Source organism: Podarcis cretensis, assembly GCF_951804945.1.
Source record: "Podarcis cretensis genome assembly, chromosome: 18".
NCBI classification, from domain to species: domain Eukaryota; kingdom Metazoa; phylum Chordata; class Lepidosauria; order Squamata; family Lacertidae; genus Podarcis; species Podarcis cretensis.
The window spans coordinates 12,885,105-13,007,000 of record NC_137188.1 but is presented as its reverse complement, the minus strand read 5'-3'; the positions used below and the strand labels follow the sequence as shown (position 1 = coordinate 13,007,000).

The window sequence follows — 121,896 nt, the reverse complement described above, 5'->3', positions numbered from 1 at the left end:
CCTCCATCTTTCCCAACATCAGGGTCTTCTCCAGGGAGTCTTCTCTTCTCCTGAGGTGGCCAAACTCTTGGAGCCTCAGCTTCAGGATCTGTCCTTCCAGTGAGCACTCAGGGCTGATTTCATTCAGAACGGAGAGGTTGGATCTTCTTGCAGTCCATGGGACTCTCAAGAGTCTCCTCCAGCACCAGAATTCAAAAGCATCCATTCTTCGGCGACCAGCCTTCTTGATGGTCCAGCTCTCACTTCCATACATCACTACTGGGGATATCATGATAGAACATCACAAATACAGCATCATCATCATCATCATCATCATCAAATAATATAATAAACAGAAATCAAATCACTGCATGCTAGGAATATATTAGCATTCTTGGAGTGCCATACATCAGCCATGGACTTTCAGACTCTGCCTGCAGTAATAATAATAATAATAATAATAATATGATTTATTATTATACTGCCCTATTCCCCAAGGTCTCAGGGCAGTTCACAAGATAAAACCACAATGGAGATTCATTGACATTGTCTGCGGATTGTTGATGAATCCAAGGCAAAAATCTCCAAAAACCAAATCTGGTATTCCTTTGATCTGACCGTTAGACGCTTTTAAGTATTTCTAAAATGCAAAAATATACGTTTGCCGCCTGCTTTTTATTGAATGGGAGAGAGAGACCACACGCAAAAATATATATACTGTAACTATATAGATATATTTTAAAATCAACCTCGCAAGAAGACTCCTGGGCGCGCCACTCTGTTAAAAAAGATCTATGGTCAAGCATTGCCCGCTTTGCTTCAATGCGCCTGCGCGGCGCCGGCTTTCTGCCTCATTCCATTGCCCTCCTCTTCGAAGGACCCCCGCCAAGTTGTTTTGTTTTCAAGGCGAGCGGGGAGTGCGCTGTCTACTGCAGTGCCTGATTAATATTAGGGAAGGGCTCCCTTTATTATATCTAACATATAATATTATTATTATATGTTGAATTTCAGCTATAATCGGCCAGAGAGGCTGTGGCCACAACCTCAAACTCCTTAAAACAGTATCAAGGGCAGCAAAACTTAACAAAATGCCTGCAAAAGTAATGCATCAGGCATAATTTCCAAATAGGTTTTTGAATTTTCAAAACAATGAGAGCAGCCAGGATCCCACCAGCCATTTCAAAAGCTCCACATTTGTAAATCGCTCCAAATGAACTTGTGCAAAGTGAACCAATAGCACTTAACCTTGTGCAGCTGGGCCACTATTTAATTTAAATATATATTGGTGCAATACACCCCCCCCCTTGTGCAGCTGGGCCACTATTTAATTTAATTTAATTTAATTATTTAATTTAATTTTGGTGCCATGCATGCTTGCATGGCACTCATGGGTCACGGGGCCAGGCTGGCACTCCTGGTGGGAGCATAGCTGTCAACTTTTCCCTTTTTTGAAGGTGTTAACGGAGAAATCCGTGGGCTCCCTTGGACAAAAAACAAGGATGTCAGCCAGGAATACCAGAGCAAAACAGCAGCCAGTAGGCTTGGTCTTGATTGAAGACTGTCACGACAGGACTCCCACCTGCCACAAGGTGGAACAAGATGGAAACCCCAAACAAAAGAGAACCCAAACTTTTATTAGCTGCTTTGGTGCTATGGGTTAAACCACAGAGCCTAGGACTTGCTGATCAGAAGGTCGGCGGTTCGAATCCCCGCAATGACGGGGTGAGCTCCCGTTGTTCGGTCCCTGCTCCTGCCAACCTAGCAATTCGAAAGCATGTCAAAGTGCAAGTAGATAAATAGGTACCGATCCAGCGGGAAGGTAAATGGCGTTTCAGTGCGCTGCTCTGGTTCTCCAGAAGTGGCTTAATTGTGCTGGCCACACGACCCAGAAGCTGTACGCCAGATCCCTCGGCCAAGAAAGCGAGATGAGCACTACAACCCCAGAGTCGGCCACGACTGGACCTAATGGTCAGGGGTCCCTTTACCTTTAACCCCCATGTTAGGTAAAGGTAAAGGGACCCCTGACCGTTAGGTCCAGTTTCGGACGACTCTGGGGTTGCGCACTCATCTTGCTTTACTGGCCAAGGGAGCCGGCGTTTGTTCACAGGTCATGTGGCCAGCAGAACTAAGCCGCTTCTGGCGAACCAGAGCAGCGCACGGAAAAGCTGTTTACCTTCCCGCCAGAGTGGTACCTATTGATCTATTTGCACTTTGACGTGCTTTTCAACTGGTAGGTTGGCAGGAGCAGGGAGGGAGCAACGGGAGCTCACCCCGTCATTGCGGGGATTCGAACCGCCGACCTTCTGATTGACAAGCCCAAGAGGCTCAGTGGTTTAACCCACAATGCTACCCGCGTCCCTTCCAATCCGCATGTTACACCCCCCCAAACTACATCACTCATACACCACGGTTACGTCATGAAAGGGGAGGTCTGGTGGCAGTGATCTGAGCATCCTGGACCCTGCCCCATGGTTCCCCTTGCCCTCCACCAAACACCCATCAAGTGGAACAAAAGAGATATTTACATTTCCCCGTTTCCCAGCCAAGTTCATCACACCCTTTTGTCTTCATCTGGGTTTATTTCTGGAATGGCTACCTGTCTGCCACTCAGGTATCAGGATGCCAGGGATTATCACTCAGGCAGAGGGGCTGCTGAGGAGCTGAGCTCACCTGTCTATACGAATTTCTGAAGTTTTCCCTGTGAACCAGTACAGGGATACATTGATCAGCGAATTCTTACATTTGGTACCGTGCAGCAAAGGCCCTTTGAATAGGAAGAAACTGGGATGAAGTGTTTTGTGGGGACAAATCGCAAAAGTCACAAAAGCGATGGTGCTGGTTTTGGTTGTGGGCTGCATGTGCGTGAGATCTGCTGGAGGGCCAACCCCCCCAAACCTATACATAAATTCCTGCAACAGTGGGAAATTCCCTTATTCCAAATAGGATCCCTTGCAAGAAAAGGGAAAAGTTGACAGCTATGGGTGGGAACCATTTATCCTAGAGCAAGCTGTCGGTTTCAAATGGGATTGTAGCAGCCGGGAACCCTTGGGTACATCTTAGTATTGTCTACACTGACCAGAAGCTCTCCAAGCATTCAGGAAAGGAGTGTCTATGAGTTGATCCCGGGAACTTCTGTATTTAATAAGCTTTGCTCCCAAGTAAATGGGAGTCAGGGCTGCAGCCCTCAAAAGTCTTTTAAAATACAGATTCTTTCACGGACAAAAGGAAATCCTTCTTCTTGAGTTGTCAAATAATGTCTTGGATTAAAGCGGCGAAAATAAAGTCCGGGGGATATTCGGAAAGTTCGGCAAAATGAGTTTTTTCATTTTTAAGGAAACGCAAAGTTCTTCAGTTTGCTAAACTCAGCTTTGCTGAACAAAAGTGATTGCAAACAACTTCAATTTTGCTGATTTAACAGGCTGTTTTCGCCAGTTAAATCCCAGACGCGTGGCAACCTTAGATAAAAACTCCCCAAAACATTATATACTCAGGAGTAATTCCCATTGAGTTCAATAAGTGGAATCTAGGATGGCAGCCTTTTATTCCCACCTAAAAAAATAAAAGCAAGAACACGACATTCCCATCAAGGCCAGGAATGAAAGGGGGGGAGCGAGAGAACCAGGGAAAAAAAAAAGGAATTTTAGTACAAGGTAGAACCTTTATTACAACTTTTTCATTGATAGGTATACAACATCTGAGAGACAGATACGGGGAGAGGGGGGGGGGAAAGGTAATATTGTTATAAAATGTCAAATTTATTGCTACATTACTGTTATATACAGGACAGTTCTCAAAATTCTACTTTTAAAAAAGTTAAGGATTATTTAAAAATTCCAAATAATCCAGCCAGCTGTGTTTTTTTTTTCTTGACACTTGTATAAAATTATTATTATTATTTTTTTTTAAAAAATGAACACAATCCATATCTTGAGGCACTCGGAAACACAATTTAAAACCCCGTGCTACCCCAACCCCAACCGCCCGATCCCATAAATTTGTGATTTCAGTCCAAACATGTGGGTCCATCCCCTCTATTCTGTGTTACCCTCCCCACCCACCAAATACTCTTTTTCTTTCCATTTTCCTCCTCCTCCTCCTTTTTTTTTAAACGGGGATTAGGCATATATATATATTTATACCATATATATATCTTTCAAAACTATAATGTGTATCTGATTTAATAACAAGGATTCTCAGCCACTTACGTACAGCTGGATTTTACAATGTAGGCAGCAAAAAGAGGGGGATAAAACAACACCCCATAGCGGCCCCCGCTCCCCAAATCCAAATTTCAGCTAGGCATGACTTAAAACCGCCCCCCCCCCTGTCCATTGAAAGCAAAAAAAGAGAGAGAGTTTCGTCGAGTCCATTCATTTCCCATTAAGACTTAAGTCATGGCTAACTGTACCTGGATCGGGGCCACTCACCCCTCCCCCCCCCATGAAAAAGCAAGGATCCATTTTTATCTTTTTTTTTTAATATATATATATAAAAATCCCCGATAGCAACAAAGAGAGAGAGAGAGAGAGAGAAAGAGCCCCAAAAACAATCTAAACAGACTGAAAAGGATACGCAGCCTTGCCCATCTCACCTAAAAAAATATAGCTTAACGGGAACCAAGGTACAATTTGTTCTCTGCAGTGCGCAAACCTCTTTTTTAAAACAAAAAGTTAAGATTCCTCCCCCCCCCCACGGTGCTGTTTCTCCTAAAACGCTCCCCACCCGGCACGAAAAATTTAAAAAATATGGGGTTCCTTCCCCCCCTCCTGTTTTGTTTCATTTCGCTGGTTGTCCCTTTCTTAAATTTCCTAACCCCCACAACAAAAATAAATATCCCAAGATCATTTGGGACATATCTATATTACAAACTTTAAGAAAGAAAGGAAGAAAAGGGGGAAAAAAACAGTTTCAAACCCGTTTTTAAGCTATCGTAGCGACCCAAATGCAGAGGGCGCTGGGGGTGGGGGGTTGCAAGGAGCGGGGTTGCGATGAGAGGAAAGAGGGGCTGCTTCTCCGGCCAAAGGATCTCTGAGCGCACCTCGCGGAAACGGCAGGGTTCCTTTTTTAGATAGTTAAAACCGGTCTGAAACTGGTTTAAGAGTTTGTAGTGTAGATACGCCCCGGCCGAAAAGGCAAGCTTCTCCCCCCCCCCCGCCTTTCCCCAAACGGAACAAAAACACAATAAAAGCAGAACCAAATTGTTCAAACAAAATACAACTTTGAAAAGGAAGGAAGGAGGAGCACTTGTTTGGAGCCGGTGGACTGGAAACTGTGTTTTTTTTATTCCTGGGGGGTGTTTGAATTGGAAAAGGAAGTTGTGGCGACTCTCCTTTAGAGAGAGATTTAGTCAAGGTGGCGTGGGAACGAGGAGACGCCAAAAGTTATCCTGTCCTCGGCTCCTGCAAAGTTGCTTTGACCCGGGCCGATCCCAGAGAAAACACCCCCTCCCAAAAAAAACCCCCAGTTTGGCGCGGAACCGCCAATCGCGGGAGCAGGGCCAGAAATCAGATTTGCAATGGGAGATGAACCAAGCCGGGAGATGGGTGGAAAAGGGGGGAGGACCGTGGCTGAGCGACGGGTGGCACGGGGACACCCACACCGCAAAAACGAGTGCCCTGTCCCCACCCTAGCAAGGACCTTTTCCCACCCCCTAGCGAGGACTTTCCCCCGTCTCTGCTGGTAAAGCGCCCCCCCCGATGCCACGCTCTCTGCCGTCGGAGTTGTGTGAATGTGTGTGTTTCTAGCAGGATTTGCCCAAAGTCAACTTTCCGGGATATTTGAAACCTCCGAGGTTGCAGCACCCATGGGAGAGTCTCCAAAGACCTGCCACCCCACCCCCCGGAGGGCAAATTTGGGAGGACGAGATACCAGGACAAGTCAACGCACCCTCCCGAAATCCGGCGGCGATCTCCTCTCGCTGGAAACAGCAGCCTTCTCCGGAGGGGCGCAAAGTTGCTTTCCGTCCACAAACTGGCAGGGGACTGGAAGTATTCGCCCCAACGGCCAGCAGCTGTTCCTCCAGAGCTCATAAAATGCAAAGCGGGTCCATCTTCGGTTTGAAGTCCTGCGATTGGCCTTTGGGGGCTCGACTGTCTCTGGCTTGGAAACCTTAGCGTCTCGCACACGCACCCCGCATCCCACCACAAAATCTCACCGTCTCGCCTTTTCCTCGTTGCGGCTCGTTTGTTCTTTGTTCTGCCTCCGGCAGTTCTTTTAACATTTTTAAAAAATCGCGCCCAACCTCCCTCCTTTTCCGTTTGTTCTGCACCGGTTTTGCTCAGGTGCTTCTTTCGAAAAATGGAGAAGGAATCGGTGGGAACGTGAGCCGGTCCTCCCGTCGCCATCCTGCTTTTCAAAGACGGCGCTTTCTTCCAAAGTTCTCCGCTTCCCGCTGTCTTGAAATCCACATCTTCCGTAAAGAGGACTTCTCGTTTCTTGTAGTGTCTTTGCTTTCCATTAAAGGGGGACCATAGATGGCGTTTTTTGGGGGGGTGAGGTTTAAGATGGAAGCCAAGGGCACAATATAAGACTTTTTGAGAATCATGCGGGATGGAGGAAACTCTTCCGAATCGCTTTGCCGTCTCTTCCCCCCATCCCCTTTCAAAATTTGACAGAGACGGTTATCAATACACCCTTCGCCGTGGAAGCTCCTAGCTAAACGAACCTGCCTATTTCAATTCACGCTTGTGACATTTTCGCAACACTCTCACCGTCCGTGTCTCCTCCCCCCAATTCCGTCCTCGAATTTAGTTTCCATTTTCGTGTTTCGTTTTCAAACATCCAGTCCTCTTAATACAAACTTTTAATATTTCTGGTTGATCTTAATTTTTTTAAAAATAATATGCAACATTAACTATAGAAACAGCAGCAGAGAAAAGAGAGAGAGGGAGGGGGCGGAAATAAAAAGCGGTTCGATGGGGGGGGAGAGAAAGAAATCTCTTCGTCTTTTTTTTTTTACACGTCTTTTTCCCTCCCCGTCGTTGCTTACAAAACATATACGCAAAAGAAGCTAAAAAAAAACCCAAAACGAAACAACAACCCCCCCAGCTCCACAAAAGACATTACTATGTTTGTTCTACGTTTAAAAAAAATTATTGTAACTAATGTTCTCTTTTTTAAAAAAAAGAAAGAAAGAAAATAAAAAATAAAATGCGTAGGCACAATTTCTTTTTTTCTTTTTGCTGGCCTTATGTGAACACAAGCCATTTGTAATGTTACACATCCCCGCAAACAACAACCCCCCCCCCCGAAATTCGGTAACTGAAGGATATGCACTGAAACTTCGAGAATATAGACTTAAGGCAATCTTTGCTGTTGATTTTTTTTCCGTTTCGATAAAACTTGTTGCTTTTCCTTTCCTTTAGAGAGAGAGAGAGAAAGAAAGAGAAAAGTTCCTTCTAGCACGCCGAACTTTTCTCTGCCCGTATCCCCCCCTCCCCCCCAAAAAGGACCGCACGTCGATATTTGAAACAGGACTATAGTTTCTGGTGTGGACAGGCGGTGGTTGTCGGGGAATGGAGGAGAGGGGGATGTGTGAGAGATCCAGCTTTCTCTTCTTCCTACAGACATCTGCTTGCAGGGCGAAGAAAAGAAATCACCTGCGGAGGGAGAGAGAGAAACGGTGAGAAGAGAAACGGTGCGAAAAGCCCGGAGGTTCGTCGCACAAAAACACAAGTCTCATAAGCAACGTCCGCAAACTCCACCATCCTAGGCTGCGTCCGACCCAGCCTTGAATCACTTGACCCAGGGGCCAGCAAACTTTTCCAGCAGAGGGCCGGTCCACTGTCCCTCAGACCTTGTGGGGGGCCGGACTGTAACCCCGGAAGTAAGTGTTCCAGTTTGCGAACTTTTTTTGGAAGCCGAACCTGCTCCGTTTTGAGTGCCACACTTCCGTTTTGAGCGTTATGCTTACGTTTTTGCTATATATTTTGCCTTTTTGTTTTTGCGGCTCTTTTTTGTTTTGCTTTTGTGACTGTGCGGAACCCAGTTCAGCTACTGATTGTGTGACTGCAGTACATTGTTTATTGCTTTCATTTTACGGATCCATGGTCTCATTAGATAGTAAAATCCATGTTCAATTGCTGTGTTAGAGGTTGTTTTTAAAAGTCTGGAATGGATTAATCCATTTTGCACGACTTTCTATGGGAAAGCACACCTTGGTTTTGGAACGCTTTGGTTTTGGAATGCAGTTTTCGGAACAGATTAAGTTTGAGAAGCAAGGGACCGTTGTACTTGCTTTGCACAGGAAACTACCACAGAGATGTCAAAAATTTTCAAAAGTAGGGGGGTCCAGGGCTTAGCGTTTGGGGGAAAAAATAGGAGGTCCACAGTAATTCTTTTACATGATATGGTACCAGGTTTGACCAAAGCCCACTATTGAAGGACCAACCATCTCCAGAAGAAACAAAACTTCCCAACCTGAATATTTCCTGCTGCTCCCATGTAAAGACCCAAAACAGATGCAGAGAGAGAGAGAGAGAGAGAGAGAGAGACTACCTTTACATGTGCCCCACGGGGTTGTGCCCATCTCCTAGACCTGGATGAGATGCCGAGAGCGCCATCTGAGGGTCCCCGACGACGCCAGACACTTTCTCCTCTTCGCGGCGCTTTAGGCAGGCTGCTTTTGGGTTCAGGTTACGTTCTGAGACGAGAGGAGAGAGAGAAGAGGAGGGGAGGAGGAGGACATCTGGAGGTTCGGGTCCGGCAAGAGCCACCTGCAACCCCAACCCAACCCAACCCAACCTAACTCAACCCAACTCAACCTAACCCAACCCAACCCAACCCAACCCAACCCAACCCAACCCAACTCAACCCAACCCAACCCAACCCAACCCAACCCAACCCAACCCAACCTAACTCAACCCAACCCAACCCAACCCAACCCAACCCAACCTAACCCAACCCAACCCAACCCAACCCAACCCAACCCAACCTAACTCAACCCAACCCAACCCAACCCAACCCAACCCAATCTAAGTCAACCCAACCCAACCTAACTCAACCCAACTCAACCCAACCCAACCCAACTCATCCCAACCCAACCATCCCAACTCAACCCAACCCAACCCAACCCAACCCAACCTAACTCAACCCAGCAAAACCCAACCCAACCCAACCCAACCCAACCCAACCTAACTCAACCCAACCCAACCCAACCCAACCCAACCTAACTCAACCCAACCCAACCCAATCTAACTCAACCCAACCCAACCTAACTCAACCCAACCCAACCCAACCCAACTCATCCCAACCCAACCATCCCAACTCAACCCAACCCAACCCAACCCAACCCAACCTAACTCAACCCAGCAAAACCCAACCCAACCCAACCCAACCCAACCTAACTCAACCCAGCAAAACCCAACCCAACCCAACTAACCTAACCTAACCTGATCCAACTCAACCCAACCCAACCTAACTCAACCCAACCCAACTCAACTCAACTCAACTCAACCCACCCTAACTCAACCCAACTCAACCCAATCCAATCCAACCGAACTCAACTCAACCCAACCCAACCAGCATCCAAGGGATAGAGGCAAGACGGAGAAAAGGATAAGGGTCGCACAAAGTGCGAGAGGGTTGGCATCCAAGCGCTCGGCCCCCTCCCCGATCCCTCTCCCCACCTTGCCGCTCAAAAGCTGTAAGCCCCACCGCTGCACCCCTCTTTTATGGGGGATCATCACTGCACAGACCACGAACCAGAGAGCGAGGGGAGGAGAAAAGAAGCGACGCAAAACCTGGAGCCCCAAGCAAAGGGTGGAAGGGAGAGAGGCAGAGACACTTGTGCGAATGAGCGAGCGAAAGAGCACAAATGGGAGATGCGCGCAAAGTGGGGGGGGGGCGAGACCTCGGTGTGTGTGTGGGGGGAGCCCCCCGGCGCCGTACCTCGTACTTGCTGCTCCAAGCCTAATATGACTTGCACCGCTTGCTGGAGGATGATGAGCTTGGTCTGCGCTTTGTCTGTTTTTAAGTGAATTTGGCACATGCGTCCCAGCTCTTTAAAGGCCTCGTTAATGTCCCGGACGCGCACCCTCTCCCTGGCATTATTGGCCATGCGCCTCTCCCGGTCCCTCAGGTCCTTGTCTTCCAGTGAGAGCGCCTCATCTGTACTGCTGGGTTCACACAGCACCACGGGGAGGGTTAGTCTGGGGAGCGATGGAGGGACTCTGCGGGGCAGGCGGGTTTGGGGGGACGGTGCCAAGGTGGGCAGTGGGGGGGGGGAGGAGTCCACGTCAGCGGCGAGCCATGGCGGCACAGCACAACTGACGGACGATGAGGAAGAGGAGAGCCCTTTCGTTCCACCTCAGAGACAAGGAGCTGCCGAACGCTGCCTGTGCCGTGCGCGCCCGTTTCGCAACACGGGAAAAACCAAACTCGAAAACCTTGTTGTCCCCCTATCCTCTGGGACGATACTGTTTTGGCACTTTGGAACTGTGGAATCGTAGAGGCGGAAGGGAGCCCCCCAGTGGTCATCCAGTCCAACCCCCTAGCTCAAGCACCAGGGTAAAGTAGGGAACCCAGTTTCCGCTCGGATAGCTCCAAGGGAGACTGTTCCTCTTGGGGTAGCCAACTGCAGAAGCGACACAAGCAATGGGGGACGCCTTTGGGTGTTTTTAGACTCCGGTTCCCATCAGCCCCCAGCCAGACAGCATGGCCAATCGTCACGACAGGAGCCAGAGTCCCGCAAGATCTGGGTAAGTCGCTTAGCAGTTTCTCTACGCCTAAGCCAGGGGTAGGCAAGCTAAGGCCTGGGTAGAATGTGTCTTTTGATTTCAAATGCATCTCTGGGTTATTTGTGGGCCCTGCCTGGTGTTTTCACATGAGTAGAATGTGTGCTTTGGACTGGGGAACTACCCGCTACTAGAACATGGGTAGGCAAGCTAAGGCCCAGGGACGCATCTGGCCCCATCGCCTTCTCAATCCGGCCCGCGGATTGTCTGGGAATCAGTGTGTTTTCACATGAGTAAAATATGCCCTTTTATTTTAAATGCATCTCTGGGTTATTTGCTGGGGCATAGGAATTCATTCATTTATTTATTTTTCAAAATATAGTCCGGCCCCCCACAAGGTCTGAGGGACAGGGGACCGGCCCCCTGCTGAAAAAGTTTGCTGACCCCTGGACTAGAACCTTTCTGTCTTATCCATATTGAACTTCAGTTCAAGCAAGCAAGTCTGGGGAACCACCTGCTACTAGAACATGGGAAGGCAAACTAAGGCCTGGGGGCCGGATTCGGCCCCATAACTTCTCAATCCGGCCCGCCAACAGTCCGGGAACCAGTGTGTTTTTACATGAGTAGAATGTGTCCTTTTATTTCAAATGCATCTCTGTGTTATTTGTGGGACCTGCCTGGTGTTTTTACACGAGTAGAATGTGTCCTTTTATTTAAAACGCATCTCTGGGTAATTTGTGGGGCATAGGAAATGGTTCATTTCCCCCCCCCCCTTCAAAATACAGTCTGGCCCCCCACAAGGTCTGAGGGATGGTGGACCGGCCCATGGCTGAAAAAGGTTGCTGACCCCTGGCCTAAGCCTTGTCCCCCAGAATCCCTATTTGGTGATGTCGATTTTGGATGTTTCAATAACAGCCCAACCGAACCACGCCAGCCTTTGGAAATCTGAACCTCGCCATTTGGAAGGAAGGAGATTATCTTGCCTCCAGGGAGATTCGGGAGTGAATATCCCAGGGCGGTCTCTGTTCAGAGCTGGAAAGTGTGTGTGTGTGTGGGGGGGGTGAGATGTGTCAAGACTGGGCAATGGTTCACATCCACCCCCCCCAACTGACAGGTCTACTGTGACTGGAGGAGAAGCTCACATAAGCATTGTGCTGTTTACTCGTAGAATTGTGGAGTTTGAAAGGACCCCCAGCGCTCATCTAGTCTGACCCCACGACAGAATGGCCACCCAACCTCCACTTAGAAACCTCCAATGGGAGGGAGAGCTCGCCAAATCCCAAGGGAGTCTGTTCCACTGTTTAATGGCTCTTAAAAGATAATAATAATTATTATTTATATTATTTACACCCTGCTCATCTGACTGGGTTTCCTAGAAGAAGGTTGTTATGATGAGTATTCGTATTATTAATAATGATCAGGGCTGTTTTTCTAGAAAAGGGTCCATGAGTTTACCTTGTTCTCTTAGAAAAATTATTATTATTATTATTATTATTATTATTAGTTGCAATCAAAATCATTCAACACCCCCCCATTGCAAACCACATTTATTCTCAACATCTGCAAACTTACAGATGTTTGCAAGGAGCGGAATCCCACAAAAGCCACGGAAATAGCTCCTCCGCACAACGTATGCTCTCAGTGGTTTCTCCCCAAATTCAGCTGAAAATGCAACTTAAAGAGAGGCCCGTCGAGGTTGCCTTTCCAGCAGAATTTCACCTGATTTGCAAGTGGGGGGCGGGGGGCAGGTTTGGAACAATTTTGACTGCGCCTAAAGGTGTTGCCTAGAATCAATCTCTCCCGTCTCTTGGCATTTGATATCCGGACCAAGGCAGGAAAAAACGACTTACGCCTACCCTCACAATTAATAAAAAACGTGAGAATTTTGATGCTTGATCCGACCCACAAGCGGACAAGACTTCCCTCACCTGTGATGTGCAAAAAAAGTGGTACCCAAGGGCATCTCCTGCATCTGACAAGAGGATGTGGACTAGTCCCATGTGGTTTAGGTAAAGGTAAAGGGACCCCTGACCATTAGGTCCAGTGGTGGCCGACTCTGGGTTTGCGGCGCTCATCTCGCTTTACTGGCCAAGGGAGCCGGCGTACAGCTTCCGGGTCATGTGGCCAGCAGGACTAAGCCTCTTCTGGCGAACCAGAGCAGCGCACGGAAACACCGTTTACCTTCCCGCCGGAGTGGTACCTATTTATCTACTTGCACTTTGATGTGCTTTCGAATTGCTAGGTTGGCAGGAGCAGGGACGGAGCTCAGCCCATGGCGGGGATTCGAACCGCCAACCTTCTGATCGGCAAGTCCTAGGCTCTGTGATTTAACCCACAGCGCCACCTGTGTCCCGTCCATGTGGTTTGCATGCTTGCAAATTTTTGCTCGAAGCCGCCTTATGCGTTGGCCTGGGACAGGCATGCCCAACAGATAGATCGTGATCTACTGGAAAATCGCGGGGTGTTCCTGGTAGACCTTTGACCCTTCAGAGATCTTCTTCCCCCACAAAAAAGGGGGGGGTGAGGAAGCTGAACAACTGTGGCTTAAAGCTCAACAACAACTTTGCCTTTCCCCCAAAAATGCGCAACAACTTTGGCCCATCCAACGACAATGGATAAATCACTGCCAGATTTTTTTAATACTGCGAGTAGATCACAGTCTATTGGGAGCTGGCCTAGGAAGTTCATATTGCATTGGGGGGCATCTGTGCCCCCACTGGAAATTGAGGGGGGCTGAATTTGGACGCGGCACAAAGCTCAGACCCGTGCCGACATCGGACTCAGAACCAGCGCTGTTTCGGAGTCCCCCTGGTTTATTTGGTGGGAGGGACTGTTTGGGGAAAAACCCCTCAAAACCTCAAGCAGAATTTGAGACAGAAGCAGCGGAGGGGAAATATTAGAGGGGTTTCCATATTAGACGAGAGTTTGATATATACAGCGATGTCTCGGTTTCCCATCGTCTCCGCTGACGAACGTTTTGGAACCCGGATGCCGTAAACCCGGAAGCAAACGCTTCCGTTTTCGAACATGCATCGGAAGTCGAACTTCCGTTGAGTTTTCCGTTTCAAGGCTCCCCTATCGAGTTTTTGAACCCAAACGGTCTTCCAGAACAGATGACATTCGGAAACCGAGGTACCACTGTATATAAGGCAGCGGGAAAGGGTTCGAACGAAAACACTGGGGAGGTTGGAGGCAGGAAGCTAGCCCACGAAACTATTTAATTTGAAGTTGATTTGGAAGTAGTATAAACATTGTATTATTAAAGAGAACACAGTGGTTTTGAAACACTAGGAATCTTAACGTTTCCCTTTATTTCCAGGGGAAATAATTTCCAGGGGTTAGCGATGTAGACTTTTTTAAAAAATAAAAAAGGCTGCGATTTATTTTTAAAGTTACGCAGCAGGGGGAGAAAATGCTTAAGCCTCTCTGTGGCTAAAAAAGCGATGGGGATCATCCAGCGAACCTTAGAAAACTACCTTCCACCATCGGCCCATCGAGACCAGTGTCGTCTGCACAGACTGGCAGCATTCGTTCAGGGTTTCAGAGAGGAAGTATGTGCCAGCCCCTAGCAGGAAATGCAGGGAATCGAACCTGCGACCTTCTGCAAGCAAGGCACATGTCCTGCCGCTGCGTCCATTCCCCAGAAAGCTGGATGCTGGGAGATTTGGAGAAAAGGAAGCGATTCTCCACGTAGCGACATAGCTAGCTAGTCTTTGGGATGAGCTACCCCAGACAAGTTATTTTAATTATTATTATTAGAAAACCTGCGGACCTGAGATTACGAGCCCCGTGCTTTGCCGACTGAGCTGTCCCAGCAGATGGATGGGTCTTGGGTCTGACACCGCTTACAGATCGCTCCTGATGTTCTTATAAAAAGGTAAAGGACCCCTGGACGGTGAAGTCCAGTCAAAGGCGACTATGGGGTTGTGGTGCTCATCTCGCTTTCAGGCCGAGGGAGCCGGCGTTTGTCCGCAGACAGCTTTCTGGGTCATGTGGCCAGCAGGACTAAACCGCTTCTGGCGCATGACGGAAACCAGAGCGCACAAAAATGCTGTTTACCTTCCCGCTGGAGTGGTACCTATTTATCTACCAGCGCTGGTGTGCTTTCGAACTGCTATGTTGGCAGGAGCTGGGGCAGAGCAACCGGAGCCGGGATTCAAACCCAAGCCCAAGAGGTTCTGTGGTTTAGACCACAGTGCCACCCGCATTCCTGGTGTTCTTATAAGGCTATTGATAACTACGAGTTACGCCAGCTGTCTATTCCTTCCAGTATCAGAGGCAGTTTTGCCAGTTGTGGAGAGCAGGTGGGGAGTTTTGTTGTCAAACTCAGGGGGCTGTTCACTTTGGGGCACCTGCAAGAACAGGACTGGCAACCCAGTCCTTCCTACTCTCTGCACATGCTCAGGAGACACACCCACCCAACACAGTGCAATGTGATTTTCTAAACATGTACGTGCCCTTCTAAGGAGAGACATTCCCTTCATCCCCTTTGTGTTCGTAGGGAAAGCTGCTCCTTCGACCGGGGCTGCCTGCCTGTGTCTGGACTTCAAAAGCCCGCCTCTATCTGGAGGGCATGACATTTGGGACAACCGCGTCGCAGGGGGTTGGACTGGATGATCCTTAGGGACCCCCCTCCCAAATCTACGATTCCACAGGCGATCCGTCTGTGCCAAAAGGCTACAGCCGGACAGTGGGCCAAATCAGGGAGCTCTTCAGCTGGCCGGGTTTCAGCTTGGGGGACACCAGCGGCAGACCTGTCCCAAACGCATCGCCTTCGGGAACATGGCGAAATAATAACTTTAAAAAGGAGGTGCGCCAGAGACTTTAAGATTCAGGGAGGGTGCGCCTGCCTTTCTGCTCGTAGGCTATTCCTTCCCCCACCCCGCTGCTGCCCGCCTGGGTTTTCCTGTCTCTCTAAGGACGCAGCAAGTACAAGGTACAGGGTTGGAACCACCGAGGGGGTCACGGCTGGGGTCTGTCTGTAGGAAAGCAGAGAAGGGGTGGCAGAGAGGGTGGCGGCAGCAAACGAAGCGTATACATGAGAGAAAAAGAGACCAGGGGAAACAAAATAAAAGAGTTATACATGTCACGGCAGACGAAAAGGGGAAATTAATGGAAGCTCCAGAATGGAAGGGGGAGAAGGAGCAGAACTGAAGAACGGGGCACAGGTTCTATACGGTCGAAAACCAGGCGCTGCCCCCCTGCCCGCCCACCTCTGTCAAAGAGGAAACTGCATTGAACTCAAGATGCACCCATTTCGCAGATTGCGAGGAAGGAAAAGTTAAGCGCTTTCATGCACGACCAAGCAGGGGGGAAAAGACATTTGCAGAGAGGAAGGGGAAGCAGCCCGACTCTCTTCTGCGGGTGCCCGTCTGGCAGAGAAGTGGGCACGCGTTTTTGCCTCTGGCCAAGCTACCGTGCCCGGCTCCCCAACTATCTCTGCGCAGATGATTTCATCCCTAACTTGGCAGCTGGGACGGAGGGACAAAGGTTGCAGAGAGAGAGAGAGGGGTGGTTTTCAAAATACAGCCGTACCTTGGACTCCGAACGCCTCGGCAGTCAGGACGTTTTGGCTCCCGAATGCCGCAAACCCGGAAGTGAGTGTTTGCAAACGTTCTTTGGGATCCGAACGTCCGGCGTGGCTTCCGATTGGCTGCAGGAAGCTCCCACGGCCAATCAGAAGCTGCACCCTGGTTTCCGGACGTAAAACGGAGTTCCGGAACACATGTTCAAGAACCAAGGTACGGCTGTAATAATAAAAGGCCATCTCTCCAGAGAATCTTTTGTTGGTGTAAGATGTGGGGGCGCCCCCTATGACTTGTTTAGGCCAGGGAAGCTTTTAATGTTTGATGTATTCCTGTATTTTAATATTTGGTTGGAAGACATCCAGAGTGGCTGGGGAAGCCCAGCCAGATGGGCGGGGTATAAATAATAAATTATTATTATTATTATTATTATTATTATTATTAAAGCAAAAACCCAGCAAAGCTCAGACCGAGCGGCTTTCCCGCAACACAGGGGGTCCCACGTGAGAATAGGTTTCCTCTCGCGTGATGGATCTTTCCCTCTCGCACACACACCCAAAATTTTTGCAGGGGGTTCCCCTAACTCTGGAGGGTACGGAGGCAAACTCACAGAGGGAGGACGGGGAAGTTTCACTCCACAAGAGGAAATCCTCGTGCGGACGGGAGAACTTGTTTGGATTAGCATTGTTGTTGATCGAATTTGTATTTATTAAATTTGTGGCGTGCTTTGTGCAGCCAACCCCCCCTCCCTGAAGCTCAGCAAATCGCCAAGGGCACTCTAGTAAGGGGGGCTACCCCCCATCCTCTGAGTCCGAAAGCCACGAGGGATGGAAATAGTTTTATTATTTATTCCTATCCCGAGTAACGGAAGGAACAGCAGGCTACGCAAAGGAGCTGGTCTTGAAACTCACTGCCGCAAGGCAAGAAACACAATTAAGTACCGTATTTTTTGCTCTATGACACTCACTTTTCCCCTCCTAAAAAGTAAGGGGAAATGTGTGTGCGTCTTACGGAGCGAATGCAGGCTGCGCAGCTATCCCAGAAGCCAGAACAGCAAGAGGGATTGCTGCTTTCACTGCGCATCGATCCCTCTTGCTGTTCTGGCTTCTGAGATGCAGAATATTTTTTTTCTTGTTTTCCTCCTCCAAAAACTAGGTGCGTCTTGTGGTCTGGTGCGTCTTGTAGAGTGAAAAATATGGCATTTCTTTAAAAGCAAGCCCCTGCCCCGTGCAAAAAATGGATGAAAAAAGCCAACAGTTTTGGGAAAATACATAGGGATTTGCTGGAAAGGTGCCCGGTGGGATCTGTGCATAACCTACATGATCTTTCCGCCTCTCTGGAAAAACAAAAAACACCTCTCGTCTTTGATACGCAGCAATTCAGAGCCCCAAAGAGCTGCCTTTTAGCACTACAGATTTCCACCCTCTCCTTGCAAATCAGGTTTATTATCAAAATCTGCAGTGTTCTTCAGGGGTTTGCAACAGGCATTTTCAGCTGAATTTTGGGGGAACTGCTTGGTTTCCAAACCTTTGCAAGCCGCCAGAAGCCTGCAAATGTTGATTGATCAACCCGATTTTGCAACGGTTGGGGTGTGTGGAATGATTCAGACTGTAGCTGTGTGTAGCAGTTTGGGACAGAAGAAAACGATAAATGCGGAAGCCCCCCCTGGCAGAGGCGCGAGGGTTGATGGCATGCAGGAAGCGCAACGCTTGCTTTCCTTTATTTCCGGCGCGGGGAAACAAAAAGCGAGGGGTGCGAAAAGGCAGCAGAGAGAAGCAAAACGACGACAACGACCCACTAAAACCCCACGACAACAGAGACCCCAAAACGGCAAAAAAAAAAGGCGTGAGAGTTTCAAGGGGTTGGGAGGCGAGGGGGAGAACGTCAGCAGGATTCGGAGAGGTGCGCCAGGGACGGATTTGGGGAGACGAGACAGACAGCCCCTTGCCGCTCGGAAAACGTCACCACATCGGAAGCTTCCACTGACCTCTAACTTGTTGTTCCAGATTCAGGATAACCGAGACGGCCTGGTGTAGAATGAGCAATTTGGTCTGTGGCTTTTCGCTGTTTAGGTGCAGCTGACACATGCGCCCCAGCTCTTTAAAAGCCTCGTTGATGTCGCGGACGCGGAGGCGCTCTCGGGCGTTATTAGCCACCCTCCTCTCTTTCTCGCGCTCGGCTTTTTGCTCTGGGGGAAGGAGGTCATCATCCTCGTCCTCATCTTGGCTGATGTTTTGAAAGGAGAAGGAGACAAGGGGGGTGGGTGGGTGGGGGGCGTTTTTTTCCACGCGAGCGCACCTCGGCACCGGAACACATCGTGCACAAATATGGGGAATGGGGATACACAAAACACACAGGGCAACCCACCACCCGCCACAATAATATTATATATTTTTTTGCAATAGCTGGAACGACCGTAAACCCAACATTTCCCACCCACCGACCGTACTTCCCAGGGCCGGATGGTTTGCAAAGTGTGTCCCCCGAAATCGCCCCCCCCCCGAAAGGAAGAAGCTGACTGGGTAAAATTGCAGTAAACCAATCGCTGTTCATATTTTTCCTATGAACCATCATAGATTCCATCGGTGACAGCCACCATGGTGTTTTGGTCGCTACTGATTTTTTTACTCCTCTCCCACACTTCATATATTGCCATTCTCACAATCTGATTTAAGAATCCTTTGTGGGATTTAACCTCGTCATGGCCTATGTAGCTATGTACACTATAGGAGAACCCTCCAATTTATGCGTGAGCCTGCGTTTTATGATATTTGGCGGGTTTTGTGTACAGCCGTACCTCGTTTCTCAAACGGAATCCATCCCACAAGTCCGTTGGGCCCCCAAAAACCGAGGAGTGGCTTCCGATTGGCTGCGGGAAGCTCCTGCGGCCAATCGGAAGCGGTGTCAGACGTTCGGATCCCAAAGAACATTTGCAAACCGGAACACTCACTTCCAGGTTTGCAGTGTTTCGGAAGGCGAAATGTTTGGGTCGCAAGGCGTTCGGGAACCAAGGTACAACTGTAGAAGTATTTACCGTATTTTTTGCTCTGTAAGACTCACTTTTTCCCTCCTAAAAAGTAAGGGGAAATGTGTGTGCGTCTTATGGAGCGAATGCAGGCTGCGCAGCTATCCCAGAAGCCAGAACAGCAAGAGGGATTGCTGCTTTCACTGCGCAGCTATCCCTCTTGCTGTTCTGGCTTCTGGGATTCAGAATATTTTTTTTCTTGTTTCCCTCCTCCAAAAACTAGGTGCGTCTTGTGGTGTGTCTTATAGAGCGAAAAATACCGTATTTTTTCTGATAGGGTTTGTATGGTTTTGCCATGGCCTCTGGCTAGTACAACAAAGCTTATTTATGGTGCGCGCCCACCCCCAAAAATGCCCCCGGGAGATGCTCGGAAGAGGGGGGTGTTTGCTTTGGGTGAAGCATCCGGGAAATCTGATTCCCACCAGTGCTGCAGAAAGGCTCTTCCAACAGCTGTCCACTTTCCCCTTTTCTTGCGAGGAATCCTATTCGGAATAAAGGGATTTCCCTTAAAAAAAGGGAAACGTTGACAGCTATGGCCCTTCCATCCACCCTAGAATTCCCCCCCTGGGACAGGAGACGGGGCAGTTACTCCCGGGACACAGTTTGGAAACCACCGAGCTCGCGGCTGCGGGGACGAATGCAGCGCCTTTTTGCCACCCTACCCAAACCGCCCGTGAGCAGGGAGCAAAATATGAAACACGGACACAGGCAATAAATAAATTTTGAACACACACATGAGGTCCATGCAAACATCTACAGGTTCGTCAGCAGGGCTGCAAAACGCCATCACCCCTAGAAAGCTCGGAGGGCGACGTTGCTCTTCCCCTTTTCCCAAAAAATGCGAGTCTCTCCTGGGGGTGTTGGAAGCGAGCGGGTTTCCTCGCTTTTCCATCCCTGCTCACCAAGTTGTCATCCACCCTGACCTCCCGTCTGTCAAGGGGCTTTGCTGCCCGGCCGCCCCAAAGACCTAGGATCCTGGGGGTCTCCCCGTGCTGCAGCCCCCCCCCCGGAAAGGGAACAGAGAAAGGGCTGAGACCTGTTCAACGAGCACCTTGTTCGGTTCCGCGACGCCTTCAGCTCCTTCTTCTCCTCCTCCGAGTTGTCGGCCACCGACGTGTTCTCGTCGTCTTCCTTGTCCTCCCGCTTGATCTCGCTGGTGCCGGACGAGACGCTGGCACGTCCCAGGCCGCCCGTCAAGCCTGAGGAGGGTGTCAGACAAGCAAAAGTGAGAGACAAGGCAGGGGACTGGAGCCTTCGAGATCCCGGCGCGTCTGCTGCAGTGCAAGAGCTAGAAATTTACCTTTACCTTTATGAAATTTCTCCCTCCAAACCTGAAACATTTATTTCAGGGGTTTAACAGGGATGGATGTCGGAGAATCGTAGCGTTGGAAGGGAGCCGAAGGGTTAACAACACCCTGTACATCAGTGGTGGCCAAACGTGGCCCTCCAGCTTTTTGGGGACTACAACTCCCATCATCCCTAGCTAACAGGACCAGTGGCCATGGATGATGGGAATTGTAGTCCCCCAAAAGCTTGGCCACCACTGCTGCACATAATGCGTTTGGGGTCTAGGGACCGCAATAAAGCTCTGTGTGTTCGCCCAGCCTCACAATATACTGATATATCGTGACATACTGATGTATCGTGACATCCGAAATAAGGATGGAGCTACGAAGAGTGCTGGATTTACGTATAAGCTAAACAAGCTACAGCCCTGCTCTCTTGGGCCCCCCCAAAAATTCAAAGGAAAATACCACTGGATGTACATTTCCAAAATATAAGATAAAAAACAAATAAAATAAAACCTACTTACAGCAGCAGTGTTTTGTGTTGTGTGGGCTCCTAGGAGGTAAGAAATGGCCCCCGCCTGCTAGCCTGCTCCCTAAAATATCCCTGGTTTGCTCCTTTCTATATATGGCTTGAGATTCCCATTAGGTCCATCAATGACCATACAGCATATATTCAACACAAAAAACAGTGGCAATTTGTTGTGGACAAAGGACAGCTGGAGCTTAAAAGGTAAAGGTAAAGGGACCCCTGACCATTACGTCCAGTCGTGGCCGACTCTGGGGTTGCGGCGCTCATCTCGCTTTACTGGCCGAGGGAGCCGGCGTACAGCTTCCGGGTCATGTGGCCAGCAGGACTAAGCCGCTTCTGGCGAACCAGAGCAGCGCACGGAAATGCCGTTTACCTTCCCGCCGGAGCGGTATACCTATTTATCTACTTGCACTTTGACGTGCTTTCGAACTGCTAGGTTGTCAGGAGCAGGGACTGAGCAACGGGAGCTCACCCTGTTGTGGGGATTCGAACCGCCGACCTTCTGATCGGCAAGTCCTAGGCTCTGGGGTTTAACCCACAGCGCCACCCGCGTCCCTTCCAATCCCCATGTTACACCCCCCAAACTACATCACTCATACATCACGGTTACATCATGAAAGGGGAGGTCTCAGAAATCTGAGCATCCTGGACCCTGCCCCATGGTTCCCCAACTTTCGAACCGCCAACCTTCTGATCGCAAGTCCTAGGCTCTGTGGTTTAACCCACAGCGCCACCTGGGCATCTTCACCCAGTGTGCAAAATGTGCCTGGTGAATTCCGGCCAACGTTTGAACAATATATCGCCCACCCTAACGGTCCTCCTGGACCAGAACGCAGATTTAGCTGCAATCCCTGCAATTTAAGGGGGTTCAGATAGATGCCCCTCCATTGCCCCGGCAAGGACGCCAGGACTTTTGATCCCCGTGGGGAGGAGAGAGGACGGTGTGGCGAAACCCGCCACTCAACCTTACCGCTGAAGGCATCTGAAGACTGGCCTCTGTTGAGGTCCGGGAGCGAGCTGGGCTGGGCTGGGAGAGGGACGTGATTGTGGAGAAGACTGGGGTTGCTGGGAAGCCCGTCTTCTGAATGGCCCCCCGCCACCTGGAAGAGCAAAGGGAGAGCCACACGTTATTTTTTAAAAATAGTTTTTATTTATAAGAAGCTGAGTGTCCCTTGAGAGTCCCATGGACTGCAAGAAGATCCAACCTCTCCATCAAAAACGAAGATCATGGCCACTGGTCCCATCACCTCCTGGCAAATAGAAGGGGAAGAAATGGAGGCAGTGAGAGATTTTACTTTCTTGGGCTCCATGATCACTGCAGATGGTGACAGCAGTCACGAAATTAAAAGACGCCTGCTTCTTGGGAGAAAAGCAATGACAAACCCAGACAGCATCTTAAAAAGCAGAGACATCACCTTGCCGACAAAGGTCCGTATAGTTAAAGCTCTGGTTTTCCCAGTAGTGATGTATGGAAGTGAGAGCTGGACCATCAAGAAGGCTGATCGCCGAAGAATGGATGCTTTCGAATTCTGGTGCTGGAGGAGACTCTTGAGAGTCCCATGGACTGCAAGAAGATCAAACCTCTCCATTGTGAAGGAAATCAGCCCTGAGTGCTCACTGGAAGGACAGATCCTGAAGCTGAGGCTCCAAGACTTTGGCCACCTCAGGAGAAGAGAAGACTCCCTGGAAAAGACCCTGATGTTGGGAAAGATGGAGTGCACAAGGAGAAGGGGACGACGGAGGACGAGATGGTGGGACAGTGTTCTCGAAGAGACCAGCATGAGTTTGACCAAACTGCGGGAGGCAGTGGAAGACAGGAGGGCCTGGCGTGCTCTGGTCCAGGGGGTCACGAAGAGGCGGACACGACTAATCAACAAATTTATACTTCCCAAGTTTACACATTTTGTGACAGTGGGACCTTGGTTCCAAAAACCCAGAAGTGAGTGTTCCGGTTTTCGAACGTTTTTCTGGAAGCCGAACGTCTGACGCGGCTGTCGGCTATTGTTTCTGTGGCGCCTGCGCCAATCAGAAGCCACGCCTTGGTTTCCGAACATTTCAGAAGTCAAACGGACTTCCGGAATGGATTAAGTTTGGAGCTTTCGGTTTTGCTCTTTATTTTGTGTTTTTGTTTTTGAGGCTTTTTCGGTTCGTTTGTTTTTGTGACTGCGGAAATGGATAAAAGCCCCCCACCCAAGCAATGACTGTCATCAGTTCAGGTAAAGAAAAAAAATGTAATTTTGATTTTTATCATCTACAATACTGTCTTATTTATTTTATAGTACAGCACACTGATTATTGCTTTCCTTTTGTGGATCAATGGTCTCGTTAGATAGCAAAATCCATGTTCAACTGCTGTTTTAGGGGTTGTTTTTAAAAGTCTGGAACGGATTAATCCGTTTTGCATGACTTTCTATGGGAAAGCGCTGCCTCAGTTCTGGAACGCTTTGCTTTTGGAATGGAATCCATGTTCGATTGCTGTTTTCGGGGTTGTTTTTAAAAGTCTGGAACGGAACAATCCGTACTGCGTTACTTTCTGTGGGAAAGTGCTGCCTTGGTTTTGGAACGCTTTGGTTTTGGAACGGATTAAGTTTGAGAACCAGGGGACCACTGTATAACGGTTTGAGCAACCCAACTCTCATTACAGGGGGAAAAGAGAGAATAAAATATTATCATATATCAAAAATTCGAAATGGCAAAAGGATGGACTGGCAGCCTCGCCTCACCCCTTACCAGGTTTGAGTGCCGATTGGCGATTGGCAACACAGAGGCGGGAGGGAAGGATTGGCTGAGGGTGCCCACCGTGGTGCCGTGAGCCGACGCCGCCGACGCCAGCAAGTCGTGGATATCCCTGTGGTTGCTCTGCCCCACCGCATGGTTCCGGAGGACGTGGATGGCTTCGTCCAAGTGGTCTTCCATCTTGTTTTGCTTGGGGAAGAGAAACGAGAAAGGCTATCAGCCAAGCTGGTTTCCTCCTTCCTCCGGAGGGTAGGACTCGAACTCATGGCTCCAAGGGACGAGGAAGGAGATTCCGACTCAACGTGGTGGGGGTTTTTAAGCAGAGGGTGGGTGCCCATCTCTCAGCGGAGATTGCTGCATTGCAGGGGGTTAATAATAATAATAATAATAATTTCCCCAGCCACTCTGGGCAGCTCCTAGCAAAATATTAAAATACAATAATCTATTAAACATTAAAAGCTTCCCTAAACAGGGCTGCCTTCAGATGTCTTCTAAAAGTCAGATAATTGTTTATTTCCTTGACATCTGGTGGGAGGGCGTTCCACAGGGCAGGCACCACCACCAAGAAGGCCCTCTGCCTGGTTCCCTGCAACCTCACTTCTTGCAGGGAGGGAACCACCAGAAGGTCCTTGGGAGATGGACCCCGGTGTCCGGGGTGGAGACGCTCCTTCAGGTATACTGGGCCGTTTAAGGCTTTCAAGGTCAGCACCAAGACTTTGAATTGTGTCCGGAAACGTCATGGGAGCCAATGTAGGTCTTTCAGGACCGGTGTTATGTGGTCTTGGCAGCTGCTCCCAGTCCCCAGTCTGGTTGCCGCATTCTGGATTAATTGCAGTTTCCGGGTCACCTTCAAAGGCAGCCCCGCATAGAGCGCATTGCAGTAGTCCAAGCAAGAGATAACTAGAGCATGCACCACTCTGGCCAGACACTCTGTGGGCAGGGAGGGTTTCATCCTGTGTATCAGATGGAGCTGCCCTGGACACAGAACTGACCTGTGCCTCCATGGACAGCTGTGAGTCCAAAATGACTCCCAGGCTGCACACCTGGTCCTTCGGGGGCACAGTTGCCCCATTCAGGACCTGGGAGTCCCCCACACCCACCCACCCAGATGGGCAGGGTATAAATAATAAATTATTATTATTATTATTCCTTCATCGGAGTGGTTTTGGACCAGATGACCCAACTTTACGATTCTAGGAGTCTACGAATCACGTCACGAGCTCCCTTTTCCGGAAGCGGAGGGGAACCGGAAGGAATCTTACCAAAGTATGAAGTGTCCCTTCGTAGCTTGGGGATAAGGCACCCTGTCCGCCAGCCCGGGGCCACTGCGAAGAACCTAGGGTAGAAGGAAAATAAGAAAATTGGTGCCAGGGGCCCAGGACAAAACACAGAGGATGCTGGCGAGATTTATTTCTTTCGTAAAACACTTAAAACTTTAAAAAGCAGCCTCCAGGCCACTTGTGAAGCCACGAAATTGTCGGTCAAAATAATAATCAAAAGCCACAGTGTAAAACCGTGCAAAAATAATTAAAATGAACGCCAGCACCCAACAGGTCTGAACGTTTTGCCTGAGCAAAGTCCCCCTTCTAAAAAGCTATTACAGCGGTCCCTTGGTACTCAAACAACTTGGAACCCAAACACTGCAAACTCAGAAGGAAGTGTTCCGGTTTGCGAACTTTTTTCAGAAGCCGAACATGCTCCGTTTTGAGTGTTACGCTTCCGATTTGAGTGCGGTCTGTCTGTTTTTGCGTTTCTGTTTTTGCGGCTCTTTTTTTGTGACTGCGTGGAAGCCAGTTCAGCTACCCCTGGACTGATTGCATGACTGCAGTACACTGTTTATTTTATGGATCGACAGTCTTGTCAGATAGCAAAATCCATGTGCAATTGCAGTTTTAAGGGTTGTTTCTAAAAGCCTGGAATGGATTAATCCGCTTTGCATCACTTTCTATGGGAAAGCACACCTTGGTTTCGGAACGGACCTCCGGAACAGATTAAGTTTGAGGACCAAGGTACAACTGCAATAGCCTTTTTCTTTTTAAAAAGCCTGCTTCAGAACAGATGATGACCTGTTCTAGGGTTGCTACATAAACCCACCCCCCTGCAAAAATAAATAAATGCAAAAAGCTCACCTGTTATTCCCTGAGGGGAGCCCACCGGTGTGGATGGGTTCGAAGAGAAATTATTGCTAGAGTGATCTGGGGAGTAGATCTGAAAAAGGGGGAAACAAAATCAACAACAACAAAAAGGTTTTGTCTTCTTTCCGGGAGCCAGGCAAAGAATACGGGGTGAGCCCTTTTATTCCCCCAAAAGGTAAAGCTTCTCTTAAACTTTTTGGGACTTACCGAAGCCAATGCTTTCCCAAGCGCATCTCCTGAACTTCCAGCAGTGGTTCCTCGGTTACCTGGCACAAGAGGAAAGGAGGAGGGTGAGGGAGGAGGAAAACGGGCACACGGGAAAGGAGAATCGCCTGCGGGTATGTGGAGCCGAGGCGGCTGCTTCGATCAGGCCCAATTCATTTTAAATACTCATGCAGGGATATATTTATTCAGTTGTTTTTTTCTCGGGGAACGCAAGGCTACGGATACCCCTAATCCTTTTGTGAATCTCTGTACTTTGGTCCATTTACTGTATTTATTTTCCCCGATTTGAACTATAAAATGGTGGTTTTCTTGAGTCAAAACGAGAGTACCCACCAAGCATTTTTTTAAGAGAACTGGATTTAGGAACACCCGTGACCCAAAGGCTAAAAAGGGAGGTGAACGTTGCGGCAAAACCAAATGGAAACTTAGGATGTCGGGGGAAAAGAGGCCTTCTCGCGACAGGAAATAACTAGAATTGTTTCACAGTCGCAATCAATAATCGCCATCGTTATTAGGTTGTTGCACCGGTTGTCGAGCTAATGGAATATTATAGGGAGAGAAACGAAGGTTCGTAACCGAAAATGCAAAAATAAAAGCCGATAAAAGAGAAGAGAGATTAATAGCCACCGGGGTTTTGCAACAGGTTCATTGCAGGGTGAGGGAGATTAGAACGTCCTGCGTTTCAGGCCCCTTCACCCGTGTGTGTGTGTGTGTTTTCTCACAACAGAGCCCCTGGCCTTTCTGAGCCTTGATCCGACCACGACGCCCCTTCCCGCCCCGTCTGAGTAATCCCCTCCTCATCTCGTGCAATGGGTCTGCATTTCGCCCCATGATTGCTTCTTTATTTTCGGGTCTGTGTATGTGTGTGGAATTTACACGTTCAGAGACAAGCACCCTCCACCGTGCAAAAATAAAAACATGCATCGCTCTCCCTGCAAAGATGCCGTCCGGTTACCCCGTGGCAAAGACTGAAAGCACAAATCATATTATATATACACCGTATTTTTCATTTTATAAATGTACTTTTCCCCTCCTAAAAAGTAAGGGGAAATGTGTGTGTGCATCTTATGGAGCGAATGCAGGCCGCGCAGCTTTCGCTGAAGACAGGGGAGCAAGGATAGGTGCGCACCGATCCCTCTTGCTCTCCTGGCTTCGCTTCGCTGGAGAGGCGCTGAGCAGAGATGGAGAGAATATATTTTTTCTTGTTCTCCTCCTCTAAAACGAGGTGCGTCTTATGGTCGGGTGCGTCTTATAGAGCGGAAAATACAGTATATAAAATAGACCTTCCGTTTCTCCTCCCACTTTGCTGGAGAGGGAGAGAATATTTTTTTTCTTGTTCCCCTCCTCTAAAACTAGGTGCATCTAATGGTCCGGTGCATCTTATAGAGCGAAAACTATGGTATATAAAATAAACCGGCTTCCAATTCCCAAGCAGAGCGAGGCTGCGTGCTTGTAGCCGACGTACAAGGGGGAGGCATTAGCGTCGGACGGCCCCTAGACAGCGGCTTAGACCCAAATGCATCTATTTCCGTAGCACTAATGGCTTTCCGACACTCCCCAAGAGATTAACCTATATCCAGCAGGAAAGGATGAGAAAGGGAGGGGTGGGGTGGGGGGGGCGGAGTGCCGGCAGAAAGAAAAGGCCGGAAGAGGGGTGTGGTTTTTTGTACCTGAGACAGGTGATGGAAGGGAAATAAACCTGCGGGGAACCTAGGTTTATAAAAGGTAAAGGTACCCCTGCCCGCACGGGCCAGTCTTGACAGACTCTGGGGTTGTGCGCCCATCTCACTTAAGAGGCCAGGGGCCAGCGCTGTCCGGAGACACTTCCGGGTCACGTGGCCAGCGTGACAAAGCTGCATCTGGCGAGCCAGAGCCGCACACGGAAACGCCGTTTACCTTCCCGCTGGTAAGCGGTCCCTATTTATCTACTTGCACCCGGAGGTGCTTTCGAACTGCTAGGTTGGCAGGCGCTGGGACCAAACGACGGGAGCGCACCCCGCCGCAGGGATTCGAACAGCCGACCTTTCAATCGGCAAGCCCTAGGCGCTGAGGCTTTAACCCACAGCGCCACCTGCGTCCCCTAGGTTTATAATTGCCCCCAAAAAGATGTTAGATTGTTTTGCTGTGCCACAACTGCAGCTAGAATTTTGTTAGCCAAGAATTGGAAAACACAAGAAGTCCCAACAGTGGAGGAATGGCAGATGAGGATGATGGACTTTTCGGAGCTAGCCGGCCTGACCGGAAGAGTCTGCGCGACCAGAAGGAGGAGGAGGAGGAGGACCAGAAGGAACAGATGAAATTCAAAGACTATTTATCCAAATATGCTAAGATAACTCAATTGGAAAAACTTGCAAATATCAGATAAGCTTAGGATTTAAATATGCGATGTTAGAGAACAATATGTTTAAAGTCAAAATGGAAACAAAGAAAGATGTTAAGTGATTAAGTTAATTTTATGAGAAAATTGGTTTTGGAAAACCGTTATAATGATATACACTGAAATTCAGCCAGGGGGGTCACTTAAAAATGTTACTAAGATTGGATCAAGTACAGTTAAGATGTATGTATGTTTGTTTAATTTTTTTTGGAAACCCAATAATTTTTTTTTCAAAAAACCTGCTGGGACACCCCCCCCCCGGTCCTTGCAAATAAATGGCGTCCCCCCTCCCCGATTCCTCGCGGACATCGGGACAGCGGGAAATTCGGTTTTCTGATCGTGAGATTTGCCGGCGCACGTTAGCAACGCTAAGCAGGGTCCGGTCTGGTTTCGGATTGCAGGGCATAGCTGTCAACTTATCCCCTTTCGTGCGAGGAATCCTATTCAGAAAAAGGGGATTTCCCTTTAAAAAAGGGAAACGTTGACAGCTATGTTGGATGGTGCCGGATGAGTCCCTTATCCCGATGCTACGATCTGATGGTAGGAGTCGGAAGAGATCTATGGAAGCGGTCCAACCAAAACCAATTTTCTCTGTCCCGCCCTGTGTCCCAAATGCATCATTGTGCCTAGAGGCTAATCTTCCCTTGGCAGAAATATGGATCTGGCGCAGGACACTGAACTCTTGGCTTTGCCTAAACTCAAATCCCCTCGGTCTAATATCCCTAGTGCTGCAAGATCCCAAAAGCGCCTGATCTAAAATGGTCTACCAAAAACTTCACTCTGCTGGTTTATCACCACAACAGCTACTCACTCTGGGTTTTAGCAAAGCAAACAGCCTAATTTGTTGGTGCCTAAATGATATCGAGCATCGGAACAACTTGGCCACAATAAGGAAATTTTGCCCACGGTTTGGCTATTTTCCACCTTCCCCTTTCGACTCTCCGGCACCCTCTCTGCATAACCGAGCAATTCCAAAATATAGACGTGCTTCAACTCTTGCGAGATTGAATGTCTTGCCCTCATCTGGACTCGAGGGACGATTCCAACAGACGCCACACAAAAAATGCAAGCGCCTCCAACTTTGGCCTGCAAATTTCTGGAACGCAATCCTCGATTATCAGCAACAACAGGAAAAATAAAATAAAAAGGAAAGGGTTTGGATACGAACCCATGACACTCTCCGTCCCACTGATGGGGGGCGTGTGGCTAGAAACTCCGTACTGGTTGGAGGCCGAGGAAAAGCCCGAGACCGAAGGGAGTCCGCCATTCACTTCTCCTGAATGCATGGGGTAATTCTGCAAGGGGACAAAGGAGTCGACTTGTTTTCTTAGTAAAATTGCCCCAGAAGATTACCGGACATTTTAGCTGCCATTCGATCGTTTTTGTCAGGCTATACCTGGGAAATTTTGTACGTACGGCCTTCTGGTGGTTCCCTCCCTGCGAGAAGCGAGGTTGCAGGGAAGCAGGCAGAGGGCCTTCTCGGTGGTGGTGCCCTCCCATCAGATGTCAAGGAAATAAACAACTACCAGACTTTTACAAGACATCTGAAGGCAGCCCTGTTTAGGGAAGTTTTTAATGTTTGAAGTTTTATCACGTTTTTAATATTCTGTTGGGAGCCGCCAGAAACCCAGCCAGATGGGTGGGGTAAAAATAATAAATTATTATTATTATTATTAGTAAAGGTAAAGGGACCCCTGACCATTAGGTCCAGTCGTGGCCGACTCTGGGGTTGCGGCGCTCATCTCGCTTTATTGGCCAAGGGAGCCGGCATACAGCTTCCGGGTCATGTGGCCAGCAGGACTAAGCCGCTTCTGGCGAACCAGAGCAGCGCACGGAAACGGCGTTTACCTTCCCGCCGGAGCGGTACCTATTTATCTACTTGCACTTTGACGTGCTTTTGAACTGGTAGGTTGGCAGGAGCAGGGACCAAGCAATGGGAGCTCACCCTATCACGGGGATTCGAACCGCCGACCTTCTGATCAGCAAGCCCTAGGCTCTGTGGTTTAACCCACAGCGCCACCCGCATCCCTATACCCCCCCCCAAATCTGTGCCATTACCATCCTTTCGTGCTGATGAAGACTGCTGAAGTTGCCGGATTGCGGGAGAGGAGAGGATGATGCTCCCAGGATGGCCCCGTAATTAGACTGGCTGATGGAGGTTGAGGAATTCCACAAGTCCGCCGAGTTGTGAAGTCCATCTGCAAGACGAGGACAAAATAAAAGAGGGTTTCTTTTCTCCTCTCCGTTAAAAAAAATTAAATATTTATGCTTTTCAAATTTATACATTTCACTAATTTTGAAAAAATACATTGAATTTGGCATAACTCGCTTTTGCCCCCTAGTGTTGCATTTGTATATTGCTGTCAGAGCTGCCCCTAGGTCCCAGCTCACAGAGGACCAATGCTAGGCTGTCGTTATGTACAAAAGTCTTTATTGAGGTTCAGTTTCCATTTCAAAGCCGCAGCGCGCAGCCCTACGTCTCAAACCCTAGATCGGCGAAGTCCCGTCTGAGTCTCCTCCCCTCTGACACCAGTTTAAGATCCTAGCCCTGCTCCACCTTTTCCGCTGCTCTCTCCTCTTCTGGGTCCTCCTGCCCGCTGGGGCATTGCCCTTTCTGGACTCTTCCGACGCTGAGTCGCTTAGCTCCTCCCCCTGCCTCCGGCGGGCTTTAGGACCCGGTTCCCAATCCTCATTCTCTGCTGTCCCGCGCTCCTGTACATTTGAACTTGCCTCTCGCGCCAACCCAGTGACCTTTCTCCTAACCGTTACACTACTTCGGTCACTGCTTCCCTCTTCCGGGATACTGGCCGGATCTGACCTCCCCTACGTTGTCCGACTTTCTGATGGAGGCGTGGTCAGCCCTGCCTCATCTTCTCTCCCTGGTGGGGAATGCACTGGCCCCGATCCTTGGGACTCTTCCCCCCCACTCTGCTCTGGTGGGGAAGCTGGTCCTGATTTCCAACTACTGCTCTGGGAGTCCCTGCTGCCCCCTTGCTCCTGGGGTGTCCCCCTTGGGAACCCTCTACCCCTGTCCACTGGCGCCCCCTTCTGTGAATCTTCCGATTCGCTGGAGGGACTCATGGAATCCCTCGGTCCACTGTCCTCTTCTCCTACGCTCCCCTCGGATTCTTCCCCTTCGCTCTCCATCTCCTCTCTTCCCTGTGCCTCTGCTCCTGAACCCCTGACAAGTGCGCATTGCAACACGTTCATAAAGCGTTTCACTTGCAGCTGTGTAGCTGAGTCCAGAAAGAAAGAGATGATAGATAGATAGATAGATAGATAGATAGATAGATAGATGATAGATAGAAAGAGACAGAGACACACACAGAGAGAGAGAGGCAGAGAGAGGAAGAAATCCTCATTAAATGTTTGTTCCTCTTTTTCTCCATGAAAATGCTTTTTTTTAAAAAAAAAGTTTTGAAAATTACAGTGGTACCTCGGGTTAAGTACTTAATTCGTTCTGGAGGTCCGTACTTAACTGAAACTGTTCTTAACCTGAAGCACCACTTTAGCTAATGGGGCCTCCTGCTGCCGCTGCACCGCTGCTGCACGATTTCTGTTCTCATCCTGAAGCAAAGTTCTTAACCTTAAGCACTATTTCTGGGTTAGCGGAGTGTGTAACCTGAAGCGTATGTAACCTGAGGTACATTGAATTTGGCATAGTTTGCTTTCACCATCTAATGTCGCTTTTGTATTTTGTATTTTGTGCTTTGCAACACATTTAAAGTGTTTTACTTGCAGGCTGTGTAGCTGAGTCCAGAAAGACAGAGAGAGAGAGAGAGAGAGAGAGAGAGAGAGAGAGAAATAAAGAAAGAAAAAAAGAAAGAAAGAAAGAAAGAAAGAAAGAAAGAAAGAAAGAGACAGAGAAAGGAGGGAGAGAGAGAAAGAGAAAGAAAGAGAGAGAGAGAGAGAGAGAGAAAGAAAGAAAGAAGGAAGGAAGGAAGGAAGGAAGGAAGGAAAATTGTCTTTAGGGCAGATCTGGGGACCATCTGTGACCCTCCAGAGATGCTGTTGGGACTCCCAGAGCCCAGTAGGTCTTGAGGCCAAGGGCCACTTTGAGTTGCCGCTCAGTAACAACCCGAGGGCCACAAATGTCTCCCCCTCCTGGCCCCTCAGTCAAGGCCCCCCCCCCGACTCGGACCAGGCTCGAATCCCCATGCTCCGGAGGCCCGCCTCGCAGGGGGGTCGTACCTGGCATGTAAAAGGCTCCAGGGTAGACAGTGCTGGGGGCTTTGGGTGGGGGGTAGCTGGCTGGTTCCCTGCTATAGTCGTCACCTGAGTTGGGTGGATATACCTGTTAAAAGAGAGAGAAAAAGTCGTCACCCATTTAATCCCCAGCCGGCAGCTTCCGCGGAGTCCGTCCCGAGTGCGAATTCCGACCACCTCCGGAGGAACCCGCGATTCCCGGGCCAAGGAAGTTTTATTCTGTTGTTGTTGTTGTTGTTGTTGTTGTTGTTGTTGTTGTTGTTGTTGTTGTTGTTATGTACCCACCCCCTTTTTCCCTTAGAGGGCCAACCCAGCCAAAATGAGCAGGGCATCAAAAACAATGTAAAAATTATTAATAATTGGCAGCTCACAGATCTAATAATACTACTAATAATAAAATAAAACAGCTGTTTACTTGGTCGTTCTTTTGTGTCGTGAATGCTGAAATTGCAGTTCAGGGGAGCTGGGTTAAGATATTAACCGATACGCATGAAATTTCATATATAGCTATATAATCCCCAGTGTAGTAAGAGAAGACCTTTGGAGCAGGCATTTAAAAAAAATAAGTTTTTCATGAACCGCCCTAATATGGATCCTTTATGCCCTCGTCATTCCTTCTTAAATCGTACCCAGGGTGTTGGTTTTTTTTTTTGGGGGGGGGGGGAGGGAACAAATTGGGGGGTGCGCATTCAGAAATGACCGATTTTGAGACGCCAAAAAACCACAAAACCGAAACTGGCGTCAGAGTTTCAAAAGGAGCAGAATTTAGGCCTCCGGGAAGATTCTCAGCCTCTTGTAAAATGACGTGGATCTTTCGCTCGCTTTGCATATATCATGGGGGGGGGGGGGAGCGGGGAGAACAGTTCACGCCCCCCCTCCAAGTTTTGCATCCATGCTAAACACCTTTTTTTTTTTTTAAATTGCTTCTTCTTTTAAAAACCCCCACCCAACTCAAGGGGGACGGATTTGCAGGGAACCAGGAAAAAATAATAATAATAAACTATTCGAAAATCGTACATGCCCCCCCCCCTTTCAAGTTTCGATGATGAGAATCTTGCACCCATGCTAAACAGCCTGTAAAAAATTGCTTCTTTTTTAAAAAAAACCACCCAACTCATGGGGGAACGGATTTGCAGGGAACCAGGAACAAATAATAATAAACGATTCCAAAACCGTACACGCCCCCCTCCAAGTTTCGATGGCGAGAATCTTGCACCCATGCTAAACAGCCTTAAATTAAAAAATTGCTTCTTTTTTAAAAAGAAAAACACCCAACTCGAGGGGGGGGGGGCGAATTTGCAGGGAACCAGGAAAAAATAATAATAATAAACGATTCCAAAACCGTACACGCCCCCCTCCAAGTTTCGATGGCGAGAATCTTGCACCCATGCTAAACAGCCTTAAATTTTAAAAATGCTTCTTTTTTTAAACAAACCACCCAACTCAAGGGGGGGACGAATTTGCAGGGAACCAGGGAAAAATAATAATAATAAACGATTCCAAAACCGTACATGCCCCCCCTCCAAGTTTCGATGGCGAGAATTTTGCACCCATGCTAAACAGCCTTAAATTTTAAAAAATGCTTCTTCTTTTTTTAAAAAAACCCCCACCAAACTCAAGGGGGACGGATTTGCAGGGAACCAGGAACAAATAACAATAATAAACCATTCCAAAACCGTACACACACACACACACACACACACACACACCTCCAAGTTCCGATCACATTTTTTTTTTAAGGATCTTGCACCCATGCTAAACAGCCTTAAAAAATATGATAATAATCTTGCATTTTCTTTTTTTTAAACCGCCCAATTCGAGGGGGACGGATTTGCAGGGAATAAAATAAAAATACGATCTCCCCCCCCCCATTTCCCCCCCTGCAGCATGTTCTGTGTACTGGAGCGAGAGGTGCAGGGTTTTTTTGGGTTGGGGGGGGTGAAGAGGGAGAAAAAAAGAGAGGGGAGTTCGGAGTGGGGGGAACCGTAGCCGTCTGCAAAGAATAAGAAACCCGGCAAATTGCCTTTTCCTATAATTTGATTACATAGCAGGAGCCGGGGAGCGGAGCAGGAATAATAGCTCTGTACCATCTGCCAGGGCTTGGCAGGCTGCCAGACTTGCAGGCAGCTGCGCGGGGATGGGGGGGGGGTGAGGAGGAGGAGGGGGGAGGCCCCCCAAAATAAAATAAAATAAGAGGGTGGAGGCAGCGGGAGAGAGAGAAAAAAAGAGCAGCTTCAAAAACAGGGAGGTGCAAAGGGGAAAAACCCCAATATAAGGGGAATCTGCAAACAGGATGGTATTTTTGTGCATGCAATGGCAATGTGTCGTCGTTCCCCCCCCCCAAAAAAAAAAAAAAAATTCTGCAAACTGAAGCAAGGATGATTCCTTTGCGGGGAGAATAAAATAACTATGCAGTTCTCGAATCGGAGAAAGGAGAATTCTTTGCAGGCTTGCCTTCTGCTGTCTTTTTTTGGGGTACCCCAAAATTGACAATGTGCCCCCCCCAAATTCTGCAAACTGAAGCAAGGGAGATTCCTGCCCCCCTTCCCGGGGAAAATAAAATAACTATGCAGTTCTCGAATCGGAGAAAGGATAATTCTTTGCAGGCTTGCTTTCTGCTGTCTTTTTTGGGGTACCCAAATGGGCAATGTGTCCCCCCCCCAAAAAAAAAATTCTGCAAACTGAAGCACGGGTGATTCCTGCCCCCCTTCCTGGGAAAAAATAAATAACTATGCAGTTTTCGAATTGGAGAAAGGAGAATTCTTTGCAGGCTTGCCTTCTGCAGTCTTTTTTGGGGTACCCCAATTGGCAAAGTGTCCCCCCCAAAAAAAAATATTCTGCAAATGGAAGCAAGGATGATTCCTTCCCAGGGAAAATAAAATAACTATGCAGTTCTCGAATTGGAGAAAGGAGAATTCTTGGCAGACTTGCCTTCTGATGTCTTTTTTTGGGGTACCCCAATTGGCAATGTGTGTCTCCCCAAAAAATTCTGCAGACTGAAGCAATTATGATTCCTTCCCCTCTTCCCAGGGAAAATGAAATAACTATGCAGTTCTCGAATCGGAGGAAAGAAGAATTTTCTGCTGCCATTGCCTTCTAATGTCTTTTTTTGGGGAGGGGGATAAGATTGGGGGGGCGGTTGCGGGGCTTGAAGGTTTCATTAAGCACCCCCCCCCAAAAAAAATGAAAAATTCTGGACATATACCCCCCTCTCCATATCCGGAAAATAAAACAGAAAACTCAAGCAACGAAGCGTAATAATAATAATAATAATAATAATAATAATAATAATAATAATGTATACCGCCCTATCGCTCTCAGGGCGGTTTGCAAGATAAAACCGCAACGTTAAAAACAGAAAATACGCCGTCGAAATAAAAACGAAAAACCCCAAATAAAAATAAAACACATTTCAAAGGGGACCTGGTAGAAGAGGAATGTTTTTGCCTGGCACCTAAATGGAGGGGCCAGGCAAATCTCCCTGGGGATAGCATTTTGCAAAAGGGAGCCACCACAAAAATGGCCCTGCTCTCGAGTTGTCCCCATCCGGACCTCTCCTGGGGGAGGCACACAAAGAAAGGCATCTAAAAGAGATCTCAGGGTCTGGGATCCCTTGATCCAGAAAGGGATCCCCACTTCCCACCTTGGTCCCGATATAGAGCTTTAATTCCCGCCCCACCTTTCCCCGCCAGGTACCCTAATGTCTCCAGCCGGCCCTGCCCACCGCAAGGGCTTCCCTCTTGAACTCACCGCATCCCTAACGTTTGCAACCCGCCAGGCATTCAGTGACATCACAGAAGCCCAGCCAATGGGAGGCCCAGGCTGTTAGCGCCCCCCTCCCTTTAACGACACAGGGGGGAAAACACACCCCAGTTGCAGCCTCCTTTGCCAGAGAGTAAAACGGAAAAATGGCTTACCGAAGAGGGAAGTCCTGGAGGAACTTTCCGGACTTTTTTCGGCTGTCCGTCTGAATTTGGGGTGCGAAGACGAAGAGGGGGGGAAAGGGGGGGGGGAGAGAGAATTTTTTAAAAAAAAGCGTTAGCAAACATAATTAAAGAGCCAGATTAGATTTTGTAGCGCCAGGAATGCCTTCTGCCAACCGAAGCCCCCCCCCAACCTGCTGCACCCCAGATTTATTCATTTTTATTTCCATATTTTTCAGTCTATAAGACACCCCTATTTTGGGGGGACTCTGGTTTAAGAAAATGGGGGGAGATACTATCCGTGTATAAGGCAAGCCCAGATTTTGAACATTATTTTAGAGTAAAAAAAACACAGTATGGTATTTTATTTGTTGAATTCATAGAGCGCCCCAAACCCACAGATCTCGGGGCGATTCACACGCAGATCTCGAAAGATTACAAAATGCATTTTGGGGTTTAAAGGAGCTGAACGTTGCTGCTCTAAATAATCTCGCCGACTTCTGTAGGAGTCAGAATATTGGGGTGTTTTTCCCCAGGGTGGGTGTGTGCTATGGGGCTGTTCTTTTTATTCTGATGGTGCAATTTTGCGGTTTTATATTCCGATTTCATTCTGCGAACCGCCCTTGAGACCCGCGGGCGGCGTATAAATTCAGTGAACAAGAATAGTCTCCGAGCCATGCACAAAGTCTGACGGATTTATTACGGGCGCGAGCCCAGATGCCACGATCCGTTTCCAAAAAGGTCCGCCGAGACGTTTCGCTCTTCCGGTTATGACCACGCAGCTCGCTATTTTGGGACGGGCTGGGGGTATTTTTAGTATTCCTGGTTTCAGTGCTGTAATCTTGAGGGTTTCATTCTCGAACTCAAGACCCATAAGCTGCATTAAAGAGACTCCCCCCAAACATCTTGTTCTCACGGGGAGGGGCGCAACTAGATGTCCCAATGGGAACCGCCCCCCTAAACTGCATATTGCTACCTGTGTACAGTGGTACCTTGGTTCCCAAATGCCGAAAACCCACAAGTGAGTGTTCCGGTTTTCAAACGTTTTTCGGAAGCCAAACGTCCGACGCGGCTGTCGGCTATTGTTTCCGGGGCGCCAGCGCCAATCAGAAACCGCGCCTCGGTTTCTGAACATTTCGGAAGTCAAACGGAATTCCGGAACGGATTAAGTTTGGCGCTTTTGTTTTCGCTCTTTATTTTGCGATTTTGTTTTGGAGGCTTTTTCGGTTCATTTGTTTTTGTGGCTGTGTGGAACCCAGTTCAGCTACTGATTCATTGATTGATTGCGGAAATGGATAAAAGCCCCCCCCCCATCCAAACCATGACCATCATCAGCGCAGGCAAGAAAAATTATAATTTTAATCTTTATCATCTACAATATTGCCTTATTTATTTTATAGTACAGTACATTGATTCTTGCTTTCGTTTTATGGATCAATAGTCTCGTTAGATAGTAAAATCCATGTTCGATGGCTGTTTTAGGGGTTGTTTTTAAAAGTCCGGAATGGATTAATCCATTTTGTGTTACTTTCTATGGGAAAGCAGCCCGCCTTGGTTTGGAACGCTTTGGTTTTGAGATGGACTTTCGGAACGGATTAAGTTTGAGGACCAAGGGACCACTGTATCCCCGCAGCTTGAATTTCCAACGGTTATCCCTTCCGCGAAACCTCGAATGCCAAAATGTGAAACCCACACCCAGCCCTGAGAATTCGGAACAGGGAGTCGCACAGAGACACGGCAGCCTCAGGTGGATAATAATAATAATAATAATAATAATAATAATAATAATAATAATTTATAGCCCGCCCATCTGGCTGCGTTTCCCCAGCCACTCTGGGCGGCTTACAACAAAACACTAAAATACAATAACCTATTAAATATTAAAAGCTTCCCTAAACAGGGCTGCCTTCAGATGTCTTCTAAAAGTCTGGTAGTTGTTTTTCTCCTTGACATCTGCTGGGAGGGCGTTCCACAGGGCGGGCGCCACCAACAAGAAGGCCCTCTGCCTGGTCTCCTGTAACCGCATTTCTCGCAGTGAAGGAACTGTCAGAAGGCGCTTGGGAGATGGACCCAGGTGTCCGGGCTGAACAATGGGGGTGGAGACGCTTCTTCAGGTCTACTGGGCCATTTAAGACTTTAAAGAACAGCACCAACACTTTGAATTGTGCTTGGAAACGTCCTGGGAGCCAGTGTAGGTCTTTCAGGACCGGTGTTATATGGTCTCGGCGGCCGGATAGGAGCTCCGGCATCCGGGAATGTTTTAAATTTCCCCTTTTTTTGCGGCACAACCCCCTTTGGGAGACGGGTGCCCAAAAGCTCGGCGCTAAGACCCCGTAGGTCGGAGGGGGCTGGGGGGGGAGAGAGAGAGGCATTTTACGGAGTGAACCTGCTCTCCGCCAAAGCAGGTGGATTTCATTAGTTCCAAGGCGGGGGGATGAAAGCGAAACACGGGGGGGGGGGGGAAGGGGCAGGAAATTGTGCAGGAGGGAGACCGTTGCGGGGGGGGGGCATGCGGCGTTGCGCAGGCAGAGCGGCCCCACGCCCCTTTCCAGACAGGGAATGTTCATGGGATTTTATTATTTTATTTTTTTGCACACACACAAAAACGGTTTTGCAAGAAAATGCCTCTTTGCTGGGGGGGGGGGCTGGGAGAGGATGCAGGAAGAAAGGATAATAGGGCATTTTGCAAGAAAATGCGTCTTTGCTGGGGAGGGGGGAGCAGGCAGAAAAAGGATAGGTTTTGGGGCATTTTGCAAGAAAAAGCGTCTTTGCTGGGGAGGGGGGAGCAGGCAGAAAAAGGATAGGTTTTGGGGCATTTTGCAAGAAAATGCGTCTTCGCTGGGGAGGGGGGAGGAGGCAGAAAAAGGATAGGTTTGGGGGCATTTTGCAAGAAAATGCATCTTCGCTGGGGAGGGGGGAACAGGCAGAAAAAGGATATGTTTTGGGGCATTTTGCAAGAAAAAGCGTCTTTGCTGGGGAGGGAAGGACAGGCAGAAAATAGCAAAGGCTGCTGCCAGCCAGAGCTGGATGAAGCGATGTTTCGACTCGGTGCAAGATGCCTGCGCTTGCCAACTTCTGGAGAATCTCGGTTGTGTTTTTATTTCCGGGACGGCAGGTTTCTAGACCTCATTGTGCAGAGAAAACGGACTGAAAAGGGCGGCTATTAAAGGCTTGATTTATTTGGGGGTGGGGTATTGTCTGCTTCCTTGACTACTGCCGCCCCGAAATAAAGTAGAATAACTTAGGCAAGGTTTAAAAGGGGGGGGGGATGAAGCTTGCTCCCCCCCTTTTTTTTGCACATGGCTGAGTTCTCCAGCAAGCCTCCATTCCAGAGATTCCTTTCCCGCAATGAATGCCAGATGTCTGGAAGCGGAGCAGAGCGTTTCCTGTACGCACCTCTCTCTCTGCTCTGCCCCGTAATAAATGGGGGGCGGGGGGATAAATGAAGAGCTGGGGGTGGGGAAAGGAGAGCTTCTGCCAGTCTGTGCAGGCAATATTCAGCTACAAGGGCCAGTGTAAATGTCTGATTCCCAGCCTCTCTAAGCAGGGTGGGAAAGGAGAGATGCTGCCAGCCCGTGCAGGCAATATTCAGCTACATCGGCCAATGAACAGGTCTGATCCCTGGTATCTCTAAGCAGGGTGGGAAAGGAGGGCTGCTGCTGACCTGTGCAGGCAATATTCAGCTAGATGGGCCAATGAACAGGTCTGATTCCTGGCCTCTCCAAGCAGGGTGGGAAAGGAGAGATGCTGCCAGCCCGTGCACGTACCTATGCTGCTGTCCGCCCCTCTCCGGCGAGGGTTGTTGGCGTACGGGTAATATTGCGAGCTGCCCTTCACCCCTGTCGGCGACAATGCGCTGGGGCTCGAAATCCCCATCTCGCCGGGTAGGAAGCCGGGCTGCAGGTACGAGAGAGAGAGGAAGACAACAGCGTCCGTGAAAAAGAGGGGATAATAATAATAATAATAATAATAATAATAATAATAATTTATTACTTATACCCCGCCCATCTGGCTGGGCTTCCCCAGCCACTCTGAGAGGCTTCCAACAGAATATTAAAATACAGTAATACATCAAACATTAAAAGCTTCCCTAAACAGGGCTGCCTTTAGACGTCTTCTAAAAGTTGGTAGTTGTTTTTCTCTTTGACATCTGCTGGGAGGGCGTTCCACAGGGAGGGCGCCACCACCGAGAAGGCCCTCTGCCTGGTTCCCTGTAACTTGGCTTCTCGCAGTGAGGGAACCGCCAGAAGGCCCTCGGGAGATGGACCCCGGTGTCCGGGGTGGAGACGCTCCTTCAGGGATACTGGGCCATTTAGGGCTTTCAAGGTCAACACCAACACTTTCAATTGTGCTCAGAAACGTACTGGGAACCAATGTAGGTCTTTCAAGACCAGTGTTATGTGGTCTCCACTCCCAGTCCCCAGTCTGGCTGCCGCATTCTGGTTTAGTTGTCGTTTCCGGGTCACCTTCAAAGGTAGCCCCACGGAGAGCGCATGGCAGTAGTCCAAGCGGGAGATAACCAGAGCATGCACCACTCTGGCCAGACAGTCTGCGGGCAGGGAGGGTCTCATCCTGCGGACCAGATGGAGCTGCCCTGGACACAGAACTGACCTGCGCCTCCATGGACAGCTGTGAGTCCAGAATGACTCCCAGGCTGCGCACCTGGTCCTTCGGGGGCACAGTTGTGGCCTGGTTGTGGGTGCAAGAGAAGCAGCCAGGCAGCATATGCCATTGTGTGACCCACGGCTCGGCTTCAGAGAAGGCCGTGTGTTTCGGCTTCCCCCTGAAACCATGAGGTCTAGCGCCTTTGGGGAGAAGCGGAAAGTCGCTCTCAGTGCAGAGCTATAGGGGCAGCTTTGCTGCTGCTGCGTTCGGATCCTGCCCCCCATCTTCACTCCCCCTCCCCACACCTCCTCCCTGCAAACAATTCCCCCCCCCCCAAACCCCACATAGAAAAGCAGAACATTAAAACCCGCCAGTGGCATTTATGCTCCTCCGCTTTTAAAAATTAAATTGCACCGAGGAGCTAGTCCCCACACAGCTGTTTTGGGAACGCAGCGTAGGGGAAAACCGGTGTGGGTTTTAAAACAGCGTCTTGGTTGGAGGGAGAGAGAGTACAGGATTGCAGAGTCAGGAAGGGTCCTCCAGAGGTCATCCAGCCCAACCCGCTGCTTTCTTGACGAAACCATCTAAAAAGGAGCAAGGAAATCTGATTTCTCAGGTGCAAAAAATGAAGGTGCAAAGGCCTCTCGGAGTTGGGAGTTTTCTCCGCAAACTGCTGGGGGTCTCGTAGCCGAACGAAACCTCCACATTCTGCAGCAGTCTATCTGCATAAATACCCATGAATACCCGAGCTTTTGTGCCATTTGCTGGTGGGTTCTGGGAGACCAAACGCCGGCCAATATCCGTACCGGCAAACCCCGAACAGCAAAAGGAGATAATGGATAAGTTAAGGAATTTTGCTCACCTGGTTCAGAGCCGGCATGTCTCTTCCGAACGGGTAGGCGCCTCTTTCTGTGCCTTTCCCTAGAGAAAAGAAGAAGAGGGAAGAAAAAAAGAGGCTATGAGCACCCAAAACTGGGGGGTTGGATTGCATGACCTCTGGGGTTCCCATTCCAACTTTTGTTTTTGAGGACAGAGCAAAGAATTGAGGGAGAACAGGCCTGGGAGCATTTGAGCTCACGTTTTCAAGCAAAGCTTAAAATTATTATTATTATTATTATTATTATTATTATTATTATTATGCCACCCTTTACCCAAAACGTTAAAACCTCCCAAATGAATGCACAGATCAGGGTGTAATCCTGCCTTCCTGGAGTCCGCACTCCTCTGCGTTTGGAGAAATGCATTCTGCCAAATTTTTGGAGAGGCGTCCGGGCGAGACAAAAGGAGGTGTTGAAAAACATATTTTGCGATGAAATTGGGATTTAAAAATACACATTTCCGTATGGGTTTTCGGAAAGGAAAAAAGGAAACACAGATTAATGTGGAAATGGGACAGGATGTAGTTGATTATGATAACAACAACAACTATAGATCTATAGGCCGGGGGTGTACAGGGAGGGGGAAATGGTGCGGTTGTCCACCCAATTTTCCCATTTCCTCCAGTTTTTCAAAAACAAATAACGTGTGGGGGGTGGAGACAAGAAAAAATAGAGGGGGACGTAAAGGGCCTTCTTGGTGGTGGTGCCCACCCTGTGGAAGGCCCTCTACGTCCCCCTCTATTTTTTTCCTGCCCCCCTCCGTTATTTGTTTTCGAAAAACTGGAGGAAACGGGAAAATTTGGGGGACAGCCCCACCATTTCCCCCTCCCTGTACAACCCAGGCCTTTATATCTTGAGAGATGTCAGATTAAGTGGACTGCCTTACGAAACGGGACTGCCTTTTGTCCAGACGTATGGCAAGAAGGGTGTTATTTTTTCCCCTTCCAAAAATGCCTTCAGGCGTCTCCTAAAAGTTGCATGGTTCTTGACATCTGGTGGGAGGGCGTTCCACAGGGCGGGCGCCACCACTGAGAAGGCCCTCTGCCTGGTTCTCTGCAACCTCGCTTCTCGCAGGGAGGGAAGATCCTGGGGAGAAGGACCCAGGTGTCCGGGATGGGGACGAAGGGATGAGGCCGTTTAGGGCTTTCAAGGTCAGCACCAACACTTTGAATTGTGCCCGGAAACGTCCTGGGAGCCAATGTAGGTCTTTCAGGACTGGTGTTATATGGTCTCCACTCACAGACCCCAGTCTAGCTGCCACATTCTGGATTAGTTGCAGTTTCTGGGTCACCTTCCAAGGTAGCCCCACGGAGAGCGCATGGCAGTAGTCCAAGCAGGAGATAACCACAATGATAATAATATAGGATAGAGAGAGTTGTGCGTCAAAATAATTCCTGTCTAAAGGGAGGGCGCCACCACCGAGAAGGCCCTCTGCCTGGTTCCCTGTAACCTCGCTTCTCACAGGGAGGGAACCGCCAGAAGACCCTCGGGAGATGGACCCCGGTGTCTGGGCTGGACGATGGGGGTGGAGACGCTCCTTCAGGGATAATGGGCCATTTAGGGCTTTCAAGGTCAGCACCAACACTTTGAATTGTGCTTGGAAACGTTCTGGGAGCCAATGCAGGTCTTTCAGGACTGGGGTTACATGGTCTCCACTCCCAGTCCCCAGTCTGGCTGCCGCATTCTGGATTAGTTGCAGTTTCCGGGTCACCTTCTAAGGAAAGCGCCTGGCAAGATTCGCTGCCATGCACCCTCAAACGGCCTTCCCTGGTTCCAATTTGAAGGAGAGGAAGAGCTGGGAATTATCCTGGTGTCTAACAAACAAGTAAACTGGCAAAAATGTATAAATGTATCACTTAGGGCTGAGGTACGGCCGTAATTCCCCAGACGTAGCCAGGATCTGTCCGCCAAAAATGGCATCTGGGCGGAATTCTTCCTAAAAGTGGCTAAAATGTCCCGGGCGGAAACCCAGTAATAGGGCATTCCCTTATCGGAATCACTGACTTTTATTTTTTGGCAATGTCCCTTAAAAAAAGGTGTGTGTTTGTGTATGTAAAAAACTTCCATTTTTCTTTTGGAGATTTTGCAAAAAAACCACACACAAACAAATGTCGAAATACAGCCACCCTACGCTTTTCCCGACGCCCACATTCCCCGACTCTCTGGAGAGGCTTAGCGTTAAGTCAGCAAGAGGTCGCGGGGTTGCAGGGCAAAATCTTTTAACTGACCTAATTCCCCCCCCCCGCCTCTGTCAAAGCGGTTTAGGAGCTAAATTTGCCATGCGGAGGACGGCCTCTCGCAGGGCCCCCCCTTATTTCTCCCTCCACTCCGTGCAAAAAAAAAAATGAATGCCGCCAGTTTCGTCACCAGATCTTGGGCCTAAATCGCCTCTGCCTGGTGAGAGAGCCACGAGTTTTTCCCTTATTTATTTTCTCACACACATACACATGCACCAGGGTTAAGGCTAAACCATGGTTAAGAAAAGCAGGTGCAAAACTCAGAGCTGACGCATTTGCCCAGGGTCCCAGGGACCAGAATGAAAAGTGTCTGAACATCTATTACATTACAACAACAACCAGGGTTAACGCTAAACCGTGGTTCAGAAATGCAGGCGCAAAACCCAGTGCTGACGCATTTTCTCAGGGTCCCAGGGACCAGAATGAAAAATGTCTGGACATCTCTCTCTCTCTCTACCTACCAGCTAAACCATGGTTAAGAAAAGAAGGCACAAAAATCCAAAGCCAAACCATGGTTAAGAAAAGCAGGCGCAAAACCCAGAGCTAATGCATTTGCTCAGGGTCCCAGGGACCAGAATGAAAGATGTCTGAACATCGCTCTCTCTCTCTTTAAGCTAAACCATGGTTAAAAAAAGCAGGCGCAAAAATCCAAAGCTAAACCGCGGTTCAGAAAAGCAGGCGCAAAACCCAGAGCTGACGCATTTGCTCAGGGTCCCAGGGACCAGAATGAAAAATGTCTGAACATCGCTCTCTTGCGCTCTCTCTCTCTCTCTCTCTCTCTCTCTCTCTCTCTCGCCCCCCCCCTCTCCCAGCTAAACCATGGTTAAGAAAAGCAGGTGCAAAAATCCAAAGCTAAACCACGGTTAAGAAAAGCAGGCACAAAACCCAGAGCTGATGCATTTGCCCAGGGTCCCAGGGACCAGAATGAAAAATGTCTGAACATCTCTCTCTCTCTCTCTCTCTCTCTCTCTCTCTCTCTCTCTCTCGCGCAACAACTTTAACCCCTAAAAACAGGGTTTTCCTTGCTAAAAAAAGCTCAGCGACTGTGATCCCTGAACCCCCCAAAAGGGGGTAGATCATTGCCAGTTTTGAACTCTGTGAGTAGATCGCGGTCTCTTGGGAACTGGCCAACACTGCAATAATTGTATTAAAAATGCAATTTTTTTGTAGGGGGGGGGAAGCGGCAAGAGAGGAAGGAGGCGAGATAAGGTGGAAGAGATTAAAGGCAGCGATTGGCATGGTGGGGGGAGGCCGTGTGTGTGTGTGTGTGTGTGTGTGTGTGTGTGTGTGTGTGTCTTGGTCAGCCTGAACCGATTAAAAAACATTGTCCAATACGGTAGCGGATCACAACGCCAACTAGATTAGCAGGCCGGGACTTTTCGGAAAAGGAGTTAATTGCTAGAAGTAACGATCCGCCCAGGGCTTATCGGCTCCCAGACTAGTTAACTGCTATTCGCAACCCCCCCCCCCAATAAAATAAAACCCCAAACCCGCCGATTCGTTTGCAGGCATGCAATTTTGCAAAAGGGATGAATGGAGATTTGATTGGCATCTATTTATTTATCGGCGCGGGTGAATTAACAGACACCCCCCCCACGGCCTTCCCTCTTTCTCTCCCCCCCAAAAAAACACCCGGATTTGCGGGGATTAGCAGAGTCTCAGACTCAAAGGGGGGGTGTTTCGGAAGAGGGGACGGGCAGGATGCAAACTGTTGTGGCCGGTCAAAGATGGACAAAGGTGGCTCCCCCCAAAAAATTCACTTTGTGGTTCCCCATTAGGGCGGTTTTTAGCCTTCACGACATAGGAAAACGACCAAGTAAACATCTATTTTTGAGGAGGGGGGCGGTCAAGCTATTAACTGATATGCATTGAAATTCCAGATAGAGCTATATAATCCCTAGTGTAGTAAAATAAGACCTTTGGAGCAGGAATTTTCAAGAATAAAGTTTTTTGTGAACCGCCCTATTAAAATAATTAAATTAAAATTTATTACTATTGAATTGATTTTGGAATGAATTGAATTTAGAATGTATGTTCGTATGCTTGTATATTTCTAACATATGTGTATTAATCCTGAATTATTTTAACAATAAAAAAATTTTAAAATTAAAAAAGAAGAAGAATGTATTTCAATTAATCGATTATGATTTTATGTTATTTTTACCGTTGTTAGCCGCTCTGAGCCCGGCTTCGGCTGGGGAGGGCGGGATAAAAATATTTTTTTTTATTTTTTTTTTATTATTTATTATTTTATTATTATTTTATTATTCTTTGTGGACCTCACTAAGTGGTTTAGAGGTTAGGGCGGCAGACTAGGGCGCGGGTTCGAATCCCAAAACTCAAGCCGTCCGGCCGCAGCCCTCCCGGCTCTGTGTGCGAAAGCAGCTGCCCCTGTACTGAAAAAGCTCGTTCCGGCACTCGGCGCATGCTCAGAGGCGCCCTTATTCTCCCGTCCTGTATGCAAAACAAAACACAGAGCCGACGCAGCACGCCTGAAGCGACTGCCCTCTGCAACCCCAAACACAGAAAGCTAGATGTGGGCTGTGATCCTCGCTGTACCAAATGTCCCATTGACTTTAGTGGTGTCCGCACTGGCTGGCAGCAGGTACTGCTCCGAAAAATAAAGCAAATTTGGGACACCCCAGCGGACATCTAGCCCACCCCGCATCGCGATGCACCTCCGCCGAGAAATTTTGGAACAGGAAGGTTTTCCCCGCCAATGCAGCGGCTCTCACCTACGATCCCAGACCCCAGGAATGATGACGAAGATAGGCTATTATGGGATGGGAGTTCTCTGTGCTCGCCGTAGTGGGAGCCCTCGCCGTAACCCTGCTGGAAGAAAAAGAGAAAGAAAATATTGTAGGAGCGGGTCCTTAAAAAACAAATGTAACAGGGTGGGTAAAAATCAATGATTGAAAAAATAAATAAATCGGATTTTAAAAAAATAAATAAATCAGGTTTTTAAAATAAAATGCTTTTTTTTGGGGGGGGGGTAATCTTTTGAAAGATTTTCTATTTAAGTTGCATTATAGTCCATCAGGAAATAAGGGTTTGTTTAAGCTTTTCATGCGTGCTAAAACTCTAAGTTTATTATTATTATTGTTGTTGTTTTCATTCTAAGGTATAATCGTTTAACCACATCAGTTAACAAACATATGCTACAAAGTTATCGTTTTAGTTAAATAAATTGTCCAAATTGTTATTCACGAAATGATTTTTCTCCTTCTGATAAAGTACAGCAGAAAAAGTCGTCCGAATATACACAGTTAACTTATTAAACCTCGCCATAATTTCATAATTATCTGCCTTCTGTATTGCTAATCATATCACCAAATCAGTAAATTTTTGATATAACTGTAAAAAACTACTCTGGAAATTTATTATTCCAAAAATGATACCTTCATCTGGTTGTCAATATTAAGATTAGACCAGCAAGGCTGAGTCTTTCTGTAAAGAAAATTGATTTAAATCAAGTCTTACTGACTAGTGATTTGACCTGTTCTTTCTCTTCTTTTTATATTGTATTGTTGTTTTATTACTATGGCTGACTCAAATAAAGATTCATTCAATCAATTGCATGCACCCCTATTTGCAACCCCCCAAAAAATGATTCTCAAAAGGCAAGAGATTATGATTTTTTCGCTCTATTTCAAAGTGGTTTTTCTAATTATCCTTACCCTGACTTGGTCAAACGTGGAGTTATTCTGATCTCCTCCTGCCCAGGACCCAGAGGCCGGCCGCTCGTCCAAACCTGCTGGAGAAGGGGGGGAAATAAAAATTAAACAAGCCCAGGAAATTATTCTTCTTCTTATTTAAAGGAATCAGCTTTGATAAGCAGTCCCATCGTACAAAGACAGTGTTCTCCTGAAGCTAAAACCGCTTTCCTTCCACAAACAGAGCAATATTCTGAAGAAGTGTGCATGCACACGAAAGCTCATACCAAGAACTAACTTAGTTGGTTTTTAAGGTGCTACTGGAAGGAATTTTTTATATATTTTTTAGAGCAATATTTGGATGTTTAAGAGAGAATAAAGAGACTTTTTCCTGTTTTGCAAAGTTCCCATGCAGGGATACTCAGCTTCAGAGCGGAACTGGATGATAGATTTTTAAATTCCATCATAGGGTGGAATTGCATGCAGAAAGTTAGGGTGTCAGAATGGGGAAAAGGTTCTATTTTGCGTTCAAACAATAGAGAAGAGGAGAGAGGAAGGGTGGGGAAAACGGCGAACTTCCCAACTTTAGTTAAATCCATATTATTTTCACTAGCCTTCTAAAAAACAACAACACCCCACCCCAAACAAAATATTGGAGGGGGGGAGTTGCCCCACACTTAATTTGGTTAAACTGAATTATTTCCCCCGAATTGTTATGGTTCCAGTGGTTTCGTATTCCCCCAGAAACAGCCCCTATTGGCCCACGCCCTGGGCTGCTAGCTTTCTGCTTGCAGGGAGTCAAAGCAAAACAGCTCTCCTCAACTTGCCCAGCTGGAGAGCGCAACCCATTGGGCAGAGGCGAGGTGGCTGAATGGGCAGAGCACGTGTGCCGGGTTCGAACCTCGGCGCACCCAGATCGGGCAGAGAATGTCCGCGGCCCAAAAGGCGGGAGAGATGCTGCCAGCCTGTGTAGGCAACACTGCCCTGGAGGGACACAATGGCAATTTTCTACAGGAACATGGGTCCATTTTATGGTGTTGCAGTGGTACCTTGGTTCTCAAACGCCTTTGTATCCAAACGCTGAAAACCCGGAAGTAAGTGCTTTGGTTTTTGAACGTTTTTCGGAAACCGGGTGTCCAATGTGGCTGTCGGCTATTGTTTCCGGGGCGCCTGCACCAATCGGAAGCTGCGCCATGGTTTCCGAACATTTCAGAAGTGAAACGGACTTCCGTTCCGGATTAAGTTTGGCGCTTTTGCTATTTATTTTGCGGTTTTGTATTTGAGGCTTTTTCAGTTCATTTGTTTTTGTGACTGTGCGGAACCCAGTTCAGCTACTGATTGATTGATTGACTGCAAAAATGGATTTAAAAAAACCAAGCAATGACCGTCATCAGTGCAGGTGAACAAAAAAAAAAGACAATTTTTATTTTTATCACATCCAATATTGCCTTATTATATAGTACAGCGCATTGATTCTTGCTTTCATTTTATGGATCAATGGTCTCGTTTCGATATTAAATTTATGTTGAATCACTGTTTTAGGGGTTGTTTTTAAAAATCGATCTGTTTTGCATGACTTTCTATGGGGAAGCGCTGCCTTGGTTTTGGAACGCTTTGGTTTTGGAACGGGATTTCCGGAACGGATTAAGTCTGAGAACCAAGGAACCTCGGTCCGAAATGCACGCTCCGATGCGAGTGTGCAAGGCTGGGTGTGCAAAAGTGCAACGCCGTGCAAACACACAAAAACACCCCATTGTGTGAATCGTTTCCCACCCCCCCTTTCCATCTTATTATTATGTGAATCGCAGCCTGCCCCATCTCCCCTCACTGTTCATTTAACCAGAAACTTCTTTCAAAATTGCAAGGCTTCCATTCCGCAGCCTTTTGTGTTAATCATTTCCCTGGAGAATCGGTGTTTAATTGCTGTCTAATTTGCATAATTATGCATATTAATCTCCACGCCTAATGAATATTCATAACCCTCATTTAGATTTTGTTTCCTAATCAAAAAATAAAAAATAAAAATACCCCGCTCCTCCCCCCCCCCCCCCAATCTCTGCTCTCTCCAATGTGATTACTTTGCGGAATCGCGGTGGCGGAAAAAAAGATGTTAATGCGACTTGGGATAGTATTTTTTTTTCAGGGGGGCGAGCTTTGCATTCCTGTCGCCTCTGACAATAACTTTTGCTTTGAAAAATGCACCATTTACTCCCTCCCACCCCCTGGTCACCCCCCCTGTTTTTGGTGCTCCGTTCTATAAGAGTTTAATCTGTGTCGGCCGAAAACGTGAAAAAAACCAGCTAATAAAAAGCAGGATTTGAGAGCTTCTGTAAATCACTATACATCTGGGTCAATGGACAGGGGGCTCTGCCCACAAGGAGCTTACAGATCCTACATGCCGACACAGAGGACCGGTTTAAAGGAGCAGATCAAATGATAGAATCGTGGAACTGTGAAAGGGAACCCCAGCGGTCATCTATTCCAACCCCCTGGCAATGCAGGAATCTAAAGCATACAGGATAGAGGGCCATTCAAACTTAAAATCCTTCGAGGAAGTAGAGTCCGCCACCGGGTGTCAGAACAGCTCTGACTGCCAGAAAGCTTTTCCAGATGTTGAGTTGGAATCTCCCTTCTCATCGCTCGAAGCCACGAGTTCGAGTCCTACCCTCGGGAGCCGGAGGAAACAAGCTTGCTCCCTCTCCCACGTGACAGCCCATATTGGAAGATGGCTCTGCTATCTCCTCTTTCCCCAGGCTAAACATCGCCAGCTCCTTCGACCGTTCCTCATCAGGCTCGGTTTCCAGACCTTTGATCATCTCAGTCTCCCTCCTCTGCCCACCTTCCAGCTTGTCAACATCCATCTTAAATTGTGCTGCCCAGAACTGGAAGCATTATTCCAGGTGAGGTCTGACCAAGGCAGAATAGAGTGGGACTAGTAATTCTGCTTAAAAAGCAGAGACATCACCTTGCCAACAAAGGTCCGTATAGTTCAAGCTATGGATTTCCCAGTAGTGATGTATGGAAGTGAGAGCTGGACCATAAAGAAGGCTGGTCGCCGGAGAATGGATGCTTTTGAATTCTGGTCCCATAGACTGCAAGAAGATCCAACCTCTCCATTCAGAAGGAAATCAGCCCTGAGTGGTCACTGGAAGGACAGATCCTGAAGCTGAGGCTCCAAGACTTTGGCCACCTCATGAGAAGAGAAGACTCCCTGGAAAAGACCCTGATGTTGGGAAAGATGGAGGGTGCAAGGAGAAGGGGACGACAGAGGACGAGATGGTTGGACAGTGTTCTCGAAGCAGCCAGCATGAGTTTGACCAAACTGCGGGAGGCAGTGGAAGACAGGAGGGCCTGGCGTACTCTGGTCCAGGGGGTCACGAAGAAGTGGACACGACGAAACGACTAAACAACAACAAAAATTAATTCCTATGATCTGGACACTAGACTTCTGTGGATGCAGCCTAGAACTTCATTAGTTTTTATTTATTTTTTCTGCTGCATCACCCTGATTCATGTTTGGCTTGTGGTCCACCAAGACCCCCAGATCCAGTTCCCGGTTCCCCCTATCCTATATTTGTGCATCTGGTTCTCCCTGCCTTGGTGCAAAACCTGACATTTATCCCTATTGAAATGCACATTTTTAGCTTCGGCCCAGTTCTCCTATCCGTTAAGGTCGCCTCGAATGCCGGTTCCGTCTTCTGCGGCGTTTTTGCGCCCCCTTCCAGTTTGGTGTCACATGCGAATTTGAGGAACATCAAAAACAGAATATTCTCCATGCAGACGCTCACACATTAAACGGAGGCAGCTTGAAAAGGAACCGGGCACAACACACGCTGGCCAACCTTACAGGGAGGGTGTTGTGGGAAATAAAGCAAAGAAGCCACTGCCCGTCTCTTTATAATGAACTAGAAGCCTCGCACTCAAGGCTGCTCTGATATTCAAATAAACCCCCAAACCAGTTTCGAAAATGTCCGCTGCAACCCAACAAAATCTGATGGCACGAAAGCCTGCTCCTCAATTACGATTAAAGGTAAAGGTAAAGGGACCCCTGACCATTAGGTCCAGTCATGGCCGACTCTGGGGTTGTGGCGCTCATCTCGCTTTACTGGCCGAGGGAGCCGGCGTACAGCTTCCGGGTCATGTGGCCAGCAGGACTAAGCCGCTTCTGGCGAACCAGAGCAGCGCACGGAAACGCCGTTTACCTTCCCGCCAGAGCAGTACCTATTTATCTACTTGCACTTTGACGTGCTTTCGAACTGCTAGGTGGGCAGGTGCTGGGACGGAACAATGGGAGCTCACCCCATCATTGCGGGGATTTGAACCGCCGACCTTCTGATTGGCAAGCCCAAGAGGCACCGTGGTTTAGACCACACGCTAACCGTGTGGAAAATAGACAGGACGCAGCAGAATATCCAAATGCACGCAACCATAGTGTGGCCTTATAACCCTTGAAAGCTTCACCCGTGTCTTTTTAATTATTCCAGTTACTTGAAACATTTTAGACTGCAATGCCAATAAAGGTATTTCATTGATTGATATTATTATTATTATTATTGCTGAAATGAGCAGACATGGATTATTTTCTTCCGGCATATCTTCTCTGAAAAAACCTAACTAGCTACATAAAGGTAAAGGGACCCCTGACCATCAGGTCCAGTCGTGGCCACCTCTGGGGTTGTGGCGCTCATCTCGCTTTATTGGCCGAGGGAGCCGGCGTACAGCTTCCAGGTCACGTGGCCAGCAGGACTAAGCCGCTTCTGGCGAACCAGAGCAGCGCACAGAAACGCTGTTTACCTTCCCGCCAGAGTGGTACCTATTTATCTACTTGCACTTTGATGTGCTTTGGAACTGCTAGGTTGGCAGGAGCTGGGACCGAGCAATGGAAGCTCACCCCGTCATTGCGGGGATTCGAACCGCCGACCTTCTGATCAGCAAGTCCTAGGCTCAGTGGTTTAACCCACAGCGCCACCCGTGTCCCATAACTAGCTATATGGTCCACTGTTGATAAAAATCAGTATTTTTCTTTAAGCAGAGACCAGTGAAATTAAAAAATACGATGCCTTCCAGCTCGCCAGGAACTTCTAAACGCGCAATGTCCCGTCCGGTCGGCAGGAAGGGACAATAACACAGGGCTCCATTTCTCCCCCCCCCCCACCATGGCTACGTTAATAGAGTTATTAAAACGGGGGAAAGAGAGAAAGAGAGAGAGACCCCACAGATTAATTATGCATTTTAATAACCCCGATCATGAATATTCATAAAGCATTCGTGTGTTCGTGTTCTAATTAAATACGTACTAATAATATAAAATGTAGCTTTTCGGGGGGGGAGGGTGTCCTCCTCCCAACCCCATTTAAGGGTTTTGGCGCTGCAAAGCTCACATGCAAACCCGCCGTCTACTGTTGGGAGAAAGTGGACAGACAGAGAGAGAGACAGTTTCCTCCCTTTGCCGTAAGACTCGAACTCTGGGTCAGCCAAGGAAGTTGAACGCCGGGAGGTTCGGGACAAATCAAAAGGAGGAATTCTTTCTGCAGAGTTAGACTATGGAACTCCCTGCCACAAGAGGCAGGGATGGCCAATGACCTCGATGGCTTCAAATGAGGGTTAGAAAACTTGGGTCCCTTGCGACTCTTAAAATTCCTGGAGAATAAGACTATCAATAACGTGCAAATTCCATTTCAATATTCATATAGCCTCCAACATTTCTCCCCTGAAAATAGGGACGTCCTATTCCATCCCCTCCAACATTTCTCCCCTGAAAATAGGGACGTCCTATTCCATCCCCTCCAACGTTTCTCCCCTGAAAATAGGGACGTCCTATTCCATCCCCTCCAACGTTTCTCCCCTGAAAAGAGGGACGTCCTATTCCATCCCCTCCAATGTTTCTCCCGTGAAAAGAGGGACATCCTATTCCATCCCCTCCAACGTTTCTCCCCTGAAAAGAGGGACATCCTATTCCATCCCCTCCAACGTTTCTTCCTTGAAAAGAGGGACATCCTATTCCATCCCCTCCGTTTCTCCCCTGAAAATAGGGACGTCCTATTCCATTCCCTCCAACGTTTCTCCCGTGAAAATAGGGACGTCCTATTCCATCCCCTCCAACGTTTCTCCCCTGAAAATAGGGACGTCCTATTCCATCCCCTCCAACATTTCCACTAGCCATGATGGCCTCCCCTTGCCTCCGCATTGCTTTCCTGAATTAAATTTTTACATTCACAAATCCCACCTCGGTCAGTGGCCCTCCTAACCAGGGTTAGAAACTCAGATGCATAGCCTAGGCTCCTTAAACCAGGGGTAGTCAACCTAAGGCCCAGGGATCTGGCCCAATCGCCTTCTAAATCCGGCCAGTGGATGGTCCGGGAATCAGCGTGTTTTTACATGAGTAGAATGTGTCCTTTTATTTAAAACGCATCTCTGGGCTATTTGTGGGGCATAGGAATTCATTCATTTCTTCCCCCCCCCCAAAAAAAAAAATATAGAGAGAGGGATGTAGATGCTCCTTCAGGTCTACTGGGCCATTTAGGGCTTTCAAGGTCAGCACCAACATTTTGAATTGTGCCTGGAAACATCCTGGGAGCCAATGTAGGTCTTTCAAGACCGGTGTTATATGGTCTCCACTCCCAGTCCCCAGTCTGGCTGCCGTATTCTGGATTAGTTGCAGTTTCCGGGTCACCTTCCAAGGTGGCCCCACGTAGAACGCATGGCAGTAGTCCAAGCAGGAGATAACCAGAGCATGCACCACTCTGGAGAGACAGTCTGCAGGCAGGTAGGGTCTCATCCTGTGTACCAGATGGAGCTGGGAGATAGCTGTCCTGGACACAGAATTGACCTGTGCCTCCATGGACAGCTGTGAGTCCAAAATGACCCCCAGGCTGCGCACCTGGTCCTTCGGGAGCACAGTCACCCCATTCAGGACCAGGGAGTCCCCCACACCTGCCCGCCCCCTGTCCCCCCAAAACAGTCCTTCTGTCTTGTCAGGATGCAACCTCAATCTGCTAGCCGCCATCCATCCTCCAAGTGCCTCCAGGCACTCACACAGGACCTTCACTGGTTCCGATTTAAAAGAGCAGTAGAGTTGGGTATTGGGTACTGAGATCCCTGCATTGCAAAGGGTTGGGATGGATGACCCTTGGGGTCCCATCCCTAAGATTCCACTGCTGGTTGCTCTTGAGCGCCCCTCCAAGGAAGCTGGCCAGAAGGCGGAAGTGCAGATCCACCCAGCCACGCACAATTTAAATCACACACAAAAACCTGCATTTTCTGTCCTTTCGCAGCTGGCCAAGCTACTCCCCTTTTGCAGGACATCCTTCGGGGCCACAAGCGTCGGAGAATCGCGCACAGCACATGGGAGACGTGTGGATTTTTTGTGAAACTTAAAATAGATGCACGGCAGATGGTCAGCAGAGAGATCTGAGTTTTGCGCAGATTCCTGGGGTGTTTTCTCCCCCTTAAAGGGGGAGAGACCCCAAAGGCAGGTGGGGACGATAATTTGATTTAGTTTAAGGTAGCAGACGGCTGCTATAATAAACACTTCCCTATTAAGCTGCTTTTAAGTGGCTAATCGGAGCTGGAATTGGAAGGAGGGGGGAGACGGTGCCGAGCAAGATTTGGGAAGGGCGGGGGAATCAATAAAAGAAGTCGGCCGATAATTAGGTTTAGCCTTCGTCACGAGCAGCAAAGTTGTTTTCCCACTATACTCCGTCCTCCTGCCCTCATCCCGGACAATCAGGTTACAATAATTTAATAATGATATTTTTTTCTATATCCCGTCCATCTTATTGGGTTGGCCCAGCCACTCTGGGCAGCTACCAACATGTATAAAAACGTAATAAAACACTGGACATGAATAGTAACGACGCAATGTAAAAAACCGCAATAACTTTGACATAAACCGCTTACGGCGAACAAAGCAACATTCCACCATCGATCCGAATCGAACGGTAAATGGGAAAACCGAACACCGGCAAATAATAATTAAACAGGTTGCAACGGACAGGCCTATATACAGTTGCGATCGAAATTATTCCACCCCCATTGGAAATCAGGTTTATTCTCAATATTTGCGGGGTTCCAGTTGTTTGCAAGGAGTGAAATCTCACAAGAGTCCTGGAAATCGAGCTGAAAAGGCAACTTGAGAACGAGACTGGAGAAGCCTGGATAAGTTGCCTTTTTGGCTGAATTTCACCTGATTCGCAAGGTGTGTTTGAGGACGAAAACCCGATTTCTGTGATCGTTAAGTTGTCTTAAAAGTGTTTTTAACATTGTGGTTTTTAATGGCTGGGAACCGCCTGCGGGGCCTTAATGCGAAGGGTGGGTGATTAATTAATTAATTAATTAATTATTATTAATAATAATAATAATAAAGACTTAATCAGGCAAGGCTTTACTCCACCTGCCTTGCTCCACCCACTAGTCTATGCTTCTCAATTTGCGTCGTTGCCGTAGTTTTACTGATTGCAGTCCCGAAATTATTTCTTGTAATTGACAAGTGTTGAATTTCTGATTGATTTTTATACGCTGACATTGTTATCCTATGCTATTCTAATGATTGCCGAATGTTACTTTTTGATGGAAGTTGCTTATTTTAAAGTTGTGTTTTATGAGCACGTTTTTGCATTGCATTCGTTTGTTACAAGGTGTGTACATTCTTTGTTTCTTCCCCTTGTAAACCGCCTTGGGTATTGTAAGAAGGAAAGATGGTATACAAAATAAAAGTGGTGATGATTATGATAATGAACACTCTTAGAGAGGCCCATTTGCGCTTGCAAGAATGGCTGGGAAACACAGGCAGATAAAGGTAAAAGTAAAGGGACCCCTGACCATTAGGTCCAGTCGTGACCGACTCTGGGGTTGCGGTGCTCATCCCGCTTTAATGGCTGAGGGAGCCGGCGTCCAGCTTCCGGGTCATGTGGCCAGCAGGACTAAGCCGCTTCTGGCGAACCAGAGCAGCGCACGGAAACGCCATTCACCTTCCGGCTGGAGCGGTACCTATTTATCTACTTGCACTTTGAGGTGCTTTCGAACTGCTAGGTTGGCAGGAGCAGGGACCGAGCAACGGGAGCTCACCCCGTCATGGGGATTCGAACCGCCGACCTTCCGATCGGCAAGCCCTAGGCTCTGTGGTTGAACCCACAGCGCCACCCACGTCCCACCAGGCAGATAGGCGGGCTATAAATAATAAAATCATCATTATTATTATTATTATTATTATTATTATTATTATTATTAAGCACAGATTCACACAGAAGCACCATTCAACACTTTGCCGGAAAGACGAAAAGGGGAAAACTACACAGAGCGCACAACAGATCGGCAGGGCCTTTAACTCAGCAGCAAAGCCCCTGAAACAGCGCCTACTCATGAGGCCAGGCTTGCCGCTCGCCTGGGAGATAACTTCTGAAGATGTGAAGAAACACCACGGGGGGTTTTTTTTGGGAGAGACCCTTCTGAGACAGTCACTTCCGAGTCTGAAAGCACAGGATTGGGCCGGGCAGCCCTAAGCGAGCGCCAAGCCAGAGGTTTAAGGCAGCCGCTCACCTGGGGCGAATCACGGATCTCCGGAAAGAAGCCGTTCACGAACTAAACCGCAGACCAGTGGCTCCCAGTGTGTGCAGTGGGATAACTGGCAGGGGGACTGGAATTGCAAAAGACTAACTCCCAGATTCTGCAAAGCTTGCTATCGCTGGATCAATTCCATCAGTTCCGTTGAAGTAATTAAACGAAATCGTTTTAATTGGATTAATGTGCAATTAAGTGCTGCTGTTTCGAATCGTATTCCGTTACGCTCTTTCTTAGCAGGGAATATTTTCTGCATGTTATTCACAGGATAAGGGGCAACCGGGTACGGATTTGTGGGGAAAGCTGCGATAAGGTTCTACTCGAGAGTAGACCTAGCCTCCCCAACTCGATTCCCTTTCTGCACAACACAACGCCGGCCTCCTCCCTTTGAAATCCCTACAGCAAAGTTCAGCCAAATGCCGGAGACGATATCTGGCAGCAATTTGGGCTCGGTTCCAGCGATCGGTTAGACGTACGGCTCAAAATCCCATTCTGAACTAACAGTGAAAACAGCAAAAGACTGTCTTTTAAAAAATAAATAAATCACATTCTCATAGTGTGGAAAATAAGGTATCTCTCCCTGCAGGAATTAAAGAACCTTTTAATGAGGGTGAAAGAGGAGAGCGCAAAATATGGTCTGAAGCTCAACATCAAAAACTAAGATCATGGCCACTGGTCCCATCACCTCCTGGCAAATAGAAGGGGAAGAAATGGAGGCAGTGAGAGATTTTACTTTCTTGGGCTCCATGATCACTGCAGATGGTGACAGCAGCCACGAAATTAAGAGATGCCTGCTTCTTGGGAGGAAAGCAATGACAAACCTAGACAGCATCTTAAAAAGTAGAGACATCACCTTGCCAACAAAGGTCCGTATAGTTAAAGCTATGATTTTCCCAGTAGTGATGTATGGAAGTGAGAGCTGGACCATCAAGAAGGCTGATCACCAAAGAATGGATGCTTTTGAATTGTGGTGCTGGAGGAGACTCTTGAGAGTCTCATGGACTGCAAGAAGATCAAACCTCTCCATTCTGAAGGAAATCAGCTCTGAGTGCTCACTGGAAGGACAGATCCTGAAGCTGAGGCTCCAAGACTTTGGCCACCTCAGGAGAAGAGAAGACTCCCTGGAAAAGACCCTGATGCTGGGAAAGATGGAGGGCACAAGGAGAAGGGGACGACGGAGGACAAGATGGTGGAACAGTGTTCTTGAAGCTACCAGCATGAGTTTGACCAAACTGCAGGAGGCAGTGGAAGACAGGAGGGCCTGGTGTGCTCTGGTCCAGGGCGTCACGAAGAGGTGGACACGACTAAAGGACTAAACAACAACAACAACAACAACACCTGCATACCAGCCCTGCAAAGCAGGCCAAGCAGGCGAGGAACCGCAGGAAGGTTGCCAAGTGAGTTGTTGGCCGGGCAGCAGATTCGAACCCAGATCTCCTTAGAGTGAGAAAGCTAACTAAGATCTGGGGGTGAGGCAGCTTAAATGGGGTCCATCCCCCAACGGGCTGCACCCCGCACTGTCTGACTTTGCCCCGCCCACTGGCCCCACCCACATTTTAGAGATTGGGGGGGCTGGGGGAAGAAAACTTTTTCTTTTTAGGGAGGAGAAAGCCAGGGGGTGGAGGCAAAATTTGACGCAGATTGTACCAGAACGGGAAGGGAACCCCAGAGCCATCTAGTCTAACTCAATGCAATGCAGGAATATTTCGACCAACCCACAACCCGGCTCAAAACAGTTGCAGCATTTGGGGCTGTTGAGCTCGAGGGGAAATGCAAGAAGAAGAGGCCTTTTAAAAATGGGTTGGGGGCGGGAATAACTGGCGGTTTTTGGTTTTTCGATTATGCATTTTGTGTTATTATATTGTGTTTTTATCCTGCGGAGCAGACCTGCAGGGAGAGGGCGGTATGCAAATTTAACTAATAATAATAATTACAATAATCGCAATCATAATCATAGGGACCATGAGGGACATCTGGCCCCCCGCAATCCAGGAATCTTTTCCCCGTCTCAGGATTCGAACCCGCAACCATGAGATTAGGAGTCTCTGCCTCAAGCGGTTGCATCGCTTAGGGCGTTTTAGCTTAGAGGAACCACAGGGAGGGGAGAGGAGAAGGTATGCACGGGGGTCATCTAGCCGAACCCCCTGAAATGCAGGAATTCTTTTCCCCGAGGCAGGATTCGAACCCTTAACCCCACGATTAGGAGTCGCATGCTCTACCCGCCAAACTCTTGCGAAGTCATGGAACCAACCGCAGAATTGTAGAGCTGGGAGAAACCCCCTGGCGGCCATCAAGCCGAACCCCCTGCTATGCAGGAATTCTTTTGCCCGACTCAGAATTCGAACTCGTAACCCCAATATTAAGAGTTGCACGCTCTACCCACCAAGCTCTTGCGAAGTCATGGAACCAACCTCAGAATCGTGAGGTTGGAAGGGGGATAATCCAACACAACCCCCTGCCATGCATGGAATCTTTTGCCCGATGCAAGACTCGAACCCGCAACCCCAAGATGAAGAAACTCACGCTCAGCCGACACAGCCTGTAAATATAAACCCGGCAGAGGAGGGATGGGTGGGGGGGGGAAGAGATGACAACGAACGGAGCGCAGATAAGCCGGAGGGTTGAAAACAATTAAAAATAAGAAAAACTCTGCAGCCCCCAAAACACTTCCTGGCAGCTGTGAAAACAAGGTCGCCCCACGGTGACCAAACAAAAGACCTCAAAGGGGAACGCCGCTGAGAAAAAGGGGGGGGGAGTTTTTTTTTTTAAAGTCAACACAATAAAATCAATTGTGTGGTTTGTTTTCTTTTCTTTTTTTTTTTAAAAAAAAGAACGTTCACACCCAGACGGAACCAGCCATTAAATACTTGCCCATATGTCTATGCATAGATATATAAATAAAAAATAGTTTTGCAAGTTGTGTGACCTCGTTTCCCCACCTGGATTTTTTAGACATCCGTGATTTTAAGAACAGGGATCGTCTGCAAAGTTTTCCAGTTTGCTTTTCGAATGAATGACTTGGGGGACGTAAGTCTGGGGAAAACTGGGTTGAAGTTTTTCCTATTTTCAGAACGAAATTTATTATTTACAGCTGCCAAGCTTTAACCTCTCTCCCTAACTTATACTGAAACAGCCTACCTAGCTCCATACTGTCTGGCACTGACTGGCAGCACCTCCAGCTAAAATGACTTACCAGTTCTGAATAAACCTAGTGGCAAAAAGCAGCAAAACCACTAGCAAATTTGCAAAGCTAAGCAGGGGCCGGTCTGGTTTCAAATTGGATGGGAAACTCATCTCGGGGGGGGGGTGCCATATTTCAAGGGGGTGCCATATTTCAAGAAGTGAAAAATCCAGACACAAAAAACTGTGCAGCTTTTTTTTGGTGGGGGAAACGGTGGATATCGCCCAAAGAAAGTTGTTTGTTTGTTGTTAAGTCGTTTAGTGGTGTCCGCCTCTTCGTGACCCCCTGGACCAGAGCACACCAGGCCCTCCTGTCTTCCACTGCCTCCCGCAGTTTGGTCAAACTCATGCTGGTCTCTTCGAGAACACTGTCCCACTATCTCGTCCTCCGTTGTCCCCTTCTCCTTGGGCCCTCCATCTTTCCCAACATCAGGGTCTTTTCCAGGGAGTCTTCTCTTCTCATGAGGTGGCCAAAGTCTTGTAGCCTCAGTTTCAGGATCTGTCCTTCCAGTGAGCACTCAGGGCTGATTTCCTTCCGAATGGAGAGGTTTGATCTTCTTGCAGTCCATGGGACTCTCAAGAGTCTCCTCCAGCACCAGAATTCAAAAGCATCCATTCTTCGGCCATCAGCTTTCTTGATGGTCCAGCTCTCACTTCCATACATCACTACTGGGAAAACCAGAGCTTGAACTATACGGACCTTTGTTGGCAAGGTGATGTCTCCGCTTTTTGAGATGCTGTCTAGGTTTGTCATTGCTTTTCTCCCAAGAAGCAGGTGTCTTTTAATTTCGTGACTGCTGTCCCCATCTGCAGTGATCATGGAGCCCAAGAAAGTAAAATCTCTCACTGCCTCCATTTCTTCCCCTTCTATTTGCCAGGAGGTGATGGAACCAGTTGTTGAATTTCCCTATTTCCCCTGTATGTTGATTCTGCCACTGAAATCCTATGCAAAGCAGAATCTTGCATGAATCAGCTCAAACTTTGAGGACTAGAATCTTATTTTGGGCTTTGCATGCAAAGGTCTGAGGTTCAATCCTCTGGGTATAGGGCAGAAAATAAACTCAATAATTAATAATAATAATTAATAATAATAATAATCCACAGTGCCTGAAACCCTGGAGAGCAGGGAACTCTGAACTCGATAGACAATTGGGTTTGATTTAGGAGAAGGCTCGTCATGAGGACTACAATCTTAGCACGTTTTTACGAGAAGGAGCTGAGCCAAGCACTGCCTGCAAGAGGGACTTTGGTATTTTTTTGGGGGGGGGGTGAAACCAAACAAGGCAAAGGTGCTTTGGGGTGGCATAGGGTCACTATCCGCAGCACGCCGTCCGTCCGACGGGTGACTCACAGAGCAGGAAAAGGAGATAAGGACTTGAATTGCTCCTTGCCAGGAAAGGGCCTATTCCCCAGCCCAGAAAAACAAGCTTGCCCCTCCGAGAAAGAAAGAAAAAAAAGCCCTCTTTTCTTCCGTAAACAAAGTTGTTCCCTGGCGGCCACCTGCTTTAAACAGAAAACAGGGAGGTGGGAAGAAAAGGGGGGAGGCAGGCAGGCAGCCTGGGAAATTCTTTGTCTTAAAGACTGTTTTTCCTAAACTGCAGTTGCCACAACAATACGGTGAGTGCTCCTTTCTTGCCTTGCAAAGAAGCTCTGCAAAGAAGGACCCTGTTTCGTTTGCAGGTCTTATTCCGTTCCCGCATTTGCACCCTGCTTTCCTGGCCCAGGAAATTCTCCCTCCCTCCGAGGTAGACCAGGCTGATTTCCCCGCTTTGGGGGGGCCTCGGGTCCAGGCGGCGGACGAAATCCCCCAGACAGCGTTTGAAATCCCCTTTTGCTACTGGGAATGGGGTCAAATGCAACTTGTTGCAGGAATTTATGTATAGGTTTTTTTTGGGGGGTTGCCCCTCCAGCAGATATCATGCACATGCAGCCCACTACCAAAACCTGCACAATCGCTTTTGTGACTTTTGTGATGTGTCCCCACAAAACACCCCATCGCAGTTTCTTCCTATCTATTCAAAGGGCCTTTGCTGCGCGATACCAAATGTAAGAATTCACTGATCAATGTATCTGTGTACTGGCTCACTGGGAAAACTTCAGAAATTCCTATAGACAGGTGAGCTCAGCTCCTCAGCAGCCCCTCTGCCTGAGCGATAATTCCTGGCATCCTGATACCTGAGTAGCCATTCCAAAAATAACAAACCCAAATGAAGACAAAAGGGTGTGATTCACTTGGCTGGGAAACAGGGAAATGTGAATATCTCTTTTGTTACCCTTGATGGGTGTTTGGTGGAGGGCAAGGGGAACCATGGGGCAGGGTCCAGGATGCTCAGATCACTGCCACCAGACCTCCCCTTTCATGATGCAACCATGATGTATTAGTGATGTAGTTTGGGGGCTGTAACATGGGGATTAGCAGCTAATAAAAGTTGGGGGGCTGTTTTGTTCAGGGCTTCCATCCTGTTTCACCTGGTGGCAGGTGGGAGTCCTGTTGCGACAGTCTTCAATAAAGACCAAGCCTATGGTTTTCCCAGTAGTGATGTATGGAAATGAGAGCTGGACCATCAAGAAGGCTGATCACTGAAGAATTGATGCTTTTGAATTCTGGTGCTGGAGGAGACTCTTGAGAGTCCCATGGACTGCAAGAAGATCCAACCTCTCCATTCGGAAGGAAATCAGCCCTGAGTGCTCACTAGAAGGACAGATCCTGAAGCTGAGGCTCCAAGACTGTGGCCACCTCAGGAGAAGAGAAGACTCCCTGGAAAAGACCCTGATGCTGGGAAAGATGGAGGGCGCAAGGAGAAGGGGACGACAGAGGACAAGATGGTTGGATAGTGTTCTCAAAGCGACCAGCATGAGTTTGACCAAACTGTGGGAGGCAGTGGAAGACAGGAGGGCCTGGCGTGCTCTGGTCCAGGGGGTCGTGAAGAGGCGGACACGACTAAACGACTAAAGAACAAGTTTGAGAACCAAGGTACCACTGTATTTATATCGCACCCATCTGCTTTTGTGTACTTGCCACGAGATTCCCAGAGGTCCTTTCGTTGCCTGATAATGCGTTAACAGGAAAGTTTGCTAAGCTGGGGTTCTGTTCCAAATGAGGAGAGTGAAAGCCCAAACGGTAGTCCCAAAAAATAAAAAAATCCGGCAGCTTATTCACCGTCCGGCTTCTGGTTCTCACGTGCCGAACGACGAATGGGTGTTTTGTTTTTAAAAAATAAGTTTACCAATTTGGAGGGGGGCGTTGAGAGAGAGAGAGAGAGAGAGAGAGAGAGAGAATTCCCCAGCTGATTTAAAATAGAACGGAGTTTAAATTTAGGTTTCAGGCCAGCTTCCTGACTTGAAACTGCTGCTCTCCGGATCTGGAATGATCATCAGGTATATAAAAAAGACTTGGCACATTCTGAGATGCAAACTCTTGACCGAAGGAATTTGCCTGGAAGGTCCCCCGCCAAGGGAGGCTTGTCTTGCTTGCAGAAGAAACGATCTGGACATCTAAAGTGGTCCCTTGGTTCTCAAACTTAATCCGTTCTGGAAATTCCGTTCCAAAACCAAAGCGTTCCAAAACCAAGGCGCGCTTTCCCATAGAAAGTCATGCAAAATGGATCAATCCGTTCCAGACTTTGAAAAACAACAATTCAACATGAAATTTACTATCTAATGAGACCCTTGATCCATAAAATGAAAGCAATAAACATTGTACTGTACTATAAAATAAATAAGACGGTATTGTAGATGATAAGAATTAAAATTAACTTTTCTCCCCAACCTGCACTGATGATAGTTATTGTTTGGATGGGGGGGGGCTTTTATCTATTTCCGCAGTCACATAATCAATCAATCAATCAATCAATCAATCAATCAATCAATCAGTAGCTGAACTGGGTTCCACACAGTCACAAAATAAATGAACCAGAAAAGCCTCAAAAGCAAAAACGCAAAATAAAGAGCAAAAACCAAAGTGCCACGGTTAATCCGTTCCAGAAGTCAATTTGACTCCCAAATGTTCAGAAACCAAGGCGCGGCTTCTGATTGGCGCCGGCGCCCCGGAAACAATAGCTGACAGCCGTATCGGGCGTCCGGCTTCTGAAAAACGTTCAGAAACCAGAACACTTACTTCCGGGTTTTTGGAGTTTGAGAACTAAGGCGTTTGAGAACCAAGGTACCACTGTACTTGAATCAGTTCTTTGCTGAGAACATTGAGGACTAGAATGTTGCTTTATCATTAGGGCTGTAAATTCGATTTTGGATGCCGAAGGTCCTAGGTTCCATCTCTAGCTGGGACTGGGAATGTCCGGCACACGCCCCCCCCCCCCCGATCAGTTTTATCTTAAAACCGATTTATCATAAAGCTGATGCACGTTCCCCGTTATTTTTCTTGCTAGCCGCCAGGGTGGATTTGATTTAAATGAAATCAATTTAAATCACTAGTCAGTAAGACTTGATTTAAACCATTTTTTTTACAGAAAGACTCATTCTTGCTGGTATCATCTTAATATTTACAAATAGAGGAAGCTTTCGTTTCTGGAGGCAGAAAGTAAGGCTGACCTGCGGAACTCACTGCCACAGGGCAGGCCGCAACTTGCTTTTTTAAAAACCCAAGCAGAACTGCTCGCCTATCATATATTAGGGTGCGGTACAGATGTGATTTATTGGTAGGGGGGGGCATCAAACACAGGCCACCAATCTCCTCCCTCGAGAATCGTCTGTCGATGCCGCGACGAAGGAAAAAGCAAATTCCCCGATAAAAAGAATAATTCAAAACAAAAACCATGCAGAAAACCCATGGAGATTTCAAGTCAGCAGGAAAGCACAGTGTCGTCGTCCTCCCCCCCCAAACCAAACGCGCTCACGTTCCCCATAGCAACTCCAAAACTTGGAGGCTTTTCAATATGGCGAAAATCCCATTTTGAAACACAGCCGGACTTTCAAATGCAAATAGCGACAGAGACGGAACATATGGTGGAGGTTAGTTCTTATTTTTCCTAATTAAATGGCGCACTGCTGTTTTGTATAACAATGTTAATAGGGCATTTGCAAGCTTTCGGGAGGGAGGCCGAACCGTCTCTCCCCCCCCCCTTTTTTAAGAGAGAGGCGGCAATTGGCAGAGAAAACCGAAGGCCGTGAGACACACACACACCCTGTCCCCGATCTCCCTCGATATCAACATGGTGGTTTGGCACATTCCCAATTTAAGGGTGGTGCTGGGGGGGGGGGAATAGTCCCCTCACATCCTGTTGCCGCTTTTTTTTTTGCAGACCGCTAAAAGTGACCCACAAGGACAAACCTAGACAGCATCTTAAAAAGCGGAGACATCACCTTGCCAACAAAGGTCCGTATAGTAAAAGCTCTGGTTTTCCCAGTAGTGATGTATGGAAGCGAGAGCAGGACCATAAAGAAGGCTGGTCGCCAAAGAATGGATGCTTTTGAATTCTGGTGCTGGAGGAGACTCTTGAGAGTCCCATGGACTGCAAGAAGATCCAACCTCCCCATTCTGAAGGAAATCAGCCCTGAGTGCTCACTGGAAGGACAGATCCTGAAGCTGAGGCTCCAAGACTTTGGCCACCTCATGAGAAGAGAAGACTCCCTGGAAAAGACCCTGATGTTGGGAAAGATGGAGGGCACAGGGAGAAGGGGACGACAGAGGACGAGATGGTGGGACAGTGTTCTCGAAGCTACCAGCATGAGTTTGACCAAACTGCAGGAGGCAGTGGAAGACAGGAGGGCCTGGTGTGCTCTGGTCCAGGGGGTCACGAAGAGGCGGACACGACTAAACGACGCAGCAACAACAAAAGTAACCCCCCTCCCTTTGGCAAAAACGCCTCCGCCCCGTCTCTCAGATTTGCATACCGAACATAGACATCTCCATTGGGTGAATTTTCCAATTGGCATCTACAGTGGCACCTTGGTTCTCAAACTTAATCCGTTCCGGAAATTCCGTTCCGAAACCAAAGCGTTCCAAAACCAAGGCATAGAAAGCAATGCAAAATGGATCGATCCATTCCAGACTTTTAAAAACAACCCCTAAAACAGCCATTGAACATGGATTTTACTCGCTAACGAGACCATTGATCCATAAAACGAAAGCAAGAATCAACATACGCAATCGATCCATCAGTAGCTGGACTGGTCATGAAAATGAAACAAAAAAGAGCCGCAAAAGCAAAAAAAGCAAAATAAATAGCAAAAACAGGCAGACCTCAACGTAACACTCAAATCGGAAGTGTGGCGCTCAAAACGGAGCACGTTCAGCTTCCGAAAAAAGTTCACGAACCGGAACACTTCCTTCCGGGTTTGCAGTGTTTGGGTTCCAAGTGGTTTGAGTACCAAGGCGTTTGGGAACCAAGGCCTTGCAAAATAAACCCCCTGCACTTCAATTATGGGTTTCTGAAAATCCCAGATGGAAAAATGAAAGGAAGTCCTGCGTAACGAGGTGTTTGGGTTAGCAGGGTGGTGAGTTGCTGTTTTGAGTAAGGAAGTTTCTCACGCAACACTCCCTTTAATCTCGACTGGATGTTAATATTCTTTTTTTAAAAAAATAAAAATAAATAGAGGGTGTTTCTAATCAGAGGGATCCATCTTGTCAGGGCGGCACAATGGTATCTCGCAGCTCATGCCAGCTCGGCAGGTTTGGCAAAGTTGGCATCCTTGCAAAGCCAACGCCGAGCGAGGGCGGGGCTTGCTTGTCCTTACCCCGAATGGGCATAATTTTTTCCCCTGCCCCGTTTTGCAGGAGAACCCCAAACTCTTGCTGAAATTGGGGTGGGGGGAACGGGGCCTATTTTGTGGCAGCGTATCACTGTCAGAAGGGACACGGGTGGCGTTGTGGGTTAAACCACAGAGCCTAGGACTTGCCGATCGGAAGGTCGGCGGTTCGAATCCCCAGCACAGGGTGTGCTCTCGTTGCTCGGTCCCTGCTCCTGCCCACCTAGCAGTTTGAAAGCACGTCAAAGTGCAAGTAAATAAATAGGTACCACTCTGGTGGGAAGGTAAACGGCGTTTCCGTGCGCTGCTCTGGTTCGCGAGAAGCGGCTTAGTCCTGCTGGGCACATGACCCAGAAGCTGTACGCCGGCTCCCTCGGCCAATAAAGCGAGATGAGCACCGCAACCCCAGAGTCTGCCACAACTGGACCTAATGGTCAGGGGTCCCTTTACCTTTACCTTTATCGCTGTCAGATGTGGGCAGGTGGGGATAGACGCAAGCGTTCCACCAGATTTTTGGGCAGGACTTTCAAGGGGGAAATCTGGGTTGTTGACTGCAATCCAGCAGTGGGAGGGAGGGGGCTGATTTACTAGGGAAATTTGGAAGAAGGGTTTAAGCATACTTTCTCCCAGAAATCGCAGCGCCAAGTCACAAAACGCGCCTGGGGAACTCCGAGCGCCGACCGAAACGTAAGACAAGGTTCTAGTTCTCGTGCTCCTGACTTAAATAGCAACTGTGGCTGTTGCAAGGAGGGTGGCAATTTTTTATTGCGAAGACCTGGAACCCTGGGGAGACTCAACATGCCAGGACAGGTTGCCAAACCCATTTCTTTTACCTGTTGTTCTGCGAAAATGTGCCCAGGTTCCAGCCCTCAGTCTGACTTATGCAACGTGCAATTTATGCCATTAAAAAAAATTTTTTTTTAAAAAAAACCTTAACGGCCCGGAAGGGTTTTCTGAAAAATGAAATTGATGGGGTTGCAGCCAGTGCTGGCCTTACTCAAGAGTATACCCGCCGAAAACAACAGGCGTGAGGTCTATTAACATCAATGGGTCTACTTTTGAGTAAGGCAAGCGCCAGATGAAGCCTATGATTTTAATCTTTAGATTGAGCCAACACAAAGGATGAAACGAGGTGCGTTTTTTTCCCTGGGGGGGGGGGGCAGAGAAGGTGTTGCTAAATAATAATAAAAAAAAAGTTTAACCAGGAAATGACACTCACTTTTAAAGCGTGTCAACTCTAATTTGAAAAATTCCAGATTTATTTGCAATTCTGAACAAGACCAGCAACATGCTCCTCCGAATTTTGCAGCTCATGCGAAAATGAACAGTTATGGGGGAACCTTCACCATTTGCAGTAAATGACATTTTTAAATAAAATCTCAATGGGCAGAAAAGCATTTATTACGGAGCACATACAGAACAGAAGCGAAAACATGAGATTGGCAGCCAGGGAACGTGGAGATCCATGGAGGATGAAAAGCTAGGATTGCCATATTTTGAAGAGGAAAAAAGAAGTCTTCTACTTTTAACTATGGATCGCTGTTATGACGACTCTCGTCCAAAATACCCTTCCTATACGTAGGGCTTCAGAAACGGTGACACACCACATTTACTCGAGTCTCATGCGCCGTCGAATCTAAAGCGCGCCACAATTTTCGCAACATCATTTGGCCAAAAAGGTGAGCAGTGGATTCAAGAAAACTTGGTCTTGATAGTAGCAAAGTTCTTTCAACAACAAAAGAATAATAATAATAATAATAATAATAATAATAATAATAATAATACCTATTGCTCCCTCGCTTGCCACAGGAAATTATTGTGGTTCACGTTCCCCTCTTTCGGAACATCAGTATGCGCATAACAATTTATTAAACTGTTTCACATGTACGTATTGACTTTCCTGAAGGACAAGGGGATGGGAACACCTGCCCTCCCAAACTCTTTGTCTGAAATCTTTGAGTCCCAAAGCACTGAGGTCCATCTCCTGAGGGTCTTCTGGCGATTCCCTCAATGCGAGAAGTGAAGTTACAGGGAACCAGGCAGAGGGCCTTCTTGGTGGTGGCGCCTGCCCTGTGGAATGCCCTCCCATCAGATGTCAAAGCAATAAACAACTATCTGACTTTTAGGAGACACCTGAAGGCAGCCATGTAGTAGGAAGCCTTTTAATGTGTAATGTTTTATGGCCACTGGTTCCATCACCTCCTGGCAAATAGAAGGGGAAGAAATGGAGGCAGTGAGAGATTTTACTTTCTTGGGCTCCATGATCACTGCAGATGGTGACAGCAGCCACGAAATTAAAAGACGCCTGCTTCTTGGGAGAAAAGCAAGGACAAACCTAGACAGCATCTTAAAAAGCAGAGACATCACTTTGCCAACAAAGGTCCGTATAGTTCAAGCTCTGGTTTTCCCAGCAGTGATGTATGGAAGGGAGAGCTGGACCACCAAGAAGGCTGATGGCCGGAGAATGGATGCTTTTGAATTCTGGTGCTGGAGGAGACTCTTGAGAGTCCCATGGACTGCAAGAAGATCAAACCTCTCCATTCAGAAGGAAATCAGCCCTGAGTGCTCACTGGAAGGACAGATCCTGAAGCTGAGGCTCCAAGACTTTGGCCACCTCAGGAGAAGAGAAGACTCCCTGGAAAAGACCCTGATGTTGGGAAAGATGGAGGGCACAAGGAGAAGGGGACAACGGAGGACGAGATGGTGGGACAGTGTTCTGGAAGGGACCAGCATGAGTTTGACCAAACTGCGGGAGGCAGTGGAAGACAGGAGGGCCTGGCGTGCTCTGGTCCAGGGGGTCACGAAGAGTCGGACACGACTAAACGACTAAACAGCAACATATATGTTGGAAGTGTGGCTGGACAACCCAGTCAGATGGGCAGGGTGCAATAAAGATTCTTCTTCTTACTACTACTACTACTACTACTACTACTACTAACAAAGACTAGCACGTCTACAGCCAATCCATCACGGACATGCATATATCTGCCTATAGACATAAAAACGTAAGGCTGTCGTCACGCTGCATTTTGCATGATGAAGGAAGGGCTTCATCTGCCAAATTAGAGAACTGTCAAGTTGGAAGGGACCCTGAGGTTCACCCCTTGGGCAATGGAAGAACATGCACTTGCCCCATGCAGGAATCGAACCCACAACCTAGGTGTTATCACGTTCGCAACCCAAACGTTTTTTCAAAAAAAGGTAGTTTTTATGCCTTTGCAAAACTCAAGAGCTGCCACCTTTAAAACGAGCTCGCTTCATTTTATTTTATTATTAAGCCAGAGTGGCTGGGGAAAGGCAGAACCCTTTTGCAATGTTTTTTTTTTATTTTCATTTTTAAAAAGCCCTCCGTTTCCTTAATCACAGGAGCATATATATTTTATTTCAGGCATTACCGAAATCCTAGAAAGGGATGCGGAACAGCTGGCAACAAGCCCCATTTGAAGCTTTTGCAGATCAGGTGAACTTTCTTGCACCCCCAGCTCCACAATAAAGGGTGGAAAAGATTTATACCTTGGTGCGTGCGTACATATAAATATATCTTTCTACGGATATAATCCAGGCATTTTAATTCTTTGTTTGGGAGAAGAAGGGGGTGAGCAGGGAGAAAGGAGTTGGTCGGAGGGGAGACGGAGGAACCCTCAGATGCAACGCCAACCTTCCTTTTTGGAGAGAGATCAAAGAGTGTCAAATTAACAATTAAAGATGGGGGGGGGGATCCACAAAGAAGGAAAAGAAAACAGGCGCTTGCTCCCTTGATATGCGGTTGTTGGTTTGGGGTTGTTGTGTTTCCTGTTTTTTGCCCAAAGGTAAGCTGCTGTTTTAGGGACGCGGGTGACGCTGTGGGCTTGCCGATCAGAAGGTCGGCGGTTCGAATCCCCGCAATGACGGGGTGAGCTCCCGTTGCTCGGTCCCTGCTCCTGCCCACCTAGAAGTTCGAAAGCACGTCAAAGTGCAAGGAGATCAATAGGTACCGCTCCGGCGGGAAGGGAAACGGCGTTTCCGTGCGCTGCTCTGGTTCGCCAGAAGCGGCTTAGTCCTGCTGGCCACATGACCCGGAAGCTGTACGCCGGCTCCCTCGGCCAGTAAAGCGAGATGAGCGCCGCAACCCCAGAGTCAGTCAGGACTGGACCTAATGGTCAGGGGTCCTTTCACCTTTACCTTGATTCTTGCTTTCGTTTTATGGATCAGCGGTCTCGTTAGAGAGTAAAATTCATGTTAAGCTGCTGTTTTAGGGCTTGTTGTTAAAAGCCTGGAACGGATTAATCTGTTTTGCATGACTTTCTATGGGAAAGCGCGCCTTGGTTTTGGAATGCTTTGGTTTTGGACCGGAATTTCCAGAACGGATTAAGTTTGAGAACCAAGGGACCACTGTATTGAGAGAAGGCATTCCCTCCTGATAAAGAGGAGGTGGGGATACAGGGATGTGTCTGCCAAATTCTCAACATCCCCAGGGTCAAACAGCCAAGGGCGCTGCAATCCGTGAATCTTGTCAACATCTGGAAGGCTGCAGACTAGAGCTTGTAGCTTTTGCTTTTATTTTGGCAACCGCTTGTTCCTGCAGTTTAATGCAATGAGCTTTTGGCTGAAAGCAAAGGAATGAAAACTGTACTTTCCAAACCTGGTTTTTTTTGGGGGGGTCACCCCAAAATCAACAATTTTTGTATAAGGTAAAGGTAAAGGCACCCCTGCCCGTACGGGCCAGTCTTGACAGACTCTGGGGTTGTGCGCCCATCTCACTTAAGAGGCCAGGGGCCAGCGCTGTCCGGAGACACTTCTGGGTCACGTGGCCAGCGTGACATCGCTGCTCTGGCAAGCCAGAGCCGCACACGGAAACGCCGTTTACCTTCCCGCTGGTAAGCGGTCCCTATTTATCTACTTGCACCCGGAGGTGCTTTCGAACTGCTAGGTTGGCAGGCGCTGGGACCGAGCAGCGGGAGCACACCCCGCCGCAGGGATTCGAACCGCCGACCTTTCGATCGGCAAGCCCTAGGCGCTGAGGCTTTAACCCACAGCGCCACCTGCGTCCCAATTTTTGTATAGGTAGCTGTATAACACACTATGGAATTGTACATAATAATTATGCATTGGGATACAGGGGGAAAACAGAGCTTGCGGGTTTTCTGAGAGCCAGTGTGGTGTAGTGGTTAAGAGCGGCAGTCTCGTAATCTGGGGAACCGGGTTCGAGTCTCCGCTCCTCCACATGCAACTGCTGGGTGACCTTGGGCCAGTCACACTTCTCTGAAGTCTCTCAGCCCCACTCACCTCACAGAGTGTTTGTTGTGGGGGAGGAAGGGAAAGGAGAAGGTTAGCCGCTTTGAGACTCCTTAAAGGGAGTGAAAGGCGGGATATCAAATCCAAACTCCTCTTCTTCTGATACTTGCACGATGTTTTTTGCATTGTACAATGGGACCTTGGCAGTCGAACAAATCGGCTCCCGAATGCCGCAAACCCGGAAGTGAATTTGCAAACGTTTTTCGGAAGTCGAACGTCCAACGCGGCTTCTGATCTGAGTGCAGGAAGCTTCTGCATCCAATCGGACGCTGCGCCTTGGTTTTCGACCATTTTGGGAGCTGAACGGACTCCCAGAACGGATTAATATACCACTGTAAACCCCTTCTTACTGTTTAGAATAAAATTGAGGTTGCCGTTTCTCTTTCTTTGTGCTGCAAGCGCCGCAAAGCTCCCGCATCGCTTGGATTGCGCATTCTATGCAACAATTATTTCTTGGGATTTGGGGTACGGAGGACTCCTGCTTCCAGCCATTCTCCAATACCCACAATGTTTTTTTCGGCAAGGTTTCCATATTTCCAACAAATTCTTGCAATCATTTTCACTGAGTTACCTCGACAGCGATTGAGCTTTTCATTTCGGGGCGACCATTTCCCCCTACAACTGAGAAGAAGCAGATCCTTTTTCAGTGTTCCTAAGCCATGGGTAGGCAAACTAAGGCCTGGGGGCCGGATCTGGCCCAATTGCCTTCTGAATCCAGCCCGCGGACGGTCCGGGAATCAGCGTGTTTTTACATGAGTAGAATGTGTCCTTTTATTTAAAATGCATCTCTGGGTTATTTGTGGGGCATAGGAATTCATTTTTTTTCTCTGGCCCCCCACAAGGGGGGTCTGGCCCCCCACAAGGTCTGAGGGACAGTGGATTGGCCCCCTGCTGAAAAAGTTTGCTGACCCCTGTCCTAAGCAAAAGCTCACCCCTTCATGATACAGGAAACTGATTTTTGGGTTTTTTTGGAAAAAGTCAAAAAGTTTTAACCCTGCTGCAGACAGAAAGCAGCCTCTGGCTTCCTAGGGGACTCAATTTTGGGGCAAGACAGCTACAACAGCCCCACATCCCCACTTGGCCCTTTCTCAGATAGACTGCTCCTACACATGGAAGCTCCACCCAGCACAGAACAGAAGCTTCCATCAAACCTTTTGCTTCCCCTCTTTCCCAGAAAGGACGAGCGCTGCCAAGGCGAAAGCAAAGACTACAGAACCGCTCATCCCATCCTGGAATCTCAAACACAGCTGGGGCGGTTGCGGCAAGAAGCCCAAATTATTTTGCGAAAAGCATCAAAGCCGGGAGTTGGGGGTTGAAGAAACCTCCTCAGATGTGACAGGCTCCGGGCAGAGGGAGTGGAAAGGGGTGGCCAGTGTGTTTGTGTGTTGTGGGGGTGGAAAGAAGGAGATTACACTTTGCTGTAACCACCTGTAGCTTCAAAATTCGGGAACGTGCACCAACTCGCCCCCACTCCCAAGACACGCACGGGCGCAGAAGTCTCTATAAACACACGCCCCATATTCAAAGCAATCCCCCTCTATCAAACGAAGCACATTTTGCTTTCATGCTCAAAAATCAAAGGACGCACGAAGTCGGGAGACCCCCCCAAAAATGGGGAAATGTACCTTGAACTTTTGCACCTGCGGTTAAAAATAAAAAAACGCAGCCTTCTAGCAAACCGTTCGTGCAAACCAGGCTACAAACCCCATTGCCCTAGACCAGGCATAAGGCAAATTCAGCCCTCCAGATTGTTTTGGGACTACAACTCCCATCGTCCCTAGCTAACAGGGCCAGTGGTCAGGGATGATGGGAATTGTAGTCCCAAAACAGCTGGGGGGCGGAGTTTGCCTAGGCCTGCCCTAGACCCCTGGCCCGGGATTGGCTGCTGGAAGTTGGGGGGCGGGGTCTGGCACAACCTCTGGGAGACCCCTGGAGTTTCCCCATATGCCTGGTCTGAGCAGAGGCATTCTCTGCTCTTGAGAGGGGAACGCCCCTTTCTAAAAGGCGGTCGTTCCTTCGGCTCTCGGGGTTATTCGTGGGGCATAGGAATTCGTTCAGGGCAGCTGTTTACCAGCTCCATCTGGTACGTAGGCTGAGACCCTATCTGCCTGTGGACTGTCTCGCCAGAGTGGTGCATGCTCTGGTTATCTCCCGCTTGGACTACTGCAATGCACTCTACGTGGGGCTACCTTTGAAGGTGACTCGGAAACTACAACTAATCCAGAATGCGGCAGCTAGACTGGTGACTGGGGGCGGCCGCCGAGACCATATAACACCGGTCTTGAAAGACCTACATTGGCTCCCAGTACGTTTCCGAGCACAATTCAAAGTGTTGGTGCTGACCTTTAAAGCCCTAAACGGCCTCGGTCCAGTATACCTGAAGGAGCGTCTCCACCCCCATCATTCTGCCCGGACACTGAGGTCTAGCGCCGAGGGCCTTCTGGCAGTTCCCTCATTGCGAGAAGTAAAGCTACAGGGAACCAGGCAGAGGGCCTTCTCGGTAGTGGCGCCCGCCCTGTGGAACACCCTTCCAGCAGATGTCAAAGCGATTAACAACTACCTGACATTCAGAAGACATCTGAAGGCAGCCCTGTTCAGGGAAGTTTTTAGCGTGTGATATTTTATTGTGTTTTTGCTTTCTATGGAAGCCGCCCAGAGTGGCTGGGGAGGCCCAGCCAGATGGGCGGGGTATAAATAATAAATTATTATTATTATATTATTATTTTATATTTCCCCCCCAAAATATAATCTGGCCCACCACAAGATCTGAGGGACAGCCCACGGCTGAAAAAAGTTTGCTGACCTCTGTAAAATTCGTGTTAAATTGCTGGTTTAGGGGTTGTATTAAAAGTCTGGAACAGATTAATCCATTTTGCATGACTTTCTATGGGAAAGCATGCCTTGGTTTTGGAACGCTTTGGTTTTGGAACAGACTTCTGGAACGGATTAAGTTTGAGAACCAAGGTATAGCATGGTATTTGTAACTTTAAGCCGAAAGCCTGCCTTCACGGATCGCATTGCGCTCTGCCTGATCGTGAGTAAAACTTCTTTTTGTTACTTACGAATAAGATACTGCAGGGTATCACCAGGAATAACAGAACATATCTCACTTTGGGCAAGCCAGGTTAAATATGCTTATTGTCTTAAACAGACTCACACAAGTCTGCAACCAACTTTCTGTAAATGGGGGCAATGCACTCTGCTGTATAAAGAAACTTGCTAGAGCAAGTTAGAAAAAGGTAAAGGGACCCCTGACCATTAGGTCCAGTCATGGCCGACTCTGGGGTTGCGGCGCTCATCTCGCTTTATTGGCCGAGGGAGCCGGCGTACAGCTTCCGGGTCATGTGGCAAGCAGGACTAAGCCGCTTCTGGCGAACCAGAGCAGCGCACGGAAATGCCGTTTACCTTCCCGCCGGAGCGGTACCTATTGATCTACTTGCACTTTGATGTGCTTTTGAACTGCTAGGTGGGCAGGAGCAGGGACCGAGCAACGGGAGCTCACCCCGTCCATCGCGGGGATTCGAACCGCCGACCTTCTGATCTGCAAGCCCTAGGCTCTGTGGTTTAACCCACAGCGCCACCTGCATCCCTTAGAGCAAGGGTAATATTAATCAATATATCCTCTCCTGTTCCCCGCAATATTCCCACATGTCGCCCCTCTCCAGATGTTGTGCCCGAATCCCCGCAACTTCCATCATCACCTCTGATGCTGCTTGCATCATTTATATCATTATAAATTATTATAATATTATTATTATTATTGTCACACAGGAAGCTGGAGTGCCAGCAACAGCAAGCACAAAACCTCAGGATCCTCGTTTGTGCAACCCTGGAGTACAAAAACCAGAAATACGGGGAGATATATTCAAGCATACCTGATCCTCCGAACTGCGTGCTAGCCAGAGTCGTCGGTCTGTTTTTCCCATTGGCTACTGGCAGCGGGAACATCTGGGGAAGAAGAAGAAGAGGGGGAAAACAGTGTTAGAAACTCAGATATATATACGTCAGGCGCCAAACAGCTCCTTAAACCACGGATGCAGTTGCAAACACGAAAATTTCCGGTTGCCATTTTGGGGACAATGTGGCTCTAACGTCTTGATTTTTCATCATCGCCAACCTTTATTACGATACAGAGACCCAACAAATCGTTACCAAGCAATACACAATTCATACAGCCTACCTCCAGGTTAAACAAGCATTTTGTTCAGAATAATAGGGACCATTGGTTCTTGCAACCACCCATAAAATTTTTGCCACTGCTTATGTTCTAGGGTTTGTCCGGTCTTCCAATAGGAACCTGACATAGTGAGCCTTTGATTTTTCCAGGAAAAGGTACCAGCAAGGGTAATATCAGTTCAGCCCTGGCTTGCTCGTATTTTGCACAGTGCAACAAAATGTTTTATGGTGTCGATGTCTTGAGCACATGAGCAAAGTCCGTCCTGGTAGGGAACTCCTCTCAACACTGCAGAAGGAAAGACATTTAGTCTGGCTTTGGTGAAAAGCCTTCGATAATTTGGTACTGTCAGGTTTTTAATGTAAGATGTTGACTTAAAAACATGCCCATATTGGGCATTTGGTCCAGTCGTGGCCGACTCTGGGGTTGCAGCGCTCATCTCGCTTTATTGGCCGAGGGAGCTGGCGTACAGCTTCCTGGTCATGTGGCCAGCATGACTAACCTGCTTCTGGCGAACCACAGCAGTGCACGGAAACGCCATTTACCTTCCCGCCGGAGCGACACCTATTTATCTACTTGCACTTTGACGTGCTTTTGAACTGCTAGGTGGGCAGGAGCAGGGACCGAGCAACGCTAGCTCACCCCGTCATTGCGGGGATTCGAACCTCTGACCTTCTGATCGGCAAGTCCTAGGCTCAGTGGTTTATCCCACAGCGCCACCCACGTCCCATGAGCCACCACCCGCATCCCATAAGTGGCTGATAGGCGTGTGCAAAATGTGCCTGGCAAATTTTGAACATCGGGGAAGAGGTTACCTAGACAAGGAGAAGGGGGTGCCAGGGTGGGCGGCTACAGGCGGTATTTAACACCTCCCAAAATCTGGCACAGTTTCTCCTCTCTGGGTTTAAACACACACATATATAACACACAGAATAAGAGTTGGAAAAGGGACCCTTCAATGTCATCTAGTCCAACCCTCCTGTAGTGCGAGAATCTCAGCTAATGAGGCCATGAAACGCAGCCTCCCAAATTCTGCTTCAAAACTTCTAAGGAAGGTTTTTTTTAAGGACTTCTAAGAAAATCCGTTCTGCTGCTTTTTAATATATGGGATAGGGAAGCAAAATTTAAAAATAAAAAAAAAACTTCCCAGGAAATTTCCGCTTGCCTCCAGTTGCAGACTAAAGTAATCTGACCACCCCCCCTTGCTTTTTTAAATACGCCATACACACACACACACACACACACACACACACACACACACACCAGCAAAAACAAGAGTCAAAGAAGCAAAATCTATTGCTTAAAAGCTGCACAAAAAGCAGACCGCTCTGAAGCCGATCAGAAATCTCAATTTATCACCTAGGGTTGAAAGCGAAAATTCGGACACAAAAGTTTAGCTGTTTTTTTAATGGCCGAAGTTGCAAATGAAGTTTTGACGTACGGCAACCATAACTTCAACAACCCCCCCCCCCCTCAAGAACATTCAGATAAATTGGAAACTGCCCGTGTGATCACAGCAATATAAACAAGTTTTGGCCCCAGATCAATGAATAAACAGATTTCTCTAACTAGCAGTCTTCCTGGTCAAAGTTTTGCAGGAAAGACCTGTGAAAATATGCATCTTTGATTGATTTTTTCCTCTTCTGTGCTTTCTATCCAATGCTGGGAAGATCTGGGAAGAGGAATAATTTGTTGTTGTTTAGTGGTGTCCGCCTCTTCGTGACCCCCTGGACCAGATCATACCAGGCCCTCCTGTCTTCCACTGCCTCCCGCAGTTTGGTCAAACTCATGCTGGTAGCTTCGAGAACACTGTCCCACCATCTTGTCCTCTGTCATCCCCTTCTCCTTGTGCCCTCCATCTTTCCCAACATCAGGGTCTTTTCCAGGGAGTCTTCTCTTCTCAGGAGGTGGCCAAAGGCTTGGAGCCTCAGCTTCAGGATCTGTCCTTCCAGTGAGCACTCAGGGCTGATTTCCTTCCGAATGGAGAGGTTTGATCTTCTTGCAGTCCATGGGACTCTCAAGAGTCTCCTCCAGCACCAGAATTCAAAAGCATCCATTCTTTGGCGATCAGCCTTCTTGATGGTCCAGCTCTCACTTCCATACATCACTCCTGGGAAAACCAGAGCTTGAACTATACGGACCTTTCTTGGCAAGGTGATGTCAACAATACGGCACAGGTTATCAGCAAACAGGTGGTTTGCATGGGAAATGACTGTGGACTAGAAACTTAAGCAGACTGTGTAGGCAAGTTCAACATTAGCCGGGTTATGGCTCCAAGGGCCATTCATAGTGATTCTTTCCACTTAAATAAATTTTATTGTGGTTTATAGAAAAAAATATACAAAAGTTACTTTCTTTTCTCTCTTTTTTTAACCAAACCAGGACTTTTATATAGATACCATAAAAATACAAAAAGGGGGATAGGGAAGGGAAGAATAGAAAAGAGGTTAAAAGAGAATGAAAAATAAGATTCAGAAAGTTCCCAAAACAGAAATTCAAGCTCCCAGGAAAATATTTCAGGTCCTTCTCTAAGGGGACATTTTCCTTTGCACATATTGCTCCACCCATTTAATTTATAGGGCTGCCCCATCACAGAAATACTCTAGGAAGACAGTGGGGTGCAGTGGTTAGAGGGTCAGACTAGGACCTGAGGTGAATGCAATGAATAAACTCACACCAGTCGCAAAATGTGTTGGAGCACCAGGAAAGTTGCCCGCATGAAGCATCTCTAGGTTCAGAACGCTGAGGACTAGCGCCTTGCTCAGTTTATAGGAAAGGAACTTGCTGTTTTGCATGCCAAAGATCCTGGGTTCGGTTTCCCCCCATCTCCAGAGACACACTTGCCTAAAAAACTGCTGAGTAGGGTTGCCAAATGTCAAAAAGTGAAAACCCGGCTGCAAACGTCGTTGAGCTTAGGGGGTTATCTTTGCAAAAGAAAAATGAGCTCTTTTTAAAAGGAAATTCGCCACAATCTAGACTTCCAACTTTTATATGCCTGTTGTCTTTGTCCATGGAGTTTTATTGGCAGGGATACTGGAGTGGCTTGCCGGTTCCTCCTCCAGGTGGATCATGTTTGGTCAAAACTCTCCACTATGACTTGTTCATCTTGGGTGCCCTGCTCGGCATAGTTCATAGCTTCTCTGAGTTATTCAGGCCCCTTCGCCACGGCAAGGCAGTGATCCATGAAAGTGAGAGCCGGACCATCAAGAAGGCTGATCGCCAAAGAATTGATGCTTTTGAATTCTGGTGCTGGAGGAGACTCTTGAGAGTCCCATGGACTGCAAGAAGATCCAACCTCTCCATTCTGAAGGAAATCAGCCCTGAGTGCTCACTGGAAGGACAGATCCTGAAGCTGAGGCTCCAAGACTTTGGCCACCTCAGGAGAAGAGAAGACTCCCTGGAAAAGACCCTGATGTTGGGAAAGATGGAGGGCACAAGGAGAAGGGGACGACGGAGGACGAGATGGTGGGACAGTGTTCTCAAAGCTGCCAACATGAGTTTGACCAAACTGCAGGAGGCAGTGGAAGACAGGAGGGCCTGGCGTGCTCTGGTCCAGGGGGTCACCAAGAGTTGGACACAACTAAACAACAACAACAACAACAACAACAAGACTACCAACATTGGAATTTCACAGACCTTTCAGCACTTTCTGCGCAGACACTGCTTCCGGGAACTGCAGTGTTCCGGCTACGTCCAGGAAATTCCATACATAGGGCAACCCCTAGACCTGCCGGTCAGTGTAAGAAATACTGCACTAGATGGACTTCCTATGTTCTGGCTTAAGATCAATTCCACCTGTGGCGCTATAAAGCATCGTAACCAGGCCAGGCTTTTAAGAAAGCAGAGATATTCCCTGCAATTCGAGGGTTGCAAAACCGCGCCTTTAAATTTCCACTACACTGCCACCTTAAAATGCAGACAACCTCCCTTCTGAGTCTTTTTATGCAGCATCAGAAAAAGAAACAGATTTGCGAACGTGCAAAGGAAACGAATTCAACAACAGAAGTTTCTCCCTCCCTCCCTCCCTAATTTCCCATGCAGTGTGGAAAAACCACCTTCAATGCATGCAGCGCTAGAGGACTACAGCTCCCATGATGCAGCGTGCTAAAACAACAACAACACATACACACAGAGAGAGCTGGCGCAGAAATACGAAAGGAGCCATCCGGAATCCCAAATCTACAATTCTATGCATCTAGGTAAAGGGACCCCTGACCGTTAGGTCCAGTCGCGGCCGACTCTGGGGTTGCGGCGCTCATCTCGCTTTACTGGCCGGCGTACAGCTTCCGGGTCATGTGGCCGGCATGACTAAGCCGCTTCTGGCAAACCAGAGCAGCGCACGGAAACGCCGTTGACCTTCCCGCCGGAGCGGTAGCTATTTATCTACTTGCACTTTGATGTGCTTTCAAACTGCTAGGTTGGCAGGAGCAGGGACCGAGCAACAGGAGCTCACCCCGTCATTGCGGGGATTCGAACCACTGACCTTCTGATCGGCAAGTCCTAGGCTCTGTGGTTTAACCCACAGAGCCACCCGCGTCCCTCTATGCACCTAGCAGGCACCTAATTTCGAGAAACTGTGTTAATATGATGTGCAGAATTTAGACCCCTTGCCTGACCAAATGGACTAGAGAAGAGAAAAGAGACCGACGCTTTCATCTGTCACTCTCTGGGTTGAGTTTTATCTCTCTCCGTGACGTGGCGCCTCTCCCTGCCCCCCTTCCAAGGCTCCTTATCTTAAAAAGTCAAGGCCACACGCCCTTCCAAGGCGTGACACAACCCTCTCCTCTGACCGCACGTCGCCCGCCGAAAGTCTGCCTCCGTTCGGCTTCCCTTAATAAAATCAGGAGGAGGAGCCCGAGAAATGGGAGAATGCGTCTTCTTAGAGGAGGCATTCCTACTTGAGAAAGGAGAAAGCTTCCCCATTTCTGAAGCCCACTTGATCATCACCTCCTTGACCTGTTCGTCTTTGACCTCCCACTCCAATAATGTATCATACATTTTTAGTTTTGTTTTGTAATAACACTTTTTATAATAATTGAAGGTTCGTTTGAGAAACCTCTTTTCTTATCTGACCTGAACACTTCACGCAATTGATGGTACTGGATCCAACCCGTCAGATGTTGTTTAATTTCCTCATAATCTTTAATTACCAATTTATTCTCTTTTTCCTTAGTCAGATCTTTTTTCCTTAATCAGATCTTTCTATGTGGCCCATTCAAATTCCATATTTTTCTTTTTTATTGTAATTGCTTCTAGAGGTGATGCCCACCGTGGTGGTTTTGGTTCTAGGAAATCCTTATATTTTAGCCATGTTTTATATAATGATTATAAATAATAATAATAATAATAAATTTTATTTATATCCCGCCCTCCCCAGCCGAAGCCGGGCTCAGGGCGGCTAACAACATTAAAACAGTATGACATTATAAAACATTATAAAAATGAATTAAAATCAAAATTGATGGCAACCATAAACTAAAGCTTTGTAAAGATTGCCAGAGGAGGGGGTCAGGCTGCGCCCTGACCAAATGCCAGGTGGAACAGCTCTGTCTTGCAGGCCCTGCGGAAAGATGTCAAGTCCTGCAGGGCCCTTGTCTCTTGTGACAGAGCGTTCCACCAGGTTGGAGCCGCAGCCGAAAAAGCCCTGGCTCTTTTTAGAGGCATTCCTACTTGAGAAAGAAGAAAGCTTCTTCCTAGGCCAGAGGATCTGTCCCCCTACTGACGGCGCCCCCACTTCAACTCCCGTCAGAATAGCCAACGGGGAAAAAAATCTGGAAAAGTCGGGGATTCCCTGTCCCTGATTCAAGAGTCAGCATTCTGCACTCCATGCAAGAGGCATTTCTGTTTAGAAGAGGCATTCTCTGCGGAGAGATGGAAGAACAACGCTACAAGTGGTCCCTTGGTTCTCCAAGGCCTTGGTACTCAAACAGCTTGGAACCCAAATGCTGAAAACCCGGAAGCAAGTGTTCCGGTTTGCGAACTCTTTCCGGAAGCCAAACGTGCTCTGTTTTGAGTTTTGCACTTCCAATTTGAGCGCCACGCTTCCGTTTTGAGTGTTACGCCTGTTTTTGCTGTTTATCTTGCGTTTTTGCAGCTCTTTTTCATTTTGTTTTTGTGACTGTGTGGAACTGATAGATTGATTGTGTGACTGCAGTACATTCTTTATTTCATTTTATGAGTCGACAGTCTTGTTAGATAGCAAAATCCACGTTCAATTGCTGCTTTAGGGGTTGTATTTAAAAGCCTCGAACGGATCGATCCGTTTTGCATTGCTTTCTATGGGAAAGCGCTGCCTTGGCTTTGGAACGCTTTGGTTTCAGAACAGGATTTCCGGCACGGATTAAGTTCGAGAACCAAGGGACCACTGTGTTTAAAAGAGGTTTTCCCTCCTGAAAGCAGGGAATACCTCTTCTTAGATCTCAGGGATGGGGAAGGGCTACACCAGCCTTTCTCAACCTGTGGGTCCTCTAATCTTGTTGAACTACAACTCCCATCACCCCTACCTAGCAAGGCCAGAGCTCAGGGATGATGGGAGTTGTAGTCCAACAACATCTGGGGACCCACATGTTGAGAACCGCTGGCCTACACCCTTCCAGATACAGTGGTGCCTCGCAAGACGAAATTAATCCGTTCCGTGAGGCTCTTCGTCTAGCGGTTTTTTCGTCTTGCGAAGCAAGCCCATTGACAGCTTAGCGGATTAGCGCTATTAGCGGTTTAGCGGCTTTTAGCGGATCAGCTGATAAGCGGCTTATCAGCGGATAAGCGGCTTAGGACTTAGGAAAAGGGGGGGGGGAGGGAAAAAACCCCGCAGGAACTCGCAAGACATTTTCGTCTTGCGAAGCAAGCCCATAGGGAAATTTGTTTTGCGAAGCGCCTCCAAAATGGAAAACCCTTTCGTCTAGCGGGTTTTCCGTCTTGCGAGGCGTTCGTCTTGCAGGGCACCACTGTATTGTTGCAGGGAAGCCTCTATTTATAAGAGGCCTTGCCTTCTGAGAGAAGAGAAAGCCTCTTCTTATTAAGCCAGGAATGGGAAAATCTACAGCCCTATATGTGTTCGTTGACTCCCTCACATCCCAGCCAGTATGGCCAAAGACCAAGGATGGTAGAGTTTGGAGTCTAGGCAGGGATCACAGCTCTCTCTTCCCTGGCGTAAACGAACAGCCGGAACAACTCCACACCACCAGAAGCTTATTTTAGGAAGGGCGTTGGCAAAACGTGAAGGAGAACCAAGGGGTCTGGAGACCAAGCCTGATGAGGAACGGTCGAAGGAGCTGGGTATGTTCAGCTCGGAAAAGAGGAGACTGAGAGGAGACCGGAAGAGTCGCCTTCAAATATCTCTTAGGGGGTGGAAGAGGGAGCAAGCTTGTTTTCACCCGCTCCGGAGGGCAGGACTCGAACCCGTGTCTTCAAAGGGCAAGAGAGGAGATTGCGACTCAACGTCAGGGAAGACTTTCTGACAGGACGAGGTGCTCAGCGGTGGGATGGAAGATGGTGGGGTCTCCTTCCTTGGAGGTTTTTAAGCAGAGGTGGGCTGGCCATGGATGCTTTAGCCGAGATTCCTGATTCCTTCTCTCCCCCCCCCTCTCTCCTTCCTTCCTTCCTTCCCTCCCTCTCTCTCTCTCTCTCTCTCCTTCCTTCTCTCTCTCTTTCTCTCCCCTCCCTCCCTCCCTCCCTCCCTCCCTCCCTTCCTCCCTTCCTTCCTTCCTTCTCTCTCTCCCCTTCCTTCCTTCTCTCTCTCCCCTTCCTTCCTTCCTTCCTTCCTTCCTTCCTTCCTTCCTTCCTTCTCTCCCTCTCTCCTTCCTTCTTTCCTTCCTTCCTTCCTTCTCTCCCCCTCTCCTTCTTCCCTTCCCTTCTCTCTCTCTCTCACCTTCCTTCCTTCCTTCCCTCCCTATCTCTCTCTCTCCTTCCTTCCTTCCTTCTCACTCTCCCTCCTTCCCCTACTCCGCCCCCACCCTTTCTAAGTCTTCACAACAAGGAGACCGTAGCAATTACACTCCCCCTTGATACTGCGATGAGGAACAAACAAGTTGGTACCCGCAACGGCTCGCCTCCTTGTGAGTTGCCTCCGTCCGACTCCCTCACTCAAACACACCCAATCCAGCGTAATGCCACCGCTCCCTCCCCCTCGTGTTGACATGTGCGTAAACCCCCCCCCCCCCCGCAAAAAGACAAATAACTAGAGTCTCACTTACCATGCTAAAATCCAAGAGGTCACTTAGCTCCTTGTCTGTCCCGGCTGCGGCCATTCTCTGCTGCTGGTTCATATTCCCCCCAGATTCAAACGTAGTCCGTCCTTTTTATTATAATTATTCCACACTGACAAAGAGGAGGAGAGGAAGGGATGGGAACAGAGAGAGGAGAGGAGGGAGAGAAAGAAAAAGAGATTTATTCATTTTTTAAATTTAAAATAATATTTGTGAAATGGAGGAACAAAACGACCCAGAAATAAACATTTCATTTTGCAGTACTATCTCCTTGTGCAGGGATTTGCTTTCAAATCCGGAAGTGAGTTATTGAATGGAGAATGGAGGATCGGAGACGAAATCGGCGGGTGCAAATTCACCCCCACAAACACTTTGATTTATTTTTTTTCCAAATGTCCCACCCCCAATTTCTGGGCTAGACGGACTGTGAGGTGACGTCCACAGTTCTCCCCCCCCCCCAAAAAAAATTTTTTTTTAAATAGTTTTCTCTTCTAACACACAGACAAAAACACAAAAGAAAAACATTACATTTGACACAACATAAAAACTTAACAACAATAAAAACACACAAAATAAAAGAATAAGTTTTTTTATTCTTACTCCCCGGTTTATTTACATTGCTGAAAGACTTCCTGGACACCCTCTGATCTGGATCTCATCATATCACATATTTAGCAGTTCCCAATTTCATATTTATAACATCAATATCTGGCGATGTCCATAGGGGTGGGTGGTGAATATGTGAAATGAAAACAGGATTTTTATTTTTGCAGGAAGGGAAGAGAGTGGGAAAGAGAGAGCAATTCTATCCTGGGTACCTTTCAAGGCTGTGCATCAAATGCCTTTGGCCAACCTTGGAAAACCGATAAACTATCACTATTCAAGAGAGAAGTAAAGGTAAAGGGACCCCTGACCATTAGGTCCAGTCGTGGCTGACTCTGGGGTTGCGGCGCTCATCTCGCTTTATTGGCCGAGGGAGCCGGCGTACAGCTTCTGGGTCATGTGGCCAGCAGGACTAAGCTGCTTCTGGTGAACCAGAGCAGTGCACGAAAACACCGTTTACCTTCCCGCCGGAGCGGTACCTATTTATCTACTTGCACTTTGATGTGCTTTCAAACTGCTAGGTTGGCAGGAGCAGGGACAGAGCAACGGGAGCTCACCCCGTCGCAGGGATTCGAACCGCCAACCTTCCGATCGGCAAGCATAGGAGGCTCAGTGATTTAGACCACAACTAGACTAAAGGTAAAGGTAAAGGGACCCCTGACCATTAGGTCCAGTCGTGGCCGACTCTGGGGTTGCGGCGCTCATCTTGCTTTACTGGCCGAGGGAGCCGGCGTACAGCTTCTGGGTCATGTGGCCAGCATGACTAAGCCGCTTCTGGCAAACCAGAGCAGCGCACGGAAACGCCGTTTACCTTCCCGCTGGAGCGGGACCTATTTATCTACTTGCACTTTTACGTGCTTTCGAACTGCTAGGTTGGCAGAAGAAGGGACCGAGCAACGGGAGTTCACCCCGTCCATTGCGGAGATTCAAACCGCCGACCTTCTGATCGGCAAGTCCTAGGCTCTGTGGTTTAACAGTCCCTTACTCAAGAGAGAAAACAGCACGCAAAGAGAGATGCTAAAGCCTTGGGAAGGGGGAGGTTTTCAGAAAAAGAAGGGGTAGACCCAGTTTTCCCCCTCCATTTCCCCCCAAAATGGGCATGAGAACTGGGGGCGAGAACCACCCCACAAACCTTCACATAACCATGCACAAAGCTTATTCTTTTGACGATAGCAGAATGCTTTTCTCAAGTTTGTGCATTTCTGAGAGTGTCAGAAACCCACATATATAAGCTTGGCACCAAACAGCTCTTAAACCAGGGTTGCGGTTGCTACAACGGAACCTAAGATGGTCCTAAAGTCCTATTTTGCAAAGGATGGGCTGGCTGGGACGAATTCTCAGTTGAACATCTGGCTGAGAGTTTGGAGGATAACCTTGAACTGGGCTAAGAGGTCTGGGAACTTAAAAGGAGGAAAATCCTTTGATCCAAGGACAGTACGGGTATATATTGGCCTCTTCCGACCTCTTTTTCTGAATGGGGGCACGGACCATTCATAAGGTGGGAATATTCTTCCCAATGGTGAACAGGGAGAAGCGAAGTCAAGCGACCAGAATTCGCTAGAACGTCGTTCGCTGCTCCTGCTCAGGCTGCACAAAAGTAGAATTTTGTTCCCTGAAATTCATTATATAATAATAATTTATTATACCCCGCCCATCTGGCTGGGCCTTCAGATGTCTTCTAAAAGTTTGGTAGTTATTTTTCTCTTTGAAATCTGGTGGGAGGGTGTTCCACAGGGCGGGCGCCACCACCAAGAAGGCCCTCTGCCTGGTTCCCTTTAACTTGGTTTCTCGCAGGGAGGGAACCACCAGAAGGCCCCCGGCGCTGGACCTCAGTGTCCGGGTAGAACGATGGAGGTGGAGACGCTCCTTCAGGTATACTGGACCAAGGCCATTCCATTCCAATGATGCGGATAAAATATTGCAGATAGGATTCTACAGGGTGGGGTCTTAAGTGTCCAGATCCAAGGATCCCCTGATGACGGAGACATCAGACATCATCCTGGCACCTGGGCATCTTCACATGGTCGCAAGCGGCCAAAACAAGGTGCAAAATGCGCCTGGCAAATTTCAAACGACGCGGAAGAGGTCACCCAGAGAAAAATACACCTTGCAGATCTCCAACACTGGCACGGACCCTGGGAAAAGGTCGCTGTGGGCACAACATTGGAGACCCCCCTGCTCTGGCTTCTAGGGTTGTCGGACCGCCAGGTAGGCTCAAATCTCCAGGTGAGCGAGAGGGTCTTTAACAACGACAATAAAGGTATTAAGTATGTCCCACAGAGGAACTTATGGTCTTCAAACAAAAACATATTGGAGGTCCCAGGCCACAGAGAGGTTAGGCTGGCCTCAACCAGAGCCAGGGCTTTTTCGGCCGTGGCCCCGATCTGGTGGAACGCTCTGCCACAAGAGACCAGGGCCCTGCAGGAGTTGACATCTTTCCGCAGGGCCTGCAAGACAGAGCTGTTCCACCAGGTCTTTGGCCAGGGCACAGCCTGACTCCCTCCTTTGGCAATCTTCACAGAATTCTAGCCCAATGGTTGCCATCAATTTGATTTGAATTAATTTTATAATGAAATGATTTTAGAATGTTGTACTATTTTATTGTTGTTAGCCGCCCTGAGCCCGGCTTCAGCTGGGGAGGGCGGGATATAAATAAAAATTATTATTATTATTATTATTATTATTATTATTAGGACTGTGCCTGCAGCTTGCAAGCTTCAGTGTGGATGGAACAAGCCGCAAATAATTGCATGGACTCAGAGAGCAACTGGCTGCCCCCATCACTTCCCTTCTCCCAATTAACCTCTGTCTCCAAAGATTAGTGGATGGAGGGGGGAAGAATCACTGGGTGTTACCGACCGGCTGCTTTTCTGACATACACATGCATTTGGCAATTGTGTACTGCAGGCTTCAGCGTGGCAGGAACAGGCCGCAAAGTATTGCATGGACTCTGAGAGCGAGTGGCTTCTCCCCACCACTTCCCTTCTCCCAATTAACCTCCGTCTCCAAAGTTTAGTGGATGTAGGGCATAGCTGTCAAGCGTCCCTTATTTGGCGGGACAGTCCCTTATCCCAGCGCCATATCCCGCTGCTGTCCCTTATTGATGATGTCCCTTAAATAAGCTACTGAAGGTAATGGGGCCCTTTCTATGTCCAGCTGTCCTTTGTCAACAACAAATTGTTGCTTTTTTGTGTTGAATATATGCTATATGGTAATTTATGGACCTAATAGGTATCTAAAGCCATTTGCACGCAACAAAATATGTATTTTATCAAAGTAATTGTTGATCCCTTATTTTGGCTGCTGATCCCTTATTTTCGAGGCTGCTGGTCCCTTATTTTCAAATTTGTAAGTTGACAGCTATGATGTAGGGCTTGTTCCTTTTACACATATTTGCTCGAGAAAACCTACACACAACTAGAGAATCAGATAATCCTTTAATACTGTGCAAACCTTACTGGTGTCAGTAAGACCACCACCCCGCACAGGAATATTATAAATATTCCCTGGAACACTTACGTCCCGCCGGAATGAGCCCTTAAAACTCCGATAATTGGTTGTTATCCAGAGCCGGTCCAACTCAGAGTAGACCCATTAGAGAAAGAAAGGTATGGCTCCCTTGCTTTCCTTACTCAAGAGGAGAAATGAGTTGGCCACAGCCCAATACTCTATTGCAGGCACCCCCAAACTTGGCCCTCTAGATGTTTTGGGACTACAACTCCCATCATCCCTAGCTAACAGGACCAGTGGTCAGGGATGATGGGAACTGTAGTCCCAAAACTTGGGGAATGAGCATAACTCAGTGGCTCCAAATGTAGGCAGTCCCAAATTCAATTCTCACCATCTCTGTGTAGGGCAGGCGGGGTTGGGGGGAGGGAAGACTCGCACCCGAGACCCTGGAGAACTGCTGCCGGTCAGTGTAATAATAATAATAATAATAATAATAATAATAATAATAATAATAATTTATTATTTCTACCCCACCCACCTGGCTGGGTTTCCCCAGCCACTCTGGGTGGCTCCCAACAGAAGATCAAAAACAAGATAAAACATCCAACATTAAAAGCTTCCCTAAACAGGGCTGCCTTCAGATGTCTTCTGAAAGTTAGAGAGTTGTCTATTTCCTTGACATCTGGCGGGAGGGCACCACCACCGAGAAGGCCTTCTGCCTGGTTCCCTGTAACCTCACTAGGTCAGGCGGAGAGGCAGCGACTGGCCCAAAGTCACACCCGGTGAGCTTCAGGGCCAGGGGGAGATTTGAACCCGGGTCTCTCAGTTCCTGGTAAGTCACTCTAACCCCTAAACCATACTGGCTCTCTGATTTTCCCATCAGCCACTTTGGGCGGCTTCCAGTACATATGAAAACAGAATAAAACTTCAAACATTAAAAGCTTCCCTAAACAGGGCTGCCTTCAGATGTCTTCTAAAAGTCAGATAGTGGTTTATTTCCTTGACATCTGCTGGGAGGGCGTTCCACAGGGCGGGTGCCACCACCGAGAAGGCCCTCGGCAGATGGACCCCGGTGTCCGGGGTGGAGATGCTCCTTCAGGTATACTGGGCCACTTAGGGCTTTCAAGGTCAGCACCAACACTTTGAATCAGGAGTCAGCAAACTTTTTCAGCAGGGGGCCGGTCCACTGCTCCTCAGACCTTGTGGGGGGCCAGACTATATTTTGGAAAGAAAAATGAACGAATTCCTATGCCCCACAAATAACCGAGAGATGCATTTTAAATAAAAGCACACATTCTACTCATGTAAAAACACGTTGATTCCTGGACCGTCTGTGGGCCGGATTTAGAAGGTGATTGGGCCAGATCTGGCCCCCATGCCTTAGTTTGCCTACCCATGTTTGAATGGTTCTCGGAAACGTCCTGAGAGCCAATGTAGGTCTTTCAGGACTGGTGTCATACCGTGTAGACAGCATTGGCTAAGACAGCACTGAGCAAGGATCTGATTCAGTTTCAAGCAGTTTTCACTTTGGAAACAATGAGGACTGGAGCCTTGTTTAATTTCAGGAAGTACCTACTTTGAATGCTTAAGGTCCCAGGTTCTGACACCCCCCACAAGCATCTCTAGGTGGGGCTGAGAATAATCCTGGCCTGAAAATTCCCCCAGGGAAGAGAATGCCTCTTCTCTTCTTAGAGAATGGACGGGTCCAGTCAGCGATAAAACTGCTCACAGCTTTGCAAAGCTAAGCAGGGCCCGGCATGGTTTGGAATTGGAGGGGAGACCGTGTCTTGAGACCCCTGGCATTGCAGGGGGCTGGGATAGATGTCCTTTGGAGTTCCCTTTCATCTCAGAGGTTCTCGGTTCTTATGAAACCTGTATCCCTTCAGATGTTGAAGGATTTCCTCGACCACAGCCAGCAGGGCTAAAAGACAGGAGTCCAGAAATACCTCGAAGCCACCAGGCAAAAAACAGCAGCTTTTCCCCCAGCACAGAAGCTGCTCCAGAAACTTCTGGATCTGACCCTCAAAAGCTGCAATCGAGGGTTTTTTATTCTACGCTCCTTTGGTCCATAATGTACCCGCAGTTAAGGATCGCAGATCCACCAGTTTCAGGGGGCGGTACGAGAAAATAAAAATGGAATTGCGGTCATTTAGTCCATGGGTAAGCAAAGTAAGGCCTGGGGGCTGGATCCGGCCCAATCGCCTTCTCAATCCGGCCCGTGGATGGTCTGGGAATCAGCGGGTTTTTACATGAACAGAATGTGTCCTTTTATTTAAAATGCATCTCTGTGGGGCATAGGAATTCGTTCATTACTATTTTTTCAAAATATAGTCTGGCCCCCCACAAGATCTGAGGGGCAGTGGACCGGCCCCCTGCTGAAAAAGGTTGCTGACCCCTGATTTAGTCCAACCCCCTGGCAACGTAGGAAGCTTTTGCCCAATGTGGCCTTGCGATTGCAGGTTCGAGAACCAAACTCCAGGGTCGCGCGACAGACAAAAGGAAACAGGCGCAAAACAAAACCGGCGGAACTCCCTGCCATTAGACTTCCATTTAATGCAAAAACAAAATAATAATGCATGGAGGGATATGCTTGTTTCTGAGAAAGGCCGGGGTGGCGTTGCAAGGAAATTGTACTTTGCACATGCTCTGTTGCCAGCAAACATTGCTGGATACACACACAGGAGAGGACTGGCTAACATCTCAGAGAATTACAGCAACAGGACCAGATCCCCAGATTTACCGTATTTTTTGCTGTATGAGACTCACTTTTCCCCTCCTAAAAAGTAAGGGGAAATGTGTGTGCGTCTTATGGAGCGAATGCAGGCTGTGCAGCTATCCCAGAAGCCAGAACAGCAAGAGGGATTGCTGCTTTCACTGCGCAGCGATCCCTCTTGCTGTTCTGGCTTCTGAGATTCAGAATATTTTTTTCTTGTTTTCCTCCTCCAAAAACTAGGTGCGTCTTGTGGTCTGGTGCGTCTTATAGAGCAAAAAATACGGTATTTGCTTTTCATTTGTTTTGGAAGGAAGTAGATTTCCTCTTGACCACAATGGCCACACTAAAATGAGATAGCTGTCGGTTTCTACTCTGGCCTCCCCAAATGTGCTCGGTTGCTGCAAAGTGCAAGGTCAATTTATTCTTCGTGCGGTGCAGTGGTTAGAGTGCGGGACTAGGGATCTGGGAGAGGAGGGTTCGAACCACACTCCAGCCCAAACCTGATGAGGAGACCTGGTCTTGGCCAACATCTCTCAGGCTAATCTACCTTACAGGGTTGTCGTGAGCTTTGGTAAAAAGGTGGGAGATAAATGTAATGATGATGATGATGATGTAAAAGTAAAGGGACCCCTGACCATTAGGTCCAGTCGTGGCCGACTCTGGGGTTGCGGCACTCATTTCGCTTTATTGGCCGAGGGAGCCGGCATACAGCTTCCGGGTCATGTGGCCAGCAGGACTAAGCCGCTTCTGGCGAACCAGAGCAGCGCACGGAAACGCCGTTTACCTTCCCGCTGGAGTGGTACCTATTGATCTACTTGCACTTTGACGTGCTTTCGAACTGCTAGGTGGGCAGGAGCAGGGACCGAGCAACGGGAGCTCACTCCATCACAGGGATTTGGACCGCCGACCTTCTGATCTGCAAGCCCTAGGCTCTGTGGTTTAGACCACAGCGCCACCCGCGTCCCTACTTGCAAAGCTGTTAGTCCACATTAAACAGACATTTGAAGAGTGGAAGAATCGAATGCATGTTTACTCCGTGGGAAATCCCACTGGGTCCAGTGAGGGCTTACTCCCATGTAAGCTGGCTCCGGACTGAAGCACAACAACACAACATCTCCCCTGTTTACTTGGTGCAGGATTAAGCCTTGTTAAATGCGGAGGCCTTACTTCTGAGTATGCAAACCCATCCTAACCAGCCTTCGTTTTTTAAATAAAACAACAAACCTGCTATTTAGATTGTGTGTGTGTCGTCGTCCCCAGCACAACCCGGCTTCTATTTTACATCATGTTTAAGAATTTAGAAGGGCTATCTCCAAAAACACCTGGCAATTTTTACATTTTTCTTTCCTCAGGCTGCATTTAAAACTGAGAAGCCAACTGGGGATTGGGGAGGGGGGCAAAAAATAATGTGTTTTTTTTAAAAAATCTGTGCTCAAAAGCGATATATTCTTTGCTGATCCGGAGACCTGTGTGTTCCTGGGTTGGGAACACAAATTTACTAGCAGGTGGCAATGTGGGGGGGGGGGGAGAGAGAAGCAAGGTAAATATGTATCAAACCACATGCCCTTGGGGGGGGGGGGTCAGGTCAGTCAGGACACAGGGACCCGGGACCCGGGCTACCCACAAAGAATTTCGCTTCCCCATTGAATGTTTCTACAGATATGGATATTGTTGCATGGGCGAAAAATGTAATGTCAATATTGACTGCTTCCTTGCATTCTGGGATGGTTTTTTTGGGGGGGTCAAGCTGTGGGGAGGATTTATCCCACACATACATTCCTCCACCCAGCGGGCAAAACCCCCAAAACAGCTTATGCGTCTTGCCACCCTAAGGCATTTCTGGAAATGTGTGGGATACCGGGGATCTTGCTGGTCTGGGAAGGAAACCGGGGGTCCCAGGCCTTGGGGGGGGGTGTTCCCAGGCCTGCCCCTTCGCTCTCTGCAAACCCCACCCCCCACGTGAAAAAGGGCAAGGACAGATCAAGACCCAAGGGCAAAAAATATGGGGGAACGACGACGACACAGGCAAGGCCCGATTCTGCTCTGCACCTGCCTCCATAAAAAATAAAAATAAAAAAAATTCGGTATACGGGGAAGGCCACGCCTCCACACACAAAAAATATTGTGGAATTAAAAGGGGGATTTCTTTCTTCCCGGTGCACCGCCCCCCCCAAAAAGAAAAAAACTCCCTCTCCTATTGCACTTCAACCTGACTCAGTTCCTGAGTCTTCTCCTGCCAGGGCCGAGAGTTTTAGGAGTTTAGGACAAAGAGTTTCTAGGCAGTCTCACCCAACCCTCCTCCTTTTTCGACTGCATCCCTCCCCCTTCCTCCATCTCTCTCCCCCCCCCTTTCTTGTCCTCCAAAACCAATTCCCACAGCACCCACTTTTGTAATAATAATTTTTTAAAAACCCCAGCAGGCAGGGTTGACAATACTTTGGAGAGCTATCGAAGCATTTGACCCCCCAGTGCAATTTAACACACACTCTGGGGGAAAATGGGGTGGGGGGGGAGAGAGGGGAAGGCATCGCACACAAAGCAGAAGAAGGGGGCAGGTCCGGCCTCGTGTGCACTCGCAAGAAAAGTTTGCAGAGAGGCACACACAAAGCTCCCTGCAGCTGCCATTCAAACACAGAGAGAGCTTTTTACTAGGGGGGGGGGGTGTGGATCCACAGACAGGCAGACCTCCCCCCCCCAAAAAAAAAGAGTTTAATTCAGCAGGCCAGACATCTCTTTTGCATGCAAACAGCTGCTGTCTTGGACCCCTCCAAAATAAAAAATAAAAATAATTGCAAGTGCCACCATTATGGTATTACAGTTCAGCCCAGAGAGACAAATATGATCTATCCTATTTTTGCAAGGTACACACAAACAGAGTTGCTAAATCGGAGGATTTACGGCGCAAACCTTGCTGGTGTCCGAAAGATCAGCACATATACAGAAATACCATAAATATGTCTTTCCACGTTTAAACCGGGGAGTGTGGGCCTGGGGTGTGTGGGGAAAACGGTGACTCCATTAATATTACGTCCTCATAATTCCACATGCACTCAGAAATATAAATATAAATATAAATATATCTTCCGACAGCAACTTGTGCAAAACAAGCTTCCAGGTTGTCTGCATAGACGAGGCAGAATGAAATGTATTTTTGGAAGAGTTTTTGGGACTCCCTGGTTAAGACACAGACCACCAGGAGGTACGGGAAATTTGCACACACAATGGGACTTGGAACAAAACTTAGGATGGGTGTGTGTGTGTGTGTGTGTGTGTGTGTGTGTTTGGGAGGGGGGAGGAGACAGAGGAAGGCAAACTGATGTCCACAAACAGGCCAAATCAACCTGAGACAATTGTTTCAGACAAGCAAACACGTGCAAACCCCCCCCCCCCCATAATCAAGCGACCTTTTAAGAAAACCACCAATGGCCCAAACTTCCCTGAAGTCATTTCTTTTTGTCCAAAAACTCAGCCTTTGTGAAATTAAGGATTGTTTTGTGCCAAAAGAGCGATACGTTCTATGGCTTCATTTTGCTAACAATAAGGGGAGTTGTGGGGTGGGGGGGAGGAGGCAGAGAATAAAATCTGTGGTGGAAAAAGGGATATTAAATTTGGGGAGCCTGTCTGGGAAAGGCTGGCTTGTGACAAGGTGGAGGCTGGGAACCTGTAAAAGAGGAATAATCTGCCCATGTGGTAGAGGCCTACCTGGAAAAACACAAAACTCAAGCCATTCCTAATTCTTATTTACTGGATCTTTCAGGGTCAGCGGACAGGCGTGGGATGGTGCACAGTGGCCGGCAGAAATTATGGGACGTCGGGCAGGAGAATAAAAAATGGGGGATTAAAACGGGAGAGATTATGATGTAACTGTATACATTACTTTCCCGAACGCACCAGCCACCAGCAGAAAGTCTGGATAGGCAGAAGTGTAATTCGAAGGGACTGTTAAAAAAACTCTCTGGAAGACAAACTCTGGATCACGACCACTTTTGGGAACAACTCTCTGGTTGCCCCAAACCTCCCCATCAAGCCATTTGCACAGGTAAATTTGTGGGGGAAAGTTTGAGGCCAGGGAACTGTACAATTGTACAGTTTGATATAATCTGATACAGTTCGATATACCGTAGGTGGTTGTTAATGGGGTGAATTGGGTGTGAAATTCGGGGTGTCCCCCCCCCCCACATACACCTCAAGGAAAAATAAACTCCTGGAATTCAAAAGCTGCTAGTGTAACCGGTTCAAAAAATATAAGACAACAACAACAACACAACACACACAGACAGAGCCAACAAGCACAATGTGGCCTGATTCTATTCCTCAAGTCCACGAGGCAGGAAAATGGGGAGGCTGGACCCCCCCACACAAAAAACAGAACTTTCAAATAGTTCTAGATACAGTAGCAGCCCCCCCCCCAAAGAACATTTAACTGGGAGGTGGAAAGAAGTCAGGGAGACCCTCTCTCTCTCGCCCCCCCTTCCCTTGCTTTCACTAACTTCCCGCCCCATAAAGTTTAACACCACTTCCGGGGGGGGGGAGAGAGAGAGAGAGAGAGAGAGAGAGAAAGGGCAAGAGAGGGGGGAAGGAATCCCTCACCATTTTTAAAATAAAAAATAAATAAATTGTAGGGGGGTGGCGATAGGGATGCGGGGTGAGGGTGGGGGTGGGGAGGGGGGTGGGGAGCCCCCGAGGAAAGTCTCGCAGAAACGGCCAAGTTAAGTTTCCACCCCGGTGGGGTCTTTAAGTCTGACCTGAGCGCGCCCCCCCCCCACCCGCCGCCCCACAAAAAATAGTTCCGAGGAGGAGGGGGAGGAGTCAAAAGTGAACATTCCCCCCCCTCAAATTAAAAGTAGCAGCCCCTTCCCCCCTCTCTCCCTGCTCCTCCAGCTTACCTGCTCAGTTTGTGTCGAAATATGGGGGGCGCGGGTGGGGTGGGGGGGCGTCCGCGTCACATCCACGGCTGGCTCGCGTTGATCCCCGGGGCGCAGCCGGGGTGCGCGCGCCCCGGTCCCTCTCCTAAACCTTCCTATTGTTCTCCCGGCGGCGGCTGTGGCAAGGCTTGGCGGAGGCGGCGTTTCCAAACCCCCCTCCCTCCCCACCTCTTTTTTTAAAAAAATAACAATGTAATAATAATTAAAAAAAGAGAGAGAGAGAGATACAGAGAGGCGAAGGGAAATGGCTACAATGTAGCAAAAAAAATAACCAAAATAGGGAAGGGAGCAAGGAAAGGAATTTAAAAAAAGAGAGGGAGGGAAGGAAGGAAGGAAGGAAGGAAGGGGAAAGAGATTAAAAGGAGGAGAGAGGACGGGAAGGTTCGGGGTTCCGCGCGCGCCCCGTCCCGGAGCCCCGATTGGCCGCGCCGAGCGTTCGATCGGATGTTTGGCCCGCGCCGAACGTTCGATCGGATGTGCCGAGCGTTCGATCGGATGTGCGAGCGTTCGATCCCTTTGATGTGCCCTCCCCGACGTTCCACTCGCTTCCCGGCGGCCGCGGGGGAGGGAAGGAAGGAGGGAGGGAAGGGGGGGGGGGTGGGAAGGAAAGTAAAAGTGCCTCTCCTGGGTTTTTTCCCCCTCCCCTCTTTTCTTTCCTCTCTTTTTTTCCTCCCCCCTTTTCTCTCTCTCTCTCTCTCTTTTCCTCTCCCCTCCTTTTTTTCCCTCTTTCTTTCTTTCCTCCGGCTCCCCCCTTCTTTTTAGGGTTTGATCCGCTGGCTCATCGTTGCAAGAGCCTTTTTGCTTCGCTTCTTTCTCTCTCTCTCTCTCTCTCTCTCTCTCCCTCCGTGGGTTTCTGTTTCTCTGCCCCCCCTCCCTCCCTCCCCCGCGGCTGGCTCGCTCGCTCGCTCGCTGGGGCAGGCAAAGGCGGACGGGCGCCCCCTTCTCCTCCTGTGCTTACACACGCATCCACACACACACGCGTCAAGGCCTGCCTTCCCCGACGTATCCTTCCGCCGCATCAACCACCATTGCGACCAGCTGCACAAGTTTGAAAAAAAATAATAAATAAATTAGAAAAATAAATAAATAAATGGACGGGGTGGGGAGGGAAGGAAGGAGTTGGGATGGCTGGCTCTGCCCACGAGGCTCCGTCCCTCTCGTCCGCCGCCCCCTCCTCTCGCAAGCTCCCAAATACTTAAGAAGAGAGAGGGGAGAAATTCGGATTTTTCAGCATTGTGATTTAAAAGGGCTATCCCCCCAGAATAGGGTCTCTAGCAGGGAGCGCAAGCTTTTTCTTCCCCTTTAAGAAAAACACACACACTCTTTCCCCCCAGCAGATCCAAATGTATTTATTTTAATTTTTTTTTAGGTGTTTGGGGGCCCGTGGAAGAGATGGAAGCAGTCGATTAAATGGCTGCCCTCGTGTGTGTGGTTTTGTGTTTTTTTTAAAGGGGACGCAGGGCTGAGGGCCGTTGGTCCGACGCTCGTCGGCCCCCCCCATCCCAAGCCCAAAGCACACTTGCAACTCTTCTTCCATCGGCAAATGGAGGGGGCGGGATGGGTGGCAAGGGGTTCAAAATAAATGCCCCCCCTCCAGTTTTATAGAAGATCCAGCAATTTTAAGGCTCTCCCCATATTAAGAACTATATATATCTATTCCTCCATGCTCTAAAGTGAGAGGGAGGGGTGAAAGTAACGCCCCCCCCCGGATTTTAACCTTCACACTTCAGGGTCAAAGGCCACCCGCTCTCCATGGCAGCCCCAAATTAGTTCTGGAAGCCCCCCAACTTTAGGTAGTTCCCCCCCCTCGCAACACATACACAAAGCACCACAAAATAGCCCCCATTACACAGACCTACGGGTACCTCCCGTTTCCACCCTAAAACTCTAGGGCACCCCATCAGATCAGGGGTCCCCAAAACTGGACAGAACTGGCAGAGGTTGAGTTAGGGTCCTTTGGGAACCCCACAAAGCAGAACCTCCTAACTGATCTCTCACACACCCCTTGAGTCGGCCTGCTCCTGTGTTCTGTACTCCCTGATCCCCACTGCTTGTGCTCCCCAGGGCCCCCCCCAAAAGTCAATTTAGTGGTGACTCACAGGGCCCCACAGAAGAGATCTCCCATTGCAATGTTCCTGCCATCCCTGAGACCCACATAGCAAGGCCTCCAACATTTCTCTGATGAAATTAAGGTGTCCTATTCCATCCCCTCCAACATTTATCCTGGGAAAATTATTGTTGTTGTTTAGTTGTTTAGTCATGTCCGCCTCTTTGTGACCCCCTGGACCAGAGCATGCCAGGCCCTCCTGTTTTCCACTGCCTCCCGCAGTTTGGTCAAACTCATGCTGGTAGCTTCGAGAACACTGTCCCACCATCTCGTCCTCTGTCGTCCCCTTCTTCTTGCGCCCTCCATCTTTCCCAACATCAGGGTCTTTTCCAGGGAGTCTTCTCTTCTCACGAGGTGGCCAAAGTATTGGAGCCACTACTGGGAAAACCATAGCTTTTACTATACGGACCTTTGTTGGCAAGGTCATGTGAAAATAGGGACGTCCTATTCCATCCCCTCCGACGTTTCTCCCCTGGAAATAGGGACGTCCTATTCCATCCCCTCCAACGTTTCTCCCCTGGAAATAGGGACGTCCTATTCCATCCCCTCCAACGTTTCTCCCCTGGAAATAGGGACGTCCTATTCCATCCCCTCCAACATTTCTCCCCTGAAAATAGGGACGTCCTATTCCATCCCCTCCAACATTTCTCCCCTGAAAATAGGGACGTCCTATTCCATCCCCTCCAATGTTTCTCCCATGAAAAGAGGGACGTCTAAGGAAAAGCGGGACATTCTGGGATAAAATCAGAAACCAGGTGGCTGGAGAAACCCAGTTTAATGGGCGAGGTATATTAATAAAATTATTAATATCGTGGAACAAGGCATATAGGACGGTATATAAATTCAATCAATCAATCAATCAATCCATAAAATAAAATACTCAAGAGTAGGCCCACTGGAATTAAGGTATGAGGTTTTAAGGTATGAGGTTTTAAGGTTTTATATTACGATTTTATCCTGTGAACTGCCCTCAGACCTGTGGGTATAGGACGGTATATTATTATTATTATTATTATTATTAGCTCGCCAGCAGTGGAATGGTCTGCAGGTGGCAGACTCTCCTTCCCTGGAAGTCTTTTAGCAGAAGTTGGGTGGCCACCTGCCATGGGATTCTTTAGCTGCGATTCCTGCATTGCAAGTGGGTTGGGCTAGATGACCGTTGGTGTCCCCATTTCCAACACCACCTTTTTACGATTCTGCGAATTCCAGCAGTTCTACTGGATTGCAACCCAATAGAAATATAATACGTAATAAAGTAAGATCAACAGAATCGGTTGCTTTCTTGCTCTCTTTTTAAAATTAAAATTATTTTGCATTCTTTAAAATTCACATATACCAAAAAGGAAAAAATGAATACATAAAAGAAAAAAGAAATAAAAGGGAAATAAATATTTGTCAAATACACAACATAATTTAGGGACTACAAACCATCATTTGAATAACCTATACACAAAATTTTAAAAAATATGTAAAAGAAATAAAAGGAAAAAGAAAAAGAAATTGTCAAATGCACAACATTGTTTAGGGACTACAAACCATCATTTGAATAACCTACACACAAAATTTAAAAGAAAATGTAAAAGAAAAAAAAGGAAAAAGAAAAAAATAAATTGTCAAATACACAACATTATTTTAGGACTGCAAACCATCATTTGAATAACCTATACACAAAATTTAAAGGAAAAAAATTAAAAAATTGCGGGGTGGGGGTTAGGAGAGAAAAGCCCGCAAAAAAAAAGGCAAAACAAAATAGTAAAAAAAATAAATAAAAATACATTGGGGGTGTGGCTCCCGAGAGTGGGCGGAGCGAGGAGGAGCCACGCTAGAAGGTGGAGAAATGGGAACTACTTTTCCTCCGGCGGAGGGACACGAGCGAGGAGGAGCTGCGCGATGCGGCCACGAGAGCAGCAGCAGCAGCAGCAGCAGCGTGACGAAATGGGAGCACCGGAGAGAGAGAGAGATGGAATGATAAGGCCGCGGGGCAGGGTCCAATGGGAGGGCGCGGCGCCGCGGAGTAGCGTGAGCGCCGACCAATGGGAGAGGCCCTCCCTGAACCTCCGCCCCTCCCCTCGGCCTGCCAGCCCTTCTTCGCCCACTGAGCAAGGGGGAGGGGCCCCGCGGGCAGCTGCCGCGATTCTTCGTTTGGCGTGCGCCGCCCGCGCCGCCTTCGCCGTCTCGGGCGTCAATTGGTTTAGCGCTCCCTCGCCTCCCAATATCCAATATATATATTTATTATTCTACTTTAATATCCTGCAAGAAGGCAGGTTGTAGCATGTGAAGGCAGCCCTGATTAGGGAAGCTTTTAATGTTTGACAGACCACTGTATTTTAATACTTTGTTGGAATACTTTGGGGAAACCCAGCCAGATGGGCAGGGTGTAAATAAAATATCATCATCATCATCATCATCATCATTTATTGGAAAAATGCAGAAGAGCTAGGGGTGAACCAATGGAGGGAAAAATAGGAAACTTATAATCTTAGGGTTTAAGGTCAGTGAGAAATGAGGAGGGTTGGTTTGAGAAGATGTTGAATTATTTGGGCAGGTTTGAACAATCTGGGGCAATTAAAATGTTAAAAGTTAAATAAATCTACTTTAATATCCTGCAAGAAGACAGGTTATAGCGTCTGAAGGCAGCCTTGTTTAGGGAAGCTTTTAATGTTTGACAGACCACTGTATTTTAATACTTTGTGGGAGAGTGGCTGGGGAAACCCAGCCAAATGGGCGGGGTGTAAATAATACATTATTATTATTATTATTATTATTATTATTATTATTATTGGAAGAAGGGCTAGGGGTGAACCAATGGGGGGGAATTGGGGAAAATATTATTAACTTAGAATATCTAACTGTGAAGATATAAAATGAAAGGGTTTAAGGTCAGTGAGAAAGGAGGAGGATTGGTTTGGGAAGATATTGAATTATTTTGGTAGGTTTGAAGAATCTGGGGCAATTAAAATGTTAAAAGTTAAACCAACCTTGCAAAGGGAGGGGTGTTAAGGTATAAAGAATTGTACATATGGTTGATTTGAATATGTTATTATTGATTATGTATACCCAATGTATCAACCACTGGGGGTTTTCACTGTTTGTGTTTTGGTTGTTGGTAAAATAATAATAATAAAATAATATCCTGCAAGAATGTAATCTATGCCTTGGACTTCAAGAAACGTATCTTCTGAATGTGCCAGAATGTATCTTTTTTCATTGTATCTTTCTCATTGACTTCCAGAACGTATCTAAATGTATCTTTGGTCTAAATGCTGTATCTGTTTCCTGAATGTATCTAAATGTATCTTTTATCTAAATGTAATTCCCCCCCCCCCACTCTCATCGCCCTAGAGAATTTACCTTAATGTAACAATCACTTGTTTCAAATGTATTTGCTTGATTCAGCAGTAAACGCAACTTTGGATTTGCTGAAAGTCTGCAACTTTTGATGATTTGCGACGGCGGGGTGCAAATTTTAATGGCCCTGCTAACAAGAATGAATAAATAGGAATGAATGGGGAGGCTTGCGGGAATTAAATGCGTATGCATTTACCTCCCCTGTGGTTTCTGCTTCAAACAAGTCGGAATTTGAATTTGAATTTTTGTTGTTGTTGTTTAGTGGTGTCCGCCTCTTGGTGACCCCCTGGACCAGAGCACGCCAGGCCCTCCTGTCTTCCACTGCCTCCCGCAGTTTGGTCAAACTCATGCTGTTCTCTTCGAGAACAACGTCCAACCATCTCATCCTCTGTCGTCCCCTTCTCCTTGTGCCCTCCGTCTTTCCCAACATCAGGGTCTTTTCCAGGGAGTCTTCTCTTCTCCTGAGGTGGCCAAAGTCTTGGAGTCTGAGCTTCAGGATCTGTCCTTCCAGTGAGCACTCAGGGCTGATTTCCTTCCGAATGGATCGGTTGGATCTTCTTGCATTCCATGGGAATCTCAAGAGTCTCCTCCAGCACCAGAATTCAATTCTTCAGCGATCAGCCTTCTTGATGGTCCAGCTCTCACTTCCATACATCACTACTGGGAAAACCAGAGCTGGTTCCCCCCAAATTCATCAGGAAAATGAAACTAGATTTGCTCCTTTCGAATGGCAGAAAGCCCGCAAATTTTGAAGATTTGCAATGGGGTGTGTGTGGATAATTTTGACGGCAACCGTTACGTAAGGGAAGACCTGTTGGGATCGATGGCCTTCATAGAGCTGGAAGGGCGAACTAGTCCCAACCCGGAACTCGAATCCACGACCCTGAGCTTAGTAGAGTCAGCTGTCTTTGTGGATAGATTTTTATGGGTCTGCTCTTGAGTTTGACTGCAGACAGAATGCAGGCCTAAAATTCTACTTTTCCCAAAATGGCTTTTTTGAAAACAAAAATTAGCATTTTTTTTTTTTTGCTTTTTCAGTATGAACCTAATTAAATATAATTTATAGGACTGGGTGTTGTTTGGATTTCTGCTTTCTATTTATTTAAACATTTTATTGGTGGTTTTTAAAACTACTTTAAAATAAGAAGGGGATAGGACTGCACTGATTCCCAACGCGATGCTTACAAAATGGGTGCATAACAACAACAACAACAATGATATTATTATATATATGCTTCCAATCTGACTGGGTGCAATCTGGCCGGCTCCCAACTGAATATTAAATAATGATATATCAGTGCAAATAGAAGGGGAAGAAATGGAGGCAGTGAGAGATTTTACTTTCTTGGACTCCATGATCACTGCAGATGGTGAAAGCTGTCACGAAATTAAAAGACACCTGCTTCTTGGGAGAAAAGCAATGACAAACCTAGACAGCATCTCAAAAAGCAGAGACATCACCTTGCCGACAAAGGTCCGTATAGTTAAAGCTATGGTTTTCCCAGTAGTCATGTATGGAAGGGAGAGCTGGACCATCAAGAAGGCTGATGGCCGAAGAATGGATGCTTTTGAATTCTGGTGCTGGAGGAGACTCTTGAGAGTCCCATGGACTGCAAGAAGATCCAACCTCTCCATTCTGAAGGAAATCAGCCCTGAGTGTTCACTGGAAAGACAAATCCTGAAGCTGAGGCTCCAAGACTTTGGCCACCTCAGGAGAAGAGAAGACTCCTTGGAAAAGACCCTGATGCTGGGGAAGATGGAGGGCACAAGGAGAAGGGGACGAGATGGTGGGACAGTGTTCTCAAAGCGGCCAACATGAGTTTGACCAAACTGCGGGAGGCAGTGGAAGACAGGAGGGCCTGGCGCACTCTGGTCCAGGGGGTCACCAAGAGGCGGACATGACTACACAACAACAATTTTGATGGGAGAAATGTTGGAGGGTATGGAATTTTGTGACCCCGAGCCAAGGAGATAAGTCACTATACAGCCTTTAGAAGACACCTGAAGGCATCCCTGGATAGGGGAGTTTTTCGACGTTTAATGTTTTATTATATATGTTGTAAGCCTCCTGGAGTACCTGGCGCAACTCAGGGCAGTGCCTGAAATCATCAGGGCAATATCCTGTACCTGTCTACTCCATGGGCCTTCGTGCTGGCTGTGTGCGCTCAGCACTGCATCTTTTGAATTCCTCTTTCGTTATTTCATTTAACTTTCCAGCCCTACCCCTTCCTTTCCTACAGGAGGCCCCCGGTGACAAACAATAAACCAATCCGTCTGGCTGTTTGGGGAGGTGATTCATAGACCAGTGGTGGGGAGAAAAGAATGAAAGAAAGGAGGAGTGGAAGGGGGTGGGGATGGAGTGCAGAATCACTTCGGAGGAAAATATAGGGGGAGGGGAGAAGGGGAGAGTTGGGTTTGTTAAAGTTGTAGTAACATCCTGACCCCACTGATCAAATAAACTCTCGCGCACCCAGACTTTGCGCTTCATTCCAGAGTCAAGAAATTTGTCCTGGTTCTAAATTGCCTTCGTTTATATTATTAGGGCATTCGGAAGTTCCTCAGAAGTTCCTCAGCTGCCTTTGCAAGGAAAGGTGCCCCCAAAAGCTGTGCCACAGTTTTCTTGTTTTCCAAAGTTTGGAAACCTCTTAACTCGTTTAGGGTTTCTCAAAGTCCTGCTGGAGGAGTCGGATGCCAAATGGCATTAGTGTCCCCAAAGATTGAGCTCTGAGGAGCGTGGAGGCGGAAGAATGACCTCGACGTTTCGGAGCAAGTCACCGAGATCTGGAAAGAGATCAGAGACTCAAAAGGAGGAGCGACAGGGAGCCTCCTCCCGGGGCTGGTGGTTCTGTAACGTTCCCCCACGCTGAGGGCGGCTGAACGACACACTAGCACCTGTCGCAGAGATGGAAGGGAATTGCCTCTCTCTCCTGCAGAGACTCATTTAGAGACACCACAGACAGCCTCCTCTGAACGTGATCCTGCAGAGTCTCTGCAGTGGGAGGGACTGAAAACGATCCAATCAGCTCTGATGGAGGAGCCAACGAGAATTGTCCCCTCCAGCAACCAGGATAGTTTAAGTTTATTGCCCTTCTTAGTAATAGGAGCAATATTTGGAGCAGGGGAAAATACCGTATTTTTCCGCCTATAAGATGCCCCCATGTATAAGGTAAAGGTAAAGGGACCCCTGACCATTAGGTCCAGTCGTGGCCGACTCTGGGGTTGCGGCGCTCATCTCGCTTTATTGGCTGAGGGAGCCGGCGTACAGCTTCCGGGTCATGTGGCCAGCATGACTAAGCCGCTTCTGTGAACCAGAGCAGCGCACCGAAATGCCGTTTACCTTCCCGCCAGAGGGGTACCTATTTATCTACTTGCACTTGGACGTGCTTTCAAACTGCTAGGTGGGCAGGAGCAGGGACCGAGCAACGGGAGCTCACCCTGTCATTGCGGGGATTCGATCCGCCGACCTTCTGATTGGCAAGTCCTAGGCTCTGTGGTTTAACCCACAGCACCACCCGTGTCCCTCCCCCATGTATAAGACACCCTCTATTTTGGGGGACTCCGATTTAAGAAAATGGAGGGAGATGGCCTCCGTGTATAAGACACCCCTACATTTTTTTTACATTATTTTAAAGGGAAAAACCTAGTCTTATACTCTGAAAAATAGGGTAGTTGTTTGAACCACAGAGATATTTTTTTTTGGGGGGGGGGGGGAGGGAAGAACAAGTCTTCGACCGACCTTGACAAATTTAACAAGTGGATTGCTTGAACTTGGTTAAAAGTGCCCCTACTTCCAAATCTTTAGCGGGGAGAGTGGATTATTTCTGTTTTCGTGCACCAACCGTGGCGATTACAGTCTGAGAAATATTTCAAATGCTTCAAATGTGAAGCCCTTCCGAAACGCCGCGTTTAGAAATGTGGTCATTTGGCAACTATCTTCCCGATGAAACACCCAGCGCTGATATTCCCCTTGTTTGTTTCCCATTCTGAGCGTGAGGCCTAGGGTAGGATTACATGTCCATCCATTTTTGGATCTCCTGATGGGTTGCCAACTCCACACGCCTCAGCCCTGCTCCTGCGCCTTAAAAGCAGCAGCTGGAAATACTCCAAAATGTGTTTGGAGCTTTCCTGCCATGTCCTCCTCTTCCTTCGCTCAAAAACGGGAGAGTTGCCCTTGCAGGAACCCCCAGGCCTCTCCTTGCTAAGGTAGACTGCCTCTGTTGAGAAAGCTTTGTACTGGCTTGAAAAAGTTCCTGAGCCTTGGTTTTCCCTCTCTCCACTCCAAGAGCTCAAAGGTTTTCCTATTCTGGGCATAGCTGTCAACTTACAGATTGGAAAATAAGGGACCAGCAGCCTCGAAAATAAGGGATCAGCAGCCAAAATAAGGGATTTTCTGGGCACAGGTATGTTCAACTTCTGAGCCCCTCCGAGCCAAAGGCAGAAAGCCCAGCCAGCAGCAAAACAAAGCCTCAAGCGGTGGTTCCCACAGCGCAGCAACCTGGTAAAGGGGATGCAGCAAGGGAAACCACCGTCACCTCTCCGCTGGGAAGCACTGAGCAAAGGCGAGTCCCCAGGCAACGCGGCCGATTTGATCGGCACAAGGCATGCAAGCTCCACCCCCCCCAGTCGTTCTTGGACTACTTATTGGGTGAGCAATGCAGCCAAGCAACACAGTTGGAGCCTCCCTCCTCCCTGGCCGGCAGAGAGGGAGGGAGGGAGAGGAGCTGCGTCCTTTGAAACCCGGGAAATTTAAGGGACATCATCAATAAGGGACAGCAGCGGGACACGGCGCTGGAATAAGGAACTTTCCCGCCAAATAAGGGACGGTTGGCAGCTATGATTCTGGGCTGCAGAAGCATATCGCCGCCTAGCCAGCTGCCCTGGCCAAGCCTCTGAGCTAGCTGTCGTCTGGCTGGTCCCCTGCAATGCTAAACCCTGGAGGGTATCCTATTTTCCTGGGGGATTTGGGTCTGGGATGGAAACCAGGGCCCCAGAGGTAAGAAAAGGCAGCTCAGGACCTCGGACAGCTCCCAATAGGCTTTTGCTGCGGCTGAGCTAGAAGAAAACGTTGTCTCAGCAAAAGCCCAGAAGCTCGGAAAGACGCTGGACCTTTCTGAGTGGCTCCACCATGCGGACAGGATTGTTTGCAGGATCCGAAGGGGCTGCTACCGATTCTGAAGTGTCACACACCTCTCTGGCCGCAAAGGAATCCCAAGTCTGAGATTTGTGCTAGGGACACGTCCTCAGGCCGGCAGTAGGGTTGGCAGTGTAGGAAGATGGGGCTGATGGCTTCCTTCCATTTGGGGCGGAAGGTGTGTCATCATCTCCTCAGGCCAAGAAAGGGACCCCCACCCCTTTCCCCTCTTCCTTGGAAAGAAGCCCAGAGAAAGAGTTGGGAGAGCAAGGTAAAACGCTTGATGGAAAGTGGGTAGAAAGAGGGGTGTCTTGTCCACTTTTGACCTGGACTGAAACCATGACCACCACTATATGGCCCTTGCAATGTGGCCCTCTGGACCCCTCTACCTGGCCCTCAACAATCTCCCCAGCCTATGACTCTTGCCGGCTCTGTGCTTTCTCTGGCTCGAATGTGGACTCTGTTAAGGGTTTGTATTCAATGTATGAGAGTCCCTTGAGAGTCCCATGGACTGCAAGAAGATCAAACCTCTCCATTCTGAAGGAGCCCTGAGTGCTCACTGGAAGGACAGATCCTGAAGCTGAGGCTCCCAGACTTTGGCCACCTCCTGAGAAGAGAAGACTCCCTGGAAAAGGCCCTGATGCTGGGAAAGATGGAGGGCACAAGGAGAAGGGGACGACAGAGGACGAGATGGTGGGACAGTGTTCTCGAAGCTACCAGCATGAGTTTGACCAAACTGTTGGAGGCAGTGGAAGACAGGAGGGCCTGGCGTGTTCTGGTCCAGGGGGTCACGAAGAGTTGGACACAACTAAGTGACTAAACAATAAGAATAATCCAATGTATGATAATGATGATGATGTGTTCCCTGACACATACAGTGGTCCCTTGGTTCTCAAATGCCTTGGGACTCAAACAACTTGGAACCCAAACACTGCAAACCCGGAAGTAAGCGTTGCGGTTTGTGAACCTTTTTCAGAAGCCGAACGTGCTCCGTTTTGAGTGTTACGCTTCTGATTTGACTGCTACACTGAGGTCTGTCTGGTTTTGCTATTTATTTTGCATTTTTGTTTTCACGGCTCTTTTTTGTTTTGTTTTCGCGATGGTGTGGAACCCCGTTCAGCTACAGATTGATGGATGGATTGTGTGACTGCGGTACGTTGTTTATCGCAGTCGTTTTATGGACCAGTGGTCTCGTTAGATAGTAAAATCCACGTTCAATGGCTGTTTTGGTGGTTGTTTTCAAAAGTCTGGAATGGATTAATCGGTTTTGCATTCCTTTCTATGGGAAAGCGGGCCTTGGTTTTGGAACGCTTTGGTTTTGGAAGGGATTAAGTTTGAGAACCCAACCCCTTCCCCCCAAAAATAAGTTTGCCAACACAAGATCTCCTCTTCTGAAAAAGTGTTGAGCTTATTCCATACCGAATGGAGCAATTTTTAAAAGTATATATTAAAAAAATGCAATTACTGCGATGTTGTTGTGAGGCACGCAATCTCATAAACCCTCTAGCTGTCATTGGCCAGCCTGCTGTGATGTCATGGATAGTGCTATGGGAGGGAAGGGAAGGGTTGGGATTTGATTTTGGGACTCTGCAAGCAACGCTGGGATTTGATTCTGGGACTCAGTTCTTTAGTCATTTAGTCGTGTCCGCCTCTTGGTGACCCCCTGGACCAGAGCACACCAGGCCCTCCTGTCTTCCACTGCCTCCCGCAGTTTGGTCAAACTCATGCTGGTAGCTTCGAGAACACTGTCCCACCATCTCGTCCTCCGTCGTCCCCTTCTCCTTGCGCCCTCCATCTTTCCCAACATCAGGGTCTTTTCCAGGGAGTCTTCTCTTCTCCTGAGGTGGCCAAAGTCTTGGGGCCTCAGCTTCAGGATCTGTCCTTCCAGTGAGCACTCAGGGCTGATTTCCTTCAGAATGGAGAGGTTGGATCTTCTTGCAGTCCATGGGACTCTCAAGAGTCTCCTCCAGACCACAATTCAAAAGCATCCATTCTTCAGCGATCAGCCTTCTTTACGGTCCAGCTCTCACTTCCATACATCACTACTGGGAAAACCAGAGCTTGAACTATATGGACCTTTGTTGGCAAGGTGATGTCTCTGCTTTTTAAGATGCTGTCTAGGTTTGTCATCACTTTTCTCCCAGGAAGCAGGCGTCTTTTAATTTCGTGACTGCTGTCACCATCTCCAGTGATCATGGAGCCCAAGAAAGTAAAATCTCTTACTGTCTCCATTTCTCTACTATTTGCCAGGAGGTGATGGGACGTTTGCCAGAGAGCATGGCATTAAAGTGGATCGTGGGCTCCGAAGAGGTTTGGTCTTTCAAGGGCTCCGTAGCTATGCATCTGCTTTGTGGATATGTGGATAATTCAATCCCACTCTTTGAAGCCCTGGGTGGAAAACCAGACAGCAATAAAGGATCGATGAAGGCCTCGCAGACGGAAAACCCAGCAGAGTTGGCAGAGATGGACGATGCCGCGGTCCAAATAGGGAAACTGGGGAGGGATGGAGGGAGGAATCCGTCCACCGAGCAAAAGATAATTGACAGCTATTCTTCTCCACACAGACCTCAAAATTCCTGCGCATGTGGGATCATGCTCCCAGCAAGCCAAAGGTGCCAGGAGGTAGCCAAGATATCGCCTGACGACGTTTCCAAGGACACAGCGAAATGTATTCTGCAGATACTCTGCTGGGAGCCTCCGAGATTCCTGGGCCTGTCTGGTTTATTGGGGAAGGAGGGAAATCTCAGACTGTTTCTCTGCAGAGGGTGGATGGCGTCTAAACAGACTGAGGTTGAATCCTGACAAGGCAGAAGTGCTAATGGGTATCTCAAGCCATTTGCACAGTATATTGATTATTGCTTTCGTTTTATGGATCAATGGTCCCGTTAAATAGTAAAATCCACGTTAAATGGCTGATTTAGGGGTCGTTTTAAAAAGTCTGGAATGGATTAATCCATTTTGCATTCCTTTCTATGGGAAAGCGGGCCTTGGTTTTGGAATGCTTTGGTTTTGGAACGGACTTCGGGAACGGATCCAGTTTGAGAACCAAGGCACCACTGTATATAGAAAGGAGCAAAGCAGTGATATTTGAGGGAGCAGGCTAGCAGGCGGGGCCCATGACTTACATCACAGGAGCCTACACAACACAAAACACTGTTGCTGCATGCAGGTTTTATTTTATTTGCTTTTATCTTATATTTTGGAAATGTACACCCAGTTTTTTCTGTTAATTATTTTGGGGGCCCCCAAGAGAGTGAGGCCGAAAGCTAGAGCTTGTTTAGCTTATACGTAAATCTGGAACTGCCTTTGATCCTCGCCCAGATTTTCTGTGCCAGCTTCTCTCTCCATCCGGGCAGCTCTGCGCGATAATATTTATTTTTTAGTCATACGGTGAATCAGGCATCCCAAAACTTCTGTGGCTAACATACCTCAGCGCTGACTTCTCTCTTTTTTGGACAGATGGTCTCTCTCCTTGTTGACTCGCCTCCTTTCTGTTCCCTGTACTTGATCAGTCTTGCTTTCGGGTTCCTTTCCGGGTCAAGTCTGAGACAGGTTTAGTCCCGTATCCTCTTTGACACAGTGACACAACAGAGGCTTCCAAGAATCTTCAAAGCGGGGCTTAAGACTCCTCCCTGTGGTACTGTTTGTCCTCAAGGCTCCAAGGTAGACTGCGTTGAGAACTGGATGCTCAACAAATGTAGCCAACAAATGTAGCCATCATAAGACTATCCATGGCGAAGAGCCATTGTGGCTAAGTTCTACCTCTGCTTGCTGGGAATCACAAATGGGGAGTGTTACTTCCATCACCTCCTGGCAAATAGAAGGGGAAGAAATGGAGGCAGTGAGAGATTTTACTTTCTTGGGCTCCATGATCACTGCAGATAGTGACAGCAGTCACGAAATTAAAAGACGCCGTCTTCTGGGGAGAAAAGCAATGACCAACCTAGACAGCATCTTAAAAAGCAGAGACATCACCTTGTCAACAAAGGTCCGTATAGTTAAAGCTATGGTTTTCCCAGTAGTGATGTGTGGAAGTGAGAGCTGGACCGTAAAGAAGGCTGATCGCTGAAGAATGGATGCTTTTGAATTGTGGTGCTGGAGGAGACTCTTGAGAGTCCCATGGACTGCAAGAAGATCCAACCTCTCCATTCTGAAGGAAATCAGCCCTGAGTGCTGACTGGAAGGACAGATCCTGAAGCTGAGGCTCCAAGACTTTGGCCACCTCAGGAGAAGAGAAGACTCCCTGGAAAAGACCCTGATGTTGGGAAAGATGGAGGGCACAAGGAGAAGGGGACGACAGAGGACAAGATGGTGGGACAGTGTTCTCGAAGCTACCAGCATGAGTTTGACCAAACTGCGGGAGGCAGTGGAAGACAGGAGGGCCTGGCGTGCTCTGGTCCAGGGGGTCATGAAGAGGCGGACACGATGAAATGACTCAACAACAACAACAACTCTTGAACTCAGGTTATGCAACCACCGGGCAGCTGGTTGACCGCTGTGATAACGGGTTGCTGGACTGGGGCTGATACAGCAGGGAAGTTCTGATGTTCTTAGAAGTCTTCTTCTTCTGTGGTGATCACTTGTAGCCGAGTATAAGATTGTCTTCCATAAACACGGTCTTAACAGTGAGTCCGTAAGTGACCCACACGTCCTTCCACAGTGGGGACATAGGTTTCCAGGAGAGAGTTGATCCCGGTGAGGGTTTGCCAAGCGCGCCTTCCTCTTAGCAAGTTTCTCCCTTTCGTCCTGAGTTCGAGTGTCTTCAAAGCCTTTGGGAAAGGCTGTTCTCCAATTGGAGCGCTCACATGCCAGTGTTTCCCAGTTGTCTGTGTTTATACTACATTTTTAAAGATTTGCCTTGAGAGAGTCATTGAACCTCTTTTGTTGACCATCAGCTTTCCATTTTTAAGTTTGGAATAGAGGAGTTGCTTTGGAAGACGATCATCAGGCATCCGCACAACATGACCAGTCCAATGAAGTTGATGTTGAACAATCATCGCTTTGACGCGGGCGATCTTTGCTTCTTCCAGTACACTGGCCTTAGTTTGCCTGTCTTCCCAAGTGATGTGTAATATTTTTCAAAGACACTGTTGATGGATTTTTGAAAGAGTTGGAGATGGCGTTTATATGTGGTCCATGTTTCACAAGCATACAGTAAGGTTGGAAGTACAAGAGCTTTGTAAACAAGTGTTTGGGTTTCCCTGCAAACGTCCCAGCCCTCAAACACTCTGTGCTTCAATCTTAGAAGGACCACTAAATCTTGCATATGATGGACCTCTGATGTGATGGAAGATTTTGGGGTTGGTACTAGTAAACTGTCAGTGGCCTTGTCTGTCTCTGGTCCATCTCGTCTATGGCTCATGGTCGGTCAGGGTATTGTTCTCCCTCTGCCATTGGAGACAGTCCATGCCACGGAGTAGGACTCGAACCCATGACTTCAAGTGACAGGAAAGGTCCTTCAGGGGGCACAGTGACCCCATTCTGGACCAGGGAGTCCTCCACACCCACCCACCCGCCCCCTGTCCCCCCAAAACAGACCTTCTGTCTTGTCAGGATTCAACCTCAATCTATTAGCCACCACCCAATCTCCAACCAAAGGGACGCGGGTGGCGCTGTGGGTTAAACCACAGAGCCTAGGACTTGCCAATCAGAAGGTCAGCGGTTCGAATCCCCGCAATGACGGGGTGAGCTCCCGTTGCTCGGTCCCTGCTCCTGCCAACCTAGCAGTTCGAAAGCATGTCCAAGTGCAAGTAGATAAATAGGTATCGCTCCGGCGGGAAGGTAAACGGCGTTTCCGTGCGCTGCTCTGGTTCGCCAGAAGTGGCTTAGTCCTGCTGGCCACATGACCCGGAAGCTGTACGCCGGCTCCCTCGACCAGTAAAGCGAGATGAGCGCCACAACCCCAGAGTCAGCCACAACTGGACCTAATGGTCAGGGGTCCTTTTACCTTTTACACCCTCCAACCGCATCACACGGAACAAACATTGCTTGAGCCGCGTTGTCAGTGGACGGCAGCAAAAGTGGCCCCTGCGCCAACAAGCTCTCTCTGCAAAGGATCATTAATTTTGCTTGGTGGCTGTTCAGAAACCTTCTCTTGGGGCTTGTTCATTATCAGCGACAGACTCTGACAGGCTCTGGGAGAATGTTGGAGCGGCTTCGGCGCTATTATAATTCTATCAGCTGAATTATGACAGTAAATATCTCCCCGTGGGGAGGAGAGGCAGGGAGGGAGGAGGAGGCACAGGGATCAATCCAACAGGAGTCTTGAAGAGTGACCAGCGGGGTCATTTTTCCAAGAGGAAGATGTTGCAGCCAGAAGGTGTTTTTGGGAGAAAGCCTCTTCTGCCCGCAGACGGTCTGCCCAGAGTGGTGCATGCTCTGGTTATCTCCCGCTTGGACTACTGCCATGCGCTCTCCGTGGGGCTACCTTTGAAGGTGACCTGGAAACTGCAACTAATCCAGAATGCGGCAGCCAGACTGGGGACTGGGAGTGGAGACCATGTAACCCCAGTCCTGAAATACCTACATTGGCTCCCAGGAAGTTTCCAAGCTCAATTCAAAGTGTTGGTGCTGACCTTGAAAGCCCTTAACAGCCCAGTAGACCTGAAGGAGCGTCTCCACCCCGGACACCGGGGTCCATCTCCTGAGGGTCTTCTGGCGGTTCCCTCCCTGTGAGAAGTGAGGTTGCAGGGAACCAGGCAGAGGGCTTTCTCGGTGGTGGCGCCCGCCCTGTGGAACACCCTCTTGTCAGATGTCAAGGAAAGAAACCACTATCTGACTTTTAGAAGATATCTGATGGCAGCCCTGTTTAGGGAAGTTTTTAATGTTTGATGTTTGGTTGTGGTTTTTAATATTCTGTTAGGAGCCGCCCAGAGTGGCTGGGGAAGCCCAGCCAGATGGGCGGGGTATAAATAATTTGTTGTTTAGTCACTGAGTTGTGTCCGCCTCTTCGTGACCCCCTGGACCAGAGCACGCCAGGCCCTCCTGTCTTCCCCTGCCTCCCGCAGTTTGGTCAAACTCATGCTGGTCCCTTCGAGAACACTGTCCCACCATCTCGTCCTCTGTCGTCCCCTTCTCCTTGCGCCCTCCATCTTTCCCAACATCAGGGTCTTTTCCAGGGAGTCTTGTCTTCTCCTGAGGTGGCCAAAGTCTTGGAGCCTCAGCTTCAGGATCTGTCCTTCCAGTGAGCACTCAGGGCTGATTTCCTTCAGAATGGAGAGGTTGGATCTTCTTGCAGTCCATGGGACTGTAATAAATAATAAGTAACAATAAGCTAATAATAATAATAATTGCTGTTGCACTCCAGACCTGCTTCTGGTTGGCCACTGTAAGAACTGGATGATGGACTAGATGCTGGGACCCCCCCCCCGCAATTTTGGCCTGATCAGGCAGACAGACTCTTCCGATGTCCTTCTGGTCTCATTGTAGGCCTGTCAATGAAATCCTGAAAGGTGCCTTGGAAAGATCTCGGGTTTTTTGAGAAATAACGATGGGGAGGATGGTGAACCCTCTTGGTTTCGGACGGTGTTCCCTCCTCTGTCACATGCAAATGCGCACCGGGTATAGATGTCGCCCACGGACAGGAAGCCCCTTTCGCTCGCTGTGTGATCACAGAGGCGAAGGGGAATATCCACCCAGTGGAAAATGGAGAGAAAGAAAGAAAACCCGAAACGTTTGTTCATTCATATGAAACGGGGGAACCTCACACCCAGAATAAAACACGAAAACTTTAAAAAACTAGGGCTGCCTTCAGATGTCTTCTAAAAGTTGCCGAGTTACTCATCTCCTTGGCACGGGGGTCGCATAACTCCATCCCCTCCAACATTTCTCCCCTATAAATAGGGACGTCCTATTCCATCCCCTCCAATGTTTCTCCAATGAAAAGAGGGACGTCCTATTCCACCCCCTCCAACGTTTCTCCAACGTTTCTCCAATGAAAAGAGGGGCATCCTATTCCATCCCCTCCAACATTTCTCTCATGAAAATAGGGACGTCCTATTCCATCCCCTCCAATGTTTCTCCCCTGAAAATAGGGACGTCCTATTCCATCCACTCCAACGTTTCTCCCCTGAAAATAGGGACGTCCTATTCCATCCCCTCCAACATTTCTCTCCTGAAAATAGGGACGTCCTATTCCATCCCCTCCAACGTTTCTCCTGTGAAAATAGGGACGTCTTTTTCCATCCCCTCCAACGTTTCTCCCCTGAAAATAGGGACACCCTATTGCATCCCCTCCAACATTTCTCCAGTGAAAAAGGAGGGAGCCATGCTTGGGAGAGAATTCCGCAATATGGGGGCAACCGTAGAAAAGGCCCTGTCTTGCCTTGCCGCCGGTACAGAAGTACAGTGGTACCTTGGGTTCTCAAACACCTTGGTTCTAAGACACTGAAATCCTGGAAGTCAGTGTTGCGGTTTTCAAATGTTTTTCAGAAGCCGAACATCCGATTTGGCTGTCAGCTATTGTTTCTGGTTCGCCTGCAGCAATCAGAAGCCGCGCCTCGGTTTTCAAACATTTCGGAAGTCAAATGGACTTCTGCAATGGATTAAGTTTGGTCCTTTTGTTTTTGCTCTTTATTTTGCGGTTTTGTTTTTGAGGCTTTTTCAGTTAATTTGTTTTTTATGACTGCAGAACCCAGTTCAGCTACTGATTGATTGATTGATTGATTGTGTGACTGCAGAAATGGATAAAAGCCCCCCATCCAAACAATGACTATCATCAGTGCAGGTAAGATTTTTTTAAAAAAAATTTTTTTTCATCATATACGATACTGTCTTATTTATTTTATAGTACAGCACATTGATTCTTCCTTTTCTTTTATGGGTCCATGGTCTTGTTAGCTAGCAAAATTCACATTCAACTGCTATTTTAGGGGTTGTTTTTAAAAGCCCAGAACGGATTAATCCATTTTGCATTCCTTTGTATGGGAAAGCAGCGCGCCTTGGTAATGGAACGCTTTGGTTTTGGAACAGAATTTCCGGAACGGATTAAGTCTGAGGACCAAGGTACCGCTGTATCCATTGATGACACATGTTTAAAGGTCTGAACAAAGAATGCTTTTACCCAGCTCTTGAACTGCTTCTCCTTTCTGCAAACTCCCCCCCCCCCCCAAGTGAGGTGGCACCCATGGCAAGGAGGGTTACCCACACCTAAATTTAGAGGTGGGAGAAGGCGGTTGGCACTCCTGCCCACCCACCCACCGTTCCCTCGAGCGGCGGTGGAGAAACGAAAAGAGAAGCGACCGGGTTTTGCGTGTGTGTTGGCGGGTGTGTGTGTGTGTGTGTGTTTGTGTAACCAGAAAGGGACTCTGCCACCTGCAAGAGACCAACAAAATTTCTACCCATGTGGAACTCTTCTCTTTCCATTTGAGGTTAACCACAGGCTTACCTCTCCAGGCTGCGTCTTCAGCAGAGCTTTTTGAGACTTTCTCACAGAGGTGGTGCCCGATTTTCGTATAAGCTCAGCGAGCTCTAGCTCAGGGCCCTGCTCTCTTGGGGGCCCCATAAAAAAAATTAAAGGGAAAAAAACAACTGGATTTAAAGGGGGAGAAAAACAACTTCAGCTCCTCAGAGGAAAAAGCAAAGCCCAGTGGTACCTCGGGTTACATACGCTTCAGGTTACAGCCTCCGCTAACCCAGAAATAGTACCTCAGGTTAAGAACTTTGTTTCAGGATGAGAACAGAAATCGTGCTCCGGCGGCGCGGCAGCAGGAGGCCCCATTAGCTAAAATGGTTAAGAACAGTCTCTGGTTAAGAACAGACCTCCAGAATGAATTAAGTACTTAACCCGAGGTAAAAGGTAAAGATAAAGGGACGCCTGACCATTAGGTCCAGTCATGGCCGACTCTGGGGTTGCGGCGCTCATCTCGCTTTACTGGCCGAGGGAGCCGGCGTACAGCTTCCGGGTCATGTGGCCAGCAGGACTAAACCGCTTCTGGCGAACCAGAGCAGCGCACGGAAATGCCGTTTACCTTCCCACCTGAGCGGTACCTATTTATCTACTTGCACTTTGATGTGCTTTCAAACTGCTAGGTGGGCAGGAGCAGGGACCGAGCAACGGGAGCTCACCCTGTGGCAGGGATTTGAACTGCCAACCTTCTGATTGGCAAGTCCTAGGCTCTGTGGTTTAACCCGAGGTACCACTGTATAAATGAAAGGAATGAAACAAAAACATACTGTGTGCGTCTTTCCAACCTGATCTAACAGAAGTGATCCAAATATCCATGCATTTCAGGCAGCAGTGACTGTGTTCTCAATAGTCATAGGGACTAGAAACTTGAGTCCCACCTTCTCTTGCAAAAAGTTAAAACCAAACAAGCTATAGCTCAGGGCTCCACTCTCTTGGGCCCCCCAAAAAAAATTTAAAGGAAAAAAACAACTGGGTGCACATTTCCAAAATATAAGATAAAAAGCAAATAAAATAAAACCTGCATACAGCAACAGTGTTTTGTGTTGTGTAGGCTCCTAGGATGTACGTCATGGGTCCCGCCTGCTAGCCTGCTCCCTAAAATATCCCTGGTTTGCTCCTTTCTATATATAGGGTGCCTACATTCCACATGGACTGGTTGCAGGGCAACATGGGCAAATGGCTTGAGATATCTGTTAGGTCCATAAATCACCATATAGCATATATTCAACACAAAAAAACAGCGGCAATTTGTTGTTGAGCAAAGGGCAGCCGGACATAGAAAGGGCCTCATCAAACTTAAATCCGGCCCTGATTTTGGGCATGGTTTGTGGCACAATCTGGACAAGAACAGCCTAACTCCTGTTGTCTATGCTCTGCCAACCTCCAGGTTAGATTACTGCAATGCGTTCTTTGTAGGACTGCCTCTGAAGACGTTTCGGAAACTTCATCCAGTGCAGAATTCAGCAGCCAAGATGGCAAGACGGCTTGAGCATATTACACCGATCCTGGTTCAACTGCACTGGCTTCCGATTAGTTTCCGGGCTCAATTTAAAGTGCTGGTTTTGACCTGTAAAGCCTTAAGCGGCTCAGGAACGCAATACTTCAAGGACTGCCTCTTCCCATATGAACCTACCTGGACCCTGAGATCATCTTCTGAGGCCCTCCTTCATGTTCCTCCTCCTTGAGAGGTATGGAGGGTGGCAAAACGAGAACGGGGCCTTCTCTGCAGTGGCTCCCCATCTGTGGAACGCTCTCCCCAGAGGGGTTTGCCTGGTGCCTTCATTACACACCTTTAGGCGCCTGGCAAAAACATTCCTTTGCAACCAAGAATTGGTTGTCCTGATTGACATCCTATATATAAAACATGGCTCTTTTTTGGTGTGTGTGTTTGTGTGTTATTGGGTTACTGTTCTTCTTTTGATTTTATACATCACGATCTTTTCTGTGAAGCGCCCTGAGACCTCCGGGTTTAGGGCGGCATATAAATCGACAGCATCTTAAAAAGTAGAGACCTCACCTTGCCAACAAAAGTCCGTATAGTTAAAGCTATGGTTTTCCCAGTAGTGATGTATGGAAGTGAGAGCTGGACCATCAAGAAGGCTGATCGCCGAAGAATGGATGCTTTTGAATTCTGGTGCTGGAGGAGACTCTGGAGAGTCCCATGGACTGCAAGAAGGTCCAACCTCTCCATTCTGAAGGAAATCAGCCCTGAGTGCTCACTGGAAGGACAGATCCTGAAGCTGAGGCTCCAAGACTTTGGCCACCTCAGGAGAAGAGAAGACTCCCTGGAAAAGATCCTGATGTTGGGAAAGATGGAGGGTGCAAGGAGAAGGGGACGACGGAGGACGAGATGGCTGGACAGTGTTCTCGAAGCTACTAGCATGAGTTTGACCAAGCTGTGGGAGGCAGTGGAAGACAGGAGGGCCTGGCATGCTCTGGTCCAGGGGGTCACGAAGAGGCGGACACGACTAAATGACTAAACAACAACAAATAAATTCGATAAATAAATTCCATGCATGGAAAAGTCTTTGCTTTGGTGCCAGTGATGGCTTTGCATGGGGCTCCAGTGCAAATCCTGCCTTGGCTGCAAAAGACCTAGGAAGATGGAAGGAACCTCGCCTGCTCCATCTCTCCAACCCAAGACAGAACCAACCCGGGTGATCTTCCTGCTTGCGTTCTCTCTCTCTCTCTCTCTCTCTCTCTCTGGCAAACCTTTCCACCTCTGTTGGCAACAGCTGCAAGACTTATGGAGTCCCTCTTTCTCCCTCCCTCCTCATCACACATTGTTCCCTTCCCTTCTTCCCCTCTTTCTCCCTCTCAAGTGTGATTTTCTTCTCCCTTTCCCACCGGCCACCCTTCCCCCTAGAACAGAGGCAAGCGCAGCCCTCGCCAGAGTTGTCTCCCTTTCTGGCTGACGTAGGGGAAAAAAAACAGCGAGTTGAAGATGTGAGGTAGCAGCTGCAAAATGGCACAGAGCCAGCACCTCGTTCGTTCTGAGCAAGACTTTGTCTTTCGGGAGAAAAAAGAGAGAGACGGAGGAAGAGAAAGGATGAAGGCCAAACCAAAGGATCTCCGCTCGCCAACTAGGTGCCTTCTCAGGCCAAAGTTTCTAGTCCGCCTCGATGCAGGGTCCATATTGTATACCCTCCAACATTTCTCCCATGAAAATAGGGGCGTCCTATTCCATTTTCTTTAGAGAAGCCGCTCCAGTTTCTGATTTGATCCCAGAATGTCCCGCTTTTCCTTAGGACGTCCATATTTTAATTGGAGAAAATTTGGAGGGGATGGAATAGGATGTCCCTATTTTCATGGGAGAAACATTGGAGGGGATGGAATAGAACTTCCCTATTTTCAGGGGAGAAACATTGGAGGGGATGGAATAGGATGTCCCTATTTTCACAGGAGAAACGTTGGAGGGGATGGAATAGGATGTCCCTATTTTCAGGGTAGAAACATTGGAGGGGATGGAATAGGACTTCCCTATTTTCAGGGGAGAAACATTGGAGGGGATGGAATAGGACGTCCCTATTTTCAGGGGAGAAACATTGGAGGGGATGGAATAGGACGTCCCTATTTTCAGGGGAGAAATGTTGGAGGGGATGGAATAGGACGTCCCTATTTTCTTGGGAGAAACGTTGGAGGGGATGGAATAGGACGTCCCTATTTTCAGGGGAGAAACATTGGAGGGGATGGAATAGGACGTCCCTCTTTTCAGGGGAGAAACATTAGAGGGGATGGAATAGGACGTCCCTATTTTCAGGGGAGAAACGTTGGAGGGGATGGAATAGGACGTCCCCTATTTTTCATCAGAGAAATGTTGGAGAGGATGAAACCACACAACACAACACAACAACCCCCCTTCTTTATCCAGGGAAGCAATAACTTTTACCCCACTTCAAAGTTATATTCCACATTTAAGGAGTTTGCTGCACAGAGCTGGAGAGGCATATGGCTTTGCAAAAGGGGCAAAGGGCAAGGGGAAGCCCTGAAGGGCCTGGTGAGAGTCACCTGGCACGAAAGATTTGACCCAGAGGGTGGAGGTTCCCACCCCCTCCATCCCGCAACTGGGTTGGGGGAAACCCACAGTGCCTTCCAAATTAGCATGTGGAGTCTCTGGGGTGCTGCCAGGTCCCCCTTCCTCTTTCTAAGTAGGGCTTCCAGAACAGTGTCATCCTCTCCCCAGAAGAGAAATTGTCACAGAGGAAGGTGAAACACTTCTTTGAAAGCAATGGTGTGTAAGGGACAAGGCAGGGTCTCTCCCCCTAGCAATCAGGTCCTGAGAGGTATAGGCACTGGAACTGGACATGTAGCCGTTGAAAATCCTGCAAGTTGGGTGCTATAGGCTGGCGGCAATTCCTCACCACCAACATTATCATTATGGAATGGGGCCTCCCCATTTTCACTGGAGAAGCGTCGGATGTGTGAGATATAAAATTAAGACAGATTGATTGATGAGGAAAGAGATAGATGGTAGATAAGGTGGAAGAAGACAGAAGAGGGAGATGGATATAGATAGATGGATAGGTGCTAACTCCCTGGGTGCCAGAGCCCCCACAAAATTCTCCATGGAGGGGCCAGGCACCCACAAATTTTGGTGCACACCTCATCTTCTCCTTCTCCTTCTCCTTCTCCTTCTCCTTCTCCTTCTCCTTCTCCTTCTCCTTCTCCTTCTCCTTCTCCTTCTCCTTCTCCTTCTCCTTCTCCTTCTCCTTCTCCTTCTCCTTCTCCTTCTCCTTCTCCTCCTCCCCTCCCCCTCCTTTCTTCTTCTTCTTCTTCTTCTTCTTCTTCCTCTTCCTCTTCCTCTTCCTCTTCCTCTTCCTCTTCCTCTTCCTCTTCCTCCTCCCTCTTCCTCCTCCTCCTCTTTCTTCTTCTTCTTCTTCTTCTTCTTCTTCTTCTTCTTCTTCTTCTTCGGCGATCCCTCGTAGCTGAGTAAGATTGTCTTCCATAAACATGGTTTTCACAGTGAGTCCATAAGTGACCGTGGAGGCCAATTCTGGATCCACACGTCCTTCCACAGTGGGGACATTGGTTTCCAGGCGGGAGTTGATTATGGTGTGGATTTGCCAAGTGTCCCTTCCTCTTAGCACGTTTCTCCCTTGCGTCCTGAGTTCAAGTGTCTTCAA

The 121,896-nt window shown here is 48.3% G+C and overlaps 1 protein-coding gene across 9 annotated transcripts; it reads right to left on the bottom strand.

Annotated features, from left to right (window-relative positions):
- Positions 1-3,617: 3,617 nt before the first annotated feature.
- Positions 3,618-96,927, bottom strand: TCF3 (transcription factor 3). 9 transcript variants are annotated; one of them, XM_079960622.1, is made up of 20 exons: positions 96,743-96,927; positions 85,079-85,179; positions 76,588-76,660; positions 48,020-48,096; positions 47,078-47,174; positions 42,090-42,148; positions 40,390-40,519; positions 36,617-36,666; positions 32,685-32,787; positions 30,552-30,691; positions 29,662-29,788; positions 26,099-26,157; positions 25,886-25,964; positions 25,019-25,092; positions 23,751-23,945; positions 21,991-22,120; positions 20,239-20,401; positions 9,868-10,094; positions 8,476-8,620; positions 3,618-7,577 (listed from the first exon to the last, which is right to left on the bottom strand). In XM_079960622.1, exons 2-19 carry the CDS (start codon positions 85,148-85,150, stop codon positions 8,478-8,480), a joined length of 1,998 nt encoding a protein of 665 aa, XP_079816748.1. In that variant the 5' UTR covers positions 85,151-85,179; positions 96,743-96,927; the 3' UTR covers positions 3,618-7,577; positions 8,476-8,477. The 9 variants fall into 9 exon arrangements, with proteins under 9 accessions (XP_079816748.1, XP_079816750.1, XP_079816751.1 ...); XM_079960624.1 differs by having other exon boundaries at positions 20,254-20,401; XM_079960625.1 differs by having other exon boundaries at positions 9,868-10,091; positions 20,254-20,401.
- Positions 96,928-121,896: the final 24,969 nt, after the last annotated feature.

Bases quoted from the DNA above. Each gene is read 5' to 3' on its own strand.
- TCF3 (XM_079960618.1), bottom strand. From the start codon at position 85,150: ATGAACCAGCAGCAGAGAATGGCCGCAGCCGGGACAGACAAGGAGCTA. The intron at 42,149-47,077 runs GTGAGAGCCGCT...TCTTTTCTCTAG, and splicing joins CCTGGGGTCTGGGATCGTAG to GGAAAGGCACAGAAAGAGGC. The intron at 29,789-30,551 runs GTAATGGCACAG...GTCCCCTTGCAG, and splicing joins TTCATCAGCACGAAAGGATG to AATTACCCCATGCATTCAGG.